The sequence below is a fragment of the Schistocerca cancellata genome, chromosome 3 (genome assembly GCF_023864275.1).
Source record: "Schistocerca cancellata isolate TAMUIC-IGC-003103 chromosome 3, iqSchCanc2.1, whole genome shotgun sequence".
Classification (NCBI taxonomy): domain Eukaryota; kingdom Metazoa; phylum Arthropoda; class Insecta; order Orthoptera; family Acrididae; genus Schistocerca; species Schistocerca cancellata.
In genome coordinates this window covers 292,169,664-292,313,842 of record NC_064628.1, presented here as the reverse complement: position 1 = coordinate 292,313,842, position 144,179 = coordinate 292,169,664, and the positions used below count along the sequence as shown (strand labels likewise).

At 42.3% G+C, this 144,179-nt stretch overlaps 1 protein-coding gene across 1 annotated transcript; it reads right to left on the bottom strand.

Moving 5' to 3' along the window:
* Positions 1-58,661: 58,661 nt before the first annotated feature.
* On the bottom strand, positions 58,662-130,634 carry LOC126176276 (uncharacterized). The gene is made up of 4 exons (XM_049923425.1): positions 130,400-130,634; positions 88,553-88,730; positions 86,330-86,450; positions 58,662-59,146 (listed from the first exon to the last, which is right to left on the bottom strand). The coding sequence occupies exons 1-4, from the start codon at positions 130,632-130,634 to the stop codon at positions 59,036-59,038; spliced, it is 645 nt and encodes a 214-aa protein (XP_049779382.1). The 3' UTR covers positions 58,662-59,035.
* Between the last annotated feature and the right edge of the window lie 13,545 nt (positions 130,635-144,179).

Below are 144,179 nucleotides of genomic sequence, written 5' to 3'. Positions count from 1 at the left end.
CGAGTCCTCCCTCTTATTCTTAGCATAAGTAGTTTAAGTTAGTTTAAGTAGTCTGTAAGACTAGGGACCAATGACCTCAGCAGGACTTCACACACATTTGAACATTTTTGATGAGAGTTGCAGAAATGGCTGACGCCATCCGATGACAATTGTGTGACGTATACCTCCCAAGAAACACTCTACAACTGACCACCGAATAATTTAGAGACTCGAAAGGTTGTGTCACGGGCAAATAAGTGAACACACAATATTTGCAGGCCAAAAGCCAAAACTGTCATATTTAAATATCTAAAGGAATCGTAACTACAGGTACTATTTGAAGAATACGAACATATGCTAATTCGGATAGCTCCACCAACCGACTTTCACTACTTTACAACAAAAATATTCTCAGGAGCACGGCAGTTAGCAAAAAGCTGTGTTACTGACAATTTCCCAGAGAATTTGCAGACTTACAAGAGCGGCTCTAAAACAGCAGGTAATGGCGGCACGGATAGCTCATTCCAGTGTCCAAACTCTGCTGACAGAAGAAAATGATTTCGCTTCATAATGAGACTTCTAGTTTTCCTGCAGATGCTACAGGTGTACTTGCAGCTTTTCATTATAGAAGCACGCACTGCAAATTATTTTGTTTACAATAGTCTGCAAAAGTTTGTTCCGAGATATGCTGATCCTAGTCCTTAGCAATAAAACTAATCCGCTGGTATTGACTACTTCGAAAGCCACAGTGTGAATCAACAGTTGCCGGGAGAAGCCGCGCGGGATTAGCCGAGCGGTCTTGGGCGCTGCAGTCATGGACTGTGAGGCTGGTCCCGGCGGAGGTTCGAGTCCTCCCTCGAGCATGGGTGTGTGTGTTTGTCCTTAGGATAATTTAGCTTAAGTAGTGTGTAAGCTTAGGGACTGATGACCTTAGCAGTTAAGTCCTATAAGATTTCACTCACATTTGAACTTTTTTGCCGGGAGAAGAATAAATTAACGTGGATAATGGGAGCCGTTAACATTAAATATAATGAGGCAGTCGATGATTTAGAGTAGGCTGTAGACTTGAACATTTTCGAATGCTGCCATCACACCTAAAGACTACACTCCTGGAAATTGAAATAAGAACACCGTGAATTCATTGTCCCAGGAAGGGGAAACTTTATTGACACATTCCTGGGGTCAGATACATCACATGATCACACTGACAGAACCACAGGCACATAGACACAGGCAACAGAGCATGCACAATGTCGGCACTAGTACAGTGTATATCCACCTTTCGCAGCAATGCAGGCTGCTATTCTCCCATGGAGACGATCGTAGAGATGCTGGATGTAGTCCTGTGGAATGGCTTGCCATGCCATTTCCACCTGGCGCCTCAGTTGGACCAGCGTTCGTGCTGGACGTGCAGACCGCGTGAGACGACGCTTCATCCAGTCCCAAACATGCTCAATGGGGGACAGATCCGGAGATCTTGCTGGCCAGGGTAGTTGACTTACACCTTCTAGAGCACGTTGGGTGGCACGGGATACATGCGGACGTGCATTGTCCTGTTGGAACAGCAAGTTCCCTTGCCGGTCTAGGAATGGTAGAACGATGGGTTCGATGACGGTTTGGATGTACCGTGCACTATTCAGTGTCCCCTCGACGATCACCAGTGGTGTACGGCCAGTGTCGGAGATCGCTCCCCACACCATGATGCCGGGTGTTGGCCCTGTGTGCCTCGGTCGTATGCAGTCCTGATTGTGGCGCTCACCTGCACGGCGCCAAACACGCATACGACCATCATTGGCACCAAGGCAGAAGCGACTCTCATCGCTGAAGACGACACGTCTCCATTCGTCCCTCCATTCACGCCTGTCGCGACACCACTGGAGGCGGGCTGCACGATGTTGGGGCGTGAGCGGAAGACGGCCTAACGGTGTGCGGGACCGTAGCCCAGCTTCATGGAGACGGTTGCGAATGGTCCTCGCCGATGCCCCAGGAACAACAGTGTCCCTAATTTGCTGGGAAGTGGCGGTGCGGTCCCCTACGGCACTGCGTAGGATCCTACGGTCTTGGCGTGCATCCGTGCGTCGCTGCGGTCCGGTCCCAGGTCGACGGGCACGTGCACCTTCCGCCGACCACTGGCGACAACATCGATGTACTGTGGAGACCTCACGCCCCACGTGTTGAGCAATTCGGCGGTACGTCCACCCGGCCTCCCGCATGCCCACTATACGCCCTCGCTCAAAGTCCGTCAACTGCACATACGGTTCACGTCCACGCTGTCGCGGCATGCTACCAGTGTTAAAGACTGCGATGGAGCTCCGTATGCCACGGCAAACTGGCTGACACTGACGGCGGCGGTGCACAAATGCTGCGCAGCTAGCGCCATTCGACGGCCAACACCGCGGTTCCTGGTGTGTCCGCTGTGCCGTGCGTGTGATCATTGCTTGTACAGCCCTCTCGCAGTGGCCGGAGCAAGTATGGTGGGTCTGACACACCGGTGTCAATGTGTTCTTTTTTCCATTTCCAGGAGTGTATATTGTCTAGAAAAGCAAGGCGCTAATGGGAAGACTAACATTAAGTACCTAAATGAGGCACATTTACACACATACCCCGCAAGTGACCTTCCAGTGTGTTGCTGGGGACATTCCCTTTTCCACTCGCGAGTGGTACGTGGGAAGAACGGCTGTCGAAAAACTTGCAAATAAGCTCTGATTTCTCCAGTTTCTCGTCGTGGTCAGTTCACGAGACATATCTGAGAAGAAGTAATACGTTGCAACACTCTGCTTCGAAACTACGCTCTCGAAATTTCAACAGCAAATCTCTCTGGGATGCACAAAGCCTCTCCTGTAGCGTCTGGAACTTTTTTGAAAGCCACCTATTTCGCGGATGAATTACATTTTCTGTTCTTGCAACGAATCTTAGCTTGGCATATGCTTTTACTACAGTTAGTTTTGTATGGTCATTGCTCCTCAGATCGTCCCAAATTGTTACACCTATAGTTTGTGGTTTGCCAACAGCGACAGTGAACAGTAATGATACTCTGCGCCTATTTATGCGCAAAACGCTATACTTATTTACGTCACGGGCTAGTGCCGGTCCCTGCTACACTGGTCCTCTGCTTATCTTCCTGTATTTTCTTATCGTTCAGGCTTCACAACTATCCTAACGCCGTTTGCCAACAGCCTCATATATACAATTAACTGAATTTTCTGTCTGTGCTTGCCAGAGCATGACAATAATATTAAAAAGGAAAACAGTTCCTAATGTTCTGCAAAATAATGTTTATTTACTCACGAAGATGTTTTCGGCTTCTTATGTCATCTTCAGATGACAACTGAATGGATGAAACACAGATAAACAAGATGTGCGACACAGATATTATTTGTTGAGAATACACAGAAATGACATTCATTATATTTACACGAGACTCCCAAAACTGGATTTCACAAACTGATTTCACAATACCGTTTCTGGTTGCTCCACATTTGGTGCTGGAAATCCGTTTCTAGCTGCCGGTTTTCGATTCCTACAATCGATTTTTCGCACCCATGTCAACGCACAATGGATTTTAAAACTTGGCTGGGTCGTCAGGTTAGGTCTCGAGTTCAAAATATTCAGCTAACATGGACAGAGTGACTTAACCGCAGTGAAAGAGAAGCAGTATATTAGGCTGAGCATGAAGCTGTCAATCACTAATATCTACCTGAAGAAAAGTAGAGATGACTGAATCAGAAATCGGAACAGCTGTTGACCAGACGCCATTTTAACTGTGCTAGCAAATCCACTTCGGAACTTAACAAATAAACACGACCACGAAAAACGGTTTCCGAAATTCGATTTTGGCGTTTCGGACGGGTGTGTCGCATGTGAACGCAACGATAGTGTCTTTACATACGAAAACTCACATTTTTTGTCACATCTATGAACCAGTACTTAATTTTGCAGTTCAGGGACTCTTTCTGTAAGCAAATTTGTTCTAAATTATCCATGAAAATTTCAGATAATGTAGGACCGAGAGGTGAACCCATAGGTAGGCCATCTGACTGACTATAATACTAGTATTCAAACTGGAAGTAAACTAAAAATTGAGGAGATATATGTAACAACTGATAAGAAATAACGTAACTTTGGAGTTCGAGACTAGTATTTGTAGCGAAAGATTAATTTAACTAAAGAGAAAAAGGAAACTGAGTCTGCCTACTTTACGCTAAGCTGGCTTTCTTTATCATGGTTTTTTTGATTTCCAGTAGGATCATCTTTCTGCTTTTCTCAACAGAATGTCAAGCTTCGCATTCTACATCATATGAATGGATTCTGGCTAAAAAATAGATAGCAAAGGTTGATAAATGACACAAATCTGTAGGCTGTGAATTCAACTAAATACTTAGGGATTACAATTACAAATAATTTAAATTGTAGCGATCACATATATAATATTGTAGGTAAAGCAAATCAAAGACTGCGATTTGGTCGGAAGAACACTTAGAAAATGCAATAGATCTACTAAAGAGGCTTCCTACACTACGCTTGCCCGTCCTCTTCTGGAGTATTGATGCATGAAAAGGGATCCACATCAGATAGCATTGACGGAGGATATCGAAAAAATTAATAAAGAAGGGCAGCTTGTTTTTATTATCACGAAATTCGGGTGACAGTCACTGAAACAAACACTTTTTTCGTTAAGGCAGGATCTTCTCATAAAATTTCAATCACCAGCTTTCTTCTCCGATCGTGAAAATACTCGTATTTTGTTGGCACCCACATGCACAGGGGAAAATAATCATCATAATAAAACAAGATACATCAGATCTTGCACGGAAAGATTTGAGTGCACATTTTTCTTGCGTTCGAGAGTGGAACGGTAGAGAAATAGCTTGAAGGGGTTCGATGAACGCTCTGCCAGGCACTTGATTGTGAATTGAAGAGTAATCATATGGATGTAGATGTGATCTCCAACTTCGTTTATGTTCAAATAGCCTATGTAGCTGCCAGAGCTCTGCCTGACTATCCAAACGTACTTCTTCGCACTTCGTGTATGTGATTTTACACACACCACTCCATGGCAAAGGTTGCAATTAATCTTTACTATTGAACAAAAATTGTGCTATGCTATTGATATTACAAAATGCAATGCTGTCTGAAATTTTGCAGATATATAGAATTTTGCGCCAGACTTCGTTAATTAGAGACTGTTTGCTGTTGTCCAGCGTGCAGAAGTTGCCTAATTCCACACATTTTCTTTTTTCGTAGTATTTTTTATGTAAACGCAAAATAAGTGTCTTCCATTGATAATACAAGTATCTGCATTAAGGTCCAAGAAATATGTAGAGGCACCTCTCACTTCCATTGTAAATTGGATTTTCTTATGTCATGAGTTTAAATGTTGTAGGAATGTGTTTAATTGCCTAGTGGTACCGATCCACAAACACAGTACATCATACCATCCACATCTATGAACCAGTACTTAATTTTGCAGTTCAGGGACTCTTTCTGTAAGAAAATTTGTTCTAAATTATCCATGAAAATTTCAGATAATGTAGGACTGAGAGGTGAACCCATAGGTAGGCCATCTGACTGACTATAATACTAGTATTGAAACTGGAAGTAATTCTGTTTTACACACATTTGAGCAGCATCGATTGCGTCATGTAATTCTGCAGGATTTACTTCGGATTTGTGTAAAAGATCTATTAGTATGATTGTACATGCATAAGAAGTGTTTTCCTATGTAAACACTCTACGTTTTTTTTTGTATCTCCTGAATAAATAATATCTGTGTAAGTCGCACATCTTGTTTATATGTGAAACTTCCTGTCAGAATTAAACTGTGTGCCGGGCCAAGACTCGAACTCCGGACCATTGCCTTTCGCGGGCAAATGCTCTACCATCTCAGCTACCGAAGCACGACTCACCCCCCGTCCTCACAGCTTTACTTCTGCCAGTACCTCGTCTCCTACCTTCCAAACTTTACAGAAGCTCTCCGGCCAGGAAGTTTCATATCATCGCACACTCCGCTGCAGAGTGAAAACCTCATTCTATTTTTATATGTGTTTATGATATTCAGTTGTCACCTAAAGGAGGCCTAAGACGCCGAAAGCAGGTTTGTGACCAAACAAACATAATTTTGCAGAACATTAGGAAGTGTTGTCGTTATTAATATTTACGTATACTGTAAACAGTAATGGACCTAAAACACACCCTCAGGCTATCCCGAAATAACCCTTACAACTGCCGATTTGGTGCCGTAATGTAGGACATTAAGGACAAATGCAACTGAATATTCCGTCGAAGGCCTGGTTGTGGATAGTTAAACCGTCTGAGATTTAATCAAGAACAATTAGAACTCATCTTCACCGAATACACTTTGGAAATAGTCCTTGCTATAAGCGTCATGCAATAACAACTGGAAATACACTAGGGCGTGCTGAAAAGTAATTCCTACGAATTATTTATTCTGTTCTCAGTATTGGTTGAGATATTACTGCATATTAATGGGTCGACTTCCCCCTCTGGTATCAACAAACTGGTGTCTCGATGCAGTAAAGTGTTCGTCGTCAGGGTGACTATGTTGAGAATTAAATATGTAGATATGAAGAATAAAGACGTACAATGGTAATAAAGTTTATTTTATAAAAAAATCTCCGAGAGTTTTCACATGGAAATTTCGGAAGCATTATTTTTCAGTACATCCTCATAAATAATTTTCTTCGCTTGTAAGCGGTATGCAAAGAAGCAATCGGGATTCTTGCAACAGTAGATCAGACTCTGTAAATCATTACCCATCAATATGGTATCTCTCCATCATCAAAGCATATATTAATTTTAAAACACTGTAACGAAGTGTGTAGTACGGTCCTTGCAGGCGTAAGAGCAGACTTCATCTCATTCACGACATTCAGAAAACCAATGGGATGTGCACCGATAATCCTCACTCTGTTTCATTTTCCGTTCTTTATTCTCCATCGTAGCTAGCTGTTAGCCTATGTAATTGGATTTGTTTCTTTAAACTGTATAATTAAAAAAGTAAGTTATGACTATAATCTTTAACTCTGTTGTGCAGTATTGATAAACCATATCCTGTACAATCCATTTAGATCTTTAGAGCCTTGATTTATGTAGCAGCTGCAAAATAAATAAGTAAAACGGAAGCTGAACATGTGCATCCCATCTTCTTGCAGGCACATAAATTCCGTGGACAAACGAGAATACACTACTCTCCGCTCTCTTCAACAGCGTTGAAGGTCTAACATGGACATTCTGGTGGTATTGTTAAGCCCACGAACTTGCTAATTCTACTCCCTTACAAGTCGTATTACAGCCTAGTAACATAGACTGCAGGCAAGTTTAATTACTTTGTCACCAAGACGTATTTTGAACAATTACATCGTCATCTTCATAACTTGCTTGTATAGATTATTGCCGGAGGAGGAGGAAAAACAGAACTGGTTCATCCACACTCAGTTTAACAACCTTTGTTGTGATATACCGGAAAGGCTAAATGTGGTTTTCAGGTTGTTTTGAATTTGTCAGCCCCATTTGCGTCTCTGAAATACAGCACACAACACTAACTCAAAACAGACTTTACAGGTTTCCTGAGCAGTTGGCACACGTTACTCGCTGCCAGTCACAGGGTAAATACGGCGAGTCGACAGTAATGATACCTCTCCACAGGAAAAATATAGTAATCGATAATATAAAGGTGTCCATCACATACTGACCGTGGAAATGGAATTAACTGCTGTTAAGGAGAGAGGTAAATGTTATCTGCGGACAGTTATCCAACTAAAAAACTAAACTCCGTCAGAACAGGCCTTGTAGACCCCAACGGTGCAGACCGACCGCCGTGTCATCCTCAGCCCACAGGTGCCGCTGGGTGCGAATATGAAGGGACAATGTGGTCAGCTTGCCACTGTCAGTTTTCGTGATGGCAGGCACTAGTTCGTCATCAAGTAGCTCCTCACTTGGCCTCACAAGTGCCGAGTTCACGCAGCTGGCCAACAGTGCTCGGCTGGCCGAACGGTCACCACTGAAGTGCTAGCCAAGTCCGAAAGCACTTAACTTCAGTGATCTGATGGGGACCGGTGTCACCACTTCACCACTGCGGCAAGGCCATTGGCCATTTATTCCTACTAAGTGCGAATGAATACAAAGCTTTTGTGCTTGAATATCTTTATCTTGGGGTATCATACTAAATCAGATAGAAATAAGTGTCAGGTAGCGAGGGTATAGAAACATATACTTAATTAAAATGTACAAAATGTACTTACCATTTTGACCTTGACAGTAGGTGCAATATTAGCAAATACATTTCATTTTGACTGATTTATTTGTCAAAACACACTCAAAACTTTAGTTGCATTCTTAGTTTCAGAGACCATGCATTTGCTACCAAAGATTATATTTGTGACTGTAGGCTTTCCCGGCGTAAACTATTGATGAAGGTTTCTCGGGTCTCCAGCCGGGTGGTAGCGTTGATATCTCGCGACGTTTCGGGAAGTGTCATACTACCCATCTTCCCGAAACGTCGCGAGATATCAACGCTACCACCCGGCTGGAGACCCGAGAAACCTTCATCAAAGATTATATTGTCAGTCTTCTTCTTTTTTTTCTTTTTTCCCATCAGACGTGTTTGAAAACGTTCAAGAAGTTTATAGGAGATGTACTAATTTACTTCAATTTTCCCACGTGAATATTTGTTGCTTTTTTCCGGAGTTGTAAATAAATTTCCGATTTTTCGTCACCGAGTTATCATATTCGCCTTTGAATTTACTCCGTGTTTCAGGTAGACGGCTTTCAACAGCTGAACGCCTGTTCCTGTGACATGATAACTTTTGTAGCATTCCCTACCAAAGAAAATGTGAAACGATATTTCCGAATTGTGTACCTCCACTCCTATTGTAGCTTAGAACTGGTAAAAAATAAAAAAAATAAATAAAAAAAAAGAAAACTAACTTTACTTTGTGTTGCCTTTTTGAAAAATGTTTCCCAGGAAGAATATGGAAGCTGCTTCGGTGTAATGTTTTTTCATTTTCTTGTTAGGTATTTTTTAATATCTGGTTTTAATGCAGATGTCATTTTATACTGTATTATGTCCGTGTTAGAATAATAATTATAGCCATTTGCGCATTGTCATAATAACACCAATTTCTATCTCTGGCTCTTACATGTGTATATATACCCATGGTTTTGGTCACAGAGAAGGGATACATATGGAGAGAATATTCAGATGCACAAAACAGATCTATTGTAGCCTATATACATTGCCTCCAAGGCTACGCTATGGTCAGGGGTAAGGTAGATTTCGCCTTGTAGGATTCGAATGTCATTACCTTGCATGTATCATGAATTCTGTCCACACGATACGTAGGCATGCTATAAGTGCAATTCGATACCGTATCAAAAGTGAACTTGGCTTCAAGCTTTGAGAAGGAAAAAGGAAGGGCATGTGCTTGTTTGCCAAAATATAACAGCTCAGATGACGCTTTTTATTGTTACAGTAAAAGAAGTGACACTCAATGTTTTGTTTTGCACTGTACTTGATTTTCTTGTGTACTCTCTCTTATAATACATTACTAGCTGAAAAACCCGGCGTTACCCGGCTAGTAGTTTTGTCAAAAAATAAACAGCGTCTGTAGTGCAATATCGAAAAAAATTCATTTCGTGAACACACCATTGAAATTATGAAACAGTCGTACAGAGAAATGTGCAAAATGCAGTAATGTATAAGTACAGTATTCAGATTAATAAACATATTACGCAATCTACAGATTCATTGTTATGTTTATTTATCTCAGAATTTGATTATAAACAATATTTCTATTACACTGTGTGCAACTGCTTAGTGCGTCTAGAACGCGATTTTGTAAACATTTATGTGGCAACGCCTCCTCATAGCTCTATAGACTACCACTGTTTTCGCCAACAGCCGCTTGCGCTTTGCAGTTGAAAACTGTCAAAAGCGCTGTCAGGTGTCAGGGACGGATATCCTTAAGCTGACTCGACTGTAAGAGTGTCTTAGTAATAAAGAATAAATGCATGAAAACTTCGTGCATTTTTTCACGCATCTCAGTGTTTCTGACGTCATATATCATGAACTATCTGTCGTAATAATGATATATTTGTTAGGTACATTCAGGGGCGTATGTGGAAACTCTCTGCCAAATATGTTGTGAATACATTTAGTAGCCAAGAAGCAGTAAATTAAAAAGTCATGCGTGATCCGGCAGTTTTCCACGCATCTCAGTGTTTACGACGTTATATAATTTTGTAGGTACAGGCAGTGGCATATGCGGATACTGTCTGCAAAATGTGTTGTGAATAGATTTAGTAGTAAAAAAGCAGTAAATTTAAACGTTAAGCACATTGCTGGCAGTTTTTCAGGCATCTCCGTGTTTATGACATCATAAACTATGTGTGGTACCATTACATAATTTTTTTAGGTGCATTTAACGGCATATGTGAATACCGTCTGAGAAACTTACTGCGAATACTGTTAGCAGCAAAGAAGTAATAAGTTTAATCGTCATGCACAATGCGCCAGTTTTCCACGCATCTCACTGAAAATCATTTCTCCCGAACTATGAGACGTAGGTGGTTCTTATTCCCGCAGCGGAGTAATTGATATGTGCACCATGCATCGTTGATATCGTCCCATTCGCAGAGGAGATGTGGAACGTGCATATATATACACACACAGATTCTACGGTGGAATTGTGGAATGGCTTGTTGGCGCGCCATCGTGAAAGTGTCCCGAAAAACTTCGAAATTGGAGCTATGATATGCAGCAAATTAGAGATTTATCACATTGTGAAATTTGTTGACGAAAGAAAACCTTCCATTTTTACCTTGTGGCACAATATTTTTAATCATAGTTAATCCTTAGGGAAACTAAAATACTAATCGCACTTTGACACTAATTGAACAGTTTTCAAGTGTGGCTTCTTAAAATAAACGTAATGACTTTGTGAGTTCTATATAATCTGGAGGTGATGACTCAAACTGTTACATATAAATCTTATTTGCTGGTGATTATTGATCGAAATATGTATACATTCTACAGATAGACTGACAGCACACTTTCACACTACTGAATTTATCTGCCACTTGTCTCATAGATATATGAACGTGCAGCAACACAATTTTGCCCTCTGATATTATTCGTTTATTACGCTGTGTCCCGATGTATTTGAAAACATAAAGTATCTCTTGCTAGTACGATAACCAAACAGCGTAATACGATACGCAGGTCTAAAATCTGTATGGATTTATCTTCTTATTATTTTATTGTACAGCTTACTCTTTTATCAAAAAAGCGGCTAATCTTTTACTTTCTTCATGTCTTCATGAAGTGTAACGTGAAAGTGCACAATCAAGTAAAGCGAAGAGTGAATTATTATGACACTGCGCAATCAAATAAAGCGAATTTGAAGAATTGATTCATGAAAATTAATTGAGGCGAAGAATGAGGTATTACGCTGTTACATAAACAATTAAAGCGAAGAATGAAGTATTATACCAAGGCACAAACAATTAAATCGACGAGTTACGTATTATTTGCGATAAAATGCCGGTATCAATAATGTAGATTCTTTCCGTTTCTTGCTATGCGCTTAGTAATATACAATTATCCGAAACTTTGATGTCTGTGTTGTACCTCACATGAGGTAGCGACCAACATCATTACTCAAATAAAGGATGCTGCTGATTTGATGGACTCCATTGTGTACAGTAGAAGCTATACTTTTGAAATGTCACAGATACGAGGACAATGAAGTATTGCAATTTTGTCAGGAAATAATGTTGTTCCTCTTCATGATTGAAGCTGTGGAGTGCAGCCGCATTCAGTATTTAATTTTTTATTTTGATCAAATAAATCGCAAATGTGAAATGCTGTATAAAATAGGGACTGAAAACAAGTAAATAAAACATCTTTAAAAATGATGAGAAACCCAGAACAATTACTACTGTATTATGCTGTTAGGGATATAGATTACTTTAAAGTAGAATTGAGCGACAAAATGAGCGCTATAGACGTAAATTAAATTTGAAGTTGTTATTGCTGTAATGATGCTTGTCTGGTGCTGGCTCAGGATTTTTAATGCATTTCATAAAAACAACAAACAATAAAAAGTGATTTCTGGAGGTACGTCCCGTCTACGCAACTAATTGCAGGCAGTTTGTTTATTGCCACACGCGTTCCGCTTCTTTTATTTGGGAAGCATCTTCAGTGGCCTATAACACACATTTCTTCTTATACAAACAGATACATATTGATACAGTATGCAGCTATGTTACATTTTGTCGTGTTTTTTGTAAGTAACACCGAACGATAAGCTCACATTACGAAATTTGTGCCACAAAAGTTGATTCTAACCTAGAAATCAAGAGCAAAACACGACAAAATGTAACATAACAGCTTATTGTATCTACCACAAAATACGTTTATTGTATGTATAAAAAGAAACAAGAATTACAAGCCACTGAAGATGCTTCCCAAATAAAAGAAGGAAAACGCGTATGACAATAAACAAACCGCCTTCAATTATTTGCATAGACGGAACATACCTTCACGAATTTAAAGCAGCTAAGGAAAGACGGAGAACAGAAAAAAGTCAATAAAAGAGTATGTTACGCCTGGTTTTGGTTCTACAAACATGCTAAAGAAAATCATTTCTGCCTTCAATTTAACTAATGTACTACATGTTTCTTCGAGCTTTGGCATGTGATCCTCCTTTACAATGAATCAACAATACAACGTAATAGCAGCCTTCATCAAACACAGTGCATTGCATTCTGAATAACCTTGTTTGAATCTTCCGTAAATATGGATTAAGGTGCAATATATTCAGATGACCGTTTTCTTTAAACATTTGGGCGTTTGAAGATTTATAGCTGCTTCACTCTTTGGCAGCCCAACGACTGGTGCTACTAACGCATTTGCAACAAGCAGCCACTTCCCATGTCAAACATGCGAGACAGCCGCAACTGCTAACGGCCTCGCTTACTGACTCACGCACATGTGTCACATGTACGGCGCGTTTCCCAGTCATGCCGCACACGTCCCCTGCTTCCGGTAGCGTCAGTGATGTACTGTGCCAGTTGGCGTCAAACGTGACACGTTGTTTTCTTCGCTTTGTTGTTTTTAGTTTCTGAATTACCTCTTTGAAAACGGACATACCAGTGGAGAAGGCTTGTAGTCAGGCCTGCACACGTGGAAATGTAGGATGGCTTTTCTTCAGTGCCAGCAAATGACTTGATTATGGTTATGAAAACTATGTTATTTGGGAGTCAAACAATTCTTTCTTGATATTTTACAATGCTGTAGTTGACTATGGAACATTTTTTTTTCAATTTAAGGGTCCATCCACGTGATAATGTATTGTCGCATCCTCAGACTATGTAAGAAATCTGGAATAAAGACATAAGAAAGAAACGAAAATTATTGCATCTGGAAGCTATGTTGCATTACTACGGTATTTTTTTCATGTTCTAAACAACAGGAAATATTTTCTGACGAATAATTCCAGTTAATACAAATATTAAATGTGGTATAGGGGAGAGTGTTGCACACTTTGGCACACTTTTTAGACTCAAGCCCAGTAACAGAAGTTTAATATATTTTCTTATTCAATTTAGAAACTATAACATTCAGTTCATGTCTGCTGCAGTCTTTTATTGACATTACAAAAATTATTCTGCAAATGTAAGGTTCCTCCAAATTTGGAAAGCTGCTTCAAGCTGCAGCATGGTCATGTCCACATTTAAAAGTGTTACAGTTGTGAAAATCTTGTCATTACCTCATTTGATGGTACATTATTGCTGTACTACGCACCAATAATCAGTACATGAAATCATATTAAGTACAAATGTTATCAAGAACCAGTTACGAGTTAAAAGCATTTTCAAATGGAAGCTACTGGCAACTAACATACGCTACTGGCCATTAAAATTGCTACACCACGAAGATGATGTGCTACAGACGCGAAATTTAACCGACAGGAAGAGGATGCTGTGATATGCAAATGATTAGCTTTTCAGAGCAATCACACAAGGTTGGCGCCGGTGGCGACACCTACAACGTGCTGACGTGCTGATATGAGGTAAGTTTCCAACCGATTTCTCATCACGAACAGCATTTGATCGGCGTTGCCTGGTGAAACGTTGTTGTGATGCCTCGTGCAAGGAGGAGATATGCGTACCGTCACGTTTCCGACTTTGATAAAGGTCGGATTGTAGCGTATCGCGATTGCGGTTTATCGTATCGTGACATTGCTGCTCGCGTCGGTCGAGATCCAATGACTGTTAGCAGAATATGGAATCGGTGGGTTCAGGAGGGTAATACGGAACGCCGTGCTGGATCCCAACGGCCTCGTATCACTAGCAGTCGAGATGACAGGCATCTTATCCGCATGGCTGTAACGGATCGTGCAGCCACGTCTCGATCCCTGAGTCAACAGATGGGGACGATTGCAAGACAACAACCATCTGCACGAACAGTTCGACGACGTTTGCAGCAGCATGGACTATCAGATTGGAGACCATGGCTGCGGTTACCCTTGACGCTGCATCACAGACAGGAGCGCCTGCGATGTTGTTCTCAACGACGAACTTGGGTGCACGAATAGCAAAACATCATTTTTTCGGTGAACGCACATTGGAAGCGTGTTTTCGTCATCGCCATACTGTCGTATCACCGGGCGTGATGGTATGGAGTGCCATTGGTTACACGTTTCTGTCATCTCTTGTTCGCATTGACGGCACTTAGAACAGTGGACGTTACATTTCAGATGTGTTACGAGCCGTGGCTCTACCCTTCATTCGATCCCTGCGAAACCCAACATTTCAGCAGGATAATGCACGACCTCATGTTGCAGGTCCTGTACGGGCCTTTCTGGATATAGAAAATGTTCGACTGCAGCCCTGGCCAGCACATTGTCCAGATCTTTCACCAACTGAAAAAGTCTGGTCAATGGTGGCCGAGCAACAGACTCGTCACAATACGCCAGTCACTACTCTTGGTGAACTGTAGTATCGTGTTGAAGCTGCATGGGCAGCTGTACCTGTACACGCCATCCAAGCTCTGTTTGACTCAATGCCTAGGCGTATCAAGGCCGTTATTACGACCACAGGTGGTTGTTCTGGGTGCTGATTTCTCAGGATCTATGCCCCCAAATTGCAGTGAAAATATAATCACATGTCAGTTCTAGTATAATATATTTGTCCAATGAATACCCCTGTATCATCTGTATTTGTTCTTGGTATAGCAATTTTAATGGCCAGTAGTGTACACTGTATAAAGGAATACTGGTTATAGAGCATCTTTACAGAGTACCACTAAAGGTAAGTTCGAGATATACTAAAAGAAAGGTACTGAAAATGAAAGTAGTCGTTTAACAGGCAACTTTCATTGTTGACAATGATTTGAAATCATTGACAGAAATTTTGAAATTTAATTGTTGACTGTGTTAGAATCGTTTTAATCAATCAATATACGAAAATTACATTCTATTTTGTCTGTATCAGTATTGTGTGTGGGGTCCAAGAGGTATACAATAAAAGCCATGAGATGCCGCCGAGGCGTGGACCACTCGTTGGGCGCCTCTAAGTTTTAAGACGATGGCGCTCGCAAATCCGACCGCTTTCTGCTTCCGCGTCTCGTCGGTCAGTGCATCGTATTCGTCTGCCCATAGTTATGCCCGCCACCAAAGACAGCGATGCCAACCAAGAACTAATTTGTTCCCGCCTGTTGCTGGCGGACATGGAAACCCTTCCGCCAACAGGCAGAAGAGGCGATGTGCCGCTATCGCAGTTCCGATTTTGTCGTCAGACGATACAGTTTAGTGCCTGCAGCTAGCACAGTGCAGCACGGTACCCGTAGTTACACTACACGACGAGTAAAGTTCTAAGAACAATAGTTGTGGCTTGCCAAGGAGGGGAAGAAAGCCAGTGTGCTCTCTGTGAGCAAACTAGGAGCAGTCATTCCAGACGTGGAACGAGTCCTTCCGGATGCCACGAAAAGCACAGGGTGCAGCGAACTGCAGGTGGTGGCTCATGTCGGTTAGAATGACGTGTGTCACTTTGGATCAGAAGAGATGCTCTCTGGTTTCGAACGGCTATCAGAAGTAGTAAAGGCTGCCTGCGAGTTGAAAGCAGAGCACACCATTTGCAGTATAGTCGGCAGGACCGATTGCAGACCTCTGGTACAGAGCCGAGTGGAGGGTCTGAATCAAAGGCCCAGGCGGTTCTGCGACCGTGTAGACTGCAGATGCCTCGACTTGCGCCATAGGGTGGTGGGGTTTCGGGTTCTGTTAAATAGCTCATGAGTCATTCTTCAGGCTTTCCCGGCGAGGTGTCGTCATGTTGAACAATCGGGTTTCTGCCGGTTATTCACGTCTTTCTTGCGCGTACTTTGTGGTTATTATCCGCTGTCAATCATGCTGTAAGAAGTTCTGAATGAATATCAAGTCATACTAGACTTTTAGACTTTTATCTTCCGATTGTAGTCATTTAAGCCCTCCTGTGATGTAGGACGTTCTGTTATCGTGGTGTGCCGTTTCAGGCGTTCCGTCCGATGTTATACCGGCCAGGAACGGTTCAATGTTATTTTTCAGACCGCTGGCGTTCAAATTGTCGCTCGAGACCCGGTAAAACATTCTCAGGTACTAGGTCCGTTGTCTCGGGTACAATTTCACGTGCATCCATGGTTACATATGTTGGGGTGTTTTCTCTAACTGCATCTTCATACGTGTGTCTCTTGGGGTCTTGACACTCCCTTCGTTGCGTCTTCAGAAGATTGAGTATCAGGTTCATGAGATTCTCCGTGATATTCTTTGATGACGCTGCCCCAGTATCTCGATGTTTGTGTTAGAATCTAGGCATCATTATAGTTCACAGAATGACTGACTTCCAAACAATGCTCAGCAATCACTGACTTGGTGCCTGTCTCACTTTGGTGTGTCTTTGGTGTTCATTGCATCTAATGTCAACGGCCCTGGTCATCTAGCCGATGTATGCCATGCCTCATTCGCAAGGTATGTGGTAAACATCCGGTTTCTGTTGTGCCAGTTCATCCTTCACGCTCCCTAGCAGAACTTTAATCTTAGTGGGTGAATGGAACACGCTCTTGATGTTATATTTGAGGAGAATTCTGCTGATTTTGGCAGATGTCGGTCCGACATGTGGCAATATGCAACCTTCTCCCTTTCTTCTTTTAACTCGTCAGGTACCGCTGGGGGGGGGGGGGGGGGGAGGCGGGGGGGGGGGGGGGTGCTATGCCTTTTGAACATCTCGAGAAGAGTATCCATTTTTGTAGAACGCAGGTTGTAAGTGTTCTGCCTCCGTTGCCAAATTATCAGGATCTGCCAAAGGTAGTACCCGTTGAACCAAAGTTCTGAGTACATCAATTTCCTGAGCCGGATGGTGGCAATTTCTGGCTTGCAGGTACAAGTCGGTGCGAATGGGTTTGAGGTACACACTTGACTGGAGGTAACAACTGCCTGCCTCTTGACTAGTACATCTAAGAGAGGGATTGGTCCATTCTTCTACAGTTCCATGGTGAATTTAATGGTAGGGTGGCGTGAAGTTAGGTGGTCCAAGAAAACATCGAGTTTTTCCCTCCCCGTGGGGCCACATAAAAAACGTGCCATCCACGTACCTAAAAAGCATTCAGATTGATGCTCGTGAAAGCAGATTTGTGGATTTTTGGTGAAATTTAGAGCCTTGGTATCTGCCTGGCGCCGACAATTGGCCGAGCTGCAGTTCTGTGGAAAGATCGCTTAATGAATGCTGTAGCTGTGGATCTGTAGTCTGAGAGGTGACGAGTTCTCTGTAGTCTGTGATACCTGCCAAACGACAGTTGGGTGAAAATATTTTCCATGAGTGCGAGCCACATTTGTGGCTTGTCAGACATAAAAGGCGGGGCCCGTAACTGCAAATGCGGCACCGAAGGACCGACTGAGACGACAAACGGGCAGTTCATTGCTCTGACTGTGGGTGTGTCGCGGAAGAGGTCGCCGGAAAAGTCAGTATTTTAAAATCTGGTTTAACATTACCTCCAGACGATCGTTGAACCGATATGGGGTCATGCGCTGTTTTAGTGTTCGATTGTGTATGCTGCACTGTGTTCACTTTCTGCTGAAGTAGGGTATTTTCCCAGATAGACTGAAGTATGTCGTTGTTAAACCACAGCATAAGAAAGGGGATACGTCTGATGTCAACAACTAACGCCCAATCTCTCTTCTGACTGCCTAATCCAAAATTCTTGAAAAAGTAATGTATTTTAGAGTAGCTTCACACCTTTGTAAAAATAAAGTTTTAACAAAATGTCAGTTTGGTTTCCGGAAAGGTTTTTCAAAGGAAAATGCTATATATACTTTCACTAATGAAATATTAAATGCTATGAGTAACCGGAAGTCACACGTTGGGATTTTCTGTGATCTCTCAAAGGCTTTTGATTGTGTAAATCATGGAACACTTCTAGATAAGCTCAAGTACTGAGGTATGAATGGAACAGTGCTCAAATGGTTTAAATCATACCTAACTGGAAGAGTGCAGAAAGTTGAAATAAGCAGTTCACATAATATGCAAAAAACTGGTGATTTCTCAAACTGGGGAACAATCAAGAATGGGATGCCGCAAGGTTCAGTCTTGGGTCCTCTGCTGTTCTTAATATATATTAATGACTTGCCATTCTATATTCACGAAGATGCAAAGCTGGTACTTCTTGTTGATGATACAAGCAAAGCTATCACACCCAACAGACAAGAATTAACTGGTGAAATTGTGAATGATGTTTTTCAGAAAATCATTCAGTGGTTCTCTGCAAATGGGCTCTCATTAAACTTTGACAAAACACAGTACATACAGTTCCACACAATAAATGGAATGACACCATTAATAAATATAGACTTCGATCAGAAATCGGTAGCTAAGGTAGAATATTCCAAATTTCTAGGTGTATGCATTGATGATGGGTTGAACTGGAAAAAAACACACTGAAGATCTGCTGAAACGTCTGAGTTCAGCTACTTATGCGATTAGGGTCATTGCAAATTTTGGCGATATACATCTCAGTAAATTAGCTTACCATGCCTATTTTCATTCTCTGCTTTCGCATGGGATCATATTCTGGGGTAACTCATCATTGAGTAAAAGAGTGTTCATTGCACAGAAGCATGTAATCAGGATAATTGCTGGAGCTCATCCAAGATCATCCTGCAGACACTTATTTAAAGAGCTAGAGATCTTCACTCTAGCCTCACAACATATATATTCATTTATGAAATTTGTTATTAACAGTCCGAAAGAATTCAAAAGTAATAGCAGTGTACATGGGTACAACACTAGGAGAAAGGATGATCTTCACTACTCAAGGTTAAATCTAACTTTGGCTCAGAAGGGGGTAAATTATGCTGCCACAAAAGTCTTTGGTCACTTGCCTAATAGCATCAAAAGTCTGACAGATAGCCATACAGCATTTAAAACGAAATTAAAAGAATTTCTTAATGGCAACTCCTTCTACTCATTAGATGAATTTCTGGATATAATAAGTGTGTAATTTCCCCAACTGCCACAAAAAATTAAAATTATTAAGTGTAATTTAATATTTTGTGTAATGCAATATCTTGTACAGACACCTTTTATTAACCTGACATGTTCCACATCATTACAAAGTGTCGTATTCATGATCTATGGAACAAGTACTAATATAATCTAAAGAACAGGTAGAAACACATGTCATCATGACGTACCTGTCCTCCTTCACTCTCCCCTTGGTAATGGCTCTTACTTGGCGAGTGTGTAATATTTATGGACGGTTTAGGTAATAATAGTAATAACAATAAATTCTGCAAACCTGGATCCCAAGGCTCCAATTTCGCCTGTCAGAAGCCAGCATGAAGGAGGAGTGATGGAGGACTAACACCACTTAAAAAACCTTGGTTAAGTTGGCGCGGTTGATAGCACCAAGTAAAGGCCACTTGTCCAATTTATAATGAAGAACCCAACGACACCAAAAGCAGGGATGATGGACTTTGGAATGGCGGAGCTGGCGAAAGAGGAATCTTACTGCCCAAGACTAAAATGGACAGCAGACATGGCTGTTCCACATGTAAGTGGCGGTACCCTGGCAGCACTTATTGAACATTTTGTGGTGGCTGAATCAGTGAAATTCTTGGCTACCTACCTGGTATTATTTTAGTACTTCTGGAATGACTGGATTTACTGCTCTCAACATTTTACAACTTCAAATCGCAAAAAGTATAGTTTACATAATGGCTGCACCATCCCCAGGTTATGACTTGGGTGAGAAATCCGTCATTACATCTTGAAATGCATGGGGACCTAGGATTATAGTGGAACTAGTATTTGCAATGAAGAAGAAACGGAATATACAAGTACTGAAATATCTTATAAGTTCAAGTTCATGATGAAGTACTAATTTGGAACATTAAATGCGAAAAATCTTCTTAAAATTAGAAAACAGAAGGAATTGGAATTATTCCTACAGAATGTAATTCATGCACAATATTGAAGAATTTACAAAGAGAAACTAAAATTAAGAAAGAGGGAAAACATTCCAACATTTGGAACACCACTTTATATAAACAAAATATCAATAGACACTATAACAGTTTTTGAGTTAAATCAGAAAGCATGTCCATGTTAAAAATAAAATGCAAAATTAAGAATTATATCTTCGTAAATTGCCATGCACCTTGTAATATTTCTGTGTTCACTGCCATCATATTCGGGTACAAGAACTTCTTCTTAGAGTAGCTGAGAAGGTAGCAGCGGTAAGATGACGTAATATGGTGTGAGGTACCGGTATGGATGTCGTAAATTGTGGTCTTTCTCCACGAATGGCTACTGTGTTCGGAAGTAGCGCGCCAAAATGGTAAACTTCTATTATTAATATTAGAAAAATTAAATAGCGAATTTATTTGCATTTCGTATAAAAACATCTCTCAATTGTATGGTGTCATTGCATTATTTCAAAAGTGTTAATTACCAGCGGAATAATAAACAATTGCTAAGTGAAAAGGCAGACGAAGCACTTTGGAAATCTTTGGATCCCACCTAACTTGGATGGTGGGTGAAGTGGTTCGGCTGTAATATCAAAGCTGGTTCAGCATTCTCGGAGGACAGTATCAGTTAAGAACTTAATTAGCAATCCGTGGTTATTTGTAGATGTAACTGAGAACAGTTTGATAGTTATTACCCAAATACGCAGTTCATTATTTTGTTTATGGAAATTCTTTGTGACACATTCTCGTATTCTGCTAATATCAAAAGCGATTGGAGAAGAGTGGGAAAGACCATTACTCCACCTGCTACATAAAAAGGGAGACAAAAAATTAAAAAATTATGAAGCAGTGTCATTTAGGCCAGTCGAACACATAATACTATCAGTGAGATTTTCACAAGGAAAGGATTTTTAAAGTGAAGTCGATAATTCGACACATAATGTTGACCATCAAACATATAATTGTATCAATTTCTGATTGAAAGAGAGTATTTGATTCTATAGACAAAAAACTATAGATAAAATCATTAGACAGTCTGGTGTTAGAGTAAAATTCATGGAACTCTAACAAGTACAATATCTGAAATTAAATTTATTGTAGAATTATTTCATCCATTTGAAATAAAAACTGATGTTAGATAAAGGAACAACTTACAACTTTTATTGTTTAACTGCAGTTTAGAAAAAATAATAAGGTTCTGGAATTTAGAGCAAAAAGATGTCAAAACTGAAACAATAATTCTGTGAAGGGAGTCAAATGGAATCAAGATAACCGATCTGGCTTTTGCACACGATTTTACAATACTTTCAGAAAATGTGACAGAAGCAGAACTCAAACAAATCTTCTAGAAAAAATAGCAAATAAAAATGTCCTGTAAATTTCAGTTGAAACTAAATTTCATGACAACTTTAAAAATGTTCCAAAATATATGGAGAAACAATCAGGTAAAATACAGTGAGTTAGAAAATATAAATATCTTGGAGGACCACACAGGCATAGAAAAATTCGCAAATACATGTAAGAGTTAATAAATTGGAAGAGGTTATAGTCTGACAAAAGAATGTGCAACAGAAATGCATATCTAGAAAAACAAGATTTAAACATTGTACCCTAGTGGTGAGATCAGAATGTTTATATGCATATGAAAGCTTAATGATGAGCTATAGCTGTATAGGACTGAGGTATTTGAAGACAGATTATTAGAATCATAATGTGTACGATAAAAACTACAGATAGTTGAAAACCGAAATCTCAAAAAAGCAAAGAAAAAACAGGGAACATATCAGAAGTAATGACAAAATGACTGAAGATTCTTCTTCGATGGACAAAGTACACTGAAATAAAATCACAATTGTGACTGAAGATGGTTGCTGTTTATTATATGGAAGTATTACAATCACAGAAGAAACACTGAATGGAATGGATAAAATTAAGTTCTTTGGACAACTATAGTGAATGACAGTTATATGGATCACAGAAATAAGAAAAGAACTGAAAAGAAACGTCAAAGTGTAAGAAATGATGTGAAAAAAACCTTTTTATTCAGAAAATACTAAAATTTCTTTCACTCCTAATTTGCATAGATGGAACACATCTCCAAGAACATAATAATAATGTAGAAATTTTCCATATCAAATCATCCTTGAAATCACAAACTTTAAACTGTCAAACACATGACACAAAGACCGAGGAAAATCCCACTTTGCAGTTAAAACCATGAAAAATAATTACAAATAATACAGCTTGTAGCCAAAAGTAGTGGATGTGATGCCCATAAAACATAAGAGTCTAATAACCAAATTGAAATACAGCTAAAGTAAAATTAAAACATGGAGAACACAAGTTTGATAAAACTTCACTGCCTAAAAGACACTATGCTACACACAATCATACAGAACATAAACACTTATGACATATGTAACAAAAATAAATGGAACACATTAACATAAACACGCAAAAAATGCACAGAATAACAAATACACTGAAGAAACAAGGATTACACATAACATGCAGAACAAGAAATACATTCCAGTCACGTTTTCTGACACCAATACAGAAATCAGGCGATATCAAGGAGCTGGTATATATCAGTTACAATGTGAAAACTGTAAATCAGTGTATGTGGGGACGAATGGAAAAAAATTTAAAACCTATATATGAGGAACACATAAGAAATTGGATAATGTTAATGCAGTAATTGAGTTCCACTCTTAATTCAGCCCAAACATCTATAGTCATAGGAAAATATTTCGCTGCTACAGTTCCTTCATATTGTTCATTGCACACCACGATTATTAAGCAAACACTTGCTCTGGCAGGGTACGCTACAACAAAGATGTGGCAACATAATAAGAAATGAAAATAACATTTATTAGGAGTATGTTACAAATGGTACTTAACTTCGGTACAATTTGGTGCATGGCACTTGAGGTCCTGAACCAAATACAATGAAATCAAAATAACTTCGCTGTCTCTTGGCAGTCTATAATATTGTCACTACAACTGACAGTAACTATGCAGGCACTTTTGGTTGTGGTATTACTTTGTAAACAGCGACTGCCAAGTCGGAATGTAATCTTCAGAGGCTGCACTAAGTTGGCTGCAGGCACCGAACTGAACCGTCTATTGCTAGGTGGGAACTGTCCGATCGTAAGCGGCGCATCGTGTTCTGCACCTGTCGGCGGAAGAATTGCCATGTCAACCAGTACAAGGCTGAAGAAGTGGGGTCCACTGTTGACAACACTCCCTTTGACAATTGTCCTGATTATCAGCGAACAAGTACAATGCGCTGTCGGAAGTGGCACAGAAGTAGGAAGAGGTCTGCATATGCCAGCGAAATCCGGAGTCTGCTGCACACAGTTTGAAGGCGCCAGGTGAGTTGGCATGGCGGTCTCTCGTGGTATTTCTTGTTTATCTATCGCTTGGCGCACAACACTGGTGGTATAAAAGTAGCCATTTTATTTTTGCTGAATACCTATTAAAGCATAGCTCTAAAGTATCTAACACAGTGCAGGATAGGGAAATTATTAGAATGAACAATCACAACAGGAATCTTTTAACATTACAAGACAATTTTCATTTGCAAAGAGCCCTAGTAGGAAGATTTAAATGACTATATTAATATAAGCAGTAACTTATTGATCACCTTAGCTATGAAAACAATAACAAAACAATTTGTAGAATGTAACCAAATTAACTAATAACCAACTCAGTCTCCCCACCACTAACACTTCCATTGAAAATTTGTGCTTTTTTCACTGAATTCCGCGCTCTGAACAGAGAATCCTGCACGATAGAGATAAACAAATGCATCTACACAAATGAATACCATAAAACATACAGACACCAAAGGGAATAAAAGACGACCGAAAAAACGCAGTGACAATTGGCAAAACTACGAACAGTAAACACACCAAACGTACAAACGTTAAAAAAAAAATACACACTGTGAAAGTGAAGTGTTTAGATGGAATGTACCTGTAAACCCAGAAAATCGGACATCTTGGTGTATGCAGAACAATGAGGTAAAATTCCAAGATTCCTAAAGAATTTCATGTAGAATCAAATAGAGATTTAACCTTATGAAACTTGCACTCCAAGAAGATATCTTTCCCCTGACGATAAGAGAATAACGAAAAAACTGTGATATATCTAGAAACATGTTTAGTATATACTTAAAACGAACATCTTTTTCAAAAACCTTAAAAAAGTTTCGGTAATTCAAGTTTGATTCCTGTACCACCAGCGGAACACCACATTAAGCAGATCTAAAATCGGAGTTCATGAAAGTGGAATAGTAACCTATATTAATCGAAAGACAATATTGCCGAACACTATGACTACTGGAGAGAACCTTCCATGAAAAACAATTTTAAAAATCCGTCAGCTGATAAAATTTCGATTTTTGTAGCAGAAGTGGAGCATGTCGTCAAGTAGGCCTAAAATAAAATTCAATAAAAGTACAATAATAAAACCAGCATTAACTAGACAAAAAAGCCTATTATATTTTTCTACTGTACAAGGGTACTGGAAAATTAATGTACTATTTTTATTATTATTGTTATCATTGGTAATATATGTAGAGATTACAAAGTCACTTTATAAGAATCATTATCACAGAAGAGAGGTGGAGCCCAGGTGAGGCATGATAATGTCATACATTTGACGCTGGCCTGCTCCTGCATGTAGGCAACCTGATAGCGAAAGACACAATTTCATGTGAAGTCGTCGCTAGCCTCATACTCTCATTCCCTGGTGTTGGTGCATACCAATCTCCGCTTGTTAAGTAGAGGACACATTGAATTGCAGACAGGCACAACAAACAGTCATACACGTACACACACACACACACACACACACACACATACATACACGACCACTGTTTATACGTTTTTTGATCGTGTTTTGTTTACTTTTATTGACTTTAAGTGTTCTGTTATTCGTTTGTTACATAGGTGCAGGGGTTATTCTCTGCGATCCAGAATGTGCTTATCAAATTAACCAAAAGGGTGTTTTGAACATTCCATTTAAGAAAATGTTTTATTTCATGCTTTGCGTTCTGTTCTGTGTGTTTCCTATGACTAATGTCATTAAGAACAGGAGTAAATAATGTGCTGTTTCATGGAAATAAAGCATTTCCTGACCCATGTAAATATAACACATCTTGTTCTTCTATTTGTGAGGAATGTTCCTGAAAGTCTGTCTATATCTTTCTGTTACACACTTCGTAACAGACATATATAATGGCACCACTGCTCAGTTGCAGATGAATAGAGTCAAAAATGACGAATTCTTAATTTTATAACAAAAGTGAGTATTATAGCTTTTTGAACCATGCTTCCTACTTATTAATATTTACAAATTCTATAGTATTTTAATTTGCTGAAAAACATCTTATTCATCAGCAAGAGATTTTATGTTGTCACAATTGTGATTAAAGCAGCATATATAACACAATTATGAATTGGATTTAGAGTTAGTGAAAATGAATAAAGTTGATCTTCTTTGAATAATTACACTCCTGGAAATTGAAATAAGAACACCGTGAATTCATTGTCCCAGGAAGGGGAAACTTTATTGACACATTCCTGGGGTCAGATACATCACGTGATCACACTGACAGAACCACAGGCACATAGACACAGGCAACAGAGCATGCACAATGTCGGCACTAGTACAGTGTATATCCACCTTTCGCAGCAATGCAGGCTGCTATTCTCCCATGGAGGCGATCGTAGAGATGCTGGATGTAGTCCTGTGGAACGGCTTGCCATGCCATTTCCACCTGGCGACTCAGTTGGACCAGCGTTCGTGCTGGACGTGCAGACCGCGTGAGACGACGCTTCATCCAGTCCCAAACATGCTCAATGGGGGACAGATCCGGAGATCTTGCTGGCCGGGATAGTTGACTTACACCTTCTAGAGCACGTTGGGTGGCACGGGATACATGCGGACGTGCATTGTCCTGTTGGAACAGCAAGTTCCCTTGCCGGTCTAGGAATGGTAGAACGATGGGTTCGATGACGGTTTGGATGTACCGTGCACTATTCAGTGTCCCCTCGACGATCACCAGTGGTGTACGGCCAGTGTAGGAGATCGCTCCCCACACCATGATGCCGGGTGTTGGCCCTGTGTGCCTCGGTCGTATGCAGTCCTGATTGTGGCGCTCACCTGCACGGCGCCAAACACGCATACGACCATCATTGGCACCAAGGCAGAAGCGACTCTCATCGCTGAAGACGACACGTCTCCATTCGTCCCTCCATTCACGCCTGTCGCGACACCACTGGAGGCGGGCTGCACGATGTTGGGGCGTGAGCGGAAGACGGCCTAACGGTGTGCGGGACCGTAGCCCAGCTTCATGGAGACGGTTGCGAATGGTCCTCGCCGATACCCCAGGAGCAACAGTGTCCCTAATTTGCTGGGAAGTGGCGGTGCGGTCCCCTACGGCACTGCGTAGGATCCTACGGTCTTGGCGTGCATCCGTGCGTCGCTGCGGTCCGGTCCCAGGTCGACGGGCACGTGCACCTTCCGCCGACCACTGGCGACAACATCGATGTACTGTGGAGACCTCACGCCCCACGTGTTGAGCAATTCGGCGGTACGTCCACCCGGCCTCCCGCATGCCCACTATATGCCCTCGCTCAAAGTCCGTCAACTGCACATACGGTTCACGTCCACGCTGTCGCGGCATGCTACCAGTGTTAAAGACTGCGATGGAGCTCCGTATGCCACGGCAAACTGGCTGACACTGACGGCGGCGGTGCACAAATGCTGCGCAGCTAGCGCCATTCGACGGCCAACACCGCGGTTCCTGGTGTGTCCGCTGTGCCGTGCGTGTGATCATTGCTTGTACAGCCCTCTCGCAGTGTCCGGAGCAAGTATGGTGGGTCTGACACACCGGTGTCAATGTGTTCTTTTTTCCATTTCCAGGAGTGTATATTTATAAATACCTTATTTATTTTAAAGTGGCTGACTTATTTTAGATCATGTCTTAATACCTCTTTGAATTCTTATTCTCACCAGTTCACTAGTGTTTATATAAAATATAAATAATATTAATGTAGTAAGTAACTGTTACATACTACATTTATCATTCATTCCATTGTACCTTTGTACTGTAGAACTTGTCAGATCTTTAACATTCAAACTGAATCTCATTATTAACAGTTATTTCAGAAATCAGTTTTTATCTTCTGTATTGAGTGCAACAGTCATAGCTTTTTCAAAAAGATATAATTTTGTAATTTTCTGTATAGAAAAGAATACCTACATATACTGGAGGTGAAGCCAAGATTTGGCATTAATTGACCTCTTCTCAGTTTGTAAAAAATACTTCCACCTTACCTCTTTTTTATTTATGAATATTTTGTTAGACATGAAGTCAATTAGTAAAATATTAAGCCATTAATTTCGTTAGTTGTCATTGCTCTTGAAAGAAATGTGGTGAACACAGTGGAATGAAATGTCTTGTGGCTAGGGCTTCCCATTGGGTAGACCGTTCACCTGGTGCAAGTCTTTTGAGTTGACACCACTTTGGCGACTTGCGTGCCGATGAGGATAAGATAATGATGATCAGGACAACACGACACCCAGTCCCTGAACGGAGATTCCCAGCTGGGAATCGAACCCGGGCCCCTTGGCATGACATTCCTTCACACTTACCACTCAGCAACTGGGGTGGACAAATTATCTACATTAATTAAAAGAGATCTATCAAATTCTGATATTTATTATTTGGTATAAGAAATGCTGCTTTTTAAGTTACTGTTCAGAAAAATAGTTATTTTCTATTGGCATTAATGATGCTGAGACTGATGGCTGATTTGTATATCATAGCAAAAATAAGGAAAGAGATGGAATAGTAAAACACAGCAGTCACTGCAGTCACCTGTTATGCCTCTTGTAAAGAATCTGGATGGTGGCATACGTTTATGAATTTGTAGTAAGTTCTGAACTGATCTGAATCACATTTTGGGTAAGGGTTTTACTATTATGAAGCAAGAACATACCTTAGATGTTCATATATTTATTTTTTAAAGCAGGAAATTTTTGGAGGTCAAGTGGAATTAGACTTCACCCCAATTAAATATATAAAGCCCTATTCCATAAAATTCTTCTAGATTGTGGGCCTCATCTAATTTTTGAGTACAGAAGCAACACTTCAAGGTTTAACAATATTATGTAGCCCACAGTCCAGAGGTATTTTATGGTACATGACTCCAGCCATATAAGCATATCTAGAACTGATCAGCATTGATTTGTAAGAATTTATGAACTTCTGTTGATGTACCATAATAATCTTTGAAGTGTGCTGATATATGGTATTTACTAGTTATTTTTAAATCATTTTTTATTTCACTTCTATTGAAAAGTAGTACATAAATAGACACATGTTAAGTAAGAGATATGATAAGTGCAATGTAAATAACAAATATCTTGTGAAATCAACCGTTTGCTCTTCTATGACCCATCTGATGATTGAAGATGGTATTCCAAAACAAGTTATGTGGTGGTAAACCTTGTTGACAATGTATCTCAGAAGGCAATTTGTATGCAGTTCTTGTTCAGATTTGCTGCAGTCCATTGTGATATATGAAGTCCTGCTCACACATCTTTGCAACTACACATTACATTTTAACCAAATCCATCTAAATAATTTAACTGATGATAAATGAAAAAGTTAGGAACACTTGATGGTCAATAAAGTGAAATGCATCTGGTGAAAAAAACGCATTTTTGTAATTTCAACATTAGAAGAAAATTACCCTCAAGAATTGTAAAGCAAGTACGGACAATTTGGCCAGACAAATTAAGAATTTCATGATGCCTTGTCAAACATTTCCATTAGGCTCCATTACCAGTTTAAGAAGATTCATTTTAATCTGTATAAGACAGTTGAAACTATCAGATTCAATAACTGCTGTAAACATAATGATCATATCTTGTAAACATAATGATCTTATGCCAAAATACATAAACATAAAGATCAAAAAAGTTCGAAAGTAGCAAAAGTTGCCAGACAAGCCGCTAAAATTGCGTGGCTGAACACAAAATTAAGACACTACATACAAGGAAACAGGTACTAAACCAAGAATTATGCAACCATAAGTACAAACCAACATATTGTTAACAAACTGTTTTTCATCTTAAAACAAATCAAAATGTAAATAACTTCATTACAGGCTAATGGTGAGCTTTACCTCAGTAAAGCGAAATGTGTCTGCTGAAAAAAATAACACAAATTTTTGTAGTTGCAACGACAGAACAGAAATACCCTCAAAAACAGTAGAATCAGAAAGACAGATTAAAGAAATACTTGAATAAATACAGCTTCCAAATGAACCACTGTCTAGTTTCTGAAGTGACAGCAGAATTCATGAAAGTGGTACTCGATGGTCTTGACAAAGTTGACTATGTCACAGGTATATTTTTAGATCTTTCTAAGGCTTTTGGTACTGTTGATTATAAGATTCTATTCAATAAGCTTGAAGCATTAGAAATAAGAGATCTAGCTAATGATTGTTCTGATTATAGCATTCACATAGGGTACAAAGAGTAGAATTAACACATACCTCAAATAAATTCAAAATTTAAGTAAAACAGTTATCACAACCAAAATACTTAACACTTGATGGTACCATATTAGGGACAAAGCTGTTCCTGATCTACAACAATGACTTCCCTGTAGTGTCAGTCATATGGAAAAAAGTATCCTTGCTGATGACACCAATATCATAGTCACTGATAAGCAACGGGAACTCCTTGCTTAGAAACCAAGCGAATACCTCATGGAAGTATACAACTAGTCAATATGCAGTGATATTGAAAATAAATAAAACAAAGTCCATGAATTTCAGTTTGAAGAGACGAAAATACAGTATTAAGTTAAATGTAGATGGCGACTCTACAGACTGTCTCACAATCACATTATTTCTATGAATGAATACTGATTCTCAGTTGAAATGGTGTGAACACACAAAGACACTTGCAAACAAAATGTCGTCAGTATCTTGTACCCTTAGAGTACTGTCATCAATGTGTAACAGCCACTGTATTTTAGTAACGTACTAATCATATGTACACTTAGTTATTAGCTATGGAACTCTTTTGTGCAGAACAAGTGCACAAAATATGAACATTTTCCAAAATACTGAAAGGTCCATAAGAGTAGTAAGCAAAGATAATAGTAGACCTCAAAAAAACACCGGTGATTTTAAGTACAACATGTGAGTACATTTATCAATCAGTTGTACACATCAAAAATAACATTGGTAATAATTATTGCACAAACAGCTCTGTCTGTGTCCATGGAACAAAGTCTATACTGGATTTACATTTACCAAGAAAGAATAAACATAAAACTCAAAATGTAGTTTCTACTAAGAAATAAAACTGCACAATAAACTGCAAAAGGAGATTAAAGAAATTACTAAAACAAACTTACTTACACTGAATATATTACTTCGATAACACAGATTAGTGGTTAGGTAAAATATGTAACACAAGTAAGTACTAACAACGATAATGAAACATTTGTCCTTTCACATAACAGTTTCACACTGTGTTTTGCTTCTTTTTTTCCTTTTCTTGTAAAACTTGCTCTAAAAGTAATCCGGCGTATAATATTAACATCTTATCCTGTTTCTGAGCTGATCAACTTATTCATTATGGACAGATGCTGACTCAGCTTTCCAGGTTAACAAATCAGAAGTTGTGGTACACGAAATCGAAACCAAAAATCGTCTCTATGTTCCCTGCATCATCTCGTAGTTTATGTAGTGTTGCATTATGAAACAATGTATGTGTAGTGTGTGTACTGTGGGTAGTGAATGGGAGTGAGGAATCAATTAACAGTGTAGTACCAGCCCTTTTACGTTTTTAAATAACTTTTTTCAAAACATTATTGTACATTAGGCATTAGCCAAACGAGGCTGCACCGTTTCAGACAGACTGGCCTTGTATTCGTGAGGGTGGAGACTGCAGTCTTCATCCCGTCACCCTGTTTAATGTTTTCCATGTTTTCTTAAAATTTCTTCAGGCAGATACTGGGTTGGTTATTGCTATAAGTTCCGGTTGACTACCTGTCTTATACTTGTCAAACTACAACTGTAAGAAGTATGCAATGCCTGTATATATCAATTATGTTACTTTCGTTGTTTTTGAATTATAAGGTCAAGGCATATCCAATATCCTTGTAGAAATTACTTTTTTGGGGGTCATCGAACTTGTGACTGGTTCTATGCGGCCTGCCACGAATTCTTCTCCTGTACCAACCTTTTCATCTCAGAGTAGGACTTGCAACTTACATCCTCAATTATTTGCTGCATGTATTCTAATCTCTGTTTTCCTCTACAGTTTTTAATCTCTGTAGCTCCATCTAGTACCACGGAAGTTACTGAATGATGTCTTAACAGGTGTTCTACCATCTTGTCCCTTCTTCTTGTCAGTGTTTTTCGTATATTCTCTTCCCCGCCGATTCTCTGGAGAACCCCTTCATTTCTTACCTTACCAGTCCACCTAATTTTCGACAGTCTTCTGTAACACCACATCTCAAATGCTTCGATTCTCATCTTTTCTGCTATTCCATATAGTCAATGTTTCATTACCGAACAATGCTGTGCTCCAAACGTAGTCTCAGAAATTTCTTTCTCAAATTAAGTCCTATGTTTGATATTAGTAGATTTCTCCTGGCCTGGAATGTCCTTTCTGCCAGTGCTAGTCGGCTGTTGATTTCCTCCTTGCTCTGGCCGTCAAGGGTTGTTTTGCTGCCTAGGTAGCAGGATTCCTTAACTTAATCTACTACGTGGTAACCAATCCTGACGTTATGTTTCACGCTGTTCTCATTTCTGCTACTTCTCATTACTTTCGTCTTTCTTGGATGTACTTTCAGTCCGCATTCTGTACTCATTAGAGTATTCATTCTATCCAGCAGATCCTGTAATTCTTCTTCAATTTCACTGAGAACAGAAATGATAGATTATTGATCTTCTTTCACCTTGGATTTTAATTCAACTCTTGAACTTTCCTTTCGTTTCTGTAATTGCTTCTTCGAAGTATAGATTGAACAGAAGGGGCAAAAGACTACATCCTTGTCATACACTCTCTTTAATGGCTCTGAGCACTATGCGACTTAACTTCTGAGGTCATCAGTCGCCTAGAACTTAGAACTACTTAAACCTAACTAACCTAAGGACATCACACACATCCATTCCCGAGGCAGGATTCGAACCTGCGACCGTAGCGGTCGCTCGGCTCCAGACTGTAGCGCCTAGAACCGCACGGCCACAACGGTCGGCTCTCTCTTTAATCCAAGTACTTCATTCTCCATCTATCACTCTGACTGTTTCTTCTTGGTTCTTCTACATATTGTATATTACCCGCCTTTCCCTATAACTTAGCCCTGTTTTTCTCAGAATTTCGAACATCTTTCACCATTTTATGTTGTCGAGCGCTTTTTCCAGGTTGACACATCCTAGGAACGTGTCTCGATTTTTCTTCAGTCTTCGTTCCATTGTCAACTGCATTGTCAGATTGCCCTTCTGGTGCCTTTAACTTTCCTAAAGCAAGACTGGTCGTCATCTAATAGTTCCTCCCTTTCTTTAACAACCCATGGTCTAGGGGTAGCGTTCTTGATTAGTAACCAAAACGTCCTCATTCCAGGGTTCTAACCCAGCCACCGCATAAACTTTGAATAATAATCATCAGTAGTGGTGAACAAAGATTTACGGGATAAGAAATCATACTAATTGTGCCAACGGCTCATCAAAGAGGGCGGAGGAGCGATAAGAGGATCAGGGTCCTGTCTGGGCCTTGGGGTGGGAAGTTGCCATAAAGACGTAAGAATCAGCAGTGATCAACGGCATGAGGATGCAGAAAGCAATGGCTTCCATTGTATTAAAGACATGTAAAAGAAATTGCCTATGAAGGAATAAAGCTACTGCTACTACTTCTACTGCTAGTACTACTACCATCTCGAATACCACCACACAGATTTTTCTGTCATCGGCAGACACAATGTTAGATGTGTCTTTCATCCGGCAGAGAAATTAAAGAATTTTGTAGGTCCCCACGAAGACGATCTCAATCTCAGGAAATAACGTGTCTAAGAGATTCCTTGTTAGTGTGCAGTGGAGTATATTCGCCAGACTTATCATACAATGCCATTCCGATGTGATGAACGCCATCCTTCATACATATCTGGGCCGACCAGATAAATCTGCAATAACAGAGCATTGCCTTAGCAGAGGGCACGACGTGATATTAGGAAAGACAAAGATTATACTCTCAGTTTTGTCTTTCTGGGTCTATGTGGTAAAGTAGGCGATAGACACTTTCGTGGAGAATAGCCTAATACTGAGGGACTCAGGATTCCATTTAAGTACAACTCGGAACTCTGTGCTTGCCGCCATTGAGTGAAGAGAGAACATGAGTTTCCGACGACAGTTTGACGGCAGTATAGAGGATGTTCCATCTGACAGCAATTCTCATTGGATTTCCAGTCACACCGACAGCTGATGGCTGCACTTATTACCTGGAGCGTGTGCAGAAGGCCACAGTTCGGCTCCATGTAGGGGGCGCTGAACACGCTACCGTCATCCATCTGCAAGTAACTCGACAGTACATGTGCGACTGTCAAACGAGGTCTCTACACAGACCACCACAATGCCAACACCGGCAACTGCTACCTACTGGCAGTAAAGCCACCACCTGACAATGTCGAGCAGCTACCTCGAGGTAATATTGTGCTATACATCAAACGTAATCTGGTGGCAGACTCAAGACCCATGCATTCAACGAAAAATTATTTAGTTAAAGAGTTTTATGTCAGATAAAGAACAGTTACGAAGAGCAGTATACAGGGTGTCCCAGCTATCTTGTCCACCCAAAATATCTCTGGAACAGTAACAGCTACCGGAAAACGACTTTCACCGGTATCAATGTAGGGCTGGGGCCCATGAATTTACATATTTGGAAACATTCTAAAACGAAAGCATATGTGTTTTTTAACACAAACTTATGTTTTTTTAAATGGACCTCCTATATTTTTTCTTCAGCAATCCATAGCATGACAAAGCACATACACAATGGCGTTAATTGCATCGCAATATTCCCATTACATCCCGATATATTAAGACGCGAAGTTGACGCTTGAAACACCCGACATGTGCTGCTAGCGCACGTCCTGAGGCTCAGGCGTGAACCCCATGCTGCCCGTAATCGCGATGTGATTGACATGTGTAATCACACCTCCATATTTATCAAGAGGTCCGAAACGAATAATACGGTCTGCTACCATCAACTCTCATAAGCACATAATGGTTTCCCTCTTGCACGTTTTACGTATCTACGTACACAATATGAACCAGTACCGATCGGTGTACACCCGTTAGGTTGTCTTATTTATCCTGCACACCCAAAATAAGGTTCACCTAATGCGTTATATGACCCATTGTGCCTGTCGCGCAGGGCCTGGCTCTACCTAGTCAAGTGTCCAACGGTGTTCCCACTATTGCCACAGTTACCATTTCGCCTTGTTTATGATTTGCGACCCATGCAAACTCCTGTACTCCACCACCCTCCGAGCATCCCATTTGTTGTTGCTTTGGCGTGCAGTACACCACTTGCCAGTGTAGTCGTGCATCAGAGTAATCTAGTGACGGCGCGGAGGTAGTACACGTTGTGAATAAACGTTGTGTTGTGGAACTTATACTGAACAGTATAATGTACACACATGAAGATATGGTAGAAATGCTGCTGATCTATGGAGAATGTACGTTGACAGGAAATACGTTATGAGATTGCTTGTGTGTTGATAGTACTGTTAGCGAACATTATGATTATTAAGGTAATATGTCTGTTTTCTACCATACTCTACAGGCCTGTACTGTACCCTGTTGTAGGTGGACTAAATGCTGTTCAGGCAGAACGACTGTACAGAAGACGATTCACGACAAGCCATCGCCTTTGCGCCGGATGTTTGGTCGTCTCACATCTCGTCTACGTGAAACGGGAAGCTTAAATCCAAGACCTCGACATCGTCCTAGAACACGCACAGATGAACGTGCTGAAGTTGCTGTGCTCGCTACCATAGCTGTGAATCCTCAAATCAGCACACGTCAAATTGAACGTGAAGTTGGTGTGTCGAAATCAAGTGCACAGCGTATTCTTAAACGTCATAAATTTCATCCTTACCATGTTCATTTACACCAGGATCTTCATGGAAATGACTTCCGCAATAGGGTAACATTTTGTCGGCGGGCTCAGCAAAAACTTCTGACTAACCCAAATTTTTTTGCAGATGTTCTCTTTACCGACGAGGCATCATTCTCCAACAAAGAAATTGTCAATATGAGGAATATGCATTATTGGTCCGCAGACAATCCAAAATGGCTCCGTCACGTGGAGCATCAACGTCCGTGGAAAGATAATGTTTGGTGTGGGATTATTGGAGATACCATTATCGGACCTTTCTTTATAAATGGCATCCAAAATGGCAGACAATACTCCAGATTTATACGACACAATTTCCTGTTCTCTTGGACACCGTACCTCTGAACCGGAGAGTGGTCATGTGGTATCAGCATGACGGATGCCCTGCACATAACGCCTTACGAGCACGACGACTTCTGAACCGTAAGTTCGTTGGTAGATGGATTGGACGAGGTGGCCCAGTTAGGTGGCCTGCCCGATCTCCGGACCTTACACCGCTGGATTATTTTCTTTGGGGAGCAGTGAAGGATGTTGTTTACCAACATGAACCAACAACACCAGAGGACGTGAAGCAACGCATTATTGATGCTTGTGCAGCCATCAAAGAGGAAACAGTAGCACGAAGTAGGGCATCCTTCATCCGCAGAGTGACTCTATGTATGCAAGCCAATGGGCATCACTTTGAGCATGAGATGTGAACGATATGTTTAGTATGTAGTGCTGGTATCACAGTGGAAGTTTCTACAAAGGGCCATTTTACCCAGTGATGTTAAGAAACATTTGTTTGCAACAATTTGTCATTTAACACATTAGATAAACATAACATTGATAATTATGTGATAATAAAACTAATTGGTTAAACATGTTTACATTCATCTTCTATGTCCTACCCGAACATCCCAAATCAAAACATTGTTACCTAAACAACGGTGAAACTTTTAGTCCACTTGCTCGTTTCACTAAAACCATCAACATGAATTTTACTATTACGAGTGAATGATTAACTGTCACTTGCGCTAGATCTACAGTAAAGTAAAGTTTTAACGTTGAACGGCATTACCTTTTTAGTAACGGATTAACGATAAGTGAAGTTAACTTTGTAACTAACGTTGCGGTACACAGATATGTTACAGAACCGCATCACCCCTAGCCTATGGGATAAATACCTGCTGGAATGTACGACGTTAATGCAGGATGGCAGCAGACCGTATTATTCGTTTCGGACCTCTTGATAGGTATGGAAGTGTGATTACGCATGTCAATCACATCGCGATTACGGGCGGGATGGGGTTCACGCCTGAGCCTCTGGACGTGCGCTAGCAGCGCATGTCGGGTGTTTCAAGCGTCAACTTCGCGTCTTAATATCTCGGGATGTAATGGGAATATTGTGATGCAATCAACGCCATTGTGTATGTGCTTTGTCATGCTATGGATTTCTGAAGAAAAAATATAGGAGGTTCATTTAAAAAAACATAAGTTTGTGTCAAAAAACACATATGCTTTTGTTTTAGAATGTTTCCAAATAAGTACATTCATGGACCCCAGCCCTACATTGATACCGTGAAAGTCGTTTTCCAATAGCTGTTATTGTTCCAGAGATATTTTGGGTGGACAAGATAGCTGGGACACCCTGTATATGAAGGTGCTCCCAAAATGAACTAAGTTCCTTTCCTTCAGGTGGAGGAGCAGTAGTGCCGGGTATTCCTGCTAAACACTACTCATTCTTCTGACTCTGCTAATAGGCCATCAACCACCCGAAAAATGGAATTTTTGCCTTTAACTGACACAATGTCTAGTTCTTCCTTGATACTTAAGAAACTGTGTATGTCTGGCGAAATAGAGGATTGTTTGTGCTGTACAGTTCGCTAATATATAGAACATCATTTTTCCCATTCATCCTGTTCGTTGTACAATGTAGGCTGAAAGGATTTCCTTTATTTTTCTCTATACTTTGGCCAGGTCATACAGATTGAAATGTTTCTGGCAAACGCCAGAATTACGGTTAACCTCCATCCGCATATTAATGAAAATATTTAACACACCATTTAAAAAAAGAAGCATCTTTAAAAAGTGCTTCAAAAGATCCAGTATTTGTGCTGAAACTTTGTAAATTTTTTTTAAGTTCGTTGTGCAGGCTTAGTGTTCTGTACATAAAACGAACTAGAACAAACACTACACCAAATTCATAAATAGCGGCTTTACCTGCACGCACAGTATCACAATGATTATATAATCTAAGTATATATTCAGTATATTTAGCTTATGACCTGAATGCATACCTAAGAAATAATGAAATGTTTTTCAATTGTCATTTGAAACATAGCACCATATACTGATATGAATAAATGTCATCTGAATATTTTCAGACTCTCTCTCTCTCTCTCTTTCTCTCTCTCTCTCTCTCTCTCTCTCTCTGGTACCGGCCTCCATAATAAATACAACCTTCTCCTATTGTGTTTGAAACGTACCACCCTGCACAGTAAAACACACAGATATACACAAAATTTTAATTTTTGTCTAGGACTATGAATGACATTTTCTTGGAAACAAGTTCTCCAGTCCTCCAATACTGACCAAGGTTTTCCTTGATTGACATAGAATACCGGAACTGGTAAGCCCCTCCTATTACTTTTCAACTGGGAAATCCCTACGTCTCACTACCAGCTCGCACAGTACTAACTAAAATGAACCGAGACTCCGCAATCGGCCGCATCTAAAATAGTCCGCTCTACTCCTTAAAATGAAGATTAGTGCCAAAACAAAGTGTGCTCGGTGGCGTGATTCAGGTTTGAATAGCTTCAAATTCTCTGCTTGTAGATTTACTTAGTTATTCGATGTTAAGTCGTCAGTATAACGAAACACTGTGAATTCCGCATAATTTCGTGAAAAATCACTCCTGTAGTGTTATCAATCATGGCTAACTCGTTACAAACTAAAAAACATTAAGACAAATTATCTACAAATGGCGATAGCGGATAAAAAATTCCTTCATTCGAGAACTCAGGAACGACTGCCACTTCTCCCTGAAACGATACTTTTTAAAGGTAGCATTGTTCACTGGATCATTCATGAGTCAAATTATTTTGATTAAGAGACCAATTTAAAAAAGTATACCTCACACAATGGCAGTTCTTTTTATCAGTAATTATTATTTATCATTATTTTCTTGAACTGGGTTTGGAAGGAGACTCTTAAAAATTACAGAAGTAGGAATAATTTTCTGATGCATTAATTAATATATATTTTGACTGTAAACATCCTGTGTGATTGAAATCTTCTTGTGATTTGTTTATGAGGCTGTTAAAGGGTTAATCTTTCATTATCAACTAAGATATCACCTTTGACTTGAAACAGATTGCCTTTTCTGAGCCAGTTTAACATCCTCTATCGTTTGCACAAGAATAATGATTCTGATCTATAATGTAAATAAAACAATGAAATTCGACCTATGCAAATCACTACATATCAGCAATGATGGCTCAGCGAAATGGATCAGACCTCTACAAAGCTATGAAATATGTGTATCGTTCTGTCTTCAAATAAATGTTGATAGGAGGTGAATTCACAAATCTGAGAACTAGACCTGTCTTTTGTTAAAGAGGAGTAGGAGTTTCATTCAACTGTGGATTGCTTTTACAGGGCTAGTGGCAGTTTGAGAACAAAAATCGAAATTCACCTATAGTTGTAGTTCGACATGAATGGTACAGGTAGCAATAGTTGTAACAGGAACAATTATAGCATCTTCCTGAAGTCTTTTAGGAAAATCAGGATGGAGAGTAAAGTCTCCTTCCTCCCAAATTCCAGGCCAGTCTGTTTTAAACTGAGTAGCTTCATTCACATTATAGGTAGCATACAATACTGTTTAATCCATACACTCTAGCAAAGAAGTTATTTAGTAACTCATATAAAAAAGGAAAGGATATTAGCATCTTTGGATGGCAGAGATCTGGTGTAAATTTTCCAGAAAAAATTAACATTATACAGCACATGCGTATTGTGAAGTAACAGAGATATTTTATTATTATTTAACTGCGTTCCTTTTTCTTTTCTTTAATCAAATCCCTATTCCTGTTATCTAAGTTACCCTTCACTGCACAGCATTTATTGGTTAACAAGAACTTAACTGAATTTTTAAATAAGTTTGTTTTACATCTCTTTAATTTCCATAAGCAATTTATTGTATAATTTCTTACATTGGGAAAAATACTGATTTGAGTTTTATGTACATTCTTTCTGGGTAATTTAAGTTTACTCAAGGCCTTTGTCCGTGATCATGAACAGAACTGTTTGTCCAGTTATTATAAAAGTTATTTTTTATGTACTTAGGTGATTGGTAAACCGATACATACAGTGTGATTAAAATTCCCAAGATTTTGAACAGATCTTTACAATGAGTCTGATCACAATTTTTTTTTGTTATTTAGCTATGAACGTTTTCTGTAGTTTGAAAAACTGCATATTTTGTGCATTTATTTCCGTGAAAGAATTCCACAGTTAAAAAGTGAGAGCAGATGTGAAGTATACGTAATTAAAGGTGTAGTGTGGATCTAGATGGGGATTTTCCAGGTAGGACAATGGATGGCATAAATACCAATGACCTACATTTTATTGCAATACGGAGACACATCCAAACGCAAGTGTACACAGCTGTAGTCAGTGATGAACAGACTCAAAGAATTTCAGTGAGGCAGACCCGTAGTGCTGGCCAAAGAATTTCTTTGTTCGACTGCACGACTGCTGCTAGATGACCACAAAGGCACTAGCTGTACGCCCTGGTGTCAGTATGTGTTCACACGACTTCAACAGAGAATTAGTATTCATTCCTAGAAATTTTGTTATTGGTAATTAGGGTGTCATATCAAATAAATAAAAAAATTATGATCAAGATTAAACTGTTGTCTCTATATTGCAAGCAAATGAAATGTTACAGGAATATTAAACAAATTTAAGTTATGAGCCAAAAATGTTCATGTTTGTAGGTCCAGTCAGTTATTAATCTTGTAGATGCAGTCGATCTGTTGATCATTAGATACAGCAAATAACCGGAGCTATATCACACTTGTAATAAAAAACTGATTCCTAACAAGTGTTGTGTTCAAGTATAATACAACTAATGTAATCAAATAGCATCAAACAATGAGTAATCTCCTATCTTGTGGACTCCATAATGCACAAAAACCGCAATGCACAAAATCCACCATCTCAAGAACGCAATAAACGGTGTACAGTTCCATACTTAGGAAACGTCTCACTGGATGTAGCCAGAAAACTCAAATCCAGGAACGTAAAAACATCATTTTATGTGCACAACACAGTTGGAAACGTTTTTCCCAATGGCAAAGACAGTACCCCAGTATTGTAAAAGAGTAGAATATATAAAATTACTTGTAATTGTGGTAGATTCTATATACGAGGGTCAGTCTGGGAGGACAATATGTACCCACTTGAAGGAACATCACATAAGTTGGAAATTTACGAAAGGAGACTCTACTTCTGCAGACCACTTGCTTAAAGGCAGCCATAATTACAAGTAGAAACATGAATTATTACATCACATTCATAGAGGAAGAAAGATGAACTATTTTGAACTGAGAATGAAATGAAATGTTCATCTTGGGGTTGAAGCTCTTTTCTTCCGTGTTTGCTTTAACAAAATGTATGTTTTTGGATAGGGTCCGCCTTTAGCAAAACACAATTTTGTTTTTTAACCCAAACATGTTTTACTGCAGTTGCAGCATCTTAAGTGGGCTTTTATTTTTCATCTTTTTACCATATGGGGTGGTTTTTCTGATGTGTTGTGTTTCTACAGTGACAATTTTGTTCCACAGTTTGTCATCTGCAACCACTTATACATTTTCCTTTTAATCATCTTCAACACTGTCAAACACTAGCCACTGTCACTCTCACTGAAACTGTTTCACTGCTTTACCAGCTGTTTGTTTTTACAGCTGGTAAAACAGTGAATCAGTTCTTCTTTCACTGACCCTAGTGTAGGTTCTTCTCCTACACACTGTTCTGAATCAGCTGGTCAGCTGTCATACAAAAGGAAGCGATAGTTAGCTACAAATGCTTCTTTCCGTAAATGCTTTTTCATGTGTTCAGCGATTTTGCAGATCCAGATATGAATGACTGGCATGCTGATATCACGTTTCTGTAAATAGTCGATACGGTGGTGTTGAAAGCGTGATGCGTAGATCAAGCGGCAACTGTGCCAAGGGAAGCAACAGGCGAGTACCATTGTGGAAACAACGCTTGTTTGTTTTTCGACATGAAGCCAATTAAGTGAAACAGCGCATTCATAAACAGTCACTCCAATGTAACTGATTCTTCTGATGGGTGATGGGTGACCACCTGATTAAAAACAGCGTTTGGTAGACACACGTAGCAGAAGAATGCATCACCAGCGCCCCTCCATATGCAGGAAAGGAATTCTCATAGCTTTTGTGGCCTCCTCGAACATATTATGACGGACAAATGAATTGGATTTAGTAATATAAAAAAGATTCCAGCATCACCAGGAAAGGATTTAAATGCTGAAAAGTGAAGGTATTTTGTAAATTGGATATGTGCTCACTCATTATTAAGACTTTTGTACACTTACAATGACACGAGGGAAGTACACGAATATTTTTGCACTGGAATACTTTTACACAGCTCTGAAAAACGAGCTACATTTCCGATGAAAAAGAGTATGTTCAAGTAGGCTTCTGAGTTTCATTAATGAATCTGAGCTTACAAACAGTAACAATTCTTATTCTCCTAAAATCTTGAATTAATCTGTAAATAAGTTGCTTACGAGTGGCGTTTGAAAAGTCTGTGAAAAGTTCGAGAGATGTTACCACCGGTGCGTATCGAGGTCATGATTAGTTAGTAGCATCTTTGGTAAGAACGCACACCAAGTTTCAACCATATTGGTCTATTTCTTTGTGTTTGGCTTTTGTGTGAACCAAGGAAATCGAGTGATTGTAAAAAAATGGACGAAAAAAAATTTCTTGTGGTCTTTAAACATTACTTTATGAAAGGTAAACCACCTCAGGAGACTAAAGAGAAGCTTGATAAACATTACGATGACTCTACACCTTCGATTAGAACAGTCTATAAGTGGTTTCAAAATTTTAGGAGTGGCCATATGAACATAAGTGGTGTTGAACGTTCTGGACGCCCTGTGGAGGTTACGACTCCAGAAATCTTTGATAAAATCCATGGCATGGTGATGGATGACAGAAGAGTTAAGGTGCATGAGATTGCTAGTGCTGTGGACATCTCGAATAAACTGGTACATAATATTTTGCATAAACATTTGGACATGAGAAAGCTATCAGCAAGATGGGTTCCGCGATTGCTCACGCTTGACCAAAAAAGGAATCGTGTGAAGTGTTGCAAGGATGATTTTCAGCTGTTTAGGAAGAGTCCGTAGGACTTTAAGTGTCGTTTCTTCACTGTGGATCAAACATGGATACATTACTGTACTCCTGAGACCAAACAAAAATCTAAACAATGGGTTGCCAAGGGAGAATCTGCACCAAAAAAGGCGAAGACCATTCCTTCGGCCGTAAAGGATACGGCGACTGTCTTTTGGGATTCGCAAGGGATAATCCTCATCGACTATCTGGAAAAGGGTAAAACTACTACAGGTGCATATTATTCATCGTTATTGGACCATTTGAAAACCGAGCTGCAAGAAAAACGCCGGCGATTCGACCGCAAAAAAGTCCTTTTCCATGACAACAGTGCACCAGCACACACCTCAACAGCTGTGGTCGCAAAATTATTGGAAATAGAATTCCAACTAGTTTCACATTCCCCATATTCTCCAGACTTGGCTTCCTCGGACTACTATTTGTTCCCCAGTTTGAAGAAATGGTTGGCGGGACAAAGATTTTATACAAACGAGGAGGTGATTGCAGCAACTAATAGGTATTTTGCAGACTTTTCAAACGCCTCTCGTATGTCTACTTATTGCGACAAAGGATGGTACATAGTTTACTTTCCTATAATTCATATTTTAACATTATGCATGGCAGTTCTGAGAATCCTTTGGGGTTGACTCATGTAACATAGTCTGCTGTTTACAAACGCAGGATCTTCGGCTACTGGTAAGATGGCTCCTCCGACTTCTCCCAAAGGAAGAAGTGATGCGATATCCGTACCTACAGTCTGACTGAACTACAACCGGGCACACACCAGTACCCCGCGGGTGGCGCAGCTGCAGGTGTCGTCCGCAATGGGCACAGGCGTCTGGAAGCCAGCTACAAGGGGTGGAAGCAAACAACAACAACTCGACTTGTTACCGCCGGGAATTCAGGACGTCACTTCTGCAGGCACTACTCTCTCCGTCACTACAGAAGGTGCAGCCAGCGCGGCACTATTTCCTTCTGCAAGTCACGTCCCTGAGAGTAGTCCATGCTGTATACATCCGTCTCCGCAATACTTCGGGCAGCGCACTGCCTCCAAGAAGCTAGTCATTGTCGGGAATTACGCAGGGCAATTGCGCCAACCACTTCGCAGTTCCTCGTTCGGAGTACCTCCCGACCAACGCCGGCCGCCCTCAAAAAATGGTTCAAATGGCTCTGAGCACTATGGGACTTAACATCTGTGGTCATCAGTCCCCTAGAACTTAGAACTACTTAAACCTAACTAACCTAAGGACATCACACACATCCATGCCCGTGGCAGGATTCGAACGTGCGACCGTAGCAGTCGCGCGGTTCCGGACTGAGCGCCTAGAACCGCTAGACTTCCGCGGCCGGCGCCCAGCCGCCCTCCACCAACTTGAGGAATCCTCTCGGCAGACACCTTCTCGCAGACCTCACTGATAGGGCACCATCACGCATTTTCAGGGAAGTTACTAGCCCAATGATATGTCTCTCAGTAACTCCCTAAGTGGTTACTTGCTAAGTGCCAGGCCTACCTTTAACCCACGTAGACTATACAGTTGCTTCATAGTGTTATTTCTTCCTATATCTGTACCCTGAATAAATGTGTTATTATTAGCAACCACACTATGGGAGTAAGAGAGCTTCGGTCAGCTTATCGCGAGTTTTTATTGTGATATTTCACGAGGACACGCTGAAACACTTGATAGTATATGCACTCTCTCCACTGATATCATTCACAGTGCGATGTATTTTCCTTAGGCACCATTGCACTTGTTCCGTGTCAAGGCATCGCGTTCTACATCTACATCCATACTCCGCAAGCCACCTGACGGTGTGTGGCGGAGGGTACCTTGAGTACCTCTATCGGTTCTCCCTTCTATTCCAGTCTCGTATTGTTCGTGGAAAGAAGGATTGTCGGTATGCCTCTGTGTGGGCTCTAATCCCTCTCATTTTATCCTCATGGTCTCTTCGCGATATATACGTAAGAGGGAGCAATATTCTGCTTGGCTCCTCGGTGAAGGTATGTTCTCGAAACTTCAACAAAAGCCCGTACCGAGTTACTGAGCGTCTCTCCTGCAGAGTCTTCCACTGGAGTTTATCTATCATCTCCGTAACGCTTTCGTGATTACTAAATGATCCTGTAACGAAGCGCGTTGCTCTCCGTTGGATCTTCTCTATCTCTTCTACCAACCCTATCTGGTACGGATCCCACACTGCTGAGCACTGTTCAAGCAGTCGGCGAACAAGCGTACTGTAACCTACTTCCTTTGTTTTCGGATTGCATTTCCTTATGATTCTTCCAATGAATCACAGTCTGGCATCTGCTTTACCGACGATCAACTTTATATGATAATTCCATTTTAAATCACTCCTAATGCCTACTCCCAGATAATTTATGGCATTAACTGCTTCCAGTTGCTGACCTGCTATATTGTAGCTAAATGATAAGGGATCTTTCTTTCTATGTATTCGCAGCACATTACACTTGTCTACATTGAGATTCAATTGCCATTCCCTGCACCATGCGTCAATTCGCTGCAGATCCTCCTGCATCTCAGTACAATTTTCCATTGTTACAACCTCTCGATATACAACAGCATCATCCGCAAAAAGCCTCAGTGAACTTCCGGTGTTATCCACAAGGTCATTTATGTATATTGTGAATAGCAACGGTCCTACGACACTCCCCTGCGGCACACCTGAAATTACTCTTACTTCGGAAGACTTCTCTCCATTGAGAATGACATGCTGCGTTCTGTTATCTAGGAACTCTTCAATCCAATCACACAATTTTTCTGGTAACAGCTACGCGTGGCCAACAGCAGTAATATCGTGTTCAAGTAGTTCTTGACTGCTGTATTATCTGTATGTACCGAACCACAGCACGTAACAACAAATAACGATTCTTTCATTAGCAGTCCGAAACATATATGTATCATCTGCTGTATTCATTGTATAGAGGGCGAACATTAATAAATCCGACGAACTGCAGCGACGGATTCCTGAGTGGAAATGGAGGACCAAAGGTCCTTTGAAGATGGGTCCGGAAATGGACGGTGGGCGTGCAGCAACCGCAAATCGTGCCAGGACACAGTACCGAGCTGCATCGCATCCACGTCGTAGCAAATGTTCAGAGTGGCCTCCGTGGAATCCGGTTGTCATGCAGGATACATGTAATCGTACTTTGGGTTACACCATGTCACCTCCGTGAAGTCATTCTTATAGATTTAACAGAAATACTCATGAATGTCAGTGTAATCCCTTACCTATAAAACCCAACCAAAAATGAGCAGATAATATGTCTGTTACATACAAATGCGCGCACAGATTTTTTCGTCGTGTTGCATACATTCAGTAATCATCCTTCATACGCACTGTAAGAAGAACTAATTTGTATCACCTCAGCGGCTAACATTTTCGAGTCAATTTGTGAAGCAAAATTATCTGAAATGTTCATTCTTGATTAGAAGGATGTCCGCGGCTCGTGGTCTTGCGGTAGCGTTCTCGCTTCCCGCGCTCGGGGTCCCGGGTTCGATTCCCGGCGGGGTCGGGGATTTTCTCTGCCTTGAGATGACTGGGTGTTGTATGTCTTCCCTCATCATTAACCCGCAAGTCGCCGTAGTGGCGTTAAAGAACTTGTGGAGCGGCGGCCGAACCGCTCCGCGCGGGGTCTCCCAGCGACAAATGCCATACGCTCATATTATTAGAAGAATCAGTAAAACTGGAGGTAACTAGGAAATAAATTCTCGATAATCTGTTTACAAATACAGTGCGGAAGAAAACTGCTTAATAACAACTCCCGCATTTTGTTCTTTACAACAAATGCTACAATAAATTGAACTTAACGTCCTTTATATAAGAAGAGTAAATCGAGTGTGAAAACTACTTACTGTACACAAAACCAGTGCCTCAAAGACATAAATAAATATTCATGTCATTATTCGCTTCTCCGCTAACATCTCAAGCCTACCGACTTAGATATATAAAATTGGTATTAACAGGCGCCAGAGAAACTGTTGCGAATATATTAATACCAATCAAATCAATTGTTTGCAGTAAATACAATCATAAACGGCTTTTAAGACCAGTTGTATATGTATTTAGCAATGTCGCTTAAAGAGTTAAATGACTGAAAAATTACAAACCAGTCAGTGAAACACAAACTCATACTAGTAATCACCCAGATCGAGAGAATTAGAAGGATCCAGAGAGCATCAGAGGAAACAAATAAGATGATGTTAGAGTTTTGTATCCCGCCAACAAACTAGTATTTATGAATGCAGCACCAGTTCAGATGGAATAAGGAATCAGTCATGACCTTGTTGTAGCAACTATCTCAGATCTAGCTTGGAGTTATTTTAGAAAATCACGAGAAACCTAAATCTGAATGGTCAGTTGGACTTTCGAATCCTCTCCCTCGTATTGGTCCACGATCTTAATCACTGTATCACACACACACACACACACACACACACACACACACACACACACACACACATACATACACATTGTGAAGTTTTTAAATGGATAGAAAATGTATTATGCAGAATGCTATTAAGGAGAGAGCAACGTGAAAAATGAACAACGTACTTGAAGAAAAGAAGGTTAGAAGGTGTCTATATGAGTCTCATACATAATGAAGGAATGCCGAGACAGCAGTTTGTATAGGAGAATCCAAGTAACAATGGCAGTGTTGCACGCATTATGGTTATTGTTGATGTGGGGGGATGTTCTGCTGTAGGACACTTTTTCTTCTCTGGAGATAGTGTCTACCTACGGTCACTACATAGTACAGAAAGTGGAACCGAGGTCCATTCGGGATGTGAGAGACAGTGGTGTCTTCAGCGTAATAAGAGGAAATATACAATTACATTGACTCACCTCACGTAGTGCTTAACAGCACCGTACCTCCCGACGTTTCCTCAGTGAAAGACACTGCTTACATGAACTTAACAAATCTGTTCCGGCAGGAACAGAATCGGCTAAACAGTAAGATGTAAGTAATATACAAAAGGGCCATTCCGAAACTGAAGCCTTCCATTTTTTTATGGGAACTTAACCGATACAGAAAGCACAATAACATAGTTGAAGATAGTAAGATTTCAGCTACATCCTGTCATTTTTCTACATAGTCGCCACCGTTCGTTGTACTCGTACACTTTTGCCAAAGACGAACAAGGCCCTGCGTACTGCGCTCGTAAAAACCTGAACAGGATGAGGCTAGCCACTGTCTTACAGCTACACCGACGGTGTCTGCGTCTGGAAAATGCTGGCTGCGTAGTCGTTCATAGACCTAAAGAGATGGAAGATTGAGATTCTGAATCAGGATTGGAAAATGGATGTAGTGCGTAGGACAGTGCAGTTAAATTCGGCAATTAGTTCCACGGTGGCAAAACTGTAGTGGGGCCTGACGTTATAGTACTGAAAGCGGAAGTTCGTCTTTTTCTCTGGCCTGAATCTGGAAATTCGGTGTTTCAGCCTTATTAGTGTTTTCTTGTAACGCTACTAATTTACTCCAAGACATCCAAAAGAGCCACACGCTTTCTACCCGTCACTTTGCCTGGAAAAAATGACTCTCTTCAACTTCTTGTCTGTTGGATAACATCAGATGTTGCCATTCGGGCTGTCCTTTTGATTCCAGCTCATTGTGGAACCATCGCGTGTTTAAAGGCACATTTTTAGCCATAGCATGTAAATCTATTTTTTTAATCAGAGAACCCTGTTTAATAAAGCATGAAAGCCCATGCAAGTTATTTTGTGCGCGGTCGCATGTGATCGCTGGTGCGACACAGAAAGGATGTCTAGTCTTTTGTTCATTACTTTTTCTGTTATCTGTTGTGGAATGGAGTCGAGGGAGAGCCTCGCGCGTTAGACTGGCCGCTCTAATTTAAACTCTTTAATTTTATAAAAAGTCACTGCGCGCTGCAGGGCGCATACTCGCGCATACTAGTAATTATATTAATTACATAAGGAAATTTCCACTGCACACGGACGAGATACCGACGTGCGGATAATCAACATATCACTAGTGATTAATATTGTATTCCCAATGTAAGTAGCATAGTGCACTTCAGTAATAATATAATTATGATGCACGCTATTGTGATTTCATTATTTGGTTAATCCATGATCCTAAATAATGTGCAGTTCCAAAAAAAAAAAAAAAAAAAAAAAAAAGTGGCTCTGAGCACTATGCGACTTAACTTCTGAGGTCATCAGTCGCCTAGAACTTAGAACTAATTAAACCTGACTAACCTAAGAACATCACACACAGCCATGCCCGAGGCAGGATTCGAACCTGCGACCGCAGCGGTCGCTCGGCTCCAGACTGCAGCGCCTAGAACGGCACGGCCACTCCATGATCCTAAAATTTCAACATTATATGTAAACTGTATTTTCAGTATTTATCTCATTTTAACTCAGAAATAACGTGGCCCACGAACCTTCTTACGGCGACGAAATTCTCAAAGTATATGTCCGATGCCACCTTATCATGGTTTAAATATATTCACTGATTTTTAAATATTTCCATCCGTCTCAGTTCAGTTCAATAAAAATTATAAAACCAAAATAATATAAATAATCATATATATATATATATATATATATATATATATAATTATTTACACGTGTTATCTCCGTTGATGATAGCGTTCAACCTGATATTGGGCCATCAAATCGCGACAAATTTCCATTCGATTACATTTTTGGTTCTGCCGGATCCATATCACACACACCAGTACAGGCGGCATTCAGCAAGCAGAATTCAGCTGTGCACACGAGTCCTTGGCCATAATCCGCCGATCTTCACGGATGAGTTGACGGAGACGCTGTTCATTGTGAGGGATGGCAATAGAGCAAGATCGCCTGAGTGTTGACCTGTCGAGCACAGCCTTTCCACCACTAGCGAAACTCAGTGCCCACCGCCCCACACTGCTTGTGTCTAGTGTATCGTCTCAGCGTACCTTTGGCAACCGTCAAAGGATTTCGGCTCGAGCAATTTGTTCGACAGTGAGGTATTCAATGACACAAATCTGTTTTGTATGCATCTCGGTGTCAAGACTTCATTCTGAAACATTCTCCTGCAGCTGCCACCTGTGACAGCACGACGAAACCACCAGGGCTTTAGGGGAAGGATTCAAAACTCAGTACTGCACCAACATAATCTGGCTCAGACATACAATCGATAGAAAAGAAATAGAGGGCATTAGTTTCGGAATGACCTTCGCAGCTTTTCCAAACACTGTAGGCTTCAGACAAAAAAACAAACAACAGTTTCTGATAAACACATTCAGCACAATTTAATATACACTCAATTTACAAAACATCGAATAAAATATATCTAATTGACTCAATTGTCTGAAAGTGTAACTCTCATAAACTCTTTGAAGTGAATCACAACTTACGATACTGCGTACAGAAGTGGAGTGTGGCAGAAAATGCGTGTTTGCGCACGTGAGGGGGCCTGCCTGTGCCGAAAACACGTGCGTCGCTCTGTCTTCACCGTGACGTATCTGCTCTGACTACCATTTACAATAAACACTTTGTACACCTGAGGTTCGTATGCGTCCGAAGCCTCCGGCCGCTCTGACCAATAACGCAGTCCGTGTTCTGGATTTCTTCGTGTGCGTGTCTTCGTCATTGAAAAGGAACTAATGGGATAGACAGTCCATAATGAGATGTGCTGGGATTGCATCAGATAACTCTTACCCTCGTTTGATTTGGAATTTTTACAGAAGACGATAATTTTGATCTCTCCTCTGTTATTTAGTCGGGTAGCGTCGCCCAGATGGTGCGTCCCAAGGACTGTCGTTGTGCCTCCAGCACCCTCGCAGCCGGGTCCGAAGTATTACTTGATTGCAAACTCATGTCTTCATCTACAAGTCCATTGAATAATCGGATCTGTACGGATTCTTTTGATACGCAGTCCTAAAACACCTGAGAAGTTCAAGAAAACCAATATCCGCAATCTACTCATTCTTCAAATTCTTTCCTAACATGACAATAACTGATTCACCTACCACGACGTCCATTCTTTCCGTCCTAATTTCTTCCTACCCATCCTCCTCGCATCGTGATTTACCCCTTTCGCTCCCCTTTCCATGTCTATCATTTTCATAGACGTGACCCAATCTCTAACCAGACATACTTATTTCAAATTCTCGTACGTTCCTAACGACAATGCTCGACAACAGGTTAAATCTTTGAAGTTGAATGCTAACTGTACCTTGCCAAAATCATCTTGAAAATTTGTTAATATTTACATTCCTGTTTACTTAGTCTTGAAATATAGATTAAATACGTTCGTAGGGAACGATCTGTCATTGGCGAATAGGAAATTTTCTGCAGTTAAGATCGCTTGGTATTTCATTTTTATTTAACAATAACCGGTTTAGACAGCATCCTACTGTCATCACTGAATCTTCGGAAAACTCTTATTAACATGCATGCAGGCCACCAGTAGAATGAGAACACTTTCCACTCATAGGAAACATACCAAGCTGACTTGTCAAATACATAAAAGCGAACGTATAAAATATCCATTGCACCAACTGTGGGACCAGGAGTGAAGGTGAACAAATAAAAACTGCAGTCGTAAGACGAGCACATCACAGGAAAAACTCAAAGGAAATTCTGGTGTTTCACAAATTCAACATGGTCACGCATTGAAACAATGATGCAGGATCTGTAGAATGAATTTCTTTTATTTCCTCTGATGATCACAAAACGGGAAATGAAATACAACTAGTCATCAGATTATGCCATAACGAAAAATTTTTAGCTTCATAGATGTGAAAACATGTGGTTAAAATATGACGAGGCATGCCTGTTTTATAACATGTCCTAATATAATAAAGCCAAAGTGACATCGTCACAATTAGCTCAGCATCGTCGCCCATATATAAAATGTGGTGTAAACTACACCACTGTTCTAGCAGTCGTATTGTCTCTATCGCTGCTGTTGAAACAAACTCCAGTACAGTGACCACAACATATGTTTGTACTGTAAGCTTACTAGGTATCTCTACCGTACGTTGGTTCGTTGGTTTAAGGATGGGTAGGGGGGTAGGGGGGGGGGGGGAAGGGACCAAACTACTAGGCCATCGGTCCCTACTGTAAGTCTACACACATTTGTTCAAATGGCTCTCAGCACTATGGGACTTAACATCTATGGTTATCAGTTACCTAGAACTTAGAACTACTTAAACCTAACCAACCTAAGGACATCACACAACACCCACTCATCACGAGGCAGTATACACATTTGTCAATTATAAAATTGTACATTACGCAGTAAATGAAGGGTATAATAGGTAAAGCTACAGTGGGCTTGAAAGATGTATAAGTTATTACAGTAATAAAGAGTAATAATTAAAAACGAGAATAAAGTTACATTTAAAATTGTTAAAAGGAAATAGTTAAGTGATAATATATGCTTCTCAGACGTTCTTTTGGTTATTTTGGATAAAAATACACAAGAATAAGCTGAAGCTAATGAAATAACACAAAGGTGATAGAATAACTAGGGAAAGAAGCAAAAAGGATGAAAACAAAAGACGAAAGTGAGCAATCAGCGACATCTGTTGGTGTAGCCGCCAGAATGTAGCATAGGAGAGAAGTTTTGTGATCACTGTCAGAAATAAAAGAAATTCATTCGAAACTGTGATGTTCTTGAGCCACGACTCCATTTCTATTTACTGATTTCCACTCCTGGGCAGACAACTGGTGCAATGGATATTTTATATGTACGTTTTTATGTTTCTGACAAGCCAACGTGGTGTCGTTTCCTATGAATGGAAAGTGTTCACCTTGTATTGGTGACAGGTATGCATGTTAATAAGAATTTTCCGAAGATACGATGATGACAGAAAGATTCTGTCGAAAGCAGTCATGGCGAAATAAAATAAATAAACCAAAAACTCTTGGCTGCAGACGATTTTGTATTTACAAAACATAATTTTTTGGGAATTCCGCCTCGAACAAAACAAAACTGCTTCCTTTCCAGTTTCCTCGTACATATGTCGATCCTGTTACATCAGAATCTGAGTATTTATTTTTATTTTACTATGAAAGCTAAATTGCATTGAATATACCGCGTGATCAAAAAGTCAGTATAAAATTGAAAACTTAATAAATCACGGAATAATGTAGATAGAGATGTACAAATTGACACACATGCTTCTAATGACATGGGGTTTTATTAGAACCAAAAAAATACAAAAGTTCAAACAATGTCCGACAGATGGCGCTTCATCTGATCAGAATAGCAATAATTAGCATAACAATGTAAGACAAAGCAAAGATGATGTTCTTTACAGGAAATGCTCAATATGTCCACCATCATTCCTCGACAATAGCTGTAGTCGAGGAATAATGTTGTGAACAGCACTGTAAAGCATGTCCGGAGTTATGGTGAGGCATTGGCGTCGGATGTTGTCTTTCAGCATCCCTAGATCCCTAGATCGGTCGATCACGATACACTTGCGACTTCAGGTAACCCCAAAGCCAATAATCGCACGGACTGAGGTCTGGGCCTTGGAGGCCAATCATGACGGAAGTGGCGGCTGAGCACACGATCATCACCAAACGACGCGCGCGAGAGATGTTTCACGCGGACATTTTGTGAACTTTGTTTCTTTTTTTTTGTTCTAATAAAACCTCATGTCATTCCAAGCATGTATGTCAATTTTTACCTCTCTATCTACATTATTCCGTGGTTTATTAAGTTTTCAAATTTATACTGACTTTTTGATCAACCGGTACTTCACTGCCATTTTCTATAATGAACACATACTACAACAGCACATTTGGTTTCTCATGTTCCTGTCCGACTCACATAGTGCCGGGTATACTTTTATATAGTTTGTCATCTGCGAGTAGTAATAGTTTTTGGTTTGATGCTGTAAGTGAACATGAAACTCAGGGCTCAGTGATATTAAAAAACCGCCAACAAGCAGAAGGTTTGCTTGAACAATGCTGCACTTTTTTAGACGTGATCCTATTGAGATCTTTTTCCGACGTAAGAACTTAGCCGGCCAGTTACCGGCAGACCTACATTATAACGTGGACTCTGAACCCCTGTGCAAAATGCCATTTTTTTACACTAATAAATTGCTAGAGGTAAAACAAGAGATACGTGACATAAATATTCTTAGCACAGACTCGTATGGAACCACAAATATTTGGATTTGTTGTCTTGCACTTAACCACAGATATACCAAGCTACACAGCTGATAAATCTATTAAGTACTATATGACTAATATATGCGTTTTTAATTACATCGTTCCTGATTGTTAAATGAACTACTTTTTCACACTTCATGTTACTGTTATTTACTTGCAATTTCTGCCCGACTTATGTCACAATGAAATCTACTATTTCAAGACTCACATTTTTGCTGTCTGTGAGTTAAAAACACGCATTATTTAGTATGAAATTCTGTCGTAATTACTGAAATTATGGGTAAAACTAGCTAACTGAAGAGTTGTCGTTTGGTAACTGACCTCATATTCGTGCTTCCTTTTCAGTCATTGTTCAGATCTCCATCTGGGTCTTATAAGCGAACTCCTTCATTTCTGCATAACTAATTACTCCTGCATATTTCTAGCGTGTTTTAAACATGCTGATCAGGGTTCTCTTCGACGCATATTTCGTCGTAATGTTAGTTCTGTGATATTTTGAGACAATCGATTATGGCGTATTATATGACTTATGCAGTGAAGTCGTTTTCGTAGGATAGTTCTGATGAATGGTCGATCATCACTAATTCTTTGAGAAGCCCCTGCTTGGTCGTTAACCGTTCTTCAAATGGTTTAAAAGATTTTATTTCAGTATCGCATATCGCTCACATTTTAAAGCTCTAGAGAGTTGTGCTACAGCTGAAGCGTTTAACAAGGCTTGTGTATATCTCAGTGCTTATGCAGGTTCAGCGATGCAGTCTTCTTTTATTAATTAATAGTACTTTTGTTACTCTAAGAATTATTTTATGTATTTTTTGCTTCTTCTGTTACCTTACTGCCCAAATCTTCGTATGTTCTATTTTATTTCCTCCAATTTTAACATTTACTTTTTAAGATTCCTTGAAGCACATTACTATACCTGCCTTCTTTCTATAAATTTCTGCTATTAGCTAGTTTTTCATTTCGGTTTTGTATCTAAATACAGCATCCAAATCTTTTAAAACTGTTTGGAGGCTTCTTTCGTCTGGGACACTTGGTCACTCAGTTACATTTCGAACGTACCTGTCCCATCTCGTTTCACGTCGGTATATAACACATATCTAACAGACATCGCACTCACGAGCACCAACAGGTAGGTATTTTTCTAGTCTGGTGACGACATAACGCTAACACGCACAGAGATGCACTCATCATGGCCAAGAGAAAGAGGTGTCAGGCGTTGCTTCGCGCTTGCAACAGTGGCAAGTGGGAGAACTCCCGGGTTGGTATTCCTGCTCCGCCGGTTACCTCAGAAAACTCACGTTGCACACATGACATAGATTTTTAGATAAAAATCCAACAGCGTTACCACTGCGGAGTCACCGGCTGCAGTTGTGTTCCAGTTTATGTGGGACTGCTGCTTATCTTGCAGATAAGAATGACTATCGCGGGTCTTTTGCAACTGGATTTTATTTTGTTCCTTAACCAGACGTGTTTCGCCTAATTCTTCCAGGCATCTGCTCGTGATTTTAGTCTCCCCTATCTTCTATATATCATGTATAGCTAGTTATTCTAGCTTTAAATGCGAACATTTTAGGTTAAGTTATACCATGACCAACAGATATCAATTAAAACTAGAAGTTGACTGTTACCGGTCGCCTTTTGATAACAGTGTCACTAATTAAAGAATTATTGGTAAATAGGGAAGGAGAGGCAATCTGTGTGTGTGCACATACATATTTAAGAACGTAGGTTGCTCTTAAAAACAGAGGTGATACTGTTGTAAATATTGTCATTTTTGTCATTTAGGATCGACTCATGTCATTTTCTTTGGCGTTGTATAGTGCTGATACTTATGTTATTAACATTTTGTATTCCACTTTTTTTAATGCCATGTTATCCTTGAATCTAATCTCAAATGCCTGCTAGTCTGACCTATGTAGAAACAGTCACAACACAATATACAATTTTGTATTCAGCCATATGCTGCAGTGGGTTTCTAGTGTTGCTGAGAGATATTTTCTGCCCAGTCTTAATGATATGAAACAAGAGGTCTATTATAAGGTGAGAAGAAATATCTTCAGGTGCCCTGTTGTTAAGAAGTCTTTGTTTTTTTCCATTTTTCTTGTTAATTTGAGACGAATGGATCCTGAAATATGTTACGCACACAGTTCTTTCAATAATACCTTGAAAACGATGCTTTCTGAACTTACATACACATTAGATTTACTCTCTGTTTTGATGGGGGGTACTTGGGCCCAAAACTTGTCCAGACATTTTTCACACATATTTCGTGTGCTCTCTAGCAAAGCAGGGCGATCGGTTCTGACCTTCATCAAATATCGCAGTACACAGATAAACTTTCTATTACTTCGTAAGTTTACCATAATTTTTAATTGTCCTTTTTCGTCCAGGATTATTAGACGGCGAATATGATTATAATTTACAGTTCTCCCATGAGCTTGTAAGGAGAACAAGAGGAATTGTACTTAATGCATTCGAAGATGCTCTGCTGTAGCAACAAGCTACGCTTGTGGCTGTATTTCAGTACAGTAACTGCACCAATGTGCCTGAAGATGAAGCAATAAAATGCTCGAAAACGGTTGAAAATTAAGCAAACAAGCATATCTGAATGGAAGGTAGCTATGAAAAGAGCATTTGTGCTTCAAATGATAATTTTAACACTAGTAAATAACATTCATACTACGTAATTTGAGTTCCTGTGTTTAGCCACTTTTCAAATGTTGTTACATGCGTTAATATCACGACCGAATAGTCAAATGGTTCAAATGGCTCTGAGCACTATGCGACTTAACTTCTGAGGTCATCAGTCGCCTAGAACTTAGAACTAATTAAACCTAACTAACCTAAGGACATTACACACATCCATGCCCGAGGCAGGATTCGAACCTGCGACCGTAACGGTCACGCGGTTCCAGACTGAAGCGCCTTTAGCCGCACGTCCACACCGGCCGGCCGAATAGTCACTTTCCTCGTCTAAGAATGTCATCAAGATAAACGTAAAGCTGCACAAGGCAGTACCTAGTACCTTACACCCTCATCAGGGGCTGAGTTTGTTAACGCGATGAACGTTTTATGAAACGTCAGAAGTACATGTTGTTGATCTTAACATTTATTTGCATTAACATTATAGTGTCTGGTTACTATCGGTAGGCGATTTTTAAAGTATTGTTAATTTGTTGGCTGAATGAGTTTAAGCGCGTTCACCAAAAAAAAGGTATCCTCCCGACAGGCAATGAATGCCCAACGGGTTCAATAAACACAGTTTAGAGCGACATCTTGCAGCGACAACGAGAAAAATCGATGTGGTATGACGCCATTGGCGGGACTGGTTTGTTTACAAGGTGAAATCCCCGTGTTCGGAGCGCGCTGGTCAAGAAGTTTACGCGACAGCCGCTCGATGGCGCTAGCGGTTGCTGAGCGCCGTTGAGGACGCAAACCTTTGCTCTACAAGACAGAAATCAGCAAATAAATGCGATGATGGTACACACGAGGACTTTTCCTTCACTCTTTACTGACACCATGTTATCTATATGATAACTGGAGAGAGATGGGAAAGTAGGCGAACCAGAAGAAACATGTGCGTTGTCAAAGATGTGGGAAATACGCTGTCAGTGATCAAAACAGCACACAGCATGAGAAATTACAAATTTTCAGATTTGATTAAAATTATTACAAGGATTACGCTTCGTCATCATAAAACACTAGATCAGCTAAAATGCTGATGTCCTGAAGCGAAAAATTGCAAAGTCGGTCGAAATGTCAGCATTTTAGATATTTTAGTCTTTTATAATGATGTGGCCTAATACCCAGAATGATTTTATTCAAATTGACACTGGCCGTGGATGCTACAATCTAATATTTTTAAAGATTATATCCGTGCCCTCACTCTAGAGACAAACTAACTGACTAGGAAACATGAAGTTTACACCAAGTGAGCTACAGTGGATCGTTGGTTTCTACTTGCGAGGAATAGCAGCTACTGTGTCTCGAAGGAGCGAGAAGGGCAATTTTGATGGGGTAACTGTAAGATGATGGTGTTCCTAGGGCATCACTTAAAATTTGGTTTTTCGTTGGCGTGACGAAAACCAAGTGACTTGAGCAAGAGAAACGCACAGAAAATTCTTACTGCAGGAAGTTTCAGGTACGTAGGAACGCGCGCTTTCATAGTGTTCGTGCATTCTGCTAACTGACATTACAGTAGATGCAATCCATCTTCAAATAAGTTAATGTACATTTCGTGAATTGGCATGCTATATAGACTATATGTTTTTCAACGACATTATCAGCAGTCGTAAAATAAAATTTAATTTTGCCAGTACTTAGGCATTTCATCTTCATGAAGTACATGTCCAAAAACTATATCCTCTCCTTCCGTTTCAGTTTTCATCGCTCACTTTTTTTTATTATTATTATTTTTTTTCAAGAACTCCTACCTTCTCTGATAACACGAAACTTGGTGTCAAAACTGAAGCTGGTGTACAAAATATAAATGCCTTACATTGCACAAAAGTGATGAAAATCTCTCCCTAATTTAAACAAGAAAAAATAAAAGATTTTTTGTATGTAGCATAATTCTATCTAAGCATCATTCAGTTATGCACGTCGACACGCATACGAAGAATATCCAGAGCGACATAAATTCTAGTCTTCAGAGCACCAGACCCACTTCGACCCACAAAGTTCATCACATTGTATCACATTACATCACATCATATCACATTATATCACATAACACCACATTACCAAGTCCACTATCACCTCTCTTTACAGCTTCATGACTAGCTCGGACAGTATCTGTGAGTAGTTGTGCTCGACGCTCAGAGATGGCAGCACTACCGACCGTTCGCCAGCTCCTAGGGACACGGTGGCCAAGACCTGCGGACAAAATAAAATGTTCAAAATGGCTCTGAGCACTATGGGACTTAACATCTGTGGTCATCAGTCCCCTAGAACTTAGAACTACTTAAACCTAACTAACCTAAGGACATCACACACATCCATGCCCGAGGCAGGATTCGAACCTGCGACCGTGGCAGTCACGCGGTTCCTAGAGCCGCACGGCCACCTAGGCCGGCAAATGAAATGTCCCCACTCAGTTTATACATCGCTACTGTAAGGCACATACGCTAATTAGCACAATGTCTCATAGTAGATACCTCCACGCACTAACCAAATTATCGACCACGGGTAAGATGGGGTGAAGTGGCCACTCTAAAGGAAACAACTTTTACAAAATCATTGTTACTTACAGAAGCGTACACATTTTGAATCTTCATGTTGTAAGGTATCAAACGAAATATGTTTCAGTGAAGAAGATGATAACAATAATACTAACTACATGCATTTTACCGACGGCTTACACAGTGTCCATTTTTCCATATGAAGGGGAAAACGTGGCAGTGCCATCGCAACGACATCCCATGTGTGTAGTTCGATTTCCGAACAAATTTTGTGGGCATTTTGATGTAGTAGTATCTTAAACAATACCAAGCCGCTGCAGCAGACCTATTTCAATCGCATTTTTTGTATTAGGCCAAATACATTGAAGCAGAGACGATTTTACGAATATAAATTAATTAATTCGAAACCACCACAAAGGGACAGAATGACGAATTATAACTTTCTATATAAAAAGGTTCAGAAGTCAGCCTGACCTGCAGTATTAGACGTTATGTATGGCAGTAACTAACTGTTACGCGACACTCGTCTCTGACAGTGTTCCAGCAGTAGTGGACACCAAAAGATCCTGAGGAAGATCCCAGAAGAGGGGTCGAAACGTCGAACATTTTAGAAGAAACATGACGCGCCGTAATAACCCAGAAGATTTTAACTTCATTGACAACGGCCACGAAAGCCTGCAGACTTACATAACTAACTGTTGTTGGGGTAAACACCTTGGTCACTTTTCCCGACAAGCAGCGCCGCCCCTTTTCCCGATCCGTCATCACATCGGCATCAGTCATTCAGAGAGGAAACTACCAAGCCGAAAGAAACAACAACGAACTGTATTTCTAGGCCAGAAGACGTTGTTTAATCATTGATATGGCAAAGATAACACTCTTTGTATAAATGAGGAAGCAAAAAGAATATAAATGAGTTGCCTAACATCGTACAACTGAAAGACAGAAAACGTTTACTAAAAACTAACAGAACAAGCTTGTTTGTAAAACTCACTGACAACAGCGATAGTGTAGTTGTATTACAACTAGTGAGACTACTTCTCTTAAGGCAGCAGGTGAGTAGAGGGTAAAAAAAAAATAATGGTCACTTCTTCCGCCTTAGACGGTTTACCCCAGTTTTCCACATCAGCATACAGAATACCCGCTGTAAACACCTCCCATATTCCACTATCCCACACATCTTTCAAACCTGAAGCCAATAACCACATCGTTTCCCCTGCACTTATCGACCCTGATATATTTTTGTGACTATACCATCCCTAAACCCACAATCTCCATGTCCTCTCCCGCCACAACAGGCTCCCAGTCCCAGACAATGAAATTCACCCTCTCATTTCTCCCTCCTGTCAAATCTAATTCATTCCTCCCAATACCTCCCCATGTCTGGCATAGACATGACGTCAATTAAACCGTGTAAGAACTAGACATGCAGAAATTAAATCCGTGATGCACAATTGGGGTACCACTGATAACTTAATGTGTGACTGTGAAACTGCTGAACAAACATTGCTACATATAGTACAAGATTGCTCTTGCGTAGATTCTGTGGAAAATGGAGGGACTTTATCAAGGCCAGCCCAGCTGCTGTTGAATGGCTGTCTCGTTTGGATTCAACTTTATAGTGGATTAAATATAGTGGTGTTTTTTGTCTTTATATTATTATTTGTGGCTGTCTTGTTTGGATTTAACTTTATAGTTGATGAAATATGCTCTCGTTTGTTGTATTTGTATTAGTATTTGTGCTGTATCTTTGTCATATTCGAATATATTGTACATATATTTTTTATGTACCTTACGTATTTTAATCATCTCATTGTTTGAATTTGCACTTGAACGGCCACACGATGAATAAAAAAAACAAAGCTTGTCTGGCTATACTTGCTATAGATTAATTTGAGACATCTGTTTATGTGTATCACATTTAGCAATATTTATCTAGTCTGTCGGAACTCGATAGTTAGTTTGTAGTTATCAGATGTCACTAGAAACTGCGTTTCAAACAAGTTATAAATTGATCATCCAATTTATGACTTGGGGTGCTAACTAAATTTCTCAGTATCTGGATAGTTATTCAATGCCCTGGGGCTCAGCCAACATCTAAGTTGACTGCTATTTTAATTTTTATTATACCATTTTCAAAGATGCCAATATCTCACTCTACCGAAATATTCCTAGTTCAATAGTTTTTTCTTCTTCTAAACTTCCCATATTAGGCACCCATCTTTTTCCTTGGTGTGACAGGATCTGCTTTACGTTTTTGGCTAGGAAATGTTATAACTTAATTGGCAGTCTTTGTGGATCCGGTTTCTGCAGGTATTCATTTGATATTTTTTTGTTGTCTTCTAATTTTTCTCGTACACTACCTTTTTAAAGTTATTTTTAAGGTTTTAATTTCCTTTGGTTTCTCTTAAACCTTTCATTTATGCGTTTTGAATATGTTTTTGGTGTTTTTTAGTTGAAATATATGTTTCATTCTCATACATCATTCTTGGAAGACTAACGACATTATAAAATTTTACTCACACTATTTTTGCATTTTAGTTTTTAGTTGCCTTTTGATTGTTCCATGTATTACGCCAAGCAAGCTCACTTTAGTCTGTACTTCGTTATTATGGTCATAAGATTTGCCACAATAAAAGTAACTGAAATGCTTTATTTGGTCTTTTTTAACAATATTTTTAACTCAGATAAGGTTTCTATCTAAAAAAATTATTCTTGAAGTCTTGTGAATTGATATATTGATATTTTGTTCCATAAATATTTTGGTTTCTGGTCAGTTCCAAATATCTGTTTATTTCTTCATTTTTATTTCAGGTGCCTCAGCAGACTACAATGTGTGAATCACATGTTGTAGAGTCACCACTCCGCAATGCGAGTATGCTTAAGTTTTCAATTTTTTTCTTTCTTGTATCAAGCAGCTGGAATCTAAATTTGAACAACCATTCTAGAATTTCTGCCCATAGTGTAGACTATGTTCCTCGGTTTTGTTACCTTGTAGTTCTCACCTTTCTATGGTTCTTTCCGGTTACCGTCCGTCTATCAAAATCGCAATGTGTTCGTACCATCACCCTTTGGACACGGCAATAAGTTTTCCATCTGAGGTTTCCTTTGTTACCCTAAGCCTCAGAAGCAGTTCAAGTACTGAGTTGTACATTGTTCATTGTTGCTTTCAATTCTGGTACACTAGTGTTTCTTTGAGTGAGGTTTTTGGTTCGTAAGCTAAACCCTGAAGGACATAAAGAGTGAAAATCCCCATTTCTAAACGTAGACGTATTTTTTGTGTCGAAGTCATCCGTTAATTTTCTGCGTGCGAACAATGCCTAGTGTACTAGCCTTGTTATTTCACATGACTACATCTATGTCTGTACGCCGCCCGAACTCAATGTTCAGCAAGTCTGGTTGTTATGCGGAGGATTCGAGTTCGGTTTCCGGTACTACCAGGAATCTTTGCTTGGTGGAATGACTGCACTCAGCCTTGTAATGCCAGTTGAGGAGTTCCAAGCTCAAGAAAACCGACAACAGTCGGGAGAATGGTGTGCTGACATCATCTACCTTCACACCGCATCCAATGACGCCATTGACAGACGATTATACGACGTTCGGTCGGTCCCGATTTGTCCCTGAGGGCCTGAACGCGGAGCTTTACTTCCTTACATTTACATGTACGCATACAGGATGTAGGTGTAGGACCATTTTGCGCTCTTCTAATCGGTACTCAGTTTCGCAGCTAGTACGTGGGCACACGGACTGAAGCAGGTCACCAATACAGCATCAGTCAGACGAGGGTAGAGAAATGTTCTACTTAGGCTCTCAGGAGCCCTTGGCACCACCTAAGTGGATGCTCTGTGTGTGTTAGTCGGAATATGCCCGATAGATATCACGATCAAATACAGAGATGCAAGGTGCTGGTTAAAGACGGAAGACTAGATAAGGTACACATCATGTCCGGTGTACCGATACAAAAGACACGTCCTCTTAAAAGTTTGCGTTTGGGTACATGGTAGGGTGAGTGAAATGTTAGTGATAAGGGACCCGGACTGTACGATTTCCTCCCCGACATAAAGGGACAGTTGAAAATGAAACATATCGATCCCAGCAGCGGTATGGTACATTTCTTACCTCAACATGGACCTTACCCCACGCACTTAAACTGCATGACTCTGAGACAGACACCTAACCGCACATGCGTGGAAGAAGGTTCTCAAAACACACTGTCTTCTTCTGCGGGCAATGTGCGGACTATATACATGTACTTCTATTAGACGACACCGAAACAGAAATACATATATACACAGCAATAAGACACAAAGAACAATAGGCACAGTTAAGTGCATTAACAAACTGTAATTCAAAAAGAACGTATGAAGAGTACCTGCGGAGATGGCATAACAGACATGTTTACAAGCAACGAAACAACGATCTCCAGACGGTAGACAGTGATACTCACAGTGACAGTGACAATGGTGACACTGAAGAGGAACAGGAGGAGAAAGAAGATGAGAAGTAATAGTAAAATAAGACACCTGGAATTATGAACCTCACACAGCAAGCCAAAATGCACTGACAAATCGCACACATTAGTCAATTAATAGATAAGGATTACGAATACTGGAGTAAATGAAGTGTAAGGCACTGGCAATCTAGCGAAGAAAGCACTCAGTGTTGTACATGGATGGACACCAAATGTTAATGCATGAGACAAGCAACACCATTTCTCTGCTACTAAATATAAACTATGGAAGATGTCGTGGTCTCCTGACCTTCATTGCTTACATATTCCGCCCTCACAATCATATGCCGCACATCAAGACACTTCATTCGAACCTGAACTCGGTAAGATAAAGTCAATGTTGTATGAATTCATGTAAACGATATGCAAATAACAAGTGCGCACCGGGGTTGAAATACTCGAGGCTGGCGTACACACATACATTCCAGACACGACGGTCACTGGAGCTTTTAGTTCGAGAGAGGTAGACCACACACCGGGAGGCCGGTCCCTTCAGAGGACGAGTCAACCTTGGCCGCCCATGGAGTGGACAGCGTGTGCCCGAGTGAAACGGGGAATGACCCCGTGTTCGGCTTAAAAGCAAATTCCGCTACATTGTGTGGGAGCATCCAATCTACGCATTCTTTACACATAGCACGCAGTTTCAGAGATTTTCACAGGGAGACAGCAAACGCCAAACGCCGATACTACAGATTTCCGGATTGGTCGCCTTAAACGAAACGTCATTCTCCCGTTTTAGAAGAGCAATGCTGATTGGCGGACGATATTTCTGACGCCTTGAGCTGAAGCAGTAATGGAAGAGACCGAAAGATATACCCCTTCACGTTTGGTGTGGAGAGGCGCCGTTCCGTTGTCACTCTTGGAGCGAGGAACAAGTCTCTCCTCAGTACTTCACTGGGAGAGCACCTCTGTTGAGAGCGAATCGAAGTGTGACTCTATATTGAGTCCTTGCGATTAGGCATTGTTCACTGTGTTGGCCGACACACTCATTGTGTGGTGTGAACGGACAGAGTTATAGTTAAACGCCTGCGAGCGAATTTTGGAGTGGCATCACGGTGGACTGGTTATCTGACCGGTGTACCACGCCAATAGTTAGACTAGGGGCGAATAGGAATCCTTGACTTCATCAAGGCGTAGGCAGAGTTTGATTGGCGAAGGTCAATCCAGATAGAATGAGAATTATGTTATTTGTCAGCAGCAAGTGGCGCAGACAGCAGTCATCGCAGCTTACGGTACTGTGCGCTACAGGTATTGCGAGCCCCATATTTCCTTGACAACAGTACACTTCACTGCATTTCACACGCGACAGCCTCGACCGTACCTAGCAACATTCTAAAGGATAATTATTCAAGTTGAGTAGGCGCGCCTCTCAGCCATTCTGCAAACTCAATGACAATCTTAAACTTTGTACAGAAATTTCACTAGCGAATCCTTGAGAGGTAACTTCACATTCTGAAAAGAACCAGGATGTAACTTGTTCAATTCATAACTAAAAGTGCCATTGTGATTTCTCAGAATTTTTGCAAAATAAATAATAATTTTCGTTAGTTTCATGTTTTTCTTACACTAACTAGCACTACTCCAGTACCCATTTTTGTGTCATTTCCTTACAGCAGACGACACCTGAAGATATTTATTGCTGAAAGTTTTTCAGACATTTCTCTTTAGAACGTTAGGGGCGTCTGTCTGACTTTTGTAATAGTGTGGGGGTGGAAATTGCATCTTGCAGGAGCCACAGGGTAAATGGTACATCTCAGATTAATCCGCTGCGCAGAATAACAGAATAGCAGATCAACCCCACGCTCACAACTATTTTGTTGTGACTGGTGTTCAATAGTTCGAAGAAACCATTTCGAAGTATTCACCGCCAGTCACAATTGGTGATGCAATTAACAAATCTCTCCTCTATCCAATCATCTTTTTACACTGTTCTTACACAAACAAAATTTTGTTTATATTTCTACCTCAAATTATTTTTAAGTATTTACTCTGTGTCATATGTTTCAGATAAAAACAAAACAAAAAAACTACACAAAAGATGACAAAAGAGAACTGTAATGTGTACGACGTGTTTTAAAATACTAGTTTAACAGGTCTCCAGATTTGCAATAAATAAATATATAGGACATATCACAATAAATAACAGGACCTGACACAGGTGAAAGTAAACAATAATACTAGCCAGAATAGACATGCCGTCTGTGAGATGACCGCGAATGTTTGGTTATGAGGCCGCCACGGGCTTGAGAATGAAATAGTGTCCTGGACATTACACATGTATTTGTAAAGTATGTGGCGCTTATATGTTGGAGAATGTGCTACATGCATGACGCTTGTGTGGGACGACACACGTTACAGTATGGTTCTAGACTGGATAGGTCGAGCAGGACAGATACGTTGGCTTAAAAAATTATCTCAGTATTGATACTGTTGAAGAACTGGAGGAGCGATTTGTACGGATATGTCGAGGTTAACGGGATGATCCGGCGGCGTTTGAACCAATTCATGACTCACTGCATAGACGAGTGCAGTATTCATCCAAATCTGGCGACGACAGGGGCAATGTCTACTTTAACATCCCCTTTTGCGAGTTTGCTGCAAGTTGTAACATGTAACGAGGTGAAATAGAATTTTTGGAAATTTGTGCTAAGGTTCTATGGGAAATTTGAGTGCAATTAGGTGGGGGTACAACAGAAATGATTGCATTTTAAATAGATTTATACGAACTAGGACAATATTTAATGATAAAATCAAAGTCGGATCATAACCACACACTCGGAAATATCCCACAAATGGTTTGCTTTCGGGCTCTTGCTTACCGGAATATTTCTGTTTCTGTTAACGTATATTTTCACCTGCGTCAGTTTTAGTTGTAAACCTGACACACCCTGTGCATTCTACAGCGCGTGACTGATGTGACTTGGTATCAGTGTTATCGAGATGTTGTCCTTTTCATTCGCGTAACGAATGTGAGGAAATGGACTATCAATATGACTCTGTGCCCTCCCTAATTTCTCTTCTCTTACTGTCGATCCCTACGTAAGATATTCGATACTGGTAGCAGAATTTTTGCACCGTCTTCCTTGAGTTCAGGCTCACTGAACGTATCCGACAGGGCTTTCCTGAGAATAATCTCGCTTTTTTTCAGAAATGCCGACGTTTAATCCTAATGTTCCTTCCTTCCTTCGAAGACTTCCATGTGAGTTCCCCGGGCACCTACGTTACACTTTCGTGTGGGCTGTACCGACGTGACAACGGGCCTTTGAATTCTCCTATGTCTATCATACCTTCTTGATAAGGACTCCGAACAATGAAGCAGTACTCGAGAACTGGTATGTATTTTTTATTTACAGTTACATTGCATTTTGACAGAACTCTTTCAATAAATCTAAATCTTCAATTGGTCTTCCCTACAAGCAATTTTGCGTGGCTACTCCATTTCATATCGCTTCTTAATATTACCGCTAAAGAGTTCAACTACAAACCTACTCAAGAAATATAAAACTAAATGTTTTTCAGACACTACATGCTCCTTTCATTTTGTTGAGGGCGTTATTCTACTATTGCCCCCAGCTGGAGCGTTCTACGATTAATTACTCGAATTGGTAATTTCTCTCCAAGTGTTTCTGGATCCCCTTACCATCGTCTAACTATAAAGAAAATTATTACAAATGCGTGGGCTCTAATAACAACATTATAAATTTGGTTATCCCCGTAAATGACCATACTTTCCTGTAGATAACGAACAATCAAAGAGTGCTGCTGGTCCTATCGGATAAACGGTTTAAGTTCATTGTGAATATTAGTAGCCCTGTTACGCCTACTTTAGTTTCTGTTGAACATGTCAGATTACCTATACCGACAAGTCAAGAGAGAAATACAAATTGGCTCCCATAACTGCGCCGCAACTCCCCACCTCTGGCAGGGGCATTACCGACGTGGTGAAGCGTGTGAAGAAGCGTTGCGTCTGCGTGTCTTCGTACAGTAGTACTTTCTCGGTATCGACGAGGGAGCTGGGAAAAGCAGAGGCCAGTGGGTCAGTGCGAGCGCCAGTCGATACGATCAGCGTACGACGTCTAACAATCGATACTGGCCACTCGCCTGCACTAGCACCTACCGCCGTTTTTTCTCGAAGTTCGGGGCTTTATTGCGAAAAACTTACAAAAAAATTATGATTCATAGTATTGCCCATCGCTGGTCACTACATTCTCCCATCTTTCAGGTAGCACATGCATCCCGTGGCGGAAGAACTGGGCGTCTTTTGTGGGGATCCATGAATCGATTCAATTTTGCACTTGTTCGTATGATCGGAAGTGTTGGTCGGCCAGACTGTATGCCACTGATCGAAAAAGGTGGTAGTCAGAGAGAGCAACGTATGGAGAATACGGCGGGAGGGATAGGACTTCTCTTTTTAGCGTTACCATGTATATTTTGACGGGTTTTGCGACATCGGGTCGAGCACTGACCTGCTGCAAAATTACCTTTGCGTGTCTATCGCTGTATTGTGGCCGTTTGTATTTCAGTGCTGGGGTCGAACACATCAGTTGTTAATGATGTCCTGTGACTGTCTTCACCTGTTTCAGTAGCTACGAAAACTTTGTCTTCCCCCGCCATGTCGGTCTTCGACATCAAAATCTCCGTTCTTAAGGCGTTGAAAACATTCTCTGCACGTTCTTCCACTAATAGTTCCCTCACCATTGGTCTTACCCAGCATTTTAAGAGCCACAGCCGCAAATTTCTTCATGTTAAAGCAGAAAATTCAAACTTCCCGCCAGTGGTGAGAAATGGGTACGAAAGTTAACGTACTTTTCGAGAATAACCTGATGATGCAATCACTAAACGACTAATATTTTTATGGCATTATGTTTACAGATGCCTAAGCTTACTCTATTACACCTACGACCAACCACCTGAACCCCACTTGCCGCTACTGCTGTCTATTGCAAAACGTTAGAGACAAAGTTGTAGACCTAATGTTTTCCTTCACTGGAACGGCAGAAATTACACTCGCAGAGCGAAATTGTCAGTTCTATGCTAACTTCTGTATGAGCTTGTTCCTGTCGTATTGTGTAGGAGTGGGAACGGATAGCCGAGTCTTCAATGTCTCTCACATTCAGAATCCAAAGTAGAAAACTAACTCCAGGATTATTGGGCTCGTGTGGAAATACGATATAAGGGGAGTTAACCGTATTCGAATCTGTTTTTACACATGCAGAGTACCTTTTTTTTAATTTTACCGTAAAGACAAGAATGCGATAAAAAAGTCCCAGTGGACAGCAAGATGCATTAGAAGCACGTTTCGTTTTAAAATACAGGGTGATTCAAAAAGAATACCACAACTTTAGGAATTTAAAACTCTGCAACGACAAAAGGCAGAGCTAAGCACTGTCGGCGAATTAAGGGAGTTATAAAGTTTCATTTAGTTGTACATTTGTTCGCTTGAGGTGCTGTTGACTAGGCGTCAGCGTCAGTTGATGCTAAGATGGCGACCGCTCAACAGAAAGCTTTTTGTGTTATTGAGTACGGCAGAAGCGAATCGACGACAGTTGTTCAGCGTGCATTTCGAACGAAGTATGGTGTTAAACCTCCTGATAGGTGGTGTATTAAACGTTGGTATAAACAGTTTACAGAGAATGGGTGTTTGTGCAAAGGGAAAAGTACTGGACGGCCGAGAACGAGTGATGAAAATGTAGCACGCATCCAGCAAGCATTTGTTCGCAGCCCAGGAAAATCGACTCGCAGAGCTAGCAGAGAGCTGCAAATTCCACAATCAACTGTATGGAGAGTCCTACGAAAAAGGTTAGTTATGAAACCTTATCGTCTGAAATTGGTTCAAGCACTACCTGAACGTCAACTACCCGAGGCGATGGATCGGCCGCCAGGCAGCCCGTGACAGAGCACTTTATCACTGGCCTCCAAGAAGCCCTGATCTTACCCCCTGCGATTTTTTCTTATGGGGGTATGTTAAGGATATGGTGTTTCGGCCACCTCTCCCAGCCACCATTGATGATTTGAAACGAGAAATAACAGCAGCTATCCAAACTGTTACGCCTGATATGCTACAGAGAGTGTGGAACGAGTTGGAGTATCGGGTTGATATTGCTCGAGTGTCTGGAGGGGGCCATATTGAACATCTCTGAACTTGTTTTTGAGTGAAAAAAAACCTTTTTAAATACTCTTTGTAATGATGTATAACAGAGGCTTATATTATGTTTCTTTCATTAAACACACATTTTTAAAGTTGTGGTATTCTTTTTGAATCACCCTGTACTTTGTAAACTTATGCACTCGTTCTTGTCATAGCCGTTATGTCTCAGATTACGTATCAGATTTATCAAGCTGTCATGAACTTAAATTGCCCTGAATGGAAATAAGTTTTACAGGAGGCAGTTTATCATATTTTTCTTAAGTCATCCCCATTCACTCTCATCTTCCCTCTTTACACGGAGCGTAATTATGTAATTATACAAGGTGTAAATTTTAAGTTGACAAAACCAGAATAACTCGTAAAATAAGCTTCACACGAAAAAATGTGTAGAATCCAAAGTTGATTAATTTCGAGGGAGACATCTGTTGGTGCTGAAATTAGCCCGCCACTCCAGCCCCCTGGGGTGGGGTGGGAGGCAACTTTAAAATTTCAAATGGGAACCCCATTTTTATTGCAGAATCGGATTCTATATATAAAAAAAACTACGTTCATTTTGTCTTAAGCATTTGTTTTGATTCTTGGTAGTTGGCGCTGTAATTCAAGAAAATCGATTTTTGCGTGGAAAATGGATACGGATAATTAAAAAATACTTACTTACTTTGTTAATTTTGATTCGAAAAAACTGTAATTCCTCCCGCTCATACCCCATCCTATGGGGAGAGAGGGAGAGTTTTAGTTTCAGTGAATCAAAATTTATAAAGTAAATAAGCTGCCAGAGATACTGGAACTAACGCACGTGGCTTTTTCACATGTCACTACCTGATACTGGCGTAATTAGGAGCAGCACCTCATAAAAGAAGAGGAGAAAATGCGGCGACTAGGTCGCTACGTGGATTCTGTTGTTGATCGACTCTTTATCAACGTAGCAGATGACAGTTCCATAACTGAGACGTATTTCTCGGATTCGGACAAGAAAGGATCTAAGAGACTACCTGACGACTGACTGTAATTAATACCTTCATTGCCTTCACAGCTTGGCTTCCGATCCACGTGAAACGAAATCCAATGAGATTCAAGAAAACGCGAAAGAATACATGGCGTAATGTTTACATCAGGTTTATTCTTATGATGAACAGAGTATAGGTGACGGAATATGTTTGCTCAGACAGTCTACACGCGATGCATCATGTCAACTGTTTCTGTGAGTTCAATCCATTGGCGTAAAATCACAGTAAATCTTACCGAGTTCAATATTTATTCTAGTAAAAATTTAGGTTACACAGCAGCTGATTAGAACATATACTCTGTTAGTCACTGTGAAGTGCTTGGCAGAGGGTACTTATTCCTACGCTTTTTACTGTTCTTTTCACGAATGGATGTGAGAAGAGCGACTGCTTATTTGCGTCTGTGTGAAATGTTTTTCCTTAACTTTACCTACGACCTCTGTGTGACAGACACTTAGAGCATTGAAGAATATTTGTAGTCTCTACCCTGAAAGACGATTCTTCAGATTTTCTAAGCGGATTCTCCCGAGACACGGTTAAACTTGTTAGTGCTCTAAAACCAATGATTAACATCCTGTAGCCAGCCGAAGTGACCGAGTGGTTCTAGGCGCTTCAGTCTGGAACCGCGCGACCGCTGCGGTCGCAGGTTCGAATCCTGCCTCGGGCAGGGATGTGCGTGATGTCCTTAGGTTAGTTTGGTTTAAGTAGTTCTAAGTTCTAGGGGACTGATGACCTCAGATGTTAAGTCCCATAGTGCTCAGAGCCACTTGAACCAACTGCCTGTAACTACTAAACGTTGTGGTATTTTAGCCAGTTAGCTCCAGGAACGGAATGCAAGCATTCTCATTGGTCAGTTTCACTTCCTTCTCCAGCCAATAATACTGTTGCTTTCTCGCAAGACTTCTCGGAAGTTTATTTTCAACATCTGTTGAAAAATAGCTGTCGTCATCGGAAATTCAATCGCCCTTACGCTTCTATGCCCCAACAGCATCCTACTTTAGGTGGGTTAGGGAAAGGGAATCCTTTAGCTCCAGTCTGTACAAAGGGACTGTGGTTGCTGTATATTGAGCCATAACAGCCCCATGGCGCGGCTGGTGTTGGTATGTTACACAATGTGTTTGGCCTCTATTTTTCTGAACTGAATAGTGTCATTGTTTTGAAGACTACTGATGACCAATGTGCATCTCATGAAACTTCCACCTTCCAAATTTGGATGACATTTTAATGAACCTTGGCCGAAAATATATAATTTCCACAAAATGGGGCAATGACCCACGTATTTCATAGTTTTCTTGAAGAAAATTTCCGAAAGGGACTACATGACTGTATCAACTATGGACGCTGTTACCTAAGTGAAGTATAGTATTAAAACACTGAAAAACTTGATTCTACGTGCTTCAAGAAACGAAGAAAGGTTAGGGTTTAACGTCACGTCCGTGACGAGAACATTATAGTCGACAATTAGAGTTTGCCTTCCCAATGGATTTCATTCTCAAGCGAATCCATTAGGAAATTCAAGAAAAACCTATTTCTGGATGGCCAGACAGGCATATGAACCGCTGTCTTGTCGACTACGAGCCCAAGGTCTTTACAGAGCCTCGAATCGCTTGTTATGTGTATTTTACTTGCATTCATTGTTTTAAGGTGTTTCTCATTTGGTTTATCTTCAACCTATTGTGAATATCGAAGAGTTTAATGACTTTCCATCCGGTATTTCCTCACTGAATCGGCTGAATACGTATGAGTTACAACGCTAGATGCTGGATTACACCCCTGTTTAAGCGACTGTGTTGAAGAAATGTGCTACGAATATCGACAGAGCGCAGTTAACTCTGCGATTCACTTGTCAGACACTGATGGATATCAGCCTAAACTCATCCTCATAAATTGAGGATAATTGCAGAATGTGATGCCACACAACGTGGCACTACACAAAACTGGCGCTAATATCACAGGCACATAGGGAACACATACGACACAGACCTGGAGGTCCATGGTATTGGTGATAAGCTGAGAAAACCGTCCCGAAACACATGTGCTACAAAACGCCACTGTTTCCTGCACATGTACCCCGACATCAATATGGGATATGATCGCCATGCACACGTACACAGGCCGCACAACGGGTTGGCATACTCTGGATCATGTGGTCGAGCAGCTGCTGGGGTATAGCCTCCCATTCTTGCACCATTGCGTCTCGGAGCTCCGGAAGCATCGTAGGAGTTTGAAGACGTGCAGCGATACGTCGACCGAGAGCTTCTGAGACGTGCTCGGTGGGGTTTAGGTCTGGAGAACAGGCAGGCCACTCCATTCGCCTGATATCTTCTGTTTCAAGGTACTCCTTCACGATGGTAGCTCTGTGGGGCCGTGCGTTATCATCCATCAGGAGGAAGGTGAACCCACTGCACCCCTGAAATGCGAACATACTGGTGCAAAATGACGTCCCGATACACCTGACCTGTTACCGTTTCTCTGTCAAAGACATGCAGGGGTGTACGTGCACCAATCATAGTCCCACCCCACACCATTAAACCCCGACCTCCATACAGGTCGCTTTCAAGGACATTAAGGGGTTGGTATCTGGTTCCTGGTTCACGCCAGATGAAAACCCGGCGAGAATCAGGGTTCAGACTATACCTGGACTCGTCCATGAACATATCCTGGGACCATTGTTCCAATGACCATGTACTGTATTCTTGACACCAGGCTTTACGGGCTCTCCTGTGACCAGGGGTCAGTGGAATGCACCTTGCAGGTCTGCTGGCGAATAAACCATGTCTGTTCAGTCGCCTGTAGACAGTGTGTCTGGAGACAACTGTTCGAGTGGCTGCGGTAAGGTCCTGAGCAAGGCTACCTGCAGTACTCCGTGTCCGTCTTCTGGCACTGATGGTGAGATATCGGTCTTCTTGTGGTGTTGTACACTGTGGACGTCCCGTACTGTAGCGCCTGGACACGTTTCCCGTCTGATGGAATCGTTGCCACAATCTTGAGATCACACTTTGTGGCACACAGAGGGCCCGTGCTATGACCTGCTGTGTCTGACCAGCCTCCAGTCGCCCTAGTATTCTACCCCTCATAACGTCATCAATATGTGTTCTTTGAGCCATTTTCAACACACAGTCAGCATTAGCACGTCTGAAACCGTCTGTACACATTCTCGATGCACCTATTCTGACATGCACCAACACACCTCACACCTCTGTGTATGTATACTGTGCCAGCACCACCGTGCGCCCGCAGGTCAAGTACACCGCATGGTCATACCCCAAGGTGATTTAAACTCGCAAACCGCCCACCAGAGCATTGTTTCACCATGTATCAGCATTGTCCTTAATTTATGAGCATGAGTGTAGTATGCTTCATAACTTAGGAAAGATAACTTGTACGCCTATGTCCGCGCAAGTCGGCAACCCACATAACCGCCCTGCCTTGCGGTATCATGCGCAGAAGGCGCATTAAAGCCCACGCGGGGCGTATCCTTCCTTCCAATCCGTACCCACGGACATTGTAGCTAGTGGCATAGCCGTAGTCACTCATTGCATTTATTTACTAGCTTTAAGGGAGAAAATGCATAGTAAAAAATGCTGTAATTCAGCATTCTTAGAAACGGAGCAGTAGACTGTATGTGAAAAGAATAGGAGATGGAAATAGTCATGACTACATAGAAGAAACGTAACCAAGATCCGCCGTCAGTGATTTAAAAGGAAGAAAAATTAGGGCTCAACGTCTCGTTTAAAACGATATCATTAGACATAAAGCACAAGATCGTGTTGGGGAAGTATGGTGAAGTATAATGGACGGTCAAAGTTTCAGTTCGAAGGCTGTAGAGTCCAGAATGGGTATGCCAACAAAGTAAGATCGACGTGAGCACTGAGGCAATCATTCCAAGACGTAACAGGCTGAACATACCAGTTTGGTAAAATGCCGTGTCCTGCTGTGTGAAGAGGTCCTTAACTGCCTGCTGCACATCCTCATCCGACAAGAATAGTCACCATTCAAGGCTTTTTTTAAGGGACCGACGGCGTGATAATCGCGTGGGGACAAATCAGACCTACGAAATGGGAGCTCGACGGTCTCCCGCTTGAGTTGGCGTAACTTCTACGATATGACATTTGTGATATGGGGACGTGCGTGGTCATGAAGCGGCAGCACCCGTTGTCGCAGTTTTCCCGGACGTTTCGCCCTAATTGCACACCGTAATTTCTCCAGCGTTGCACAGCACCGTTCCCCTGTGGTGGGGACACCACGTTCTTTGAAATCAATAAGCAATGGACCCCGTTATCAAATAACAGGACGGGAATCACCTTTCCAACAGATGGTTGGCTCTTCTGGGGATGAAGGGACGATGGATGACACTACTGAATCGTCGACGTTTTCGACTCTGTTTCTCACTAGTGGCACCATCTACCGTACCCTACAACAATGAGCTCAGGGAACGTCGGTCATGTTTGGACATATTTTGTAATATTGTCTACATAGTTCACGTTTGCGCAGTTACTGCACGCACGTCTGAAAGACACGAGTAATGCACTAATCCCTTGCCTACATGCTTATATACGAGAATAGGCGACGTGCGACGTTGCATATACGCTCCAGCAAAGCTTACTAACGTAAAATTTTTGATCGCCTCTTATAAATTAGCGGTGTTCTTTCAAGTAGAACTTTCTCTACATTTACCTTGAGCAGTTAAGGGAAACCACTGAAGAAATTAAATCTTGATAACTGGACGGAGTTTGAACAGCCGTCCTCTTGAATACAAGTGCAATTCTTTACCACTGCGTCACCTCACTTGGTTTAAATGATTTAAGGTAAAAGAGGAAAGCTTAAATCAAGATGGCTGAATGGGCTTTGAGTCTCACTTCTCCTCAGTAAGACAAGAAGAACGGAAAGAAGGGAGATATCTAAAGTCACGTCGACGCCGAATTCAGTAGAGGTGGAAGACATGGCTCTCGGCTCTGAGCACTATGCGACTTAACTTCTGAGGTCATCAGTCGCCTAGAACGTAGAACTACTTAAACCTAACTAACCTAAGGACATCACACACATCCATGCCCGAGGCAGGATTCGAACCTGCGACCGTAGCGGTCACGCGGTTTCAGACTGAAGCGCCTTTAACCGCACGGGCACACCGACCGGCGGTGGAAGACATGCTTCAACGTTTATGGAGAAAACCGGAAATTTGAAGTTGGATGATCAAAAAGGGGCGTGAACCCTGTTCCTCCCGAATTTGATTCTTGCGTCTTAATCACAATTTCTGCTCACTCCGTAACAATCGAGAAGGCTACAGGTAATTCGATGATATTAATAGCATCATTTAAATGAAGTAAACGGCTGTCTTCCATTGTATAATGAATGTTTGTCACGTCTCCGGATAGCGCTGTACTTATGAAAGTATTAGCAGATGGTCGGTGCAGTCTACACGAAATAACGACACTGTTGATAATGACGGGTCCGCCTTACTGGGAAGTTAAACATGGTGCTTTTCGAGGGGAGTGAGCTTTCTGTCTGTACTGGATACTACCGTCCATTCTCACATTACGATAACTAACAACAGAATCACACGATTCCTATACAGACACCCAGCGTCGTCATTTAGCAGTAAACAGTTAGACGTACTGTTTTAGAGCATGAAAAAATAATTTTAGGATAGTATAGCAATAGTAGTGGTTGGGAAGGGCGTGAGACAGGGTTGTAGCCTATTCCCGATGTTATTCAATCTGTATATTGAGCAAGTACTAAAGAAAAAAGAAAAATATGGAGTAGAAATTAAAATCCATGGAGAAGAAATAAAAACTTTGAGGTTTGCCAATTACATTGTAATTCTGTCAGGGACAGCAAAGGACTTGGAAGAGCAGTTAAACGGAATGGACAGTGTCTTCAAAGAAGGATATAAGATGAACGTCAACAAAAGCAAAACTAGGATAATTTAATATAGTCGAATTATGTCGGGTGATGCTAAGGGAATTAGATTAGGAAATGAGACACTTAAAATACTAGATGAGTTTTCTATTTGGGAAGCAAAATAACTGATGGTGGTCGAAGTAGAAAGGATATTAAATGTAGACTGGCAATGGCAAGGAAAGCCTTTCTGAAGAAGAGAAATTTGTTAACATCGAGTATAGATTTAAGTGTCAGGAAGTCGTTTCTGAAAGTATTTGTATGGAGTGTAGCCATGTATGGAAGTGGAACATGGACGATAAATAGTTTGGACAAGAAGAGAATAGGAGATTTCGAAATGTGGTGCTACAGGAGAATGCTGAAGATTAGATGGTAGATCACATAACTAATGAGGAGCTATTGAATAGAGTTGGGGAGAAGAGAAATTTGTGGCACAACTTGACGAGAAGAAGGGATCGGTTGGTAGGCCATGTTCTGAGGCATCAAGGGATCACCGATTTAGTATTGGAGGGCAGCGTGGAGGGTAAAAATCGTAGAGGGAGACCAAGAGATAAATACACTAAGCAGATTCAGAAGGATGTAGGTTGCAGTAAGTACTGGGAGATGAAGAAGCTTGCACAGGATAGAGTAGCATGGAGAGCTTCATCAAACCAGTCTCTGGACTGAAGACCACAATAACAGCAATAATCATGATGCTTAAAATTCACTGTATATGAAAAAGTAAGGAAATGTTCATTTGAATTTAGAATATACAGTTCATAGCGAGAATTTTCTGCTACATAGTGTTATAAGATTGCCATATTACGTGCAATAAAACGTGATACTGTCACGTAACTTAAAATAACTGTTGATTTTGTTAAAACAATGCAACTCTCCACGTTGTACAAGCCTTTGGATGGCACGAGATCCTAAACTGAATACGGTGAGATAAGAAGCTAACTGACATAAACAACTTACAGCTTACAGCAACGACTCAGCCTCACAGCAGGTGCTCTAAAGTGGCAACAGACCCTCTCCTCAACCCATGCATTACGATGTTGAATAAAATTTTGCCACGCCGTATTCAAACCATCACGACAAAGGCCTTGTTCGTGAAATACGCAACCTGTAGGGAGTTCGGCAATGCAGTACTACCCTGCATAATCCCATAAGAGAACCCAACACTGTGTTCAAAATCATTTCTTGACCGCACTGCCTGTACTCTTAGTTTATGAAAGGGATGTAATTACGGCTACACCACTACTCACCACACTCTGTTCTTCAAAGTGTGTACTTCACGGGCAAGTTGACGAATGCCTAGTGATGAATCTCCTACCACAAGGTTTAGCACGATCTTTGCGAATTCGATGTGCGAACAAGTCTTTGTCGTCAAACTTGACCAGTTCTACTGGCCTAACGACTCGGCTATTCATACTTTTCCATCCCAATTGATCACTGTCTACTATGTGGGTAACGTCTGTTGCTAAACTTTCCGGCGCTACAGCCTGCTACAGCTTACGCACTGCCGACAAAAAAAAAGTGAAGTACGTGGAAGGGAAAAAGCTAATGGAACTTCACTGGTTGAGAAGGTATATGATGTTATTTCACTGATTACAAAATCGAGTCAAATTTATAAAGGACTTGACGAGTCCTTCCTTGAGCAGACTCGCCCACAGTTGTTGTAACTGGACCCTGATATTCTCGATACTTGAGCGAGGACTGACTTGACGTCCGAGCTGGTCCACAAATGTTCTATCGGGGACAGGTCTGTGGATTTTATTGACTACAGGACGTACCCTCAACATCAAGCAGGCTGTTCACAGAGGCACACTGCGTGTGCTGATGAGCATTGTCCTGTTGAAAAATGGCACCACGTTATTGTCGCGTGAGAGGTGAGAGGTAACACACAAGGAAGCGGAATGTCCGTGACGTCACGTTGCGGTGTGAGAGCTCCCTTAGTCACTGCCAGCCGTGACCTGAAGTCATACCAGATGGCTCACGCACCAAGGAGCCAGCAGTAAGATTGATATACCACTCCAAAGCATTGTAAGAACTAGCCAGCTTCCCAAGTCACCGCCATACTCGACGACGATTGTCATCCGGGACAGTGCAGAATACTGTGTTCAAATGGCTCTAAGCACCATGGGACTTAACATCTGAGGTAATCAGTCCCCTGGACTTAGAACTACCTAAACCTAACTAACCTAAGGACATCACACACATCCATGTCCGAGGCAGGATTCAAACCTGCGAATGTAGCAGCGGCGCGGTTCCGGACTGAAGCGCTTATAGCCGCTCGGCCACAGCGGCCGGCCGCACACTGTGTGATGCCATTCGTCAGCAGCCCATTCTCGGCGGTAAGCCGTTTGTTTGTGGTGTTAGCGGCAGCCCACGCATACGGCGGTAATTCCCTAGACCGGCTGCTGCTAGTCTCCGAATAATCGTATGGGATGACACAGAATGTTGCAAGGATCCATTGCTTGTTCCTAGAAGGCACACTCCTAAGGGTCCTCGATGTGCTTGGTGTACAGTGCGGCGATCTTCGCTTGTGGTGCTCAGATGTGAGTAATCGAAATCTTGATGAAGCGTCTGGCCCACACGTACCCATGCAATCCAGCATCGGGTCGTTGTCACATCCGAATGCCCCAAAACTCTGAATAATGCTGGATTCAAACAGACAGCCAAATCGAAACTAAAGTGAGACCTGTTTCAACCTCTTCTCAGTTGCTGGTAAGCCCGTCTAACACGAGGATTCGTCGTGTATCTTTCACTAAGATCTGTCAACATTGGACGCTGTTCGTGCTCCTAATACAGTGTGTTTCACAGTTCACGTTACACACTTCTAGAGTTTGTAGAAGGGACAAGGTAGATCAAGTTTTACATTGGAACCCATCTCCGGAAACGTCGTCCAACGACTCTACAGAGCGTCAAAGACATAGGCGCCGGTCCCTGTAAACGTACGAGAGTTGACTGAAAAGCAACAGCTCCAGTTGGCGGGAAGCCTTAGCATTGAACGGTTGTGTTGTTACAGTGTAAAGAATGGAACCCTACGCATACGGTCGGTCAATGCGATCTAAGCAACGTGCAGTCTCCCAAAGGAGATTCATCAGAGAATGAAAGCAGTTTTGGTGATTGTGTTGATGTGAGTACTGTGCGTCGTCGGGCGAGTAAGTTTAAAGATGTTGAGGTGTGAATATCTGACCTGCGTTACAAACAAAGAGTTGTACGGCCTGTGACAGTAACCACCGAGTTTCACAAGCCAAATGTTGACAGATTGATTCAGGACTGACGTCGTATCACTCCGAGAGAAATTGGAAGCACAATCGGCATTTCAAAATAACGTGTGGGTTACATTATTGCTTTGCTTGGCTATCAAAAGATCTGTGCACGATGGGTACCCCGGGTGCTGACTCCTGAAATGAAAGTGCACAGACTTGAAATTTGCCAGGAACTCCTCTCGCGTCACGAGAATGAAAGTGACGCCTTTCTCCATTCAGTTGTGAAAGGAGACGAAACGTGGGTACACTATTAAGACCCGGAGACGAAACGTCAATCTATGGAATATCGACACAAAGACTCGCCCCAGAAAAAGAAATTCAAGACGCAGCCCTCAGCTGGAAAAATCATGGCCACGGTGTTCTGGGACGCAGATGGTGTTATCCATGTTGATTTCCTTGATCGTGGAACAACAATAAATTCAGAGCGTTACATGACAACGTTGCAAACTCTGAAACGACGGCTAACAAGGGTCCGAAAGCAAAAGGCAAATGTTTTCCTGAAGCACGACAATGCCAAACCACACACTTCGCGTGCCACCACAGCAGAACATCAGAGACTGAATTTCACCAGCTTACGGCATCCTCTATACAGTCCAGATTTAGCACCGCCTGACTTCCATCTGTTCGCGATAATGAAAGACGATCTGCGGGAACATCATTATGCTTCTGATGAGAACTGCTTTTTGAGAGAACTGTGGTTGTGGAAACAGAGTGTTGACTTCTTCCGTGACGGATTTAGAAAACTTGTTCATCGTTGGCAGAAATGTACCCAGTTGGATGGTGATTATGTGGAAAAGTGAATATTGGTAATTAAAGATCATATTCTAAGGATTATTTCTGCGTTTGATATATTAAAATATTCCCATCCAAACCCAATTAACGAAGGTGGAGGCATTACTTTTCATCCAACTGTGGTACGTACACGCAGGGTGATTCCATTAAGATGTTGCAAACTTCCAAGAATGATGGAGACGAACAAATGTATCTATTTAGGCAAGGGTCCCTGTTTGGGAAACGAACGGGTCACAAGTTACAAGTGAAAATCATTCTTGTTACTAAGACTGTAGGGAAGGCAATTTTCAGAGGTGGTCCTACTGACCGAGACAAGAAAAAATGTCTGGTAAACATGGGCTCTGAGATGTACACATTAACAGCTCTGAGCACTCGTTCAATAGAAGAGATATGTTTCACACTAGCGAAGATAAATAAGTGCTGGCAGTTCCTCATGTACACATTTTAGAGCCCATGTTTACCAACTTTTTTCTTCCTCGGTCCATACTCCCCCTATGAAAGCTGCATGCATTATATTTTTAGCAAACATAGTACCGGTACATTTATTCCACTATAGAGATATCAGAATGATTTCGCTTGTAACTTACGACTCGTTCGTTTCTGAACCGGGTATCCTTACTTCAAACATATACATTTATCCGCTTCCACTCTCCTTGAAAGTTTGTAACAACTTCACGGAATCACCCAGCATACGCAACAGTTAAAGGCGCTGGCGCCTATGGCTCTGATGCTCTGTAGCATCGTTGGATGACATTTCCGGACATCGGTTCCAATGTAAAACTTGATCTACTAAGTGTCCTCTACAACCTCTAGCAGTGTGTAACATGAATTGTGAAACACCAACTGAATCCTGTCAGGCCTGGTAATGACACTAAACACGAACGACACTAACGCACTCTGTTGGCCTTTCTACCAAACACAGAGAGTTGCATCTCTAACCATTTACATACCTGTCATTGGCAGCGTACATGTACGAAGCTACACTGACATGTGACCATGTGTTCTGGGTGTTTCACTTTTTTCATCAGACAGTGCATTTAAATGCATACCTGCAAGTTGCTGATACAAGTCAAGTTGTATTCCTACATAGGTGTTCTTGGTGGCAAGCATTTAGCGATTTCTTGCATCACCATGCGACGTTACTTGAAACTAAGTTGAGTCTTGCGAATGTAAAAGGAACGTGTGTTACATCGTGACGCGGAAAAACACACGCGCTACTCAATAGTCATCAACTGAGACAATAGCGTGGCTGCGTTGCAGATTATGGACATTTTTATCAGGATTTAAGGTCAATTCGTGATGTAATTTTTTACGACTGATGCCGAATTGTTGATGTAGTAAGTTAAGCGTAACTTGATTGTGTAAAATCTTCTCAGGCTTTCAGACGCGTGAAGATGGTTATAGGTCCACGTGGTTTCGGTCTAGGGACGCTTAGTTATTGTCAAGCGGTTGCCGACTGCCGCATGTATGTGTTTTTAATGCATTTCATTCTCTAGTACTAAAGGCAGAGCGCATTGGTTCAAATCTGACCCGGCGTCTTTTGAACCAAATACCAGGCGAGTTTTTACCAGAGCACAGGGAGTCCCAGTTTGGAATAACTGACCGCCGTACAAGAAAATCAGATCTCCTTAAGACCTTGGTCAGCAACGGGAAAGAGAATAGTTTTTAATTCTGATTCTGGGACAACATTGTCCAGACAAAAATATGAAACTCTAGTATACGTGTGCATCTATTTGTTTATGTGTATACACCAACCACTTGCCCCCTATGACCAGTGGACCTGTGTCCTACCTATGGCAGCCCTTGTCCGAAAAAAGAAGTTGTACAGGTTGTGACGGTCTGCACCTGCACGCAGCTTTGGCCTTTTAGCGAAAAATGCCTTTTGCGGTGATGGACTGAGCACCAGTGACGTCACAACCAGAACAACAGCTACACGAGGTCGACGCTAGTCAGTTTTCATTGACAATGGCTGAAGACAGTCGGCCGATAGAAATACAGGCTGTACCAAGAGTCCCATAACCCCTTACAGGTGAGCTTCACTTTCTTAGAATTCTCCCGATAAACTGAAGTCTCCATTTCTCCTTCCCTTAGAACGACCTTAGATGTTCGCTCCATTTCACATCGGTTTGCAACGTTACGTCCAGATATTTGATCGAACTGAATGTGCCAGGCAGCCCAGCACTAATTCTGTACTGGAATCTTAGAGGACTGATTTTCCCACTCATGTGCATTAACTTACTGTTGTTTTCTATATTTACAGCAAGCTGCCATTCATCACAACAAATAGAAATTCTCTCTAAGCCATCTTGTATACTCTTACAGTCACTCAACGACGGCACTTTCCATGACACTGCAGTATCATCATGTAACAGCCGCAAATTGCTGCTCACACAGCTCGTCAGATCATTTATGCACATAGTGAACAAGAACTGTCCTATAATGCGTTCCTAGTGCACTCCTGACGATAACACTGTGTCTGATGAACGCTTCTCCTCGAGACCATGTATTCACACAGTTACTTTTACTGCTGGGATGACGAGTTGAAAGCAGTTGTTGTTGTTGTGGACCTCAGTCCGAAGGCTGGTTTGATGCAGCGCTCCATGCTGGTTTGATGCAAGCCTCTTTATGGCCGGAAAACTACTGCAACCTACATCCTTCTGAATCTGTTTAGTGGTTCAAATGGCTCTGAGCACTATGGGACTTAACATCTGAGGTCATCGGTCCCCTAGAACTTAGAACTACTTAAACCTAACTAACGTAAGGACATCACACACATCCATGCCCGAGGCAGGATTCGGACCTGCGACCGTAGCGGTCGCGCGGTTCCGGACTGAAGCGCCTAGAACCGTTCGGCCACACTGGCCGGCAATCTGTTTAGTATATTCATCTCTTGGACACCCTCTACGATTTTTACCCCCAACGCTTACCTCCAATACTAAGTTGGTGATCCCTTGATGTCTGCCGGCCGGGGTGGCCGAGCGGTTCTAGGCGCTACAGTCTGGGACAGCGCGACTTCTACGGTGGCAGGTTCGAATCCTGCCTCTGGCATGGATGTGTGTCATGTCCTTAGGTTAGTTAGGTTTAAGTAGTTCTAAGTTCTAGGGGACTGATGACCTTAGACGTTAAGTCCGGTAGTGCTCAGAGCCATTTGAACCATTTGAACCTTGATGTCTCAGAATGAGTCTTATCAACCGATCCGTTCTTCTAGTCAGGTTGTGCCACAAATTTCTCTTCTCAGCAATTCTATTCAGTACCTCCTCATTAGCTTCGTGGTCCACCCATCTAATCTTCAGCATCCTTCTGTAGCATCACATTTCGAAAGCTTATATTCTCTTCTTGTTTAAACTGTTTATTGACCATGTTTCACTTCATACATGGCTATATTGCATACAAATGCTTTTAGAAAAGACTTTCTGACAATGAAATCTATATTCGATGTTAACAAATTTCTCTTCTTCAGAAACACTTTTCTTGACATTGCCAGTCTACATTTTGTATCTTCCGTACTTCGGCCATCATCCGTTATTTTACTACCCAAGTAGCAAAAGTCATGTACTACTTTAAGTGCCTTGTTTCCTAGCCTAATTCCCTCCACTTCACCTGATTTAATTCAACTGCGATCCATTATCTTCTTTTCTTTTGTTGACACTCATCTTATATCCCCATTTCAAGACACTATCCATTCCGTTCACCTGCTCTTCCAAGTCGTTTGCTGTCTCTGGTAGAATTACAATGTAATCGGAAAAACCTCAAAGTCTTATTTCTTCTCCCTGAACTTTAATTCCTTCTCCAATTTTTGCATTGGTTTCGTTTACTGCATGCCCAGCGTACAGATTGAATAAGATCAGGCGCAGGCTACAGCTCTGTCTCACTGCCTTCTCAATCATTGCTTCCTTTTCATGCCCTTCGACTCTTTTAACTACAAACTGCCGTCTGGTTTCTGTAAAGGTGTAAATAGCCTTTCGCTCCTTGTACCGGGTGATCAAAAAGTCAGTATAAATTTGAAAACTTAATAAACCACGGAATAATGTAGATAGAGAGGTAAAAATTGACATACATGCTTGGAATGACATGGGGTTTTATTAGAACAAAAAAAAAACAAAGTTCACAAAATGTACGACAAACGGCGCTGGACAGCAAAACGTCAGTGACTGCTACCGTGACGGGTGAGAGGTAGGCCGATATGTTACAGAATCGCATCATCCCCAGCCTGGCTGATAAACACCCGCTGGAACGTATGATGTTTATGCAGGATGGCGCTCCACCCCATATTGCTAGACGCGTGAAAGACCTGTTGCGCGCGTCGTTTGGTGATGATCGTGTGCTCAGCCGCCACTTTCGTCATGCTTGGCCTCCCAGGTCCCCAGACCTCAGTCCGTGCGATTATTGGCTTTGGGGTTACCTGAAGTCGCAAGTGTATCGTGATCGACCGACATCTCTAGGGATGCTGAAAGACAACATCCGATGCCAATGCTTCACCATAACTCCGGACATGCTTTACAGTGCTGTTCACAACATTATTCCTCGACTACAGCTATTGTTGAGGAATGATGGTGGACATATTGAGCATTTCCTGTAAAGAACATCATCTTTGCTTTCTCTTACTTGTTACGCCAATTATTGCTATTGTGATCAGATGAAGCGCCATTTGTCGGACAATTTTTGAACTTCTGTATTTTTCTGGTTCTAATAAAATCCCATGTCATTCCAAGCATGTGTGTCAATTTGTACCTCTCTATCTACATTATTCCGTGATTTATTCAGTTTTCAAATTTATACTGACTTTTTGATCACCCGGTATTTTACCCCTGTTACCTTCAGAATTTCAAAGAGAGTATTCCAGTCAGCATTGTCAAAAAATTTCTGCAGGTCGGCAACTGCTACGAACGTAGGTTTGGCTTTCCTTACCTTATCTTTTAAGATAAGTCGTAGGGTCAGTATTGCCTCGCATGCTCCTACATTTCTCCGGAAGCCAAACTGATCTTCCCTGAGATCAGCTTCTACCAGTTTTCCTATTCTTCTGTAAACAATTCGTGTTAGTATTTTGCAGCCACTACTTAACTGATAGTTCGGTAATATTCACAGCTCTCAGCACACGTTTTCTTTGGAATTGGAAGTGCTACATACTTCTTGATGCCTGAGGGTATTTCGCCTGTCTCATACATCTTGCACACAAGATGAAAGAGTTCTGTCATGTAGCTAGCGCTACACATATACAGACGTGAGTTAGGCAGTGGAGCAGCAGTGAGGAAGCGCTGTGTGCGAGTACCTGGTGCTGGCCGCCGGCGTGGCCGCGGATCAGCGGCAGGATGGGGTCCGCGACGGCGCTCACCAGGCACGGGTCCTCCTCGCGCGGCAGCCGCCACGACGTCGCCGCCACCTTCTTCGGCCTGCCACACACACACACGCCAACATCACCAACTACTCCGTACCCACTGCAGTGACCATTCAGAAATACTGAGTGCCAGAAGCAGTCACGTCAAAGTCATAACGTGCACTTAGAGCAGTTGTAGCGAGGGGGCAAAGAAGCAAGCAGTTATTCGCGGGACTTGGGACTTGCACATATTCGAAAACCACCTACAGACTGTTAGTGAGCAACAGGAGCCATCGGTATATTCTTTCAAAATTGACCATTGCAATTCATATCCCAGGCATTGCTACATCCACTTTTTTGTATGAGCTGGTCTACACCTAGGTGACGAAAGTCATGGGATACCTACTATATCATGTTGACGGACATCCCTTTGCTCGGTGGCATTGACTGAATGAGCCGTTGGAAGTCCCCTGCAGAAATGATTCAAATGGCTCTGACCACTATGGGACTTAACATCTGAGGTCATCAGTCCCCTAGACTTAGAACTACTTAAACCTAACTAACCTAAGGACAGCACACACATTCATGCCCGAGGCAGGATTCGAACCTGCGATCGTAGCAAAAGCGCGGTTCCGGACTGAAGCTCTTAGAACCGCTCGGCCACAACGGCCGGCCCCTGCAGAAATACTGAGCCATGTTGCCCTTCAGCCGTCCATAATTGGGAAAGTGTTGCCGGTGCAGGATTTTGTGCGCGAACTGACCTCTCGATTATGCCCCATAAATGTTCGACGGGATTTATGTTGGGCGATCCTGGTGGCCAAATCATTCGCTCGAACAGTCCAGAATGTTCTTGAAACCAATCGTGAGGAATTGTGGCTCGATGAAGTGGCTCACTGCCATCCATAGAAATTCCATCATTGTTTGGGAACGTGTCGTTCATGAATGGCTAAAAATATTCTTAGTTGATTCAGCTGAACCAGAGGTCCCGTCCATTTCATGTAAAAACAGTCCACACCAGTTTGCACAGTGCCTTGTTGATAACTTGGGTCCGTGGCTTCGTAGGGTCTGCGCCACACTCATACTCTACCATCAGCCCTTATCTACAGAAATCGGGGCTCATCTGACCTGGCTACGTTTTTTCAGTCGTCTAGGGTCCAATTGATACGGTTACGAGCCCAGGAGAGGCGCTGCAGTGATGTCGCGCTGTTAGCAAAGGCACCAGCGTCGGCCATTTGCTGTTATATCCTATTAAAGACGAATGTCGCAGCACCGTCGTAACGGATGCGTGCGCCGTACTTCCCACATTGATTTTAGCGATTATAGTGCGCAGTGATTGTGTGTTAGACACTGCCGTGTCTCTGTTGAGAGGTAATGCCTGAAATTTGGTATTCTAGGACACTCTTGACACTGTTAATCTCGGAATATTGAATTCCCTAATGACTTCCGAAATGGAATGTCCTATGCGTCTGCCTCCAACTACCATTTCACGTTCGTAGTTTGTTAATTCCCATCGTGTGGACATAATAACGTCGGAAACCTTTTTAGGTAAGTTACCTGACTACAGACAACAGCTCCACCAATGGAATGTCCTTTTGTACCTTACATGCTCAATACAACCACCATCTGTATAAGTACATATCGGTATCCCACGACCTTGGTCACCTGAGTGTATTCTATCGAACAAGACACAAATAGCACCAGTAGCAATGTATGGCTTCTGAAACACCTCATAGAAGATGGTAAATGTGATGAGGAGAATACAATCAGAATTTGTATAGGTAAAAGAAGAAATTTATTACAAGACATGAACCTGACTGAGGTTTTTCTGATTTTCCCTCAGTACGTGGGGTAAATGCCAGATTTGTCATCACACCATCCCAGTGAGAATAAGGAAAAGTTATTAATAGAACAGAGAAAATAAGAAATGTAGATTCCAACTCAAATTTCTCAAATGCACGGAGAGATAACAGAATTACATACAGGAGAGGATTAGCATTATCCCGCTCTCTTCCTGCCAGGGAGTTAGTGAAAGACGGGCAGAAGCTAACATACCGCCTAGAGCTAGGCCTTCTGGCAGTCTTCAGTTTCTCAGGAGGGGCGCCAACACAGTGTTCCAAACAACAGAGAAGTGCTCCTGGTCGGGTGCAGAGTGCACGTGGTGTGCTGCGTGCAACGCACCTGCCCCTGCGCGCGACCCTGGCGGCGGGCTGGTCCAGCTGCTCGACGCTGCGGAACAGGCTGAACAGCAGCTCCGTGTTGGCGACGCTCACCACGCGCCGCTTGTCGCGCTCCTCCGGCGGCGTCGCCGGCCGCAGGCCTGCAGGACAAACCACAGACTTCAAATCCCCTGAACACACTGCAGCGAACGGAGGCGAACACGACCGAACGGCCATTCGCAGTCAGTTCGCCAACGTTCGCTACCACTCAATTGTACCTGTGAACAAGCTTTTACTGTTAAACCAGGTAAAGGTGGTCACACTGATCTCCTATGTTAGTTTTCGGTCTTTGTGTAGGCTGTTGCGCTGGTGTCTCCTATACTACTGGCCATTAAAATTGCTACACCAAGAAGAAATGCACATGATAGACGGGTATTCATTGGACAAATATATTATACTAGAACTGACGTGTGATTACATTTTCACGCAATTTGGGTGCATACATCGTGAGAAAACAGTACCCAGAACAACCACCTCTGGCCGTAATAACGGCCTTGATACGCCTGGGCATTCAGTCAAACAGAGCTTGGATGGCGTATACACGTACAGCTGCCCAGGCAGCTCCAACACGATACCACAGTTCATCAAGACTAGTGACTGGCGTATTTTGACGAGCCACTTGCTCGGCCACCATTGACCAGACATTTTCAAGTGGTGAGACATCTGGGGAATGTGCTGGCCAGGGCTGCGGTTGAATATTTTCTGTATCCAGAAAGGCCCGTACAGGACCTGCAACATGCGGTCGTGCATTATCCTGCTGAAATGCAGGGATTCGCAGGGATCGAATGAAGGGTAGAGCCATGGGTCGTAACACATCTGAAATGTAACGTCCACTGTTCAAAGTGCCGTCAATGCGAACAAGAGGTGACCGAGACGTGTAACCAATGGCACCCCATACCATCACGCCGGGTGATACGCCAGTATGGCGATGACGAACACACTTTGAATGTGCGTTCACCGCGATGTCGCCAAACACGGATGCGACCATCATGATGCTGGATTCATCTGAAAAAATGACGTTTTGTCATTCGTGCACCCAGGTTCGTCGTTGAGTAGACCATCGCGAGCGCTCCTGTCTGTGATGCAGCGTCAAGGGTAACCGCAGCCACGGTCTCCGAGCTGATAGTCCATGCTGCTGCAAACGTCGTCGAACTGTTCGTGCAGATGGTTGTTGTCTTGCAAACGTCCGCATCTGTTGACTCAGGGATCGAGACGTGGCTGCACGATCCGTTACAGCCATGCGGATAAGATGCCTGTCATCTCGAGTGCTAGTGATACGAGGTCGTTGGTATCCAGCACGGCGTTCCGTATTACCCTCCTGAACCCACCGATTCCATATTCTGCTAACAGTCGTTGTATCTCGACCAACGCGAGCAGCAATGTCGCGATACGATAAACCGCAATCGCGATAGGCTACTATTCGACCTTTATCAAAGTCGGAAGCGTAATGGTACGCATTTCTCCTCCTTACACGAGGCATCACAACAACGTTTCACCAGGCAACGCCGATCAACTGCTGTTTGTGTATGAGAAATCGGTTCGAAACTTTCCTCATGTCAGCAGGTTGTAGGTGTCGCCACCGGCGCCAACCTTGTGTGAATGCTCTGAAAAGCTTATCATTTGCACATCACAGCATCTTCTTCTTGTCGGTTAAATTTCGCGTCGGTAGCACGTCATCTTCGTGGTCTAGCAATTTTAACGGCCAATAGTGTAGTTCATTCATCCTGGGAACCCAGAATCTCAAAATGTTCAAAACAGGTATCACAATAACGTTTCACCAGGCAACGCTGGTCAACTGCTGTTTGTGTATGAGTAATCGGTTGGAAACGTTGCTAATGTCAACACTTTGTAGGTGTCGGCACCGGCGCCAACCTTGTGTGAGTGCTCTGAAAAGCTAATCATTTGCGTATCACAGCATCTTCTTCCTGTCGGTTAAATTTCGCGTCTGTAGTACGCCATCGTCGTGGTGTAGCAATTTCAGTGACCAGTAGTGTACGTCGTTGCATATCATCGGTTGCATCTGGTAGTCCTTGTAGACAGCGTCTTTCAGCTTTCCCCACAGAAAAAAGTCTACAGGCGTCAAATCGGGAAACGGGTGGGCCGAGATACAGCTCCCTTGTCTCCAATACAACGATTTACATCAATTCATGAAGACATGCTGCAGTAATTCGTGCACTATGGGCTGGACAGCCATCGTGTTGGAACCATTGGTTCCTCCTATCTGCAGAGGAACGTCATCTAGCACCCGTGGAATATAGCCTGTTGGAAGGGTGAGATGTTTGTGTCCGTTTAGTGTTCCGTCTTTGAAAAAAAAAAGTTTATGAACTAATGGTTGATTGGTTTACGCTCGGTGGACGTTACGTTCCCCCTGACGAAGCCAACGGGGATTATCAACAGACCAGTACTGCATGTTTCGGAGGTTTACCTGGCCACGTATGGTAAGTGTGGCTTCGTCACTAAACAAGAAGACATAATACTTTTGGAGTATCCTGGATTAATGGCCATGTACTGAGGGTGACACGATTTTCATAATTCTTCCATGCAGCTCGTGATAGGGATAGATGTTATAGGCATGGAACCTATGCCCATGGAGAATGCACAGAACACTTGTCTGAGTCATGTCACTTTCTCGTGCGACTGTTCGGGGGCTAACGTACGGTACAACTTCAACAGCTGCAATAACATTGATTTCTCCCTCTTCTGTCGTCACTTGTTTCCTTTTTTTACGTTGTCTGGGTGTTACACTACCATTTTCACGTAACTGGTTGAAAAGCTTGATAAATAATTGCGGACATGGTTGACGTTTATTGGGATGTTTTGCCATTTTCACCATACAGCAACGAACTGCATTCTACATCTACATGTACATCCATACTCCGCAAGCCACCTGACGGTGTGTGGTGGAGGGTACTTTGAGTACCTCTATCGGTTCTCCCTTCTATTCCAGTCTCGTATTGTTCGTGGAAAGAAAGATTGTTGGTGTGCCTCTGTGTGGGCTCTAATCTCTCTGATTTTATCCTCATGGTCTCTTCGTTGGATCTGCTCTATCTCTTCTATTAACCCTATCTGGTACGAATCCCATACTGGTGAGCAATATTCAAGCATTGGGCGAACAAGTGTACTGTAACCTACTTCCTTTGTTTTCGGATTGCATTTCCTTAGGATTCTTCCAACAAATCTCAGTCCAGCATCTGCTTTACCGACAATCAACTTTATATGATCATTCCATTTTAAATCACTCCTAATGCCTACTCTCAGATAATTTATGGAATTAACTGCTTCTAGTTGCTGACCTGCTATTTTGTAGCTAAATGATAAGGGACTATCTTTCTATGTATTCGCAGCACATTACACTTGTCTACATTAAGATTCAATTGCCATTTCCTGCACCATGCGTCAATTCGTTGCAGATCCTCCTGCATGCAGTACAATTTTCCATTGTTACAACCTCTCGATATACTACAGCATCGTCCGTAAAAAGCCTCAGTGAACTTCCGATGTCATCCACAAGGTCATTTATGTATATTGTGAATAGCAACGGTCCTACGACACTCCCCTGCGGCACACCTGAAATCACTCTTACTTCGGAAGACTTCTATCCATTGAGAATGACATGCTGCGTTCTGTTATCTAGGAACTCTTCAATCCAATCACACAATTGGTCTGATAGTCCATATGCTCTTACTTTGTTCATTAAACGACTGTGGGGAACTGCATCGAACGCCTTGCGGTAGTCACGAAACACGGCATCTACCTGGGAACCCGTGAATGGCTCTCTAAGTCTCGTGGACGAATAGCACGAGCTGGGTTTCACACGATCGCCTTTTTCGAAACCCATGCTGATTACTACAGAGTAGAGTTCTAGTCTCCAGAAAATTCATGCCTACACTCTACATACATCATGAGCATGTCGGCTTTTTCGGCTCACGTCCACTCACGACCTACTGCCTGGACTGTCACGCTGACTATCAAGTCACTGTGCACTCAAGGAACACGCAAGCACGCTGTAAGCAGACATCACAATGTCGCACCGAGCAACTACGCAGATACACGCATACAACTGTAGGTGTGGAAATTTTTCAAAAAACGACTCGCAATAGAAACCTGCAACAAACGCCACTGACATTCTAATTTACCTTACTTGTAGTTTTTTAATGTCAATAGCCATATTTGTATTTAAAAAGTGCATGTTTACACAAAAAATATATTTTCTGAGTATTATTACAGTCTGTTTATGGATAAAATTTTAAGCTCTTCACTACCAATCCATACTGCGAAAACCGCACATCAGTATCACTTTCCAATTCCGCAATATTTGTGGTGCAAGTTTTAGGTGATTCACTCTGTATAAATGAACTTCCTTTCTGAATTATTTTCCTCTAAGCCAAGTCATTTCCTTGTTACTCCTATGTAATACAGTGCCATGTCGCTACACCGCCGTATTGCTTCAACTTGTTGACTCTAATCACAGTGGCGGCCGTTGTGGCCGAGCGGTTCTAGGCGCTTCAGTCCGGAACCACGCGACCGCTACGGTCCAGGTTCGAATCCTGCCCCGGCCATGAATGTGTGTGATGTCCGTAGGCTAGTTAGGTTTAAGTAGTTCTAAGTTCTAAGGGACTGATGACCTCAGATGTTAAGTCCCATCGTGCTTAGAGCTATTTGAACCATCTAATCACGGCCTGTAAAAATCTTTTTATCAAAGGCCATTTACTGAATTAAGTCTGAAATTCCAAAATATTAGCAATAAGTAGATTTTCTTTGCATGGAATTACGTATGAAACCTGAAAGGGAAGTCAACTACTGCTGTTACAGTGGTCGGTGCTTACTAAATAAGCTGCGCAGTGATCTAGCTTCTTGCTGAGATATTAGAACGAAACTGTATTCATCTTCATCTTCAGTTCTTCTTTAATGCTTGGAATGAATGACTACATGCTTGAGCGAACATCCTCACGTCCACTCCCGGACGCTATAAGCTGTAAGGAAACGCTTATTCAGCTCTCGGTCAGTTTCTTGCTGAGTCAATATTTAAGCTGTGCAAAACCCAGTTTCAGCTGCGTTTAAGTTTTCTAAATGTGTGTGAGTGTGGTGGGGGGGGGGGGGGTCGGTGAGTGGGTGGGTGTATTCAGTTCAACATTACGGGTCAGAATGCATTTCCGATTTCATTCTGGGGCTAGTAGGTTCATACCTAATGCGCAGCTTAAAAGCTCAGGATTATTTTAATTGCTCATTGGACTAGTTTAGTTCTCACAACAAACAAATTAAATAACCAAATAAATAAACTGGAGGGAACGGAAGAGAACAGGAGAGATTGAGCATGGCGTGCCAACGCTATGAATGATGAGTTCTACAGCTCCAACCACATTGCACTAGACACCTTACGATGTGTGGTGGAGGTTATTTTGTGTTTTACCGTCACTTCTCCCTTTTTCCTGTTCCTATTGTGAATTATGCATGGAAAGAATGATTGTTGGTTAAAACTCCGTATGAGCTCGAATCTGCAATTTCACTGTAGCTGACATATTACTAACAACAGGTTCTCTAACTGCGTTGAAATTTTAATTTATCTTTTATGTCGAGCTCTGAGTTACATATTCATTTTTTACGATGACTAGTTTCGATCTTCTTCACATGCAATGTTAGCATCCCTAATCGCTTCAGCATTCATCTTTGACAAGCTAGTCAAAATTGTGTCAAGGAACCAGCTAAATACAAAATCCTTGCAATTCTCACGTTCATTTACATATATTTACGTATACAGTGCGGTTAGAAACTGTCTGAAATGCTTAGAAGAGTGTTGCAGGGTATGTTGCACTGAGAAATAATTGTTAAGAAAAGTATTCGATACGTTGCGGCGTTTAAGAGTTAATTAGCATCGAAATTAGCCAACCAGGCAGTATGCTCGCAAGTTCAAGCGGCTCGCCAGATGCAATTAGCATCAGTTGTTCTCATAGCATAGATAATACCACAAGAGACTGCTCAGTCTTTGGCTTAGGTTCAATCCTCATTACCGTCCTATGTCCAATTTTTGTATCGCTCTCTTTTTCGGTTTTAGGGAACCAACTGAAGAGCCGGCCGCTGTGGACAAGCGGTTCTAGGAGCTTCAGTCCGGAACCGCGCTGCTGCTACGGTCGCAGGTTCCAATCCTGCCTCGGGCATGGATGTGTGTGATGTCCTTAGATTAGTTAGGTTTAAGTAGTTCTAAGTCTAGGGGACTCATGACCTCTGATGTTAAGTCCCATAGTGCTCAGAGCCAAATGAAGAACGCGTGTCTTGACACCGTCTCTGGCGAGCCGCTTGAATTTGCGCTCGCAACGGCCTGATCGGCTAGCTTCAGTACTAATTAACTCGGAAACGGAGCTCCAAATCGAAGTTTTTTTCATATCTATTTTTTCAATCATCATTTTTTTTTGTCGGCAAGACTCAGCGGAGGAGTGCCTCTGAGGATGTCCAGCGCAGTCCTGGACGAAACGTCAGGAACAGAAGAGTTTCTTGGACCACTATCTCACATTCCGAAAGGTTTACCAGCAGCTGTGTCATCCGGTCGTGAAAGCCTTCATTCTATTTCAGTATTTACCTTGTGTCCGGGTAAAACCACGTGGTCAGTTAAATACGCTTTGGAAACTTAGGTCCAAAAACTTCGCATACAATTTAAATGTGGTCTTCGTGTTGATTGTATCAAAATCCGTGCGTGTGTCGTGATATATTATGTATTTTCGTAAGCCGCGAAAAAACGTATTTTGTGCGGTAGCATTAGTTGTAATCAACATTTGGGCTTTATACAATTTTAGCACTAGTACCCTCGTTTAGAGAATCGTATACTCCAAATTTCAGTGCATATATATCAATGTGAATAAACGTACACTTTTGAGAATTTTCGTAAGTTACGAGTGTTGTGCATAACGTATTTCGTAGGAAATTGACGTTTGTGATTTACAGTTTATGTTGCACATATTACAAATAATGTATCGTGTCGCATTCAGTTTTCCCTTTCACATACTGGAAAAACAAACTTTCCTTTCCCCCACCCCCCCCCTCTCTATCTCTCCCACTCTCTTTCTCCCTCCAACCTTTTTCACTTCGTTCTTCCTCCTTACCACTTTTCCCCATCTGATTTCCAACTCATTCTCCATTTCCCTAATTTGCATTCACTATTCAATCATCTTCCCCTAGTCCTCCCTTCCCATGCCTATTCAACATTTACATTTTCAAATTATTCATCTCCATTACTGTTCCTCCACTTCACGCACACATTAAATCAACACATAGTTAACATAATTAAACGACGTTATACACATATGAAGAACCACAGAGGAAGAGAAAATTTTTAGATCAAGGGAAAGGCGATACTAATGGTTAATTTTGCAACATTACTCACATAAATACATACAGACACATGTTTATCGAGTGGGATCCAAATAAACAGTAGTGGTGCATCATTGTATCGTTTTTATCATCGAAGGATGTACAGTTCTGCAAAGCAATGTGGGGTCAGGTGGAAAACAGTCAAGCCAAACGGGGGAATAGCTCAAAAACTTGTAAGCGGGTGGCGTTTGCTGATGTGAGCGAAAATCGGACACAAAGTACCACAAGCAAAATCAACATCTTTTGTAAAGAACTGTTTTTCTGTCTAAAAGCAAGCCATATTGTAAATATAGACCATTGGTGACGTTTTATGTAAAACGAAACGCATCTGGTGACAAAAATACACATTTTCTTGTAGTTGCAAACACGGATTTAAAATACTTTCAGTAACTGTAAAGAAACTGCGGACAATATAGCCACACAAATGAAGTCTCTAGTTTTACCTTCACGGTCTTTTCGCCAGATATAGGTGACAAGAAGCAATATATTAGTTGACCTTCTAGGAACATGCGTTTATAAAATCTGTGCCTCTGATCACTTGCGTGACATTCGGCGAACACGTCACTATCTCAGCTCGTTGTCCTGGTGATTGCCTAAAGCACCAGATTCTTTCCCTGTTGGACGTTTGATTCGCCTTGGCCTCGCACTTTATCACAGTGATTGTGACCAAGTATAATCAGAATGAAAGACAACAGGGGACAGCACAACTCTGTTTAATAAGGGTCGACTACAGACTCGACTACAAAGATATACAATACTGCTTCACAGAGATACATGATTATACTTCCGACAAGGCTCACACATTTAATAAGTCAGAAAGCACTGAAATCAGTGGATAATTAATGGTTAAGGGACCGGCAGATAGCGCTCTGTCAATAAAGAAGTATAATACACAAGAAATCATGGTATACATACATGGGTATAGAAATTAAACATTTTAAAAATGAGGGAGAACGAGAGAGATTCTGTCAAGTGATAATTCACGGCAGTAGAATGCCGAGGATAGCATTAGCGGTGGCACAGAATTGTCTGTGGTTCGGATGCGATCGTAGTTGCGAGTTGCCACCTTATTTCTGTGATATCGCGATCACTGAACATCAGAAGCGTGCAAAGTTATGCTCTACAAAATCAACATTTCATGTAGTGTCTGCCAATGGAGTTGGACGACCGTCTCAGGTTATTAAGCAAATGTCTGACGAAACGTGCTGCTCTTCTTCCGACTTTTCTGTTTCCTTTTTCATTTATACTCTGACGAGAAATACCGAAGTAGCCGTCAAACGAAGGTAGACGTCTGCTTCGTCGATGGATATACTTCCTGACCCTGTCTCACATGCTTTTCCTACGATTAGTTTTACGTGCTCGTTACAGGTCGTATCACTCCGTATCCATACTCCCAATAGTTAATGGATATTTATTTCGAGTGATTGTTTTGCAATCCTGAAATTATGCAAAAACGGGTCGCTCCACATTTTATCAGCCACACGTCACTACAGTTGTCTGTGCTGGGGATAAACCTCCAATTCCTACGTAAAACTTGATACTCTGCAGGTCATCTTCCAATTCACTACTGTTCTAGCTTTGTGACTTCTTTATATACAAGAACATCATACACGAATAGCTGCGTGGGGCTCCCTAAGTCCCCTAGGCCACTTACATACATTATGATCACTAGTGGTCCTATAGAGTCGTTGGGGTAAGCAGGTAGTTATTACGTCTGAAGATTTCAGTCCTTTGAAAATGACATATGTATTCTGTTTGCTAGAAACTCTTCAAAGCAGTCACAGATGTTCCGTACGCTCATATTTTGTTCACGATGTGACAGCGAGGAACTGTATCGAACACATACTAGCTGTCAAGGAACAGGGCGTCGTCATGGTATTTCAATGCCTTTCGGGTCTTGTCGATAAACACAGCAGGCTGGGTTTCACGCGATCCTTGTTTGCAAAATTATATTGAGTCTTACACAGGAGAGTTTCGGTCTTCAGAAAGGTCATAATATGAGAGGGTAACTGTTTTGTTTAAACTAATAATCCTTGCGCAGGTACAGTGGCAAGAAACGATTCTAGAAGTTAAGCGTTAGCTACTAGACGCACCTACCAGTATTCTTTAAGAAAAGCTGTGCAGTTAAAATAATAATGCTAGAATCGGGTCCTTTTGCAGTTTTTTAACGATCGGAGTAAACTGACGTTTCTTTGAAGCTCTGTATCTTGGCATTTGTCTGGAGTAATATGACGTTTAATTAGGGAAAATTCTAGGCAGTTTAACGATGTACGAGAAAGATCATAGTGCTTTTGTCATAGAAACAAAGAGATAAAATTTATAGAGGAACAATGATCAAGTGCTAGTAGTACTCAGGCACTTATATAAAAGAAAAAAAAGAAGCTATTGAAAAACTACACGAAATCGCTTCCAAAACTGGACAACAGATCTCTTACGAAAAGACACAGTTTATGAGCACAAAGGAACTCTCACCTCTGAACACAAAGTAAGGCACGATTTACAAAACGGCAAACTTCAAGTACCTCGGTGAAACACTACAAATGAGCTGACATAACAGAGACTCAAGCGAAGAAAGAAAAACTAAACTGGACGAGGCAAACAGAGAAGTGTGGAATTATTACAACAAGAAGTCTATCTCACAAAAAGCCAAATTACGCCACTACGACACGGTGGTGCTCCCCGAAGCACTGTATGCAGCAGAGACCACACTAATCCTAGGGCATACATGTATCGCCGGCCGCTGTGGCCGAGCGGTTCTAGGCCCTTCAGTCTGTAACCTCGCTGCTGCTACGGTCGCAGGTTAGAATCCTGCCTCGGGCATGGATATGTGTCATGTCCTTAGGTTAGTTAGGTTTAAGTAGTTCTAAGTCTAGGGGACTGATGACCTCACATGTTAAGTCCCATAGTGCTTAGAGCCATTTAAACCATACACGTATCAGACAACTAGAAAAAGTAGAGCGGAAAATACTACAGAGGAAGTATACAAACATACGGAGACAATGACAGAAAAGATTAGAAAACGCAGACTACACTTCTATGTACACCTATACAGAATGCCATCACACGGACTGACCAAACAGATCTTTGACTGGGTAACCACTAGAAAGAACAAATGGGTGGCAGAGGTAAAAAACGACCAGAACCAACTCAATATCACACCAGACACAATAAACAAAAGAATAAACTTCAGAAACATTAAGAAAAGTAAACTGCATGAGATACGCTGTGACTAACGAACACGCGTAAAATGGACCGAAGAACGCAAACAAGATCACAGCCAGAAGATGAAAGAAATATGGGCAACCAAAAAGGCAACCAAGATGAAGCCGGAGACACGGAGCCGACAAGGAGCATGGACAGATGACCGGAAACAGAAACACAGCAAAGAGGACCGGAAACAGAAACACAGCGAGCGGTTGAGGGAAGGGAAGTTCGGGCAGCAAGAAAGGCAGCAAAAGGATTTGGCCATGTAGTTTAGTCTAACTGCGCTCTATAAGGGCAAAACACCAATAGGGTGAATCACCTAAACTTTGTTTGCAATAAAGTGCTATTGATGTGCGGTTTTCAGAAAACAGATTGGTAATCAGGGTATCGTATTGTTAGCCAATAAAAAGATTGTAATAATACTTAAAAGATGTATTTTACGTGCAAACATGTAATTTTTTAAATGAAGCAATGCCTATTGAAATTAACAAACTGAAAATAGGACAAATTAGAATGTCAGTGGCGTTTATTGCAGGTTCCTACTCTGAGTCGTCTAAGAGATATCGTATTTTGAAAAGTTTCCACACCGACACAGATTTGTGCCATTCAGCCTGCCTAGTTGCTAGGAACGATGGTGTTATGTATGTTTACAGTGTGATTGTTTTTTCCTGGAGTGCTTTGTGACTTGTTAGTCAGTTGGTGTGAGACAGTCCGAGTAGTAGGTCGAGAACAGACGATGCGATTTACTAATTGCAGAAAAAGCCGACGTGCTCATGGTGTATGGAGGATGTGGAAATAATGCATTTCGTTCTTGTATGTCGTATGCGGCAGGATATCTCGAAACACGTCAACCATCTTGGCAGTTATTTGTCACGCTCTTCAACTAGTTACTTGAAAGTGGCAGTGTAACACCTAGACAACTTAACAGGAGGAAACAAGTGACGACAGAGGAGGAGGAAATTAATGTTCTTGCTACTGTTGCACTTGACCAGCACTTTAGCTCCCGCGCAATCACAGGAGAAAGTGCAATGAGTCAGGCAAATGTCATACGCATTCCCCACTGACAGAGGTTTCATCTCTATCACATCATTTTCCACCAAGAGCTACATAGAAACAATTTGGGAATCGTGTTAACTTCTGTACATGGGCTTTAAGACAGTGTATTCCAGATATACCATGTATCTTGTTTAGTGAGAAACTACATTTACCTATCGTGACCAGGTAATCCGTCGAATCGTGATATACTGGTCTGTTGACAGTCCCCATTGGATTCGTCAGGTGGAATGTCAGCGTCCATGGAGTGCAAACGTGAGCTGTGGGACAGTGAGAAATCAGCTCAATTACCACAGTCTGCTAAACGACTATCTTCCAACGATGCTAAATGACGTTCCTCTATAGATCAGGAGGAACTTGTGGTAACAACACGATGGCCGTCCAGCCCATAGCGCACGAAGTACTACAACAAGTCTTCACGAATTGTTTCCAAATCGTTCTATTGGAGGCACATGACCCGTATCTTCGCCGCACCGTTCCCCGGATATGACTCCGGCAGACTTTTTTCTGTGGGGAAAGCTGAAAGATGCTGTCTGCAAGGACATACCGACTACACACGATGATATGCAACGACATATTACTGCATCCTTCTCGGACATCTCCGCTGAAATGCTAGCACTTGTGCAGCGGTCCTTCATACCAGACTGGAAGCGTGCATTACTGCTGTCGGTGTTTATTTTGAACACAACCTGTGATGGTCAATTGTCTCGTTTCTGTTCAGAATCTACATAACTAGTGTATTCACTTGTGTTGTTCTTTGGTCTTTGCTACCACAGGTATTATACAAGTGGCTGTGTGGGAACTTTTCAAAATACGATACCTCGCAAACGATTCGTACTAGAATCCTACAACAAACACCACTGGTCCATTGTGTGAAAACTACCCAACATTTTTCCCTAGCTCCCTCCGATCCATCTGGTTTGATTATTTGGCTTTTTATACTACTGGCCATTAAAATTTATATACAAAGAAGAAATGCAGATGATAAACGGGTATTCATTGAACAAATATATTATACTAGAACTGACATGTGATTGCATTTTCACGCAAATGGCTCTGAGCACTATGGGACTCAACTACTGAGGTCATCAGTCCCCTAGAACTTAGAACTACTTAAACCTAACTAACCTAAGGGCATCACACACATCCATGCCCGAGGCAGGATTCGAACCTGCGACCGTAGCGGTATCGCGGTTCCAGACTGTAGCGCCTAGAACCGCACGGCCACCGTTTTCACGCAATTTGGGTGCATAGATCCTGAGATATCAGTACCCAAAACAACCACCTCTGGCCGTAATAACGGCCTTGATACGCCTAGGCATTGAGTCAAACAGAGCGTGGATGGCGTGTACAGGTACAGCTGCCCTTGCAGCTTCAACACTATACCACAGTTCATCAAGAGTAGCTACTGGCGTATTGTGACGACCGAGTTGCTCGCCCACCATTGAACAGACGTTTTCAGTTGGTGAGAGATCTGGAGAATGTACTGGCCTGGGCAGAAGTCGAACATTTTCTGTATCCAGAAAGGCCAGTACAGGACCTGCAACATGCAGTCGTGCATTATCCTACTAAAATGTCGGGTTTCGCAGGGATCGAATGAAGGGTCGAGCCATGGGACGTAACACATCTGAAATGTAATGTCCACTGTTCAAAGTGCCGTCACCTCGAACAAGAGGTGACCCAGACGTGTAACCAATGGTACTCCAAACCATCACGCCTGGTGATACGCCAGTATGGCGATGACGAATACACGCTTCCAATGTGCGTTCACCGCGATGTCGCCAAACACGGATGCGACCATCATGATGCTGTAAACAGAACCGGGATTCATCCGAGAAAATGACGGTTTGCCATTCGTGCACCCAGGTTAGTCGTTGAGTACACCATCGCAGGCGCTCCTGTCTGTGATGCAACGTCAAGAGTAACCGCAGCTGTGGTCTCCGAGCTGATAGTCCATGCTGCTGCAAACGTCGTCGAACTGTTCGTGCAGATGGTTGTTGTCTTGCAAACGTCCGCATCTGTTGACTCAGGGATCGAGACGTGGCTGCACGATCTGTTACAGCCATGCGGATAAGATGCCTGTCATCTCGACAGCTGGTGATACGAGGCCGTTGGGATCCAGCACGGCGTTCCGTATTAGCCTCCTGAACCCACCGATTCCATATTCTGCTAACAGTCATTGGATCTCGACCAACGCGAGCAGCAATGTCGCGGTACGATAAACCGCAATCGCGATAGGCTACAATCCGACCTTTATCAAAGTCGGAAATGTGATGGTACGCATTTCTCCTCCTTACACGAGGCATCACAACAACGTTTCACCAGGCAACGCCGATCAACTGCTGTTTGTGTATGAGAAATCGGTTGGAAACTTTCCTCATGTCAGCAGGTTGTAGGTATCGCCATCGGCGCCAACCTTGTGTGAATGCTCTGAAAAGCTTATCATTTGCACATCACAGCATCTTCTTCTTGTCGGTTAAATTTCGCGTCTATAGCACGTCATCTTCGTGGTCTAGCAATTTTAATGGCCAGTAGTGTAGTTCATCCATTCTGGGAACCCAGAAAATCAAAATGTTCAAAATGTGAGAAGTCCTAAGGGACCAAAGTGCTGAGGTCATCGGTCCCTAGACTTACACACTACTTAAACTAAGTTACACTAAGAACAACACACACGCCCATGCCCGAGGGAGGACTCGAACCTCCGGCTGAAGTGGCCGCGCAATCGGTGACATGACGCGCCTCTAACCATGTGGCCAATCCGCGCTGCCCAGAATCTCAACTATTTTTATCTGTTTTCGCTATAGAGACTAGGAAGATGTCAATCCCGGGAGACCGAATCGAAATGTCTACAGTAGTTCCTCAGACTAGCCTTGACATACAAAAAGAAACGAGTATGGAACTTCAGTTACTACATGTAGACACAGAAAATTTCATAAAATGTTTTTTATTTAGTTACTAAAACATGACTAAAACTTACATTTTATGTTGCATGCAGTAATGTACGTCTGTTATGCTTTTGATGGATGATGAATGCAATGTATGTTATGACGGCAAAAAGATGTAATAATTACAATTTAACAATTTTCAGATTTTCTTTTATTTCTTTGCTTTTACTGTGGTTCTTCCCAAATATCATGATTCTACGTCAATGGAAAGTACCCAATAGATCTTGATGATTTCACTGGCGGGAAAAAAATTTAGGTCTTTAAAGATCATAAAGACGTGGGTACGACATTCTTCAAACGCATTTAGAAATTTTTTGAAGATAAATACAGAGATTTCAAAATATTGTTGAAGATAAATAGAGAGATTCCAAAGTACTTTTGCAGATGGCTGAGGGATGCATTTCGCAATATGACAACAATTTCAGACTGCCAGTTTCTACTTTCTTCAGATTATCAATCGCGATTAGCACTCTTAATTCACTGTAAATTCTTCAAAGAAAGGGCAATGAGTTACTCAGCTATGAAGTATCGTAATAAATAGGACCAATAATGAAAAAATAACCACTTCATCGTCAGGGTGTGATGCAACACTTACAATTTGATATAATCAAATGCTTTTAACCAATAGTTTCCCAGCAATCGTTTGAGAACAATTTTCTTATTCAAGTGAAACGTTTTCCAATAGAGTATCCAGCAACTTTGCTTCGTCTACATTCAGTATGTTCTTTCAACACCGCAGCAGAGAACTTAACTTTCGTCTTTCTTTTTTCTTTGAATCAATCCTAGACGTGGACTCGATTCTTTGCTTGGCACGGCGAAGAAGTCTCCCATAATGAGTACATTACAGAGAATTGCAGCAATGAGTCTCAACAATTCATCACAGTTCCCACGAAACTTCACCAGAAGAATGCTGTAACACGAGCTAAACATGCAGATCATGTGGATTTTTTTTCCTTTATTTGGACCATCTCAGCCAGCCTCTGATAGTTATTGAATCACTCACTCACAGACGCGCACACCACTCACACACACCGCTTATTCGCACACAGTATTTACATTGATTATATATATATGAGAAAAAAGCCTTTGCATTTGCTGTTCCTATGACGTGGAGTGAGCCAAGAAATCATACCAATAATTGCTACTTTTGCAGTGTTGGTATTATTAGTCATAATTCGAAAAACAAGAAGGTAATAAGCTACCCTAACCTTCCGTCCGCCATCCTACCAGGATGCCTATTCCTGAACCGCCAGATGATTTAAATTCTATTCCAACAGAAGTATTTTGTGATGTACATTCTCATTTACATGAACCAGATTATGACGAATTCCATTCTAACACAGAAAGTCTAGAGCCCAAATTGTTTACTCAGACCGAGCTTAACGATTTGATTAGCGATCTGGGCTTAACGAAAGAAAAAGCTGAATTGCTTGGCTCTAGATTAGAAGAAAATAACTTATTGGCAGTTGGAGCCAGCATATACATGTATAGAAAGAGAGAGCAGCAATTTTCCAAGTTTTTTCAACAAGAAGGTGATTTAGTGTACTGCTCAGATATTCCCGGTCTGATGAATGAGTTTGGCACTAAATACAAAAAGGAAGACTGGAGGCTGTTTATTGATTCATCCAAAACTAGTTTATAGGCTGTTTTATTACACAATGGTAACATGCATGCATCTATACCTATTGGACATTCTGTACAAATGAAAGAAAGCTATGAAAACTTAGAAATAGTGCTAAATAAAATAGGCTATTCTGCTCATGGTTGGATGATATGTGGCGATCTAAAAGTAGCACGCATGCTCCTTGGTCAGCAAACTGGCTTTAGGAAATTTACACGTTTCTTGTGTGAATGGGACAGTAGGGCTAGGGATCAACACTGGAGCAGAAAGAGCTGGCCTGTGAGGGAGTTTTAAAACCTGGTGAGAAGAACATTCTACGCAAAAACCTTGTAGATAAAAAAAAACGTACTCCTACCACCTCCACATATAAATATAGGCCTAATAAAACAGTTTGTAAAGGCTTCGCCTAAAGATGGACCATGTTTTAAGTATCTATGGCAAAGTTTCCACACCTTTTAGAAGCTAAACCAAAAGAAGGCGTCTTTGTCACACCTGACATTAGAAAATTGATGTTTGATGTTAACTTTGAATCCACAGTGACCTTAAATGAGAAAGAAGCTTGGATATCATTCAAGCAAATCGTAACAAAGTTCTTAGGAACTGAAAAAGACCCAAAATATGTTTCTATTATAGCTACAATATTAAATAAGTTTAAAAGCCTGAAGAGGTTTAATGAGCCTGAAAGTTCACTTTCTGAACAGTCACGTTGATTACTTCCAGGACAATATGGGAGATGTAAGTGAGGAGCATGGAGAGCGTTTTCACCAGTATATTAAAGTGATGGAAAAACACTACCAAGGCCGCTGGAACACCAACATGATGGGGGACTACTGTTCGTCATGTCACCGAGAAGTTCAGCAAGTGACTCATCGTAGAAAAAGCTACACAAGAAGCTTCAAAGAAAAAAACAGAAAGAAAATACAAACCAGTTCCAGCTGACAAGTGATACCTGTATTAACACATATCATTGTTTTAAGTAGCTTACTGTAAATACAAACCATGCTTATGTTGTAACAAAGCGTTTCATTAATTTCCCTGTTTACCATGTAGCATAGGATTTTTATACTATATAATAAAAAGCATATTGGTCGAAAACTGTGGGTGATACAAAAAAACTAAGGCTAGATCTGGTACAGCTCATAAAAATCTATAAAGATCAGCTATCAAAGTAAAAAAAAAGTTTTTCAAACTCTCATACTCTCCGGTTATCAGCACTCAGATTGGTATATTCAGCAGCAGATTACTGTACACCTGTCTGGCTTAACAGTCCACACGTAGAACGACAGGCGTAGAACTTAATGAGGCCATCCGCATTCGCGCTACTGAGTGAATAACGGAAGATTGCTAGTAACACCGACCTTCCAATAATGGAGCGAAAAAGACTAAAATCAAGATGTACCACGCTCATCACAGCCAGGGCTCTCATGCAAACTGAATTCAATAGCATCGACGAATGGAAATTCCGCTGGTAAAAAAAACTGTTTCCCACAATGCTTAAAGCTGCCTTGAATCCAGAAGAAGCCCCCGGGATTCGACAGCCTCAGACAATTTGGACTACCTTGAACCGCATCCAGATGGCCCATGGATGATGTGCAGACACTCTATACAAGTGGGGCAAACCTTCATCAGCATCGTGTGACTCTGGTGAGGAAAGACGGACAGTTGCTCATGTTGTGTCGACACGTCCCGTACATGCCAACAAGGGCCCTTTCGAAGATTTCCTGACAGCGACGAGTGATGTTATAAAATACATAAAAGACCTCGATATCCATGTATAGCTGGTGTCATTTGTGTTCGTTTATGCTGGAGAGCTGTGCTGAAATGTTGATGCGCAGTTTTTTTGTGATCTTTGTATATGTATTGTCATATGATAAATAAATAATGATAAATATAATACATAAAGAAATATGTAACATATAAAGAGGAAAATTCGTGAGTAAAAATCTCGAAACATACTGGACAGATTTATTTAAAATTTTGTTTGATACTCTAAGTAACATTAGACGGACAACAAGATATATATTTTAACATATGTAACATATAAATACGTATCTAGTACATAAAGGTGGTAAACTGTTACCGAAAATCTCAAAAAGTAGTTATTGATTTACTTCAAATTTTTAAAAGTTACTCTAACAAACGTTTGAGCGAATATTTGTATGTAACAGCAAAATGTTGCTGGCATAAATCTCAAAAAGCCCATGACTGGTATACTTCAAATTTTAAACGATGCTGTATTAAACATGCAAACTAAAAGTCCTGAATTTTCAGTAACTATAAATAAGGCTCAAGGTCAGAGAGAGAGAGAGAGGGGGTAAACTTGATGAACAGAGGGGTGAGAGGAAATTGACACACAGAGCGGAAAGGAAGAGATGGACAGTGGTGGCAGGAGGAGATGGAGAAAGAGAGGAGGAGGGTAAGATGGACAGAGAGAGGGGGCAGACGGTGATGGATAGAGAGGAGGCAGAGAGGAGGACGTGGACAGTGGAGGGGGGGGGGGAGAAGATGGACAGAGACAGGGAAGAGAAGGAGATTGGGACGTGCTTTCCCTTTTGTTTCTTTTCCATTTAACCAGACTGAGTCTCAGCAACGCTTTGCCAGATACAGCTAGAACACTCTAAAATATCTTGCTTCTGCACCTACATTGCTTTTCATCGTAATGACTGCAGCTTAGGTCCCTCTCTACCCCTCAGCGATATTTATTTGATTACTTTCTGACCTCGGTCATCGATAATTTCGAAATAAACATCCTGATTCAAATTAAAGCTACCAAAATGGAGAAGTCAGAGCCTTGGTACGAAATACGCTCTCTAAAAACCACAATTTCACCTCAGTTCTAAATTACACGCTCCACATAATGAGAGTTAAACAATGGTCTGTCGGTGCATTCGTCGGCTTGCAAAATCGCGGCTCCTAGGGCCACACATGGCCTTTTGGGAAGGACCCGACTCTAAACGTCAAGTTCATACAACTATTTTCATAGTTATCGCTGGGAATCTGGTTGAAATTGTACTGCATCCACTGACAGCAGCAATTTCTGTTACATTTGAAATCAGTTCACATTGATAAGGCAGGACTCTCATCTTCGGTCCATTACTACTGTTCCTACACTGTATTAAGTGACTGCGAATGGTACACTCTTTCTTGCAGACATCTTAGATGGTGCACATTGATACATCAATAAATCGGGTAGCTTCATTCACGTCCCAACATTGATCCTATCGGTCATCCTTCCACTTACTATGCCGGTTCTATACAGCCAAATGATACATACACCCTACATCACTACCATGTCTTAACGTCAGAGGTGGAGGGTGTCACTGTAGCTTGGTAACAGTTCAACACCATATAAAAATTTTTTGAAAGAAATATGTTTCCTACATAGGCCATTATTAATTTTCTTTTCATTTTTATTTTGCATACTATGTCGTTTCGGCTGTGTTGTCATTCTAAAGTAATTGCATACATACCAGAAAAATCGTAGTTAAAACACAAATTAAAAAGCAATCTGCAGCTGCAGTAAAGTAAGGTAAAAAGTAAAGTTCTGCATTGTGGCGCTAGATGGACCGAGAGGGCCCGGCCAGCATCAACGAGGTTTACAGGCCATGTGGCATAGATCACAGACACTACAGATCTTACAGTCTCCAATGGGGAACGATATACCATTTCAGAGCAGTTTAATACATTGTAGCTGTGTGTTTAAATATACTCACGCTGTCGATAATACTTGACAAGGTGAAGGACTTGATTGGTTACCTTTTCATTGGCATACTGATTTCCCACCTGCCCCTGGACGTAGCAGAGCGTTTGTGAGTGTGTCTGGCAAGGCAACTAGTGTGACGTCACAAGTTCGCTGCAGGGCCTGTATTTCCCGTGGGCCCCTGCTCGACCAACAGGCGTGTCATCCTCTGCCAGTGGAGCCTTGGGATGCGGTATGGAGGGACATCTGGCAAGCACACCGCTCTCCCAGTCGTTGGCGGTTTTCTTGACCTTGGAACCGCTACTAATCGATCGAGCAGCTCATCAGTTAGCCTCACGAGGTTGACTGCACCCCATTCCAGTCGTCCCATCAAGAAAAAAGCGCTGACCACTCACAGTTACGGAGGCGGACTAAGCAGAATAAACTTGGACTAAAAACAGACTATAAAGAGCACTTACAATATAAAATCTGCTAACAACGTAAGTTCCGCGTTACAGTCATTTTGATGGGCAGTTGGTGGTCGGTTTCACACACAGTAAAGTAAATCAACATTAAAACTCTCTGTAAGTACAAGAGAAAATAGTAAGCAGCCAACAGTTGAGAACGCCATACATCATATACTATCAATAACAAGGTTAATGTTTGTCAAGGTGTTCTAATTTATGGGGTCATGTCACTAAAATATCTAGAGAAATTGGCAATATTGAAATTTAGGTAGGTGTCAAATGTGGTGATATTTGTTGGTATAACTGCCTGTATATGCACTTTTATAATTTGTTCATATTTTATTCACGGCAGCTTATAAGATCTAGGAGATTTTGTTGCCTTTAGTAAGAAGCACTTAGCGGACGATATGAAAAGTGCCAAAAGGTTCGAGTCCACAACCAGGCATTGCATGCTACGGTATGCATTGTTCATAAATGTAACGCCTTTTGTATCAATGATACTTGAGGTTATTATCTTTCAAAGTGAAAGGCATACCCCGCGCATAGTTTTCGTGCAGCTTACACGCTTGGTACACCTATCTGCATGCGTCATGATGCATGTTACAGCTTCTTTTGTAATAAAGCCCTAGAAAATGATGTATTAATATAAATTTTATCTAGTATATTTACCGAAGATTTTACGCATGTAAGATCATTGTACAAATAAGGCTTTGGCCTAGAATGCGGTCTTCGCATCACGGATAATGATAGTGTCTTTCACCTTATTTTTATTCTCCAGAGTGTGTGCGAATAAAACATAATAAGAAAATAATATTTTAGATTTTAGCATTGACTTTCTGTGTGGGAAGCAGTAATTTTCGGTATTGTATTACCTCAAAACATGGATAGAAATTTTGTATCTTGTAAAGAAAATACGTTGTTATTTACGAGAGTGCTCGCTAGTCGTCATCTCTTGGCTTTGTTTGTTTAATTTAGATGCTACGTTATTTTCAAAACGTAATTGTTAACACTTCTTGTAATGTAAAATTGATTGTTTTCCATGTTATACAAATGTTATCAACAAATGACAGTGGGTATGGCAGCTCCGTAGCAAACTAATAGACGGAAATATGCGGATGTGCACATGTATGAGAGCGACACCTATTGGCGTGTCCTGTACTCCACTAGGATTGGATTGGATTTTTTAGGGGGAGGAGACCAGACAGCGAGGTCATCGGTCTCATCGGATTAGGGAAGGACGGGGAAGGAAGCCAGCCATGCCCTTTCAAAGGAACCATCCCGGCATTTGCCTGGAGCGATTTAGGGAAACCACGGAAAACCTAAATCAGGATGGCCGGACGCGGGATTGAACCGTCGTCCTCCCGAATGCGACTCCACTAGGATTCTTGCTTGTCAATTTGGTTGTGTCGTTCGGGTGTAACACTAGACACATAAGCCGTCTTATCAATGACACTATTTGTTGCTCACAGTTTGAGTTTCTTGTAGAAAGATATTCGTGCCTTTTGGCACCGTGCTGTATTACTACGTAGTTATGATTAATAAGGTATGTCTATAATCACACAAGTACTTGTAATATGGATATTTATACTGTATGTAAATATTTCTGTCCAACATGTACTTTGTAAATTTTAGGCGTGTTGTCTGAGAACGGGAAAGTCAACACGAAACCGGTAATCAGTGCAACAATAAATTGTATATTCCTGCAAGTGAGAGGGACAAAATAAAAATTTATCAAATTTTTCTCAGTACTGTGGAATGGTTTACCACATTAAATGGCCATACAGTCTGGAACCGCGCGACCACTACGGTCGCAGGTTCAAATCCTGCCTCGGGCATGGATGTGTGTGATGTCCTTAGGTTAGTTAGGTTTAAGTAGTTATAAGTTGTAGCGGACTATGTTAAGTCCCATAGTGCTCAGAGCCATTTTCGATGCAGCCATGATATTCGGTACAGCACAAACAGTAGCACACAACTACTCCATGTACTGTTGTCAGGTAGCGCTGAACTGTGAGCAGCGACATCTCGCGTCAGGCAAGTCAAATATACATCTGTATGGACAGGTAAGCACAAGCATGGTCTGCCTTATCTAAGATTATTATCATAAATGTTAGGAAGAGAAGAGTACTTTTTCTTTACTCTATGGTTCAAATGGCTCTGAGCACTATGGGACTTAACTTCTGTCATCAGCCCCCTAGAACTTAGAACTACTTAAACCTAACTAACCTAAGGACATCACACACATCCATGCCCGAGGCAGGATTCGAACCTGCGACCGTAACAGTCACGCGGTTCCAGACTGTAGCGCCTAGAACCGCACGGCCACCTTGGCCGGCTTTACTCTATGTTCAGCCTCCAGAGCTCCAAAGCGAGCAGTGTAATCTTTTAAGGGGGGTAACTAATATTTTGTCCGGCGAGCTTAGCTGACAATGGCCGACCCGAGTGGACGAGCGGTTCTAGGTGCTTCAGTCTGGAACAGCGCGACCGCTACGGTCGCAGGTTCGAATCCTGCCTCGGGCAAGGACGTGTGTGATGTCCTTAGGTTAGTCAGGTTTATGTAGTTTCAAGTCTAGGGGACTGATGGCCTCAGAAGTCGAGTCCCATAGAGCTCAGAGCCATTTAGCTGACAATGTTCGACGGGTCTGTAAACATGACAGTATCACGTAGCGATTCACGGCGTATTAGCTGAATATGACTGCAGCTGTCGGTCAGCGCGATCCCTCGCGCTGAGGCGTCAGTTTAAGCACCACCGCTTCCCCCGAGGTGCTGTACACTTTCCACGCTTGGGGCGCCAGCGTGTCCTTCACCGGCTGTTGCCACGCGACGACAGGACTTGCGCCGTCTCAGGGTCAACAGTCGACCGCCGCAGCTTCGACCTCTCACCACCTCTTCCCCTCGCCCCTACCCTCCTAGAACGACCAGGACGACGACACGCCCCATCACCTACAAGTAGGCGGTCGATAAGGAGGTAGTCGCCGCACCTGCATTATTCACGACGCTGTCGGTTCTCGTTCAGGTCGACTGTCGAGCCACACCTCTCAGTGACGTCACAGGTTCTCGGCGAAGGCGCACCTGCACCGTCAGTTACGCGCGCTGTGCACACTCTTGAATTTAGCACAGTCCTGAATATGTAATTTAGTCTCGTATGCATCAAAAAGGGCTCTGAGCACTATGGGACTTAACAGCTGTGGTCACCAGTCCCCTAGAACTTAGAACTACTTAAACCTAACTAACCTAAGGACATCACACACATCCATGCCCGAGGCAGGATTCGAACCTGCGACCGTAGCAGTCGCGCGGTTCCGGACTGCGCGCCTAGAACCGCGAGACCACCGCGGCCGGCATGCATCAAAAAGACTTACCCTTGCCGTCTTGCAAGGAAGGCAAAGACGTCACGAATATAATCGGGTGCAGTAATATCTGAGACTGGGAGTATGATAAGGGGCTAGAACCGAGTGGAACAGAATGGTTTGCTGTGACCCAGATAACGGCACGAAAAGCCAAAAAAGCGTGCCGTCCAGAGCGTTTGCGTCAGTCTGCTAAATCATATTTGCGAATAATATTGTGAAGCATGTCTTTCGTACCGTTGCTACATATGATTTGGGCTCTTTCGTGATGGATAAATCCCCCGATGTCAAACTTTGACAGGTCGCATAGGCATATTTGCTGAAATATTTTGTGTAGGGAACAATCGTAACTAGCAGCTCGTTATCTAGTTAGTTGGTTTATTGGTGTACAGTTTATAAAGGGCCGGCCGCTGTGGCCGAGCGGTTCTAGGCTCTTCAGTCCTGAACCGTGCTGCTGCTGCTACGCTCGCAGGTTCGAATCCTGCCTCGGGCACGGATGTGTGTGACGTCCTTAGGTTAGTTAGGTTTAAATAGTTCTTAGTGTAGGGGACTGATGACCTCGGATGTTAAGTCCCATAGAGCTTAGAGTCATTTGAACCATTTTGACTTCATTTACACAGCAATATTTGACATGCCATCTTAACAAAAAGATACAAAAATAATTAATTCATAAATACAACCATATTATTAAAGACAGTTTTTGGCGACAAATGTCTGATAAGTGGGGTACAGTTTTTTGCAGACAGGGTGAATCATCTGAAACTTGCATAGCAGATATTGCAGAAATGGAAGGTGTTATTGATGTGCGGTTTTCACAGAATGGATTGGAGGTCAAGGACTCATATTGTTGGCCAATAAACAGACTGTAATAATAGATTAAAACTGTATTTTTTGTGCAAACATACTTATCAAATGAACAGTGTCTATTGACATTAAGAACTACCAGTAGGGTAAATCAGAATTCAGTAGTGTTTCTCCAGGATTCTAGAGCGAGCTGTTTAAGAGATATCGTATTCGGAAAAGTTTCCACACTGACACATTTTGTGGTATTGAGCCTACCAGCCCATGTGGCCGATCGGTTCTAGGCGCTCGCTTTGGAGCTCTGGAGGCTGAACATAGAGCATAGCCGGCCAAGGTGGCCGTGCGGTTCTACGCGCTACTGTCTGGAACCGCGCGACCGCTACGGTCGCAGGTTCGAATCCTGCCTCGGGCATTGATGTGTGTGATGTGCTTAGGTTAGTTAGGTTTAAGTAGTTCTAAGTTCAAGGGGACTGATGACCTCAGAAGTTAAGTCCCTTAGTGCTCAGAGCCAGTTGAACATATTCAGCCTGCGTAGTTGCTAGGAACGATGTTGTCATGTTTGCTTACAGTGTGTCTGTGCGTTCCTTGAGTGCGCTGCGACTTGCTAGTCAGTCAGTGTGACAGTCCAAGCAGTATGTCGGGAGTGGACGATGCGAAATACCAATGCCGAAAACGCCGACATGCTGAAGGTGTATAGAGAGTGTAGGAAGAATGCAGTTCATTCCTTTGCAATGTACGCGGAAAGATATCCCAAAAGACGTCTACCATCTCGGTAATCATTTATCAGCCTCTTCAACCAGATACGTGGAATTGGTCGTGCAGCACCGTGAGAATGTAACAGAAGGAAACAACTGGCGACAGAAGAGGAGGAAATTAATGTTCTTGCTGCTTTTGCAGTTGATCCGCACGTTAGCTCCCGCGCAACTGGACGAGGGAGAGGCATGAGTTAAACAAGTGTTCTACGCATTCTCCATTAAGACAGGTTTCGTCTCTATCACGTCACTTTCCATCAAGAGCTACATGGAAACGACTATGGGAATCTTGTTAACTTCTATATATGGGCTTTAAGACAGGGTATTCCAGATGTAGGACATATCTTGTTTATTGGTGAAGCTACATTTACCAATCGTGATCAGATAATCCGCCGAAACATACAGTACTTGTCTGTTGACAGCCGCCCTTGGCTTCGTCAGGTCGAAAGCAAACGCAGCGTCCATGGATGTAAAAGTGTTGTGAGCGATAGAGAATCAAAAGCTAATAGGTCCATTTTTCGTAGACAGAACACTGAAAGCGCACAAATATCGCAGTCTCCTAACAGACCATCTCCTAGAGACGCAGTAGACGTTCCTCTACAGACTAGGAAGAGCCTGTGGCACCAACATGATGGCTAGCCAGCCCATAATGCACGAAGAACTACAGCATGTCTTCACGAATTGTTTCCTAATAGTTGGATTGGACACAGAATGCCTGTATTTTGGCCGGCCCGTTCGCCGGATTTGGCGCCTGTAGATCTGCTGGCGCTGTCTGCAAAGACATACCAACTGCATCCTATGATACGTACGACGTGTTGCTGTAGCCTGCTTGGACATCTCCACTGAAATGCTAGCAACTGTGCAGCATTCGTTCCATACCAGACTGGAAGCGTGTATTACCGCTGTTGGTGGTCATTTTGAACGCAACCTGTGAAGGTCAGTTGTCTCGGTACTGCTCAGAATCCACATAACTAGCGTATATACTTGTGTTGCTGTTTAGTTTGTGCTACCACAGGTATTGTACGAGTGTCGGCGTGGGAACTTTTCAAAATACGGTATGTCGTAAATGACTCGCACTAGAACCCTGCAATAAGCAGCACTGACATTCTCATTTACCGTAAGTATAGTCCGTTAATGTCAATAGGCAATTTTCTTCTTTACGGCCAGCAGCGTAATATATGTCTGATTGTTACAGTAGATACACCAAATAGCTGCTTATAATAAGTAATCTTTATTTTCATTTACGACAGTCTATTTAGGTTTCATCGCCATTTTCAAGTACCTGCAATTACAAGCGAAGAGCTTAGAGTAGAAGAGATTTGTTTCACAGTTCCAAAGATCAAGACTTGCTCATAGCTCTTAAGGGATGCGTTTTACGGCCCATATTTACTTGACTTTTTGTTTCGAATGATCATTCCTCTCACATTCCTGAATACTGACCATCACGTCTGAAACACGCGTGTGTGCGTGTGTGCGTATGTGTGTGTGTGTGTGTACTCGTCAGCTGAAGAATACGAAACAGTACTTTTCACCTGTATTTCACTTGGCATTCCCTACGACAAGGTAGTAACCCCGCGAATTCACCTAGACAGTCTTAGTGGTATTCTGTTTATATTGTCGACACTTTCTGTAGTGTATTTACTTACGTGCTTCGAAACTGAGTAACACGGCAAACATTGTAGAAAGTCCGATTGTCGTTATTAAAATTCTGGTTCCTAATAAGGAAACCATGGGTATTGTGCCGTGTGGTCCTGGCCTCTGGTGCAGTGTACGACGTTGTTGTCAAAGTGACGCTCTCTGGTTATTTTATGTTGGATGACAAACTTGTTTGGTGAATACGGTAGGCTCCATCAAGCTGGGCATAGGAACTTCCTCCACTACTAATGTTGTATGCTCGTTTTTAGAAAAATCTAGATAAAGAGGCCCTGTAAGATGACGCAACAATATAATAGCCCAGCTAAATAATTGCATACCGTTCCGCACTACACTTTTATAGAGAAGCGTTCTTGAAAATAAAAACCTTATGGGTCTTCGAAGGACAACCGATGTAAGCACGAGTGTTACTGATACCGTCAAAAGTGAAACTGGCTTCATCAGTAAACAGTGATTTGCATCTTGCCAATGACAAAATTGCAGTCGCTTTCGTTCATCTCCTTCTCGAGGAAGTTGAATCCCTTGTAATTGATAAGAATAAAGGCCGTGCGTACGTAGTGTCACCCATATTCCTGGTAAGGAACTCTGATTTTCGTAGTAATACTGAGTGTAGTTTTTGAAGGACTACCAATTGAATAATATCTTCTACATCATCCACACACTGTTCATTTGCATTTCCTGATGACTATGACTGCTGAGCACTGCATCAGTTTCATGCGCTTTGATGAACGCTGATAATTATTCCTGGCCGCGCGGGATTAGCCTAGCGGTCAATGGCGCTGCAGTCATGGACTGCGCGGCTGGTCCCGGCAGAGGTTCGAGTCCTCCCTCGGGCATGGATGTGTGTGTTTGTCCTATATAAGGATATAATCTCCTGAATGGTATAGCCATAACGTTATGACCAGTGCCCACCGCGATGTTGGATGCCTCCTGATGACGTTGGAGGCATGCCACGCGGTAACAAAGGTATGTAAGCGGCGCAAACACGGACCGGAGATCACCCTAGCGAAGATATGGGCTGCAAATTGAGATAAGCGACTTTGACAGAGGGCAGATTATCATTACACAGAGCCTGTTAACGAGTATCTCGAAAACGGCGAAGCCGCTCGAATGTTCAGGTGCTCATATACGTGAGCATCTATGGGAAGAGGTAGAAGGACAGTGAAAGTAGCACTAGACGTTAAGTGATTGAACGCCCACGACTCTTCAAAAAACTTAGTATGGAGCTCCAAAGCAGTCCACCCCTACGTGTTCACATGTTGACCGAACGACATCGTCAATTACGATAGAAGTGGACACGAGGCCAGCGGGATTCGACCATCGATCAATGGAAACGTGTCGGCTCTTCGCGCGAATAACATTTTTGTTACACTAGATCGCTGGTCGTCGCCATAAACGCCGTCATCAAAGCGAACGACGGTTCGAAACGTGCAGCGTGCCACGGACGCAGGCTGGTTCAAAATGGTTCAAATGGCTCTGAGCACTATGGGACTCAACTGCTGAGGTCATTAGTCCCCTAGAACTTAGAACTAGTTAAACCTAACTAACCTAAGGACATCACAAACATCCATGCCCGAGGCAGGATTCGAACCTGCGACCGTAGCGGTCTTGCGGTTCCAGACTGCAGCGACGCAGGCTGGTGGGAGCAGAATTATGCTACGTGAGACATTCTCCTGCGCTTGCTTGGGACCTGTGGTAGTAATCGAAGACATGCTGACAGCTGCGAACCACCTTCATCCGTTCATGCTTTGTCTTCCCCGACGGTGATATCATCTTTCAGCAGTATATTTAATCGTCTCTAGGAGCCAGAACCGTGCTACAGAGGTTTGAGGAGCATTATAGTGAACTCGCGTTGATGCCTCGTCGACCAAATTAGCCTGATGTGTAAATCCTATAGAACCCGCCTGGCCGCTATCACCGCAGCTATTTACGCGAATTACGTGACCCGTGCGTAGACATCTAATGCTCCATACCTCCACAAACCTACCAATAAACTGTTGGATCCCTGATACGCAGTATCAGTGCTAAATTTCGTTCCAAAGACGGACAAAGAAGCTGTTAAGCAGGTGGTAATAATGTTTGGCTCATCAGTGTAAACAATAACTTAGGAAGCTTGAAACCGCTAAAGATAAATAATTTCTGTCATAACAAAAGGCGAGTGGATGACTTTACTTATCACAGTCGCTGTGTCTGTAATAATAATAATAGTAGTTGTTGATACAACATTTGAGCAGTCTTACAGACAGGTGTGTAATTGAAAGTGTATCAAATTGGCATCACGTAGCGAGTTAATGGACTGTAACATGCGCTAAGATCAATACAAGACGTATGAGTCACAGTATATCGGGGATCACACAAAAAATCAGTTTTCCGAGGTACACACATGTAAGCCAGAGACTTTTCCGAGACGTAAAGCGCATGCACAAGACTCAGCAGCTGCTCAGTCCAGGTCCCTTACAAGGAAAGAGAGTTTAACTACATTAAAATCACCATGCCAGTCACGAATTCCCATATCTTAGGTAATCACAAGTTAAGTGATAGTATTCATGGGCCTATAAATCAATAAATTAGAGATTCGATGAAATCAATCAGTCAATTTATGCATTTAAATCAATTTTCCCCAGCCACTGAAACCAGCGACGGCTCGTCTGAGACGAGGACCATCGAATGGTGGGGTGGAGTAGTTTCCGTATTCGCCAATCTATTAATTCAGACTATTCTAAGATTGCGGAAATTTGTTGAAGTTCGCGGCCACTACTTTTAGATTCGAGGTGCAGCCACGCCAACGCGTAAGGACACTAGCCCTGGAAAACTGTCACCACCACAAAGTCGCCAATCTGAGCTCCAGTAAGCCGAATTGACCCTCATGCCAAAAGCAGCAGGAACGGTTTGACTGCTACTCCCATTCAAGTTGGCTATAGGCACCTTTTCCTGTCGGAGGAGGCACACAGCTGTGCTGTATCAGAGGCTGCAAAAATACGAAGAGACGCTCTCCCAGCCCCATCTCGTTGTACTTCTCCGCCATCTTCACGTCGTAATTAATAGTAGTGCGGTAGATTCAGTCACGGTAGGACGCTACTGCTAACTTCAGCCACGATTAAGTTGCTAATATTCTGCTCCGCGAGCAGCCGGTAATGGGATTCCATCGGCGCAAGTCGGTTAGTTTTGATGCGTTGCCGCTCTCTGTGTGTTCGTATTACGTGAGTCCTCGTGGCTAACTACTTCTTTTCCTGATTTTCTGTTCCCAAAATTCACTTCAGTTTCACGGATCATCACTGTCTCTAGGGATTCTACGAGTTACCATTCTTTCTCTTTTGATACTCATTGTTTTTCAAGCATATTTATCTCGTCCTACAGCACATCGGTAACTCGCCATACAGCCCATAATTGTGGATTGGCTAAATTCTATTCTTTATGACAAGCCTACATCACATTTATGTGTTCTTACCGCGAAAATATTTGATTTAATTTAAATTCAAAGGCCGTTACTTGTCTGCAGTCCCCCCTCACCCCCCCCCTCCTGCGGTCCCCATCATTAACTAGGTCATTTACCCAGACAACAGAACTCTTGCTGTAAGTGATGACTGAGGTCTCCACGGTCGACGGAACAGAAGCTTAGCATGTCAAATGGTTCAAATGGCTCTAAGGACTATGAGACTTAACATCTGAGATCATCAGTCCCCTAGACTTAGAACTACTTAAACCTAACTAACCTAAGGACATCACACACATCCATGCCCGAGGCAGGATTAGAACCTGCGACCGCAGCAGTAGCGCGGTTCCGACTTGAAGCGCCTAGAACCGCTCGGCCACAGCGGCCGGCTTTAGCATGTCAAATTATTTTTATCCGCTTACAGGAAAACAGCAACACGAAGTAAATCTCATTTCCATCCGATAAACCCATAGCCTTAAACCATGCCAAATGCTGAATCTACATAGCGTCTAGGATGGACGATATCGCAGAGTTGTGTTCATACACGCATACACCGCTGCACAGGGCATATCTCATTAGAGCCAAATGTGGCGATCGACGGTTTGTTTGAGTCTGTCCTCCGCCAGTTTGAATGTGCTGCGTCACGAACCACTTCTAGCAGGACTAAACGGACACAGACGCATCTTACGTGCTTCAGAAGCATAGGAGCGACTCACTATTAGTGTCATGTCCGGTGCATTACCATTACTTTTGGCAACACTATGCGCATCAAGCATTCTATAACTTAGAAGAGTTTTATGGAAACTTTCATAAAAATTTACTGTCTTGTAGGGAACCAACTGTTTTATTACGATTAGGTACTAAGCGTAATCAATAAAATTCCGAAAAATGAACAGCAGACTCCGGGAGACTGCTGGTCGTTTAACACCATGTACTGTTTGTAGGATTTTGTTTCCGTTGAATGTATCTTACACTAGAAACAACAGAATGGTTGGCAGTTACATGTCACAGATTCAGACTTCAAATGATTCCTAAAAATCGAAGTTATCTTAAATGTAACGTAAATTTTGACTTTAACTGACGCTGAAAGAAAATTCAACTTGGCGTACCTGATTTCACGGAGGGCAGCGTGCCACCTGTGAGTAAATTCACTTGGTCTTGGATGGAAGGAGATACATCTTTCCTTCTAAATTCATTTTAAATATTGAAATGTTAGCTATATTTTGTACGCGGTAATGTGTGGTCTAATCGCTCGAAATGTAATTGCCCAGTCAAAATTTATAATCAAAAAATTGAAATTATTTGCTCTCGGGCAGTTCCGTTTGAAACGTTGTGATAACTGTAATGTACAATGAAACAATAATCGCTCCATCATGAACTTAAAACGCTAGACCGTATGATATTAAACGTTCAAGTTGTCTGAACAAAACGTTTCGCGAAAATCAATCGAGAAACGTTACAGACTGAATATAGTAGCCAGAATTAAGAACTACTATTTTAAACTGTTTTATACAAGAAGTAAAATATTGAAAGTAGTACTAACTTCATAAATGGCCTAAAATTGATTCATTTACACTGGCGTAACGAAGGAATGACAGCCAGGACGCGTGCCCTGTGCACCGTTTCCATTGCGAAAAAGAAGATGAGAAAAGGTAAACGAAAAAAGAAAGAGAGGACGAAGTATGAATAATAATAATAATAATAATATGATGATGATGATGAGGAGGAGGAGGAGGAGGAGGAGGAGGAGGAGGAGGAGGTAAAAGAAAGAAGAGATGGAGGGAGAGAATTGGAGGGTATTAAAATAGGAATGTGATTAGACTTGTTTGGGCAACAATTCCAGGAGACACACATCGCTCTGATACAGAGGCACCTGTTCCTTGTTTTGGGTTACTAGGTCGGGCCATGTGAGGCAACGCTACGGAAGTACGGAGTATAAAGAGTATGGTTCGCGTTTATTGTTTTGTTTGTGATGACTTTGGATTTATGAAAAAATTGCTCTAAGCACTATTGGGAGTTAACATCTGAGGTCATCAGTCCCCAAGACTTAGAACTACTTAAACCTAACTAACCTAAGGACATCACACACATCCATGCCCGAGGCAGGATTCGAACCTGCGACCGTAGCAGCAGCGCGGTTCCGGACTGAAGCGCCTAGAACCGCTCGGTCACAGCTGCCGGCTTGAATGAAAGAATGGATAACTAATCGCAACATTGTTATAATACGTATCTGGATTGCGTGTTGTCCCGTGCTCTTAACTGGTATTATATAAAAAGTAATTACTGAAATTGGTACATTTTACTTCTCTGATGGTTAGCTTTGTTACACCGCTATTCATTTCCTGTATGTACCCAGTTTCTACAGAATCGTAGCAGATAACTGTGTTGCGGCGGACTGCCGAGTGTGATCAAAGCAGTCCTTCGCAATGTTCCTTCCGTCGCCTTCATACAGGATTCATTATACGGGACGAAACTTCGACAACTTTGTTTCGGTCAGTCACGCAATTCGCCTTATAGTCTTTCCACCTGAACGCTTCCACATACAGCAATGGACGTTCAGCCTCCTTCATAAAGACCAGTTCGAGTTTGAAAATCTCTCGCCACCATCGACTTGAGAGCCCCACGAGACGGCGACTTATCGACCGCCGCCATAACAGGTGTTTACTGCGCCGACTGACCCCCGCGCGTGCCGGCCGCCTTCAATTATGGATCGCGCGGGGGTCGATGCGTCCAGTCGCCAGAAAAGCCGTTCCGCCGCGGCGGGCAGCTTGGACACTCGAGCCGACACGGATCAGCATGAAACGTGGCCGGCGCGGGAAAGCATAGGACCCCGAGGCCTATGTACGGGTCAAGGGCACCGTCAGGGGCAAGGTCAACAACCTCGCAGAGTCCTACAGTGGCGTGTTTAGAAAAGCAGAGCTGCTAACGTGCAAACTTGGTACTTAGTGAGCCAGAGCAGTTACTGGAAATTCTTGTACGCACGTAGACAATCAGCTGAGAGCTACATTGCTTGTCCAGAAAGTAAGTTCCGATCAGTCGCGAAATGGAAACTACATTGAAAATCAGAAATGTTTTATTTGCGATAGTTGCCTCCACCTTCCAGCTACTTCTCTACATAGTCGCCGCTCCAGCTAGGACATCTGTCGCACCGTTATACCAACTTTCCAATACCCTCGTCATAGAAGACAGCCGCTTGTGCTTCCCGCCAATTCTCTACGCTCATCTATAGCTCGTTGTCTGTGCGAAAATGTTGTCTTCATAGCCAGTAGTTAATGCGAGCAGAAATGAAACACAGAAGGAGGCAATTACCGGCTGTAGTGCGGGTTATCAAACACTTCCCATCGAAAACGCTGCAGGAGCAGTTTCATTGCCTCTGCAGATTGCGACCGAGAATTGTCGCGAAGTAGGAACCGTATGACAGTTCTGTAATGTGGGCTGCATAACATCAGGTGAAATCTCTCACCAGGACCTCATACTTGGCGGGAGACACTAATTTCTACGCACTTTCCGAATATCCCTCGTATTTAACGATCTTGCGCCTGCGAGGAGATAAAAAAAAAAATTGCTTGAGCAAATTGATGTTCCAGGTCAGAATGGGACACGTTTGTGCGAGCGCGCGCGCGCGCGCGTGTGTGTGTGTGTGTGTGTGTGTGTGTGTGTGTGAGAGAGAGAGAGAGAGAGAGAGAGAGAGAGAGAGAGGAGAGGTGCGGAGGCGAGTGACAGGAAATGGAAAAAGGAGTGTGTAGAAAGAGGAGAACTGCAGAAAAAAAGAGAGAATCATTGTAGAGAAACCCGACAGGAAACAGAGACCGAAAATTGGAAAGGAGAGGGAGAGGGGAAAAAAGAGAGAACTGAGACTACAAGGAGGAAGCCACAGAGACTGAGCAAGTCAATAACTAGTAAACTGGTTCCAGCTTGTTTGTATTTCATCCTATCCAATAAATGGCTAATTCCGCAAAACCATCAGTTGCAGAGTGTTTCCGAACGGTGGTATAAACTTTCAGGTACGATAGATAAGGGAAAATGTCATCAGTCTGAAAGAGGAAACCATGATTCAGAAACGAATTAATTAAAAGCTATGAGCGAAATTAGGAAAATTTAAAGAGTTACCATTGTTAGGCTGACGATGATAAAAATTCAAGTAATAGGTATTTTGGTAATTTTTCCATTTATCTACAGAATTTGCAAAATTTCTTAAGCTTCTATCATTATCATGTATAAGAACTGTTGCATCCCCATCACCAATTGAAGACTACACATTATTAGTAGAATTTTTGTCAAATGTGGTGCATCTACGTAGAATATCCGCACAAAACTGCTGGAACATTCTTCCGAGGAGTAAGAGAACGGAAAAAGTCAGCATGAGATTGCTATGCATTCTATAATTTCGTGAATGTTAGATTGTGGTTTGGAAACAGTGACTGTTTACGACATAAAAGATAAATTGAAACAGTTATCTGCCTCAGTTACTTTTATTTTCTACCAGGGCGCGTTTCGAGGGCTTACACCCTCATCTTCAGGTCGATCGGTGGATTACATAATATTTTTGTTTGCTCTGTGTAACCAGTTGTCTGCTTCGAGTTACATTTCGGTCAAAGTAAGATTTAACTTCCACTTGTTAATAAAATATAGCACTGGAATTATTAATTGTAAACAACAATGTAGTTACTTACATGGTATTCCAGCAGAAAAAACCGCGAGCGTTGTCATAAATATACCCTCAGCGTTAGCTCCGCTGGAACATGTTGTAATTGCCATATTATTTTAACAAATGCCACTTATACCTTATTTGTAACGAAACAAAAATCACCGAGCGAGGTGGCGCAGTGGTTAGCACACTGGACTCGCATTCGGGAGGACGACGGTTCAATCCCGTCTCCGGCCATCCTGATTTAGGTTTTCCGTGATTTCCCTAAATCGTTTCAGGCAAATGCCGGGATGGTTCCTTTGAAAGGGCACGGCCGATTTCCTTTCCAATACTTCCCTAACGCGAGCTTGCGCTCCGTCTCTAATGACCTCGTTGTCGACGGGACGTTAAACACTAACCACCACCACAAAAATCGAAACAGACAACTGGCCATACCCAGCAAACAAAAAAGGAATGTAAACCACTGATCCTGCAGATGATGAAGTTGTAAGCCCTCCAAATGCGCCGGGATAGAAAAAAAGTGACTGACGCAGCGTTGAAAATTGTTTTAATTTCTCGTTTATTCACTTTTTTAATATGAGAATTTTATGGATGTTCACGGGGAAAGTCTAACAAAATAGGCGTAGAAAAGAAACATGTTCTTCCCGAGAAATGGCCGTGGGAACAAATAGTGAGCCAATATCCGAAACACACTGTGAAATGAAGTTATTTCTCACATCCTACATTTCACGTCACAACCATAAGAACAAGACAAAGAGATTTTACGGCGTCTGCGGAGGTACACAGATAGCAATTTTAACCTATCATCATAAGCGTATCAAACAGGAAAGGAAGTAAATAACACAGACATAAAATAATCAAAATAATCTCCACAGTACCTCCACCTGTGACTTCTGATTTGTATAGAGGGACATCTGGAACTGGTAGCCTCTCCGCGGCAGAAGGCACCAACGAGTGTCAGTGCTTTGGCTTTCGACCCGGCGCTGGTGGTATGAAATGTGATGTTTTGATCACTAGTATCTGGCCGACAAAGAGGAGATAGGTTGTGGTATAGTGTTCATGATAACTACACTTTACATCAACTCACTCCGCAGCATCTCTTGGAAAGACCGCTTGCGAAAAGGATATGTGCCAGCAACGGATTGCAGCCGCTCTCGTCAACAGAAACACAGGTACAACATTATAGTTGAAACTTCCTGGCACCCCAAAACCGTGCGCCGGACCGAGACTCGAACTCGGGACCTTTGCCCTTCGCGGGCAAGTGCGCTACCAACTGAGCTACCCAAGCACGACTCACGTCCCGTCCCCACAGCTTTACTTCCGCCAGTACCTCGTCTCCTACTTTCCAAACTTCACAGAAGCTCTCCTGCGAACCTTGCAGAACTATCACTCCTGGAAGAAAGGATATTGAGGAGCCATAGCTTAGCCACAGCCTGGGGGATGTTTCCAGAATGAGATTTTCACTCTGCAGCGGAGTGTGCACTGATATGAAACTTCCTGGCAGACCAAAACTGTGCGCCGGACCGAGACTCGAACTCAGGACCTTTGCCTTTCGCGGCCAAGAGCTCTACCAACTGAGCTACCCAAGCACGACTCACGCCCCGCCCCCAGAGCACTTACCCGCTAAGGGCAAAGGTCCCGAGTTCGAGTCTCAGTCTGGCGCACGGTTTTGGTCTGCCAGGAAGTTTCAAATCAGCGCACACTCCGCAGCAGAGTGGAAACCTCAATCTGGAAACATTATAGTTATTACAACTTTATAGTTTCCAGCCTTCATAACACCTCTACAATACAGATACACTTGTGATACTTCGGACACAGACGACGCGTATGTGGACTCAAACCGAGAGCAAATATGAAGTTGAAATTAACAAGTATAGGGGCATAATTCTTTTTCTGACGTATTTTCACGTGACAGTTAACATTTTCTTTTATGATTGAATGAGACTTCCATGGTGTGTAAGCTTGGAATATTCCTTTTTGTGCCGGCCGCGGTGGTCTAGCGGTTCTAGGCGCGCAGTCCGGAACCGCGCGACTGCTACGGTCGCAGGTTCGAATCCTGCCTCGGGCATGGATGTGTGTGATGTCCTTCGGTTAGTTAGGTTTAAGTAGTTCTAAGTTCTAGGGGACTGATGATCACAGATGTTAAGTCCCATAGTGCTCAGAACCATATGAACCATATTCCTTTTTGTCTTGCTACATTCTTTTATCACTTTGTTCGTTATCTGTTCTCCTCCTAGCTTCTATTTCTGCAGATGTGTGTAATTCTGTACGTTATCATTTTGGAGAAAGATAAGTACGATCAAATAGACACACTGCATTGTGAATACTCTCTTCTCTGACACTAATGATATATTTGTATTTTAAAACCTCAAACTTTGGAAGTGTCGGTGAGCTTGTTTCATGATCAGAATTTTCCCTCTTTGATGTGATCTGTTTAGCCGCCATTACGACTATCTCACGGAGATAACTATTGGGTTGGTGCAAAAGTTAGTAGCATTTTTCCGTAAGTTTCATAAACGCAACAGATACACGTAGGGGGCTTTAGTCACCAATAATATATTCTCTTTCACTACTTGCAACAGTCTGCCAACGCTAGGGTAACTTTTCGATTATACAACTGTAGAAATTACGTAGTTTATAGGTGACGAACTCACAGAGCCCTTTTCGGTGTGCATTTTCATCCGGAAAGGAAGTTTCTTGAAGATTGTTCGACAGAGAGTGGAAAAAGTGAAAATCTGAGGGTGCAAGATCAGGTAAATTACGTGGGTGAGGAATGACTTCCCAACCCAATCCCTGTATAGAGTTTTTGTCAGTCTAGGAGAAAGTAGGCGGGCGGTATCGTAAAGTAGCATCACTTCACGCAGTCTTCCAGGTAATCGTTCTTGGACTGCGTCTGCAAGACGTCTCTGCTGTTGACAAAATAGCTCAGCAGTGATGGTTACACCTCGGGGAGGGAATCCGTAGGACAGCACGACTTTGCTGTTCCACTAGATGCAAGCGTAATTCGTAGTACACGACACTGTCACCGTTCCACCAGATGCATAATATAAGGAAAAGGAAGGAATGGCTGGGCCCAAACAAAGCAGAAACTGCCCAAGCAGCTTCAACAGGATACCACAGTTCATCAAGAGTACCGACTGGCGTATTTTGACGAGCCAGTTGCTCGACCACCATTGACCAGACGTTTTCAATTGGTCAGAGATCTGGAGAATGTGCTGGCCAGGGCAGCATTCGAACATTTTCTGCATCCAGAAAGGCCCGTATAGGACCTGCAACATGCGGTCGTGAATTATCCTACTGAAATGTAGGGTTCCACAAGGGATCGAAAGAAGGGTAGAGCCACGGGTCGTGACACATCTGAAATGTAACGTCCACTGCTCAAAGTTCCGTCAATGCGAACAAGAGGTGACTGAGACGTGTAACTAATGGCACCCCATACCATCAAGACGGGTGATACGCTAGTATGGCGATGACGAATACACGCTTCCAATGTCCGTTCACCGCGATGTCGCAACACACGGATGCGACCATCATGATGCTGTAAACAGAACCTGGATTCATCCGAAAAAATGACGTTTTGCCATTCGTGCACCCAGGTTCGTCGTTGAGTACACCATCGCGAGCGCTCCTGTCTGTGATACAGCGTCAAGGGTAACCGCAGTCATGGTCTCAGAGCTGATAGTCCATGCTGCTGCAAACGTCGTCGAACTGTTCGTGCAAACGTCCTCATTTGTTGAGTCAGGGATCGAGACGTGGCTACACGATCCGTTACAGCCATGCGGATAAGATGCCTGTCATCTCAACTGCTAGTGATACGAGGCCGTAGGGATCCTGCACGGCGGTCCGCATTACCCTCCTGAACCCACCGATTCCATATTCTGCTAACAGTCAAGGGATCTCGACTAACGCGAACAGCAATGTCGCGATACGATAAACCGCAATCGCGATAGGCTACAATCCGACGTTTGTCAAAGTCGGAAACGTGATGGTACGCATTTCTTCTCCTTACACGAGGCATCACAACAACGTTCCACCAGGCAACGCCGGTCAACTGCTGTTTGTGTATGAGAAATCGGTTGGAAATTTTTCTCTTGTCAGCACGTTGTAGGTGTCGGCACCGGCGCCAACCTTGTGTGAATGCTCTGAAAAGCTAATAATTTGCATATCACAGCATCTTCTTCCTGTCGCTTAAATTTCGCGTCTGTAGCACGTCATCTTCGTGGTGTAGCAATTTTAATGGCCAGTAGTGTATTTTCCTTTGCGTCAGGCGGTACAGGTGTCCGCCGTCCCGCTCACGTCGAATTACGCTCCCTCGGTGGGTTGGTCGCTCTGCTCTCTACTTTGCTGAGGACGCAGGCCCGTTGCCCGTGGCCCTGCTGCGACAGCCACGTCGACGCACTTGAACCAAGGACATCTCTTTCCGCAGTTGTTCACGCTAACCACCGGACCACGGCGCTCCTGACCTCATCTTCTCCTTTATGTTGCTTATCTTGCGCATGGACTACTCAGTTTGTATATTTTGCTTATTTTTTTCATAGTTCCACACTACTTCTTCCTGTTTTCTCGATTGATCTGTGTTCAGTTTTTCAAGGCCTATCCACTGTGCCAACTTATAACTAAATCTGAGAGGAGTGCGATGGGGAGGTTCCCTTGTTAGTAACGAGCGCTGTGATTGGCTAGAGCGTTCTCTCCCTGTCTTCAAGCCTACACACATTCACAAACATAATGAAACATATTCGAAATACTGGATTTACATTTAAATACTTGAAATTAAATAAATATTCCTACGGCTGGACCATAAACACGCTCTAACACACATTATTAGATACATAAGCAAACTAAATAAACATATATCAAAGGAGTAGAACAAAAGGTAGACCAGTAGCCTAACGTCTCTGTGCTTTCTATAAAACAGTAAATATTTAACCAATTTCTTCATGAATAATATATATCGGATATAAATAAAGACATAGATGAAAAAGTATATTTCTAAGCATGCTGCTAGCCGGCCGTGGTGGCCGAGCGGTTCTAGGCGCTTCAGTCCGGAACCGCAGTGCTGCTACGGTCGCAGGTTCGAATCCTGCCTCGGGCATGGGTGAGTGTGATGTCCTTAGGTTAGTTAGGTTTAAGTAGTTCTAAGTTTTAGGGGATGATGACCTCAGATGTTACGTCCCATAGTGCTCAGAGCCATTTGAACCATTTTCTGTAATTTATACCAATTTAGGTTTTCACTAATAGCTTCCTAAAGACACGTAGATCGACGAAATCGGATGAACCGTTTAGATTTTGGAAATCCATTGCTGGGTGTTACTTGTATAATTTATCGTCAGATACTAAACTTTAAACTAATAAAGATATTGGAAATCTGATTACACCATCAGAATCGTCGTGCAAATAATGGTAATATACGTTCTTCTTTTTGAGGTATTATGATTCATCTGGCTACTATTAATTTCTATACGAACTGTGAAATGTCTGCCATTAAGGTTTCCACAAAGTCCGCCCTCTTTGGCACCACCCGGCATAGACATCTCCTTCATCGACACAAAGCACCGTCCTCGTCACAACGGAATTCCCAGCCACTCGCTCGATCATAGGTTGGGGCTAGCCCTCTCGTCCGGCTAACGTTTGGCACCGCGTGGTCCAGCTATTGTGCAGCATCACGCGGTTGCTACCGAGCCGCGGCTTTGATGAGAGTCCTGTGCGGCCGCCTGAACTCCGAACATAGAATGCATCCAGGGCGCCACAGCTCGCCCGTTACCTCACACAATGTACCGAAACATGTTAATGTTGGCTTACCGCCTAACATAGACTTCATAGTTATAGCCCATTAAATGACTTTTGTTGGAGGCTCTTGACAAACAAGAATTAACTGATAAAATTGTCAATAATGTCTTTCAGAAAATTACTAAGTGGTTCCTTGTAAACGGACTCTCGCTGAATTTTGATAACACACAGTACATACAGTTCCATACAGTAAATGGTATGATGCCATTAATAAATATAGACCTTAATCAGAAGCATATAGCTAAGGTAGAATATTCCAAATTTTTAGGTGTGTCCATTGATGAGAGATGAAATTGGAAGAAACACATTGATGATGTGCTGAAACGTTTGAGTTCAGCTACTTATGCAATAAGGGTCATTGCAAATTTTGGTGATAAACATCTTAGTAAATTAGCTTACTACGCCTATTTTCGTTCACTGCTTGCATATGGCATCATATTTTGGGGTAATTCATCATTGAGGAATAAAGTATTTATTGCACAAAAGCGTGTAATCAGAATAATAGCTGGAGTCCACCCAAGATCATCCTGCAGACATTTATTTAAGGATCTACGGATATTCACAGTAGCTTCACAGTATATATACTCTCTTACGAAATTTGTTATTAACAACCAAACCCAATTCAAAAGTAATAGCAGTGTCCATAACTACAATACTAGGAGAAAGGGTGATCTTCACTATTCAAGATTAAATCTAACTTTAGCACAGAAAGGGGTGAATTATACTGCCACTAAAGTCTTTGGTCACTTACCAAATAGTATCAAAAGTCTGACAGATAACCAACAAGTATTTAAGAAGAAATTAAAAGAATTTCTGAATGACAACTCCTTCTACTCCATAGAGGCATGTTTAGAAATAAATTAAGAAAAAAAATTATAAAAAATTAAAAAAAAACAAAAAATAAAAAAAGTTGTTATATTAACTTAATTATGTTGTTAAATTAACTTAATTATGTCATGTACTGGAAAATTTGACTCGTTCCACATCATTACGAAATATCGTATTCATGATCCATGGGACTAGTATCAATCTAATCTAATATAGGCGCGCGAGACGTTACCTGCGCCGTCGTCGTCCTTGCAGCAGAGCGGCGGCAGCACGGGGTAGACGGCCCCCGGGGACAGCCCGCCCGCCGCGTTGGGCTGCTGCCAGAACGACTGCGGCAGCGCGCGCAGCTTCATCGGCAGCGGCTCTGCGAACACCGCCGCTGCACTGTCAGGGGCCCCCACCAGCACCAGCACCAGCTGCAACTCACACTGACACCAACTACAACTACGTGCCAAGCGCGACACCATCGAGACACTGACAGCTTCGCATTGGGCCACTGTGCCACTTCCACTAACTCCCCTCGCTGGACGAGCCTGTGGTCATCGACGATAACACATTGTTTACCGAGGAGAATCGCCGAACAGCCGTACAGTCTGGGCAGTTGTTTTACTTAGACAACCAGTTTCGCCATCTCAATAATGCCATTCAGGCCCCTGCGTATTAAAAACGAGTATACATTTTGTGTACATCGAGGTATATCACAGTTGACTTTACAGAAAATGAAGCGCAATACTGAAAGTCCTTAAAGTCTACAAAATGCAAATTGCAGCTGTAAGACAATTACCTGTGTACATACAGCAGAATATGTACACTTATAGTTTAGCACTGAAACTGCTTTACATCACAGAGTTATAACAGAATATCCCAAACATTACAAAAAATTAAAAATAGACAACATAAAATCAGAAGCACAAACGGATAAAGCTTGTGTAGTTTTTCCTTCGTCAACTATTTATCTTTCTGTACCTTTCCGTTTCTAATTTTACTTATTTTTGTACTTTTTTATATATTTTAATTTTTTTGTGTATTTTTAAAATACAAACTGTGGCGGTCTTACCCACTCGTTGCTTACAGGGTGCCTAGAGGATGTTGCGCTCTCGGAACGCTATACAACAATTCGGACGAATAACATTAGTAGTTTTATTTCTAGAAAGCAACTGACAATACTTAACTTTGGAGATTTACAAATAGTAATCGCAAACGAGGGGCTAGTTGCAATATTATTTAGAGCCCTTGATATGTGAACTGTTCAGGCAAGTTGACACACGTCACTGATAACTAACTTCCGCGATCCGGTGCCAACCTGAGCGGCCGAGGCTTTTTTTTTTTTTGCTTTATTTTATTTCAATTCCCCATCGGGGTGGGCTGGCAGCAGCACATGTGCTGCTCTTCAGCCGAAAGACATAAAACGTACAATAGAAGACATTTAAAAATAACATAAAGGAGAAAACATAAAAAAGGGGGGAACATTATGGAAGACAATAGACAAAAAGGGTCGACTGTAAAAAGGAGATAAAAACCGTAAAAAAGTAGCACAAAAAAAACACTGGGACCATTAAAAGAACACAAGGCGAAGTATGACCGGAGCACAAAAGTATCGACAGATGGCGTAGCACATAACAATCACTGATAGTAACACTATGTACAAGTCAAGCACACAAGTAAAATCACTCCTCTCAACACACAGGAGAACAGCACCAAACTCAACACTGATGTACCACACTGATGACGATGAGCAAAACACAGGATCTGCCAGGGGCACGGAGATGAGGGAGAAAAGAAGGAGGGGGGGGGGGGGAGACGGGCGGGGGCGCGTCGAAGAGGGCTGGGGAGGGAAGGACGTGGGAGGCACACAGTTGAGGAGGGGGTTCAGGGACTCAGGGGGGGAAGGGTGGAAAATCCGCTCTGGGAGAAGGAGGGGAGAGGAAAAGGGGGCCTTGTGGAGGGAAGGGACGGAGGCCAAGTTACAGTTGGAAGGAAGGGTATATGTCACAGCGAAGTCCAACATCCGGGAGAGAGAGGTGCTGGAAATTTCCCTGATGAAGGAGATGGAGAGTGTGGAGGTGGATAAAGGAGGGATACAGCGATAGAAGCGCGGCAATGGGCAGGGGGTGGAGAGGAAGGAGTAAACCAGGTGGTTGGGACAGTGTAAAGAATGCGGAGATGTTGGTGGAAAAGGAGGAGGTGGGGGAAGGGGATGAGGTCGTACAGGAGCCGTGTGGGGAAGGAAGGCGGATACGGAAGGCGAGGTGGAGCGCATGGCGTTTAAGGATTTGGAGGGCCTCGTAAAAGCGGGTAGGTGCAGAGATCCAGGCAACGCTGACATTACAGAGGATAGGATGGTTGAAGGATTTGTAGGTGTGGAGGATGGTGGAAGGATGCAATCCCCATGTCCGGCCAGGCAGGAGTTTCAGGAGGGCCGAGGACAACAGGAGCGTCGCTTACATTTGCTTCTTCTTGGTGTCCCTCTTGGTGTGGCGCGATCCAATTCCGCGCACAATTGGCCGCCTTCTCTGCTCTTGCGTTCCGCAGCTTCGTTCTGGCGCTTGGGGTCACGCCAGAACACAAACAACCTACATAACTCCTATAGATGAGAAAAACCCCAGTTCTTAGGGAGACTAACCCTCATTCAAAGTAAAACGTCGCGACATAAGCTACGAAGTACACAACAGTGTGCATATCCACAAAAAAATGGTTCAAATGGCTCTGAGCACTATGGGACTTAACTTCCGTGGTCATCAGTCCCCTAGAACTTAGAACTACTTAAACCTAACTAACCTAAGGACATCACACACATCCATGACCGAGGCAGGATTCGAACCTGCGACCGTAGCAGTCCCGCGGTTCTGGACTGCGCGCCTAGAACCACTAGACCACCGCGGCCGGCGCATATCCACCACTTAAGTATTATCACTAGTCGTGATATAACTCTGTGGTGCCAAAATACTTTCAGTGCTAACCAGTATGTGCACATGTTCTGCTTTGCTGTGCTGTATGTGCACAGGCACTTGTCTTAATGCTGTGATTTGTATTTTGTACGTTTTAAGGGCTTTTATTATATTTCTTCATTTTCTACAAAGTCAACTACATCTAGATATATCTATACTCCGCTAGCCACCAAGCGGTGTGTGGCGGAGGGCACAATTTGTGCGAAAGTCATATTCCCCCCCCCCCCCCCTCTCCCACTGTTCCACTTGCGGATCGTGCGAGGGAAAAAACGATTGTCTGAACGCCTCCGTACGAGCTCTAATTTCCCTTATCTTTGATGGTGATCATTGCGTGATTTGAAAGTTGGTGATAATAATGCTCTACATCCTCGGCGAAGATGGGATTTCGTAATTTAATGAGCAGCCCCTTCCTTTTAGCGCGTCGTCTATCTGAAAGTGTGTACCACTTCAAACTTTCAATGAGATTTGTAACACTCTCGCGATGGCTAAATGTACCAGTCACGAAACTGTGGTATACCTCGATATATACTACATATATACTTGTTTTAATATGCAGGAGACAGAAGATGGCATTATAGAGATGCCGAAACTGGTTGCGTAAATAAAATAACTTCCCAAAACATACTGCTGTTCGGCGTTTCTCCTTGGTAAATATTTGACCGGCCGCTGTCCCGATTCCACAATGGATCAACAGAGATTGATAATAAATTGTTTCGGTGACTGGTAGGGTTCCGATACCACAACAGTATCTCGACCTAAGGACAAGAACTGTATTTGTATTACCTGATTTAATGCAATGTAAGCACTACACAGCATATTTCAACTGTAATAACCGAGGACATAAATCTCGAAATACGTTGGAGCCAATAGAAGCAGAACAGACACAGAGCCGCCTAGCTCGTGACACATAGCATAAAAGCTGACACACCACCGATTCACCTCATTACTTCAGCAAGCTGTATTGCACCACTCATCGATGTCGGAGAAAATGGAAGCATACGTGCCCGCCTGGAGGAAAGAACACGTTGCAGAAAAGCAACACAGCTTCCGGTCATGAGTCTATTACCTACAACCACCTTAAGAATATCCCTGTTCATTCCTACAAGCCCTAGCAAAGCTGTATAATGCCTCCTACACACTGGATTCTAGACTGAGATGTGGAAAATCACCAAAAGTACTCCTTCCCTTTAAATCGAACATGATTTAACCTGTCTATTAGCCTTCAGCTACTTACAAAAACCTATCCAAATCCAGCGCATCCATAAACACTGAGAAACTCACCTATTACCCCTAACAGCCCATATGATGTCCGTCCAAAATGGCCCATTGCCTGCTATGGTCGCAGGTTCGAATCCTGCCTCGGGCATGGATGTGTGTGATGTCCTTAGGTTAGTTAGGTTTAAGTAGTTCTAAGTCTAGGGGACTGATGACCTCAGATGTTAAGTCCCATAGTGCTGAGAGCCATTTGAACCCTTCCTTTGTTTTTTTTTTTTTTTTTTTTTGTCCATTGCTGTTAAACTCCTCAACCTCATCCATCATCCATGCTCTTTCCCTACATCTCACAAACGCTGTTCCGCCAGTGTTGTCTCCCTCGACCTTGACAAATTCTTTGACTGATTATGGCACTCTGCTGAGCTTTGTGGATTAGAGACGTTTGCACTTCCAATCAATTACATCTGTCTTATAGCTTCCCCCTTGACACATTGCCTTTCTATTGTCACCAACAGCCATATTCAGCCTGGCATCTCATATTTGTCCGCTGAAGTTCTTCAAGGGTTAGTCCTATCCCATTTCTCTATCGTCTTTACACAGTTCTATTCCCCAGTCACCAGCGCAATGCTTATGTTCCAGCATACCGACGAAAACGTCTTCCTTGTCCTCCATCGAAGCCTAACAGCACCGCAACGGACCTCCAAGTCCACTTCAGTAACTTTACCTCCTGGTGTAACCTCTAGTGCCTCAAAACCAATCCTATCAAAATTGGGGCAGTGACATAGGGCACAATTCTCGTCGTTTCCGTCCCTCTGACTTCCACATCACCATACGTAACCATCCTGTACATTTTACCAACACTAAAATATCTTACACTAACCCTCGACAGAAAGCTAACGTGGCGCTCCGTGTACTAACCATCCTAAAGAAAGCCCATAACATACTGAAGTACTAAAACTATTAACAGGCTATATGTAGTGACTGCATACAGCTACCACCCTCTACATCTACAAGCGCTTAATCTCACCCATTTCACCTTCACCAATGTAACTTGAGTCTCTGCACCATCAAAATTTTATCATTCCTGGTAAGACCTAGAAAGGCCGCCTCGCCTTTTGTATCTGCCTTCTGACTTCTACACATATCGTCGACCAATTGATAACCACCCTCCCCCTTCTCCCTCTCCCTGAATTTCGTCCGACACTTCGTAAATAATATGTATCCCATAAATTCGGCTATCGTAACCGATAGGTCCACCCAATCCTGTTTAATCCGAGGATGCTGCCACGCATCACATACCATCCCTCCCCAACAACACCCTCTATGTCCCATTCCAAGGTAACTTCAACTGGCTACCTCTTCTTGACGTGGAAACACTCCCTGTCTATCTATCCTACCAGCTACAACCTCAGTGCCATATTCTCTCCTCAGATAAAGACTTTAACACTTCTCTCAGCCTCCTGACCTACCTGCGGCACCTAGGGCCAGCCTCCATTGTACATTCCGTTTCCCAACCCAACTCCATATTCTCTCTCCCAAACTTAACGACCTATGAACATTATCTGATCAGAAGTTTCTGGACACGTATTGGTGGACATTAATATGAGCTGTGTCCATCCTTCAACTTTACGACAGCTTTAACTCTGCAGGGAACAGATTCAACGAGGTATCTGAATTCTTCTGGAGGAATGGCAGTCCATTCTTCCTCAAAGGCCGAAACCAGAGAAAGTAATGTTGTTGCTCGCTGGATTGTGGAGCGAAAAGTTCTACCTTATCTCAAAGGTGTTCCATTGCATTGAGGTTGGGACTCTCGGCAAGCCAGCCCTTTTCAGGAATATTACTGTCCACAAATCATTGCCTTACAGATGGCTGCTTTATGAAAGGGTGCATTTTCACAGTGATACAGTCATCATCTCCGAAGGTTTTGGCCGGATTAAATAAGAGGTTGCGAACGCTAGTTGTTTTCTTTGATTTAACGAAGGGTTTTGACTGTGTTGACCACAAAATATTACTGCAGAAGTTGGACCACTATGGAGTAAGGGGAGTAGCTTACAATTGGTTCGCCTCTTACATTAAGAACAGAAAGCAGAAGGTAATTCTCCGCAATATTGAGAGTGGTAGTGATGTTCAGTCCCAATGGGGCACTGTTAAGTAGGGTGTTCCCCAAGGGTCGGTGCTGGGGCCACTGCTGTTACTTATTTATATAAATGATATGCCTTCTAGTATTACAGGTGATTCAAAAATATTTCTGTTTGCTGATGACACCAGCTTGGTAGTGAAGCATCTTGTGTGTAGTATTGAAACAGTATCAAACAATGTAGTTCATGAAATAAGTTCATGGTTTGTGGAAAATAATTTGATGCTAAATCACAGTAACACTCAGTTTTTACAGTTTCTAACTCACAATTCAACAAGAACCGATATTTTGATCAGACAGAACGGGCATATTATAAGCGAGACGAAACAGTTCAAGTTCCTAGGCGTTCGGATAGATAGTAAGCTGTTGTGGAAAGCCCATGTTCAGGATCTTGTTCAGAAACTAAATGCTGCTTTATTTACCATTAGAACAGTATCTGAAATAAGTGACACTTCAACACGAAAAGTAGTCTACTTCGCATATTTTCATACGCTTATATCGTATGGTATTATTTTTTGGGGTAATTCTTCTGATTCAAAAAGGGTATTTTTGGCTCAAAAACTGGCTGCTCGAGCTATATGTGGTGTAAAATCGAGAACCTCATGTCGACCCCTATTCAATAGTCTGGGAATTCTGACATTGCCCTCTCAGTATATATTTTCTTTAATGTCGTTTGCTGTTAGCAATATTAGCTTATTCCCAAGAGTTAGCAGCTTTCACTCAGTTAATACTAGGCAGAAATCAAATCTGCATGTGGAATGCACTTCCTTGACTCTTGTGCAGAAAGGTGTGCAGTATTCTGCTGCATCCATTTTCAATAAGCTACCACAAGAACTCAAAAATCTTAGCAGTAGTCCAAACACTTAAGTCTAAACTGAAGAGTTTCCTCATGGCTCGCTCCTTCTATTCCGTCGAGGAGCTCCTGGAAGAGCTGAAAATCAAGCAAATTCTAGTGTTACATTGTTGATTTCCTTTATTTAAACTTCCGACTTGTCGCCTGAATATGTTTCTTATATTTCATTTTATCTGTTTCTGCTAGCGTGTTATAATTTCATGTATTGACTCGTTCCATTACCATGGAGACTTCTCCTTAATTTGGTCCCACGGAACAATAAATAAATAAATAAATAGTGTTCCTCTACGGTACGCAGTACAGTATGCTGTGAAATGTATTCACATCGTTTCGCATTTAGCGTTTACTTAAGCACAATAAAAAAGCAATACCATAACCACGGAAAACACCCCCATACCATAACACCACCTTCTCCATATTTCACTGTTGGCACTATGTGTGATTGCAGGTAACATCCTCTAGGCGTTCGCCAAACCCAGACCCTTCCATCGGACTGTCATGAGGCATAGACAGCTTGATTCGCCACTCCAAATTACTCGTTTCCAGTCATCCACTGTGCAATGGTGTAGCTCCTTACACCAGCTGAAGCGTCACTAAGCGATAACTAGCTAATGTGTGGCTTATGAGAAGCTGCTCCACTATTTTACCCCATTCTTTTTAACTCCCTGCGCACAGTCATTGTGCTAACTGGACTGCTGGCAGGACTTCGGAACTCAGGAATGATTCCTTCCGCTAATTTCATGCGATTTTTTACAACAACCCTCCCCAATCCCAACATCCCTGTTCGTCAGTGTGTGAGATAACCCGTTCTTGATTTAGCTGCGGTTGTTCCTTTCGTTTCCACTTCTCAATCACATCCAGAAAAGTGGACCTGGGCAGCTATAGAAGGGTAGAGATGTCCCTTACTCAGGTGACATCCAACGCTTAGTTCACGTTCGAAGTCACTGAGCTCTCTTGACCATCTCACAGTGCTGTTAGGGGTTACGAACTGACAATACGGAACGCCCCACCTTATGTCATAGGGTGGGTCCGTTTCTGGAGATTACTATTGATCAATTTCGCATTACACAGTCGTTTCTAGATACTTTTTCTCAGATAGAGTAAATCTTTTTCCTCGGGCTCTAGTCGCGAGGGGCCGCTGATATGGTGTTGAGTATGGCCTTCCTGTACCTGTCAATTCCATATTCGCATGACAGACATACGATACCGACCATCACCAGCAGCAGTACCACTATCCTAATGCACCACGATTCTGTCACTCCAGCACTTGCTGGAATGGGTCCTAAAACAATCTTCTCACAGACAACTAATATTAAAGTTAAATTTATGAATGAGAAACCCCCAGCATAAATCTTTCTTTATATTCAGTTTTTAGATAGTGTTTAAGAGAAAGCAGGGTACGTGTAGCTCAAACGGAACTACCACCAACACAAAACTGGGCGAAGCCCTAACTTCGCCATATGATTTATATGCAGACAAATTGGACAAGACACACTGAAACTCAACCTGGCCAGTGAAAGAGCAGGACATATCGAACTACAGTTTCGCTACAATGAAAGTGAAACTCAGCAAAGCGGTTATTTGAAGAATGCCGACGACGATGTTACCAGACAAACTGAGAGAGAGAAACTTCGCATACTTTATGACTGCAACCAGACAGAACGAATACAATTTTATACCTGGGTAAACAGTACCATGGCTCTTTCAGCATACTTCTAATTATATACATTATAGCCGGACGCGGTGGCCGAGCGGTTCTAGGGGCTTCAGTCCGGAACCGCGCAGCTATTACGGTCGCAGGTTCGAATCCTGCCTCGGGCATGGATGTGTGTGATGTCCTTAGGTTCAAAAATGGTTCAAATGGCTCTGAGCACTATGGGAATTAACTTCTGAGGTCATGAGCCCCCTAGAACTTAGAACTACTTAAACCTAACTAACCCTAGGACATCACACACATCCATGCCAGAGGCAGGATTCGAACCTGCGATCGTAGCGATCGCACTATTCCAGACTGTAGCGCCTAGAACGGCTCGGCGACTTCGGCCGGCGATGTCCTTAGGTTAGTTATGTTTAAGTAGTTCTAAGTCTAGGGGACTGATGACCTCAGATGTTAAGTCCCATAGTGCTCAGAGCCATATATACATTACAAATCAAAAAATGGACCCTCTAATTCAGTTATTTGCACATGACGAAGTTCTACCGCACACTGATAAATTATCAGTTTTAGATCATGAGATCATATCGCGCTCTGTCAACACCGACTAAAAGGAAGGCCTCGGCGCTTGTTCGTGACGTCACGTCAGCTAGACACGGCGAACGCCAGGTCTGTTGCAGGCATACTCATAATGGTGGTGTCTCCCTCCCTGACACAGGAAAATGTGAAACTATTTGACCAACACACATTGTTCTGAGAGAGTTCTGCAATCAATTAATTGTGCAATTCATTACACTTAACAAATATTGTACTCCTGAACTTAAATTTCCACCTATTTTAAAGATTGACATACAAAAACAACTTCAAGGTCCAGCAGCAACAGAATTCGTGCTTCTTTACCTTATTTGTAAATCTGAGGAAGTTACGTTTGTACTGTGTTGCTTTTACAAGAAACTGTGAACATATTGGTGCTCTTCTTTAGGTATCTTGGTTGACTATGAGGTGAGGAGCACTAAAAGTTAATGAAATATCTTGCGATTGTACACATTGGGGGAGGGGTTGGGGGACAGAAGAAGAGGCAAAAGAGAGATACTTATTTTATCAAATAAAATTTTTTTATCTTATAAAGTTTCTCCTTTCAGTTGCAAGAGGGAAATATTTATCTTTTCTAATGTGCATGTTTAAAAAGTTTAAGCTCATCAGTATTTTCGATCTATGAAGCTATTTTGTTTCCTGTTTAGAATTCCTTTCGTTGAAAACGACTGTAGTCTAATGACTGGCAACAGCTGGACATTTACACATGTAAATTAGTTCACGTTTCCAGTGACGATGTCAAACGAAAATAAATAAATAAATAAAAGAAACGAGTTCATTGTAAGAGGGTTGGGGTAAGTTTCGATAACAAAATGGATCAAGTAAATATAGTTACTTGAATGTAAAATTTCCGAAGCTTGCAATGGGGCAAAGCGTCTTCTCATATTGATCTACGTTTGTTTCGACAGGATTCAGTAATACAGAACTATGATCTTCATTTGTAGCTTTACGATAGTAGGAAAATCTTTCATCTAAATAAAACTGCAGAATCCAAAACAATACGAAACATTTTGTCCAAAAAGAAGAGATTTATAGTGATAAGCACGCCCAGGCGTTTCTGCCTGCAACAGACCTGGCGTTCGCCGTGCCTAGCTGACGTGACGTCACCAACTAGCGCCGAGGCCTTCCTTTGAGTCGGTGTTGGCTCGACACGTACACTGGCAGCCGCGTGTGTCAGGGCGCCGCTTGCAGGACTCCAAGTCGCGCATTAACGACGAGGGCCAGCGAGCCGGTCAGCCTGAACGCGGTTTTTGAGGAGTTTCCTACATCCGCTTAGGTGAATACCGGGCTGGTACCCAAGACACATCCCAGTTACACCTTTTGCAAGCGTTTAGGAAAAACGTTCACACTCTTTCGCACGCATAACACTGCACGTAGACAGCTGTGGTACACGTATTCCATTCTGGGGGGAGACGGGTTGGCGACGGACTGGCGTCTAGCAGCTCTTAAAATTAACCGAGCCAAATCCGTACATAACGATGCCGACCTCGCATAGATGTGGGACAAAGTCACAAGAAAGAGAACAATCAAATCGCTCTCTTATAGCTATCTGTGGGCGAATTGTAGACTCAGTACAGAGGAGATACAGCAAAAGTTGCAAATTTCACTTTGATTTACTCGACGACCAATTTCGGGTCAGGACCCTTTTTCATATCATCCAGATAGTCAAAATGGTATTTCCCAAAATATAAGAACCATATCAACATAACACAGATATACATATAACAAAGCGAAAATTAACAGTTATAGAACAAACAGATAACTGCAAATGAAGGGTTACCTGTTCATTTGCACTTTGTTATATGTATACGTTTGTTATCTTGACATGGTTCTTATATTTAGGGAAATACCATTTTGACTATCTGGATGATTTGAAAATGTGTCCCGACCCGAAACTGGTCGTCGAGTAAATAAAGATGAATTTGCAACTGTGACTGTTTTTCCGCCGTGCTGATTAACACAAGTTGCTGCCCTGTAATTACTCCAGCATGCTCGAAGTTTGTGAATTGTAAAGTATCGGCATTATTACAGCTTTAACGCAGTCTATTGTCACAAGTACACGCTGGAAGCAGCCTTTTGGTGTGTGAGGCGGAGGGTACTCTTTGTATGCTGTCACATACTTCGCTGGCCGGAGTGGCCGAGCGGTTCTAGGCGCTACAGTCTGAAACAGCGCGACCGCTACGGTCGCAGGTTCGAATCCTGCCTCGGGCATGGATGTTTGTGATGTCCTTAGGTTAGTTAGGTTTAAGTAGTTCTAAGTTCTAGGCGACTGGTGACCTCAGAAGTTAAGTCCCATAGTGCTCAGAGCCGTAGTGCTCAGAGCCATTTCACATACTTCCCCATCCCTCATCCCCTTTACTGTTTCCCTCACGAATAATGATTTTGATAAACAGCAATTTGAATATATGAGAATGCCGGCTTTCTCGGCTAATCTCGATGATAAAACCTTCTCAAGTTAACAGCCGAGTCAATGCGTCGTTCTCTGGCAACATTTCAGCAAGTTTCTTACTTGCCATCCTCAGGCGAAGAGCCGGCCGCTATGGAAGAGCGGTTCTAGGCACTTCAGTCCAGAACCCCACTACTGCTACGGCCGCAGGTTCGAATCCTGCCTCCGGCATGGATGTGTGATGTCCTTAGGTTAGTTAGGTTTAAGTAGTTCTAAGTCGAAGGGACTGAAGACGTCAGATGTTAAGTCCCATTGTGCTTAGAGCCATTTGAACCATCAGGCGAAGGTGGCAAGTTGCCGGAGAACGACGCATTGACTCGGATCTCATTACGAAAAGAATTTATGAACAATTTGAATACTCCTAGTTGCCTTTCGTAGTGATAAATCGCCGTGCGGGTTTAGCCGAGCGCTCAGTTCCGCTTGGGACGCGACAGCGATCGGACGTGTCGGTACTTCCGCGTAGTCGTAGCGCCGCAAGCCGTGTTTATAATAATTCTTGGATTGTGACCTGTGATATTCTCAGTGCTTCTTCACTACCGTCGTACACAAGCTTCTTAATTTACTCACAGCGGTCCCGACCGCGCATATAGTGCAGTTATGGCTCCCAGTGTACCACGTAAGCATACCCTGTGTTTTGCATTTGAGAAATCTTCCAGGAATGTGCAACCGAGTTCTCTAGAAATCCATGACTGGATAGTAGATATTATTGGCATCACATCCGATCAGGTCCACACAGCATATTATGACATGGCGGAATACTGTTTCTTTGTGAAGTTTTTAGACCAGATACAACTGGAGAAAATTTTGGTGAATACTGGTGGGAAAGCAGAGTTCCGACATTGTGATCAGTCGGTGAGTACAGTTTCAATAACTAACGCTGACTTTGAGTATAAACAAGTGCGAGTGTTCAATTTGCCACCTGAGGTTGAGAATTGTTTTCTTAGAGATGTCCTCGCCAAATACGGTGACATCCGATAGATTAGAAACGAAAAATGGTCGAGCCGTCACAAACTCCAATGTTATAGTGGGGTTCGCTCAGTTGACATGGCTGTTAAAGTCAATATCCCATCCTATATAATGGTTTGTGGTTATAAGGCTCATGTCATTTATGAGGCGCAAGTAGGTACTTGTTTTATCTGTAACACGAGTGGCCATTTACGAGAGGATTGCCCACGGCGAGTTGTCGTACTTCGAAACAATCTGCAACAACGGCAGAGATTAACATTGGCTGATGTCATAACTCAAAATCAGACGCCTTCTGTGACTGTCTCCCAACCGAGTGCATCTGTGTCAGAGGACAACGATCTCGGTAACAGCACCTTCCCACCCTTGCCTCAAAAACCCGTGGCCAGTCACCCCTTAGCCACCGGCGTTGCATTATCTGTCGGTAACAAACGACGACGTACTATCAGTGACGGTAGTGGTTCAGGCGAACAGGTAGTAAAAAATCAAACCGATGACGCGGAGCCACGGGCCTCCACACAGGACACGCATGTGTCGGATGGCTCCGTTACGACCCGCCAAATTCCCATTCAACCGCCCGACGCAGAAACTGTCAATACGGGTGCAGCCGAGTGTTTACAGCAATCCGTTCCGATGCCGCTTGCCGACTCGCCGCAGGTGGCCAACACACAAGAGGCGGCAGTCAGTCAACTGCAACTCGTAAACACGGCGGATGAAGCACGCGGTGTAGAGCATAACATAAACAGCCGCCACCTCGAAACTGCTTCCAAACAACACGAGGACCCGGACAGCTGTATACAAACAGCCAGTGCGGCTCCAAACAAACACAGTGAGCCTACTGAAGCCGCGTCTTCGGATTTGCCGTCACCCGTTCCGAAGCAAGGACTTCCACATATTGCTTACAGCCATGACTCGCGGACTCCGCCGTCTTCAATGACACTTCGGACGCCTTTGCGACGGCAAAATAAAGTTAAACCAAAGGACTCCGTGGCTAGAAGTAACTCAAAAAGTAAAGTCAGCGCAAAAACTGGTACAAAACCTGCGGATGTAGGTTCGAAGTCCGACGGTGAGATGGACTGGGCTTCCTACGCTTCCCATCACCCACAAGTCTCGGACGATCATGAGTCAAGCTTATAAGTTTTTGTCCCTGAACATTAATAGAGTTAGGACAGATTTAAAATTAGCAATGCTACGGCAGTTTATCT

Coding starts and splice junctions, on each gene's coding strand:
- LOC126176276 (XM_049923425.1), bottom strand. CDS start 130,634: ATGGTGTCGCGCTTGGCACGTAGTTGTAGTTGGTGTCAGTGTGAGTTG. Junction 88,731..130,399: donor CAAGGACGACGACGGCGCAG/GTAACGTCTCGC, acceptor CGTTCGCTGCAG/TGTGTTCAGGGGATTTGAAG. Junction 86,451..88,552: donor AGGGTCGCGCGCAGGGGCAG/GTGCGTTGCACG, acceptor TGTGTGTGGCAG/GCCGAAGAAGGTGGCGGCGA.